This window comes from Conger conger, chromosome 15, assembly GCF_963514075.1.
Source record: "Conger conger chromosome 15, fConCon1.1, whole genome shotgun sequence".
Taxonomy (NCBI): Eukaryota; Metazoa; Chordata; class Actinopteri; order Anguilliformes; family Congridae; genus Conger; species Conger conger.
In genome coordinates this window covers 18088308-18232486 of record NC_083774.1, presented here as the reverse complement: position 1 = coordinate 18232486, position 144179 = coordinate 18088308, and the positions used below count along the sequence as shown (strand labels likewise).

General features: G+C 38.7%; 1 protein-coding gene across 1 annotated transcript; it reads right to left on the bottom strand.

Annotated features, from left to right (window-relative positions):
• Window positions 1-54258: 54258 nt before the first annotated feature.
• On the bottom strand, window positions 54259-105438 carry LOC133111573 (cadherin-11-like). The gene is made up of 12 exons (XM_061222036.1): window positions 105031-105438; window positions 73709-74132; window positions 72561-72855; window positions 69927-70046; window positions 68517-68684; window positions 64310-64497; window positions 61861-62114; window positions 60203-60339; window positions 59653-59774; window positions 58987-59104; window positions 56650-56901; window positions 54259-55819 (listed from the first exon to the last, which is right to left on the bottom strand). Exons 2-12 carry the CDS (start codon window positions 73937-73939, stop codon window positions 55326-55328), a joined length of 2379 nt encoding a protein of 792 aa, XP_061078020.1. The 5' UTR covers window positions 73940-74132; window positions 105031-105438; the 3' UTR covers window positions 54259-55325.
• Between the last annotated feature and the right edge of the window lie 38741 nt (window positions 105439-144179).

Genomic DNA, 144179 nt, shown 5'->3' with positions numbered 1-144179 from the left:
TTATTCGGCCCTATTTAGCACCTAGCACGTTTCCTCTTGCTTGATTCGTAATTCTATTGTAGGAGCGACATTTCCCACAATACCTCAGGACAATTCCGCGACAATTCCACCCCGCATGACGACTAGCTCGGTTCAGCCAATCCCGTAATGGCAGGGGCAATAAACTTTCCCTGTATAAGAGCAAAGATGTTCTCGGTATTCTCTCCTTCTATTCACTTGCTTTTTCGATGCTCGTTTCGTCACCTCATCTGCTCCGATACTCGGACAGAGGCTGAATTCTACACAGCGCACTACCAGGCCTACGGACACCCCTAGTTACCTCGCAGTAGCTTAGTGGCCTATAGCGAGTGGAAACTTGTGTACACGGAATGCTACATCAGTTTACCCCTGCAAAGCACAGCAACAAACCTTTCCACCCGGAAAAAGGACCAACGAACATCTTTTCAGCAATTGAACGGACCAGATGACAACCCACAGCTGAGACGAACACCCCAGCTTTGCGCACCTCTCCAGAAGAGCATTCACAGCACCATCGCGGCTCCTGCAAGGACAGCACGTCTTTTTGATCCAGAAATGCTTGACTTGAACATTCAGGCATAGCCAGTGTTTAGTTTAGTCTCAGCTGTTATTGTGAATCTGTGTATCTATATTTGCTGTCTTATTGTTCGAATGTATTTTGTTAGCTATATACATACATGAATTGATTTGCCGTCTTTCACGCATATATAGAGTAAACTACGCAAGTAGTCTCTTCTCACAGCTAACAGTAACACTAACAATGCCCACTTTTACCTTTCCTTTGTTCAAGGGACACACGCGCTTGCGCCCACACACACACATTCCTACCCTACTAACTTCCCTTAGTTCAACCCCATATCTGTTCTGTGTTTGTACGTTTGTTTGTTTAATAAATATATTTGATTAAACCCGGTGTCTGTTTTGGCATCACATAGACATGAGAGCCAAGTTAAAGCAGTCTTTCAAAGAACTTCCAACCTTCAGGTTATCGGTATGTTTTAATCATTGATATTGGTTATTTTAATAATTAATTCAAATACTAAATTTGTGGTTAGATATTTCTGATAACAGTAATTTTATGAGACTGATTACTTTGTGCGGTTATACTGCTACACTACCTTAATTGGCGCACCGGTTACGTAGAGAGTAAAGTCCCTACGCTATTTGGCGACCCGTGCGAGGACCCTACACTATTATATTCTATAATGACACATTAATTTTAATCTCCTCTCTCTCATACCACATTACAAATAGCTTATTCTGGTTAACAAAAGTTGCTTTACATATGTGTGGGAACAATATCTACAAATGCACAAATCATAGGTCTGTTTTTGAACTGTTATGTGTATTAAAACACCATGTGTGAACTATATGGGGCAGGTGTTAATGAGTCATTTTACAAGTGGAGGGAATTGGTATTGTTGCACTTTTAAGTGGAACTTGTGAGGTGTGTGGGCACAGAGGGAGTGGTGAATGACAGGCCTAGACAGAAAGGGACAGAGTTTTTCATGCATACATCATTACCCACAAGACAAATGACAAAAAGGGATCAGTCACTAGTTCTGTCATAGTTTCCGTCTCAATGGAAATGAATCTTGCTGTAATAAATTTTTCTGTGGGCAAAAATTTGAGAGGGAGTGAAACAAATGCACTCAGCACAGGACACTATCTTTGACCCCCATCAAAGAATCCTCCTTATCTCAGGTAAAGGTGACATAATGTGAACCTTCATTTCTAATGGGATTGAGGTTTTATATTAAGCCCAGCTTCACCCTTGATATCCAAGAGTGATCTTTTTTTCATTTTTTTTTCATTAAAGGTGTCAAATGCTTGTCTAATCCGCAAATGTGACAGTTTGCGGTTGTCTGCGAGGACTTGAAAATAAAAAGCGGGAATGCCCTGTAAAATGACAGATAAGGGAATGCTCAAGGTATGTAGGGTGCGATTTACATGCTACAGACTATAACAGGCTTTCAGGTAGAGCTACTCGTTTTTCATTCCATTCAAAGATGAAAATAGCCTGACTTATATTATGACTCCTTATATTTACATATTTAAAGCAACATACAGCTACTGTGTTCGCCTCACACAAACATGACTGAAAACTAGTGGTTCAAGCAACAGGGGGATCCCAAATGGTAGAGAATAATTAAGTCAGGCAATGGAAAAGCAGTGGAACCTTTGTCATACTTTACATTTCTTCTCCAATCCAAAGATTCCATAGGAACATACAGTGGACACCAGAATTATTGGCACCCCTGACTGGCAACGCACACAAAATACTTCAAATAATATGATTACTGAGGTAAACTCAAAATGCTGAACATCATGTACTTTATTAATGTTTCAATGGAATGGTTTAGTACTTGATGAATTGTATCTTTTCCTGTAATGCTTGATAAGTTTAAGAAACACATTTTGGAGGGATTTTTGACCATTCCTCTATCCATCCATCCATCCATTATCTTAACCCGCTAATCCTGAACAGGGTTGCAGGGGGGCTGGAGCCTATCCCAGCATACATTGGACGAAAGGCAGGAATACACCCTGGACAGGTCGCCAGTCCATTGCAGGGCAACCATTCCTCTATGCAGATCTTTTTAAGATCCTTCCCGTTCTTGGGTTTCATCATATCAACTACCCACTTCAGTTCAGCTGGCCATTGCAGAACATTGCATTTGTTGTCATGGAACCATTTCTGTGTGGATTTTGAGGTATGCTTTGGGTAATTGTCTCATTGGTCATTGTCTTGATTACTCCTTTTTCCCTCCTTTTTAGCTTTCATTATTTATTTATTTTTGTTTGTTTGCTTGTGCTTGTGTACAATTGTATATTCTGAAACATTTGGTAAAAGCCAAATACTTGTTATGAACAAAAATGAGGAAGTTGTTTACCAGTTTTAAATGATTCCTACTTTTTTAAATCCAGGATATGCTAGGGATTGTTTTCTCATGAAATAATGACACTTGATACTACTGTAAATCTCAATGATGAGAATTTTTCCATGAGTGTTCATCATGTTCATTCAGCTAATTACATTTACTTTTCATTTGCAATTTCAAAGAATATCACAACTGGTTCATTAGACAATATTATGGGGTTTACAATGTGGTCAATTTAATTTGTAGTGCTTTCTCACCTCTGAATAAATGTACTTTCTGCAGTACACACTACTGATATTTGATATTTCTATATTTTAAACGTTGTGTTTTTCCTCCAAGTCAATTCAAGGACACCATTACTCAACTTGCAGAAATATTCCATATCCTCCATAAAATTGAATTTGCATCTCTTGTTTGTTTTTTTCTTGTGAGAACAAAAGGCCTCAATATGTCTTTTAATATTCAAAAACCCTGCGAATTGTGACACTGAGTGCATACAAGTAAATAAATAAATAAATAAAGAAATAAACAAACAATGCACTCAAGACTGGAGGAATAAATTACTTGTATTCCAAAAAGGCACTTCTACAATGCATACAACTTTCAATGCAATATTAGCAGGGCTTGTGTATCACTGACTGACCTGAGTGCAAAATGAATCTTTTCTGACTAAAACCTGTGGGACCACACATGTTTGGGACTGATCCTTTCCATTTCAGTATGATATGGTAATATGCTTTAATGTAATGTAACAAAATAACACAAAACCACTGCTTCTCAATATTTTCTTTTTTGTTGAGGTTTTTCATTTTTAATTTGAGCTGCTAGTGTATCCTGCAATATAGCACTATTATAGAAAAATAGCAAAAACGCATATCAACTATATACTAAGTTCATAATTTTTCCATTGTGAGATTATATGTTTGCTTTTATAGCCTGTCTTGCTTAATAGAATGTATTTCAGGAGTACAACATTGAATACTAGAAATGTGCAGGCATGACAGTTGCCACTTTCAAATGCTGATAAGCAGACGATGTGTCAGTATACCAGCATCTACCATATCTTTGCACCTTTAATCTATCTTTTTATAAAGACCATCTGTATATTCCTGATATGACATTTTTGTTCTTGGCCTGTTGTGGCTGATTTTCCATGCTCTTCTGCTTACAGTGACCAAAACTGCCACTGGAACAGCACTATTTTTAGGCCTGATGTAAAATGTATTACAGAACATATCATCATATCCAGCTATGTCACGTTGTAGTTATAGAGATATCTTTACTCTCTCCACTGAACCCTTTTTATGCATCAATTTAGTATTTCAACTGAATACTGGATATAGAAAAGTCATATTACATACATTTTTGAAAGGCAGCTTAGAAGGCAGAATTGAAAGGAGTGTTTGCTGGTAAAAACATGTGCATCTACTCACAGATCATTATTAGCTAGCTACACTTGTGCTAGTTTGCTAGATCTGCATATCTGATATATTTAAGTTTAATGTGTTTTTGTCTCCAAAATGAAGATAATTAAGTTACAGGGAGCTCCATTATGAAAAATGAAATGCATACACTTTATTACACAGTGCACCAAAATCTCAGTATAAGTGGCCTTAGCATAAGCATTTACATTGTCTAGATCTTAAGAGAACAAGACTAACCTGCTTAAGATTTTTTTTATTCATTCCCCAATTGGCTCAAGAATATAGGTCACTCCGTTCTAACAGCTGAAGACTCTACTAATGTTTTTGACTAAGCCTTTACCATAGTGTAATATGGGAAACATTGATAGAGGTAAACTATTAAGTGAATGTAACTGGTAAATATAAGTTGATTTGAAGATTCATCAGTGTTCAAAATGAATTGTGTTGAGTGTAGTCTATAAGTTTACAGCTGACTTGCAACAGGGGATCTCACTGTATGAATCATCCAGCTCTTAGTGCCAGGAGCCATTCTTTACAGCATGATAATGCTCCAGAGATCTCATTCTAGCACTCGCCTTGACGTACATCTGCTCTAATCAATCATTTGTATCTCCGGCTGAGTAGCTTTCATTATCGTATTTAAGTGCTCCAAACAATAAGCATGAGTAACTCTTACAAGCCCATGCAGTTCTATTAATATAAGAGATTACAAAGATTAAATGGGTCTAAAATGCATTAGATACCAAAATTAGTTTGAACATACATTACATTACCACTTAGCAAATGCTGTCTTGACAGATGACAGAACCCAAAGAGGGCAACCCCCCATACAACCTAGACGGAGTGACTGCTTAAGTAGGATAGGAAGCAAAGCAGTTGAAAACCTTGCAGAGATCCCTGCAGTCGTCTGAACACAGCAGGAGGTGGTGGCCCACTGTCAAATGCTGCTGAAAGGATAAAGTGGAACTGAATGGAGAAAAGAGAAGCTGCTTTTAGTGGAGGCAAGTTCGGTGCTGCTGAGGGTCTGGGCGATCTTTCAAGAGTGAAGATGAGAGTTGGTGAAAACTGCATGTTCAAGAGCTTTGGAGAGACAGGGAATAAAAGAGACAGGACTGTAGTTCTGGATGCCAGAGGGGTCTTGGGTGGGTTTCTTGGACAGGGGATTGATGCAGGCTTGCGTGAAGAATGCAGGCAGACATCGAGTGGAAAGTGATGGATGGGAAGATCTCAGGAGAAATGGACTGGTGGAGGTGTGTGGGCTTGGGGTGTATGGAGCAGGTCTTTGGGATAACAGGAGATGAGAGAGGTATCTGAAAGAAAAGGCAGAGAGAGGGGGTCATGAGTGAAGGGGGGTGATGAAAGATTGCGGTTCTGTTGGAGGACTTTCCATTTACATTTCACTTGAGTTGCAGATTTCAGCCAGCTTCTCATTAAAGAATGTTTACATACATATATGGTAGTTTCTCTATTCTCTATTCTTCATTTCACAAAGCTTTGAAGACTGTCTAAATAATTATGTGTTTAAAAATGTTGTCATTAGATCTGGAATGTTGTCATCTGGTGGGTATTGGTATGGGTTATAGTCAACACACCATGTAGAAATGTCTGTCTATCCAAACTACAGTGGGTGCTGATCCTCATAAGTTAGCTGCATCAATACTGCCATCTGCTGGTTCGGTAGGCACATCATCAAAGTTTATGAAAGTACTTTTGTCAAAGGGGAAGGTCTTCCAAGGTGATCCACAACTTGTTCAAAAAGGAACATCATGGGGGAAAAAAGTCCCCCTTTTTTTAAAACAGACTTTCTTAAATGTACATTTTTCAAGTTGCCAGAACCATGCAGAGGATACATGATACATCCCCAGAGTAATACTGAGGATAAATCATTTCATGATTTCTTGTCAGATTATTATTAGTAGTAGTAGTAGTAGTAGTAGACTAGTAGTAGTAGTAGTAGACTGGTAGTAGTAGTAGTAATTATTATTATTATTATTATTATGCATACTTTTGCATCACTGTAGGTAAAAAAATGCAGTTGTTTCACAGAAGAAAAAGCATGTCATTTAAGAGTTCACCCTCAACACTATTGATTTGTGATTTAGAAATTGAGACTTATGATAACTGAGTGGGTGAGTGGAGAACAGATACAGTTGTTTTAACTGGATGACTGTACATAAAAGTTTTCAAATGTGTACTGTTTTCATATAAAACATTACCAAATGCAAACTGAAGTCATTGAAACCTTTGTAAATCTTACGGTTTCTCCTAAAATGGCTTGTTTGTTTGGTCACGCTTATCATCAGGTTAAAAACATTTGGACACAACATGCATAAACACAGGAGATATGAAAAATTGTCATAGTGTAAGCAATATACAGAGGCTTTTTGTCTCCATGTTGCAGTACAAATGAATGACATATTTATTCTAAATACATGCTCCTTATCGTAAATACAGTACATGCCATTTTTATTGAGTAATGTTTTACTATAAGAACAGGGATGATAAAGCAGGTACTCAGTTAAAGATGAGGGAAAAACCTGGAAAGTATCTTTTCAGTGAATAAATCCATTTTGTGTCTTTCATAGATTAAGTTTAATTCAGCATAGACTCCAAATGGGGTCATCAGTAGGATGTCTCAAGATTTTATACAATGCTGTTTTGGGTGCACTTACTAAGATGGAATGTGTAAATTATGCAATAGTTTTGACTCATTTATGTGTCCTGATAGGGAACAATGGGAAGAGATTTTGTTTGTTTATATCCATGTCTTCATAAAAAAAAAGAAGTTTTGAACCAGAATGTATTGATGTTACGGCAGGGAGGACAGAGGAACCAGAAGCAGACACAGGGGTGTGGAAAATGGCAAGTTTACTCACAGGTGATGGGACAGACAGAGCGTAGTCACAAAACAAGCCACGGTCAAAATCCAGGGGGTCAGTCCAAACAGGCAGAGGTACAGAAATCCACAAAACACAAAGAATAGTCCAGGGAAGCAGGCAGGTGTCAAAACAGGAAAACCAGATGGGCAAGGGCAAGGGCAAGGGCAAGGGCAAGGGCAAGGGCAAGGGCAAGGGCAAGGGCAAGGGCAAGGGCAAGGGCAAGGGCAAGGGCAAGGAAACAAGGAGGCTAGAACTGGGGAAGGAATCAAGGGCTCGGGAACAGAAAACAGGACAAGACGAACTAGCCACGTGCAACTGAAAAGGACAGGTATAAATACACAGGGGAATGAGACAAACTAGGCGGGGCATGGGAGTGAGGGCGGTCTAACAAATGAACATCAGGTGAAACACATGAAAGGGTAATAGGACAATAACGAGGGGGAAAACAAAAACGCGGACTGGATTCACAAAGACACACATGTAAAACAAACGGCTCTGGACTAGAGAGTAGACAATGCATAGATTGAAGACGTAGTGATAGTTAAGAGACAGGTGCGAACACTTCGCTGAAACAAACGAGTAATAAGGGATAGCATGGGAAGGCGGAGTTATAGAACAGCGCAGAAATGCTAAGAGATGCGTTAGTGAGTTAGTAACGTGAATATTTCTAAACTACCCAATAAAAGTGATTGTTAGTTAGTTAGTTAGACAGACAGTAAGTGTATTAATCGGATTAGTACTGTACAAAACCTAGATTAGTAGTAGTTAGTAAGAATCGTGCTTTACAACATTTAACTACCAAGAAAAACAGGAAGTAAGAATCGCGAGTTTTAGAAAGAATGTTGAAAAACCGAAACTACCGTAACCACCCGAATAGTGGGACACGCAGACAGGGAATGACTAGACTGGTAAACATTCAGACGCAGACATAACAGGGGAGGACGAGTGCAAAGACAAATGAAAATAAACAGAACCAGACATAAAATATGAAAAATAATAAATTACAAGAATAAATAATACTAAACAATGATACACTAACACACAGAACACAGGAACATAACAATTGATGAACAACTCCACTGTATTAGTGAATCAGAAGAGGGCAGGAGTGACTCCAATTAACAAATAGCATAAGAGGCCTTACATTAGATAGGAGAACCTAGCATTATTAAAACTATGAGACTCACTTATGAGAACGTATAAGAACCTTTTCATTTAAATAGGCAACAATGATGTTTAAAATCTGGGAGAATCTTTTTGATCTCTTGTACTTTAATATGACGTATATATTATTATATTATTCTGTTATCAATATGCTATGATGTTCCAAGACCATCGTATGGTGATCATTAAAGTGTATTGTGGCCACTTAAAGTGGTATATATGGCATTATCATTGAAAGTATTGGATTCATGGTAAGCTTTCAGAGCGATAAGGAGGATATTGAAAAATGCAGCATATCTGTAACTTATCCGAACTAACAGAGACAGTGGTAACCTCAGGAATGTACATATAAGCTTTTATGATTCGGTATGATTCATATGTTACGATTCAGTGTCAGTTTTTTGACAACCCCAAGACAAATCAGCAGGGATTGTACTGTATAGGTTCTTGATTGTTTTTAAGACTAATATTTTTGTCTTTTTTTCCCCCGTTGTAATACATATTATGTTTACATTGACATACAATATAGTGGTCCTTGGATTGCCCTGCTTTCTTCCTGCACCGAGTCCAGCAGCCACATTTACATATAGACATATAGATTGGATCTCAAAAAATGTCATTGAAAATCCAATTGAGGATGCATTTCACTTGCTGAAGAGGAGACTGAGACAAAGGTCACCAAAAACAAAGGTCACACTGCACTGAGGACCTGGGTAGGCATTTACAAAGAATATATCACATTTGTTGTTTGCTGATGTCAGTGGGTCCTAGACTTCATACAGTTATTGCATTTATGGGCAACCAAATATGATACTGTATTGCTTTTATGTAAAGTCCAACCAATTTCTTAATTGATGGATTTACCACAAAATGAAAGCTTATTGTCTGTATTTCTTTCCAAATGGCTTAACCCAAGTATACCACAAGGATAAAAATCACTACCATAACTATACTTTTGGAGGGCACTGCATTTACACTTTGCAGTACAGAAAAAGTGTAATCTGTAAAAACCCAACAGAGTGGTGGAGCGCACACATGCATGTGTTTAGTTCCACAAGGTTTATTTTTAATCCATAATTTATGAATTCCCTCTGAAATTGAAGTTTAATTTACTTTTATTATTTAGGAATTTATTATGATAATTAATACCGTGGCGGCACGGATGGCGCAGTGGGTAGCACTGCCGCCTCACAGCAAGGAGGTCCTGGGTTCGAATCCCCGTCGGCCGGGGCCTCTCTGTGTGGAGTTTGCATGTTCTCCCCGTGTCTGCGTCGGTTTCCTCCGGGTACTCCGGTTTCCTCCCACAGTCCAAAGACATGCAGGTTAGGCTGATTGGAGAGTCTGAATTGCCCATAGGAATGAGTATGTGAGTGAATGGTGTGTGTGCCCTGCGATGGACTGGCGACCTGTCCAGGGTTTATTCCTGCCTTTCGCCCAATGTATACTGGGATAGGCTCCAGCCCCCCTGCGACCCTGTTCAGGATAAGCGGGTTAAGATGATGGATGGATGGATGGAATTAATACCGTTCCCCATGAGACCAGAAACGGCACATTGTCTGAGGTAATGGTCACTTTGTAGCACACTGGATATTCTCTAGATTTCCTGTATTTACTGTTTCTTGAGCGACATGACATTGCACCATGGCTTACCACAAATACATGAGATATTCTATTGATTGAACCAAGAGCACATTTTGCTCTATATTTCCAAGAAAAGCTGCACATTACAATCAAATACTCAAACAATTATTTTAGAAATCAGTATTTATGCCAGTGCTTTTTGACATGGTTCCTGATATCTGACATTCCTTTCAGTGGGGCTGGGCATTTGGGTGTGGTGTCATAGGCTCATTGGGGAAGTGGATACAGCTTTGTTCAATAATTATTGAGGGTGTGGCCAGGAAGAGTATAAATTGGGACATGTGGAGGGGGATTGGCTTTGTGTTGCATATAGAAATATTCAAGCTAGGGGTGTGTGATAGCAATGACCAACATTGTATTGGTGATCTTGGCCAATTCTGATAATTTTGCTTGTTAAATTCTAGCACAAATGCAAACTGCAGGATTTATTTCTTATTTTCTCCATGATACCAACAAAGATGTGCATAGTATTGGGAATGCATAGACATTTGTTCATTCTTTTGTTTTTCCAAATTTTCCATATTTAAAATTGACAATGATCTTAAAAAACATTTTTGTTCTATTAGGTATTCCAGTCAATATATATATTTGTATCTTTCACTGCAAGACCATTTCTTAATACTCATATAGACCCTTCCAGATAGCAAGTCTGGTTCCTCAGGGTCATGTCAATCAGGAACAGATGTATATATTTAAGTATCAAGAAAATCTCTTGTTCTGCACCTTAATGCATGATTTCACAAACAGAAATTTTAATGTGGAGGTTTTCAAATGGACCTGTTATGCAGAAGTGTGTGAAGGAGCGCGTTGGCACACCAGCAGAAAACCACACACAGTGTGAGGTATTTACGCTGAAAAGACACCTGGGGAGGTAAAGGAGCAGAGCAGCATGGTGCAGAACAGCTCAGTGAAAATGCTGGAGCACAGATGAGGGAGGAATGGTAGTGTATCTCCATTCCTCCTGTAAGGCCAGAACACACACACTGATTATCACGCCAGTTATTACAGTGTTCAGTATTTGCCACTTCAGAGGTCCAGGTCTGTTCTCCAAAGTGCTTTCTCAGTTTCAATTTTCCATTTTCACAGTGAGATAATGGCACAAGTGTGTATGAGCCACGGTGCATATAACCAATGTTTGTCAAGCCATATCTGTGTGCAGTGTGTACAATGTGTAGTGTATGTAGTGTAATGTGTATTTTAAAAGAAAATGTATAGGTTTCATGTATGTAAACCAGTGATATTTTTTTTTTTTTTTTTTAAATTAAGGACACAATACAATCCCTTCTTTTAAAGGCAAATATATGTGACCAATACACTCTAGACACTGCACATGGAAGCACTGGTGGCATGCAAGTTTCATTCTGAGTGAATACAATAAAAAAATATATAATAATAATAAAAATAAAGTGGATCCTTAAATTCATACCCATTGCAGGTAGCCTGCACTTATTATTGTTAAAACACAAATTGAATTCACATAAATGCAAAAAATGTTCATTTGGAAGGTTTTTTAAATGGATTTTTCACTTGTTTCTTTGGTTACATTTTCAGAAAGACAGTGTCATGTTTTTGGGGAATCACTAGATGTCACTATGAGAACTAAGGATTCCATCCTGCAGCCTGTAGGAAATGAAAACAGAAATTGTATGCCAAATGTTTCACAGAACTGTCATAGAAAGTAATCTATGAATCTATAAACAGAAATATTTTGCATAAAATTAACCTGGAAAAAATATTTTAAACACTTTTTGTGAAAACAACAGCGGTGTAACACACAACTATGTCACATTTGTGACAAACAGTCATGTGTCCATGCAATATATCATCACATGCCTATCCATTATGTGGAGCAGAGGTCCTCAATCATATGCAGAAAGGGCCAGTGTGGCTGCAGGCTTTCGTCTCAAACGAGAAGTAATACACCCAGTTCTACTCACCAAGGTCCACAGCAAAGACTGTAGTGGTTGATTAGTAGAATCAGGTGTGTCATTACTTGGATCAAATAAAGGTCTGCTCCCACACTGACCCTTTCTGGAAGCATACATTTTCAAAAGTTTTAGGTTACAATATTTGACCAAAAACTGCAATGAAGAAATAAAGGGGGAAAGAAAAAGGTTACTCATTAGACAGGTTAGAAGGGTTAGAGGTGGGGAAACCTGGTTCAGAAAGTCTCAGTATTTTTATTTGCTAATTAGCACAATTACTCAGTCAGGTAAAACAAATTATGATCCTTACCAAGAGTTCTTCCAGACTGTGGTTTCACAGGAAGGTATCTTGCCTTGCTTACTTGCTATGCTGCAGGAAAATAGCAAAGATTAATTGGTGGACAGTGTTCTATAGCATTCCTATGGCAGAATGAACACAATATCTGTTAACAGAATGTTTTGTTAAGACTTCGATATTGCTGACTGTGGCTCCAGAGCCCCTGGGAAAGAGCTTCCTGGTGCCAAAGATTGTCTTCTCTGCTGCTGCTTCTTAAGTTGTCTGCCGGTGGGAGTTCAAAGCGAATACGAAGACTGGGAGTATGTAAAAGGGGCCATGGTGTGGAATCGTTTGAACCTTCTACCTCAAGTTGCATTTAAGTGACATGACCCTTCCTGCTAGTGTTGTCATGGAGGTCTTGAGACACTATAACTGCATGCCTCAGCAGACATCTTTGTATAAGATGGCTATTTGACAGGACTGTGGGGTTGCTTATCCAGCTACGGTACTGTTCCCTGGAATGACCAAGGTTTCTGACTGTGCGGCTACAGTATTGGTTATGTTACTGCATGTCACAGGGCTGTTACTGCACTTCGCAAATCACCTAGTTTTTCTATTAAATTGAACTATAATTCAATGTATTATATGTATTATATTATCATTAGAACAATATTCTAATTAATTGGATAATTCATGTATTGTTTTCATGCAAATTTGCATTGATTAACCTCAAGCCATTTTTATTATCAATCCATCAATCCATTTTTATTTCATCCTCTGTGCTGGTCCATACAATTATTGCAGATGCATATTTTCAGTATTATCACTGATAGAGAGTAAGACTACATTTGTAATGAAATGGAGCCCTTACAAATGTTGTTCTATATGTAGAACAAAGATCAAAGCAATCCATAAAGTAGTGCTTAAAATGTTCTAAAACTACAAGAACGCTACTCTAAAACCACTATGACAAGTGATGAGACAAGTGACAGCGATTACGAATCTGTCCCTGAACTTCCCATCAACTCTTCCCCCAATGCACTTGTTTATTGGTTTGCCTTTATGGAGCCATCTGTATTGTTTGCATTTAGTTATTGGCTCACTGCACACCTTATTAGCACTTTGTCTTGTGAAGACCCAACTGGGACAGGACCAGGGAACATGCTGTCAGATGGAAACTTTTGAAGAATTGCATTAATTAAAATTTTCACTACACAGGCCAATAAAGAAAAACGTTTTGTTACCGCCATGTCACCTGAATATTGTGTCACTACATTAATATCCATCCATAGTGGTCTTTGTGAAGCATTAGCGATTCCTTCTCCATGACAGCTAATTTATATTTAAAAGCATATTTCCAAATCACATATAATAAAATGTTACGCTGTTTTTTAGGGGGGGGGGGGGTATTTAGTTATTAATACTAGTTATATGGTCTAAACAGCTATACAATACAAGCTGTCCACATATACTGAGGTATACCTGGAGAATGAATAGACATTTATATTGATCACCCATAACATTATTATTTGATTCTGTATGCTTTACGTGACAGTGTGGCATAAGAATCATGGCGACACACCTATCGAACGGTATTGGGTTTTAAAAAATAACATTTGCAGGTTCAAACCTGAGGAGGTCACTGTGCCCTTGTGAAAGGAACCTGAATTGTCTAAGTGACTATCTAGCCTTGCCATTGGTTAGTAGATCAAAATGACTTTGAAGTGCAAGCTGGGCCCTTTAGTCACAGACTTGAGCCTTGGCTATGTCATTTACAGACTATGACCAGGAGCAGTGAAATCTACCCCCAAATTATCCTCTGTGGATGAGGCTGGTTTTGTTCTGGCACACAATTTTTAGGCCATGGTCCTGCTTCAGAGGAAACAGACACTGAGTACTCCTCTGGGTGAGTCTCATGAGGCTATAGGGTGGAGCCAGTTTCCACATCCCACACACTGACACTGCCAGGACCCTGACACTGCCCTACAGTTGTATATGTTGGCAACAAAGGGGGCAATTCCCCTGAATGCTTTCTGGGATTGCAATTGTGCTTGGGGCAAAAACCAGCATGCACACGCATCTCCCAGGGCCAAACATAAGAACCACTGCTCAAATGTGGGCATGGCGAGGTTACACAAGCTTTATTTTTAAGTAGTAATATATTTATTATTACTAAATATATTTCTAAAATATACATTTCTTTTGTTGTAATTATGTTTTTCATGTTTCGAGGGATTATGGACCTTCTTAATTCGCAGAAATAGCATGCCACAGAGAATATGTTCCGTATTCAGATTGTGGTACAATGCAAACTGATCTTATTAAAGACAGAAGTGAATCAACAAACTCCTAATTGGTGAGAGTATCGACACATGCACACTGAAACTAACCATTTGGTATATCAAAATACAAATGTTCACACCCATGAAAACAATTTATGTGCTGGTGCTTGTCAATTATATGTGCTTGAACAATTATAACCCAATTAAAATGCATACTGCACACAGATTGCTCTTTGGAATTTTACAAACAGAGAGTAAGACAAACTGTGAAACAGCTCACACCACTGTCAGGGCAGGAAGCATTGCATTTTCTTTTAAAAAATTAATAATTTTGGTGATTTTTAGTGCAGTTCAGTCATACAGTACCTTACATTAAGTAAATCTAAATACTACTATATCATAAATTATATGACCATTACCACAACATTAAATCTTTACACGTTAGCATGTGTGCGTCTTTTTTGTCAGAGGGATGATTAAGTGGTATTCTGTGGTATGTCATTCTTGAATGTAGAATTTTACAAAACATGGCATATTATATTATCACTGTATTCACCACTGTATTGTGTCACAAGCACTCAATTATTGAAAACACTGCTATGCTAGTGTAGCAATTGTACAAAGTTCACTGTCAAATGCAGTGTCAACAGTATGGTCGATGGCATATGATACCAGCGTACAATATATGTAGAAATGATTCACAAGGCAAGAACATTAAAATGTTTCTTCCCTGAAATGCAGTGTGGTTGAAATGAAAACAAACAAGTACAGTCTCTGGAAGGGTACAACAGACAGGAGTTTACACATCTGTGTTTGTACCAGTGCCGGGTTCTTTGAAAAGCAATCAGTGGAGTCTTTAATCTTCCATAAGAGAGGCTTCAGAGTCTGCATAATCAAATGCCCTCTTCTCTTCCAGCTCAGCTCAGAGGTGGAGATGTAGGGCAGCTGCATGTCTGATCCACTCTGAATTATGCTAATTGGGTACCTGTGTGGCTCTTGCTCTCCTCTCTGCACAGCTTGTACCTGGGCTCATTAGCTGGGTAATAGTCTTCCCATCATTTACACCATTGTTATTTTAGTGACCTGTTTGACTGGTTATTTTATGTGTAATGGAAGGTGTTGATCATGGAAGGCAAATGCCTTAACTGTGTAAAAGGAAAAACACACTGTGAAAGAGGGATGTGGCTACAGAGTCAGCTGCATGTGGGGGGCAGGGGAGTGGAGGAGAGGAGAGAGGAGAGAGACATGTTTGCTGGAGGATTACTGTCTGTTGGTGGTGTATCTGATTGTTGTTTCAATAGTGTGAAATGAAACGGCAGTATCTTAAAACAACAGCGTTTTTCGGTCTGTCCACTACGACAGTGACCTATGTTACAGTAGTAACACCGTTGCCTTCTTTGAACAGACATGGTGGCAGGCACCGAATCGGGCTCTCATACAAAGTCCCAGCAGTTCAGCTGCAGCCAGCCCTGTGGACAGCAAAGCATGCTGGCCTCCAAATGCCCCACATGACCCCCCTCAGAGGATGTGGAGGCATATGGTGGCCAACAGCAAAGCCTGAGCATCTTCTCACCAGGGAACCCCAACGAGCAGACCATGGCTTCAAGTAAACTTCAAAGAACCGAAAAGAGAGATCCTGGACCAGGAGGACCTTTCGACCAAAGATCGTTATCGCTGCTCTGGGCCCTCCAGTATGAGGACACAAGCCATTTCTTCACCAGGGTTTCCAGCATGGAGAAATCTTTGCTGTTCACTAAAGCAGAAAAAAGGGTAAAGCAAATGAGTATACTACAGTTAGAATATTATTTATTTGGCAGCACAATTCAACCCTCTGATAATGAAAGAAAGAAGTATGTGTCTCCTCCAGCACATCTAAGTTGCAGTGGCGTGTTCTTTCCTAAAGTATACTGGAGTAGGAGGAAAAATAGAAAGTTAGCAGTGATGGCTTACAAGTGCTCATTTATTTGAAGTGGGTGACGCTCAACTTCACTCTGTCTGAGAGATGAGAAGGGGAAGGCTAGATTAATGGCTTTTCAGCTTTTCTATTTAGCATCAACTGATCCTTTTCATATTTAATGCATTTTTAATGAGCAGATCTTTCATGGTAAATCTAAATTCATACTGTAAGTTATACATTTTGAGCAATGCTTAGCCTATACATGTCGACCCTTGATTACCTGCCACAGATGGTTATGTTATTTCTATCTGATTTGTCCCATTGACCAAGTTATTTATTTTATAACATATTATTTATAATAATATGTATTCATAAAAAACATATTCCACTCTCCCTTACATGCTATTTCCATATCAATTTGGGACCTGTTTTGAGCAGCTGTAAAATATTGCACTTGATTTCGGATTAGGTTTCACAAACATGCGAATGTGCAGTTCAATTTGGTGACATTCTTTATGTTTTGAGAAATGTTCTGAATAAGATCATCTGGACTAGAATGAGAAAATGACTCAGTGTAGGTCAGACATGAAGTCAGCTTGTGGGATTAGATAGTAGAATCCAGCCTTGGATTTGACTGCGTGATTCTCTCGAGGCTTGTTTAGGCAGATAGCTTTGTAATTGGTTTATGGTGTTAAAATAAGTAAGCCTGTAGGCTATTTGAATTAAGATTTCTTTATCCTCTCGACTCTAACTATGCCACACAGACAGACATGGTATGCCACTGCTTTATATTAAATACTCTTAATATATTTTATTTGTAGGGCTGTGTTTGGTTGTAACTATATCTGCATAATAATAATAATAATAATAATAATAATAATAATAATAATAATAATTAATGTACATTATGCGCCTTTCATTTAAAATAGAGTATGGCAGTATGCATGCTGATTCATCTGCATGCATACAGGTGACAGGTCAGTGTAGATCTGACCTAAAATCATTTAATTTCATATTTACACAATTAACATAATAAATACATGGTCTTTAATAAAAGAAGAGGAAGAAGATATTTATTCTCATAATGCAGTATAGAAGAAATTGAGATTCATGACCATTTGGCAAAAAAAATTCACAATCTTTTATCTAGGTCTTATTTCCATTTAGTTTAATGTGAATATACATATAATAAATTATAATGTAATGTTCTAAAGAAGATCATCCTGACAGGTTAATTTTAAAGCAGACAAAAGAACCCTGCAGCTAGAACTCAAAACTTTACAATTTAATTTGACATTTTAATTTGCATTACCGATAAAAAAAGGCCAGGTTGGTCATTTTAATGATGGCTCAGTTGTGCATTACAAAATTAATTACTCTTATGATTACTGCTGCTGCAGTTCTTATTCATTTTGGTGGAACAGTATATGCTTTGCCTTTCAGACTTGTGAATAGTTAACCTGAATCATCAACTCTAAATGATTGACCTTTCCAAATAACCTCAATGCACTGTTCCAGTTTAGCTTTTTTTCTGACTTGAAAACTAATGAATTATTGGATTAAATCAAAACTGTTGAACTATGTTAATACCACAACATTCAGTATTAGGTTGAAATCTATTTATATTCCAAATCCATATAGAATACAATGAAATTAATGTTTGCATGTTCGTCTGTCTGTAATGGCATTTTTGTCAATAATTCACATCTATATCCGTGGAAGGCCTGCATGTGAGATTAACGCTGGTATATAATAATGGCACTCTCTGGTCTGTTGTGGAAAGTTCACTCTGCCTCACAATTGTGTGTCCAGCCCATATGGAAATGTAAAGACTGATAGTCAGAGTAAAAATGATACATTGGTCATACGTGGCATCCTTTACTGCAATGGCACTGTCACCACACACTCCCTGTTTAGCATCGTCCTGTCTGGCTGTCCCATGTGAATGAACATTCAACAACCACTGTGTGTGGCCCTGCCTCTTCTGTGCTCTAGTCCCCTGGTGGTGGAACATTGGGTCTCATGCAAGAACATTTTCCTGTTCTCGTACGAGTGTGCCACGTCGGACTCAACAAACGTTCCTAACTTCTGAGAACTCAGCTGAATGGCCGCCTCCTCCAAATGAAGGCATAAGGCCCCGGAAATTCCATAATAGGCTAGGCACGGTGCTTCCTTTGTCATTCATAAAAATGGCACTGATACCATCCATGAGTCAAAGTTAACTTAGGTTTGGAAAATTGCAGGCTAAGTGTACATGATTCATATAACAGGTCGGGTTAAGTTTTACTGAGAGGTTTGGAAGATGGCAATTAACCAGAGACACACCCAAATTGTACAGATAATTAATAAATGATACACTAATATGTGTCTGAAAAAGAATCACCATCTGATTAACAGATTATGGCAGATTCAGTATGTATTTATTGCATTCAGTACAGTCATTTACAAGTGCGCTTATGGTGTTTTCATTGTAATACTCATTTTAGATCAATTATACTGTATGTATCTTCTGACAGATCAAAAAAGCAATTAGTTCCAACCAGGAGGATCTAAGATAAGGTGTTTACTGAAAGACTATTAATTAGCTTTACTTTAGGGAAGTGTTGAGTGCTGTCACACTATTTATGCATTACAGTACGTCCTTCAATTGTCAATGAATTACTTAATATACAAGTATCTGGAGCAATTGGATACATGTAGAATGTACATTTTTAATATCAACAAAGATGTTTTCATTCAGACTTCCTATTTACTGTACTTTCTTATTTGATGTTCACGGATGACAATAGCAGAATAATAATATAAGAAATTACAACATTAGACAATGTATCTCCTCAAGAATAAATCATTGTTTCACTGTCATTACTGGGAGTTGGTGCTTTCAGAATTTCTACTTCACTCAGTTCTGGTCTGAAATCGGTCTCTTGCGTCATCTTTGGCTTAAACTATACAAAGCCAGCATGTTTATCAGTTGTAAGGTTACCATATTACAGAAAAATTGTTCATTCATTCATTTTCCTGATTCCTGAAATATATATTTCCCCAATGAAGCTCTGAATCACTGAACCACATCCCACTTTGAAGAAATGACCTTTACCTTTTTTTTATTCTGAATCCATATGTCATCTGAAAAACAGCGTTTTAAGTATCTTGGGACAGGGCCAAAGGGAGGTGTAAAAGTGCACCAGGTTGAAAGTTCCTTTCCTACTGAGATTTTACAATGCCTTTGGGACAGACAACACTGGTCTGAGTCTTTTCTTTTACAGATTTAACTGCTGGATAAAGGGATAATGCAAAATGTCAAACTGGCATTCACATCCTATAGGTGTGTATGAAAATGATAGGCATCAAATGTAACCTGAAATACAGGGACAGAGACCTTTGAGATGAAATGAAATCCAGGCTTGACACAATGCTAGACACTGTCTATTCCAGACTGTAGGCAAAATGACATGCCTATGTGGACTGAATGTGTTATTATGAAATTGTGGTTATTGGGGCACAAAGTACCCTCATTCCACAGGGGTGGGTCTAAGGAGGTAAAACAGGGACAGCTTTCCCTGCCACGAGTCCAGGGGGACTGCTATATGTGTATGTGTGTATAGGGTTTTTTTTTTCCCCTGCACAAATCATTTCTAGATCTGTTCCTTATGTTACAGCAGTACAGATGTTGTTTTGTTTATTTACATAAAATGTATTCTCTGCAAGCCAGAAACAATGTTATAGATAGTGTGTGTAGCTTAATTTTAAACTATTTCAGAAGAAGCAAAATTGGACCATGTATGTGCACTGTTCAGAAGTTTAAGGTTTGCTAACTCCAGATGTGTACATCAGACATACATGCATAATGCCTTAAATTGAAGAAGTAGCCTCTACCAGTTCATTAATTCATTCATTTGTTCATTGTTTAATACGGTATGTAAATTGCAGAAGTTCAGTTGTAGTCCTTTGTTTTGCAAAGTCACAAACAGGGACATTTTCAAATATAAATTCCTTGACCACAAGTGTGCAAAGGTGAAGGTGCTATGGATAATTATTGAAGATCTATGAAGCAAAATGTAAGCAGTGTACCCATAGTATCTCCAAATCTATTAAAAATGGCTAAATTATATATTGATGTATATAATAATCAACTGTTTTGACTAATTACTGATTTTTTCATCATCAAAATGTAATAATAGACAAAGAGAACCTCAATAAACACAAAACGCATGTTTTAAAAGACTAAAGTACATTTTCATGTTTTCATTTATTTCATGGAAAAGTGATATAAAATTATAGGAAATGTTTGGTTGCAGTAATTGTGGCTAAAGGTGGTGTAACCAGTTATTAAGTTTAGCGGCGATTACTTTTTCACAGGGGTGATTTGGGTGTTTGATCTCTTTTTTCATGAAATAAATTACATTTGTGTAAATTTGTAAACTCAGGTTTGCTTTGTCTAATATTTTGTCTAAAGAGCTGAAACCATTTGGCGTGACAAATATGCAATAATAGAGGAAATCAGGAAGGGGCAAATACTTTCACAGCACTGTAGATTTGTATATTTCTGTCAAGAATCAGACTAATACTCGGTAATTGCACTGTTGAGAGCATTTTAATTGCACTCCTGTTGTCTTCTGTCTGATGGGGCATTTCAAGAGTATAATACAAATCATGATATAAAGTGTAATTAGGGAAATATTATTTTATCCAAATCAGTTCTCAGCTGCATGTCAGTCAGCCCTCAGCAGTAGACCCTTCTCTGATTGCACATCACGTACATCTCCAGTCACCCGCATTGATAAATCAGTTGCCACTTGCTGTATCAATGATTGACAGCAGTTTCCATGCTACCATGTGCTCCTTTCACTGTGATAAGAGCCATGGATTTTTAAAATAGGCATTATCATATTTTTACAGTGCTATATTACTGTGTGTGTGTGTGTGTGTGTGTGTGTGTGTGTGTGTACGTGTTTTTTTGTTGTTGTTTAAATGCAAGGAAGTAATCTATTGCTCAGAGAGTGTTCTCTGCATCAACATTGATTGGCAGCTTGTGAGACCTTTCTCTTTTTTACATTGGGAGGCATTAGCCCAATTCTTCTATTTCTGTTTGTTTGATGTAACTTTACATTGTGGGCCCTTTGATGGCTTCTAGACACTATTATCTCTTCATTCAACAGTTGTCTAAAACCTCTTCTGGTAGTGAGTTGTCTATGTTTGCAATCTTCAGTTATGTATAAACAGTTTAGTTTGGTAAGCCTATGGTTTGGCCTACTCTGACTTTTAAAATGCTTTATCAGCCTCATAATGGCTTCCTTGACTGTACTATAATATTTGTAAAAAAAAAAAAAAATAGGAACGCAAAAAAACCTGAGTGATGTATCAGTCTGAGTAATGTATTTCATCTGATGCTTTGAAACTAAACCTTAACCTTAACACTTGATCTGCGAGATGATGACATTTTAGTCAAATAGAATTCTTTCCAGAAACACTCATTCCAGTCTTTGATGACAAGTCAAATCTGGCAAGCTTTTTTGGAACCTATCTACATTTTAAAGCAATAATAATTAGTTCTGTCCGTGGTGAAGGAAAGTGTGAAGCAAGTAGCATTAATCTTCAGGTCATCCTCAATCGTCCTCGATGTTTGACCGCATGGGATGATTCACTGATTACAGCCCGTTATCTAGAGGAAACTACAGTTTAAGCAGCACTTTGAAACAGGCATGGTATCCCAGCTGTAAACAGAAGTTAGTTCTGCACTTCCATGAGTCCTCCTCCTCCTCCTCCTCCTCCAAAGCACCCCCATGCAGCACTTGAGGAGGATGTTGATGGCAGTGAACTGCAGGTCTTCTCACCCAGAACATGCTGGGGAATGGAAATAGCTCCCTGATTGCTTCATCAGCCTGCTGTGGGGGACACATTAAGACATTTTTCTTCTTCACTGGGAGAAAGAAAATTTAAAACTAATGGCCAAGATTTTCTCTTAAGTGGAACAACCAAAACAGTTTTTAGTCCTTGCTATGATTTAATTGTGTTCATTTAAACAAATTCACAGAAGACCAATTTATGGTGTACACAACCCAATCCCCAGTGGACACAATTATCCCTGACAGTTATAATAAGATAATAGGTTTCAAGGCATAAATTCAAAAGTACAACCAGTACCAAGTAAGATAACTGCTGACAAAAGTCATTCTGCTACATTACTGGTGTTTTTCAAATTCAGTTGTTAAATCTCTTGGCCATTGCTTCAACTCTTTACAAGGCGAGGTGAACAGTGGTTGCTAGATGGCTCATTCGGTTAACAGACCATCCTTTGATGCATGGATGATCCTCACAACCTTGAATCCACCGACTGAGCTGGTATCCACAGGGCGACATGCAATTGGCAGTTGTGTTGCCCAGGGAATGGGAGAGTTCAGTTAGACAGGAATGCATCCCAATACTTTTAGCCCTTCACCTCCTTTTCTCCACTCTTCCACTACCACGGGTGGAGGAAAGCTCCACCCGTGGTAGTGGAACAACTAGGAGGCATGAAGAAACATGGAACAGCTCATCCTCTTTTCTGTCATCAAGTTTGACGTCAACTGTTGATGAAATATCCCTACCATCAGCTATATTTTTGCAGAGCCCACAAATAATCCCATAGCCTGTCACAGATCTTACACATGGTAAACCCATTTAAAGCTGCAAAATAGCTTGTGAGTCTGAAATGGATACAAGTGGTTGCATGTACATAGTAAAAGTGCCTGAAATTGTGGTTCACACTGAGACACAAATTAATATTAGATCAAAGTAAACATCTCATACGATACACATACATAACAATTTACTGTAATTCTGACCCAATTTGTCAAAAATTATTTTACTTTTTATTTACATTTTTTTACAATTTCAAAATAATAAAAACAGGAAAAGGCCCTGTGCAAAAATATGGGAACCCTGCCAGTTAGAGTTGCCCGAGGAGGAGTTACAAAGTGCTAACAGCTTGTAACTTCCCATAGCCAGCTAAGAGTCTTTCAATTCTCGCTTTTGGAATTTCTCCCCATTCTTCCTGACAGAACACCTCTAGTTCAGAAATATTCTTTGGCCTCCTAGCATGTATGGCATGTCTGAGATCTCTCCACTGAGTTTCAAAAATATATAAGTCGCCATTCCAAAACCTTCATCCATCTTTCCTGGAGGTACTTCATGATTAATTTTGAGGCATGCTTTGGATCATTTTCTTACTAGAATACCCAACCTCGCTTCAAATTTCATGTCTGGATTGACCTTTGAACAGAATTTCTTGATATTTGGTGGAATCAATTCTTCCTTCCACTCGCACAATATGTCCTGTGCCCCCAGCTGCCACACAACCCCAAAGCATAATGGGTCCATGCTTCACAGTTGGCAAGGTGTTCTTCTCTACAAAGGCTTCACCCATTTTTTCTCCAAATATAACTTCTTTGGTGGTGGCCAGAAAGTACACTTTTGGTTTTGTCGCTCCAAAGCACAATGTCCCAAAAGGCTTAAGCCTTCTCAATGTTTTCTTTTGCATACTTTGCACGCTACAACGTGCTGTAAATCTGGACCAAAATCTATACCACAGTATAGTGTGTGCATTCTTTATACACCAAACATATACCCTGTGTTATGTACACATACCACATGTAGCATTAAGTGTTTATAAATGCTGAAAGTTCATTTGACAAATCACTTATAAAGTAGCATCTTTCAGACTGTTGAGGCACTGGTAGAAGTTTATAAATCTGTTGCTGAGCTTCTTAGTTAAGTCATCTGGGTTTTTTTGTTTTTTTTGCTGAAATTCCCATTACTCATTTAGATTAGGCATCTGATAATGACAAATGAACAGCAATTCACTTAGCTGCCTGAAATTAAGTTATTACTATTCAACTGATTATGAAGATCGTGATGCAATGGGAGGGGATATTAATTATAAAAACATACTCAATCCAATTAGAGTAATGCATTGTTAAAGGATTGTTTACTCATGTATATCAGTTTCATTTGTTAACTTTGAAGGGCCTTCTCTGGGTTCAGTACTGTCAATTCCTAAATATCTAAAGAGAACTTTGTAAGCTGGTAATAGCAAACTCAGTAATTTGTCATTACTTCAACTTTGTTTCTGTTTTGCCAAAAACCTTGCTGCATTTCAGTTTGCAATGGAGCTAATTGTCCATTACACACATTGTCCCATGTATACACAAGCACATACATCTTCAAATCTTTACTTAGTTAAACTGTTAATTTAGTCAAACTTTATTTGGAATTGCTATTGTCAATGGTGAGGCCATCTAATGTTTTTGTGAGGTGTACAGTCTACCCATCGAAGCAGTTTGCACTTTGTTTAATTTATGGTGCAGAGGAATGTATAGATTTGTGTGCTTTACTGCAATGTTTGCTCTGTTGCATCTGGATTCAATAGATGAATGGCAATAGAAGTGCTTAGACAGCTCATATGTTGTGAGATTATTGCCAATGGAAGTGGCATGCTACCACACGGGGGTGTTGAATTTTTATGATCATCATATTTTGTATGTTGATAAGATGAACAAAACTGTAACCAATTGTTATTGTGTAATTTGAACAGTTAACATACTACGTACCATTTAACAAAACTCTTTACACTAGGAATAAAATGCATATTTTTGCTGTATTTAAAGGCTATGATTGCAAAGCCTTGAAAGTTTTATATTTGTGATGATTGTTTTGTTTTATTTTGTTGTGTGGTCTCATCTGTCAATACTGAGCACTTTCCCTTAGAAAAATAAACAGCACATGGTAGCACCAATCTGTTGTCAATGGATTTTGTCATTTTGCCTTACAGCATCACTGCCTGGCCCGTCCTCGACATAGTTAATGCCAGATAGCAGCACTCAACACAATTTTCTAGCATTGTTGTGAATATAAAGACAATGATAGCATGGGCAGGAAACGTGAACACAGATGGATGATGAATGGAAAGTGAATATGTTCCAGTCACATCACATGGAGAGTATGCTTTGAAGCTACAAATGTGGTATTCTGTAACTTGAAATCAACAAGTCGAAATTCCCTCTTTCGTATCAAAAATCTTTTTGAGGGAATGTAGGGGACATTTTGCATTTTATATATTATCACTGCAATTTTGTTTTGCAGGGGAAAACACTTCCAGAAATTGATTGAGAGAATGACAAGGATGCCATAGGAATATCAAGGGCCATAACATTAAAAGGAAATGGCGAGGCTTGTGCAAAATGTAATGCATTATATAGTACTGCCAGCAAAGGGAAAAAAAGAAAAAGGGAAAGAAACATTTGCATAAAACAACTGGTGAATGGGACAGTTTTTTTGAAATATGAGGAAAGTTAGAAAAAGAAACAAAAAAAGTAGTGAGAGGGAAAAACATTGCTTTATAAAACAACATTCACTGCTGTGTTTCATTAAGTGGTATTGGCATTCCATTCATAATTTAAATTCAGAATACAGCTTCTCAAAGAAAATCTATTTAAGTTCTGACGCCATTTGAAAAGCAATAAAGAGTATGCCCACATTGCTATTTCAAGTAACAGGGATACATTAACTCCCTATGTATAATGATACAGAGGTATATGCAGATACAGTAGGCTGTCAAAATATATTCTGCACTATAGTAGGTCTCCACCCAATATGTTGTTTTGTGCAGACTACCGCTGAAGAACTAATTGAAATGAGGAATGTCCGGAATTCTCCATAAAAACATAACTTTTTTTTTTAACTTTTAATCTATGCACCTCTCCAAATAAAATAGAATGAATGTGATTAGTATCTTTTACAACTGTTATTTTATTGTCAAGGTGTCTTCAAAATATTTTATCAGTCAATTCATATCTTACATGTGAAATAACCAGGAATGGAAATATACCACAGCATACCACAGCTGCTCGTTGAAAGTACTTCAGCAATTTATGAAAATACTAAAAGGCACCAATTTATTTTGCATTTTAATAGCGCATCATGCAGCACTTTTTTGTAAAATACAGTATCAGTGAGACATCTGCTTTCACAAATACTAAAATGTGCGTTGCTTCCGAATGTTGCAAAATGGCTTGCCCTCTGAGAGGTGCAGGTAAGTGCATGTCAGTATATGTGCATTCTAAAGCAGCGAATCCCCATGGAAATAGATTGGGATCAAGGTCAAAGATATTCTATCCTAAGAATAAATTGAAGTTGGCTAAAACCTTTGTTTTCGTGGAAACACACAATGGGGAAAAATAAATAAAAATAAAATGTATTTGAATCCGTGGGGTACTGTAACCATAGAAGAAGGATAAAAAAAGTATATTTAAAAGCACTCTGGTTTTATGGTTTTAAAATCATCTTAACTGCAGGCAACTCGTCCTCAAAATGACCCTTGAGCCTCCTGCAGAGCCCTTTTTATAGCATGCTCAGCGCTGGCCACTGGCATAAGCACATGCGTTCCTTTAGGGCCGCAGTCCTCCCTGGGCCACACAGGGATATTTATTTAGGACTTTGGGACCACCTGAACCCACGGTTCAGTTCTGAGAATACTACAATTCCATTTGAATTCCTCCTGTTCTTAAACAAAATGCTTTTTGAGGGTAATGTGATCCTTATGAAATGAGTGACAAAATTTTGGTCTCAAGACCCCAACTTTTAAAATATGATGTGGCTATGGCTCTCACTTGGAGGATTTTTGCTACCCCCAAGGAGCATCTGGTAGTTCCCAATGCGTCCATACTTGTATACTTGTATAACTTCAACTTCTAACTATAATATATATATATTTTGCTTTTTAAAAAATGATACCAATTGATCAAATGATTTAGATGAATATTAGAGCCAGAATTAAATATAAAACAATATATAATATAAAATATATGATATAATATGTCACATACATGATATTGTCCATGTACAGGCACAGATGCAGACTGGCGCAAGTGTCAAACAAAGCTCTCGTTCTCAAAAACTACTCATCGTAAAAATGTCAACTTAGTATGGAAATGCTCAAAGGACTTCCAGCTAGAAATTATTATTATTATTATTATTATTTTAAATAACGCATATTGTTGTCAAAAGATAGAGCTAATTTAGTCAAATACCCTATCCCCGCTGTGTTATGCCTGCCCCTGAAAAGGGGTGTGGCTATGGCAGTGACACATTGCCGAGCTGGTCGATACCAGGCTCGGCCATGGTTTCAAGAAATGTAAAAGTAAGCTATTTGGTATCTTGTTACCATAGAGACAAAACCGTCATTGCAGGACCTTCGCCAAAGTATAAATCCAAAAACGTTGTGCGACACTTTAATTTTCATCATACAGCGCACAAGGGTATGCAACAAAGTATAAATCAGGCTTAAAGGTATGATGGGTAAGATTTTTGTGTTTAAACATTGTTAAAATAGTAACTACAATAGTAATTGTAAATCCCTTCCTATCATTGAAAAAGGCTCACTGATATGTTGACTCACCCTCTGCCTGTGTTTATAGTCCTTAAATTGGGGTTTCAAAATATGCAGTTGACGGGACGGCACTCCAAAACCAAAACACTGTATAGCTGTACAATAATTCAAGCTAATTGGGGTGGCCTGTAGCATAGTGGTTAAGGTAAATGACTAGGACACTAGTCGCTTGTCGCTGGTTCTAATCCCGGTGTTGCCACAATAAGATCCGAACAGCCCCTAAGCAAGGCTCTTAACCCTGCATTGCTCCAGGGGAGGATTATCTCCTGCTTAGTCTAATCAACTGTACATCGCTCTGGATAAGAGCGTCTGCCAAGTGCCAATAATGTAATGTAATGTAATGTAAAAAATTGGTTATAATTGCCAAAAGCCCAAAAGCATTTCAATGTCAGCCTGTTCACAGGGAAGGGGTGGGATAAACAGTGTTGTGGTTTGAGCATGTTTGTTGCTGCAATTCTTCACTTGACCATTAGAAGTCCAAAATTACCTATTGTAACTTTAAGAAGCAATTGCAGATAACAGTTAGAATTGACATTCACAGAGTTGTCAAAAGTAGATAGGAAGGTAATCTGTTCAGCTTCAGATTTTTTTTTTGCTGTCGATAAATAAATAAATAAGTATACTGTGCAAATCATACTTAGGCATAATAGTGCCTGTTAAATGCATAAGTAAGTAATGAAGATGTTCATTATCAGCCCTCATTTACATTCTGGGATTCTGTTTTCACTCCGTCTGTGTTGAAGCGATTGGCCATTAAGGACGACAGTAGCTGTTAATTGTATACAATATGAAATTAGCATTTGTCTTTCTATTAGAATTCATTTGTAAAATAATTTGGTTGTTATTGGCATATAAATCTAATAAGTGATTATTAGATATTTATGGAAATAAGAACATTTACAACAAAAAGAAAAAGATAAATATGTCTGTCCCAGCAATCGTTAGAAAAATGGAACCTACCCCAGTCAATAATATGGCTGAAAAATTATTAGAAAAATATCAGCAGAGGCATGAAGAAAGATCTGGTTTCTCCCTCACACATTGCTCATCCCTTTGGCCAACACAACTACATGCACAATTAATGATGGGCAGTTCAGTATGGTGGAAAAAAAGTCTATGGAAAGCCAGGATTGCATTTCCTTTTTGTTTGTAGATGATACGGGGGTTGCGACCGTGTGCTGCAAGTTGGGCCGAACAATACCTCTTAGCTGTGATAAAATGTTTATACACCACTGCCTGTCGTGATTTATTGCTTAATTAATCACCACCTAGCACCCAATCAGAATTGAGTATTCACCAAGACCAGGGTATAATCTACATTAATGCATGCTAATGAAGAAGTTTCATGTTGAACCTACAGTATATTGAAGAGGCATCGTCCAATGCCAACAAAATGATTTCACACAATCGCTAACTGGAGAAGTGGAGAACCTTGGTAGATTGTAGCATCGGAAACATATCTCCATTGTTTGTGTATTTAATTTTGTGATAACTTTTGTTATTTTCCTGTATTGTTTGCTGAATTATATTTTTAAATGCACAATAGTGACTTGATGTTTTGAATGGTCAGCTTTGTGTCTATTTTGTTTTCATGCCAAAGGTAATTTCCCTCCCTCATTCATTAAAGAAAGAAAACAATTTAATTTGAAACAGAAATGTGTACTTGAAATTCAGTTTTCATATGTCAACAGATGGGGACTCCTGAAACGAGCATCTTTCATTTTAATTGCAATGGCTTTTCTGTTTCATGCAGATTGTTATTATGGCAAGACAATATAATGTAATTAGGGTGGTAATAATGAGAAGAAATAATGTAAACTTCATGATCAACTCTTTATAAAAGGAAGTGTACATAAACCTGGGAAAGGGCCACAACCCACCATATACAGTGCATGTATCTAAATGGATTAGGGGTATTTTTAAAAGCAAAGTACCTATTGACAATATTCACATGGCAGCCATGTTGTTATGTTATTTACACACTCGGGGTGTGAAACAGTTTCTACTTTCAGTCTTGATTCTCGGCTTTTGATTGTCTTTGGAGTCTGTTATTGGCATTTGACAACATGAGGACCAGAGCTGTGCCAATCAAGGAAGCCAGTGTAATGCTGAGGAATAAGTCAAAAGCAGTCAAAACAGAGACATAGACCAAACAATTCTTCTTGGTTCACTAAAATGGGGCACTGTGTATAAAAAGGGATGTTATCCCTGCACGGATTCACCATATGGATGTAAATACATTCAAATTAAAGGTGACAGTCAGCAACTTAACCTCAACAGCATCGTTTCTAGTCAAATCCAATGTCCATATAGCTGAAAGTACAGAAAGTGTATGGACGGCACAGTGTTGCGGTCCAGCAAAGTCAAGGGGTCGGAGGCAGGAATTCAGTGAAGATGATAAAGTTCCCTTCAAAAGTTTGTTAATAAAGTGCAGGGCAGGGGGGTGAGACAGGGCAGGCAAGTAAACACTCTGGCTCCACCGCTCCTGGGTGCCTCCCTCAGTCCTCAGATCCAGGATCCACAATACCTCAGTGCAATCCCAGAGTTCACAGTTTAGTTCCAATCTTCAATCATCAGTACTCCTTATAATATCAACGGGTAGACCAAAGTCCCTTACCCAGAGCCCTGTTAGTGGGTCTCAACAGTCCTCTCTCTTAAAGTCTCAGCCAAACTGTCCTCCTCTGGTCCTGCTTAAGACTGGTGCAGGCTGATCTGAAATGCAGCACACCTGTGGCTCCTGCTTGTTAGGAGAAATGCAGGCCACCTGTGGGAGGCTGGAGCTCTATGTGGTTCTGATCCATTCATTAAATTGCATTACTGGCATTTGGCAGACGCTCTTATCCAGAGCGACGTACAGTTTATTAGACTAAGCAGGAGACAATCCTCCCCTGGAGTAATGCAGGGTTAAGGGCCTTGCTCAAGGGCCCAACGGCTGTCTGGATCTCATTGTGGCTACACCGGGGTTCAAACCACCAACCTTGCGTGTCCCAGTCATGAACCTTAACCACTACGCTACAAGCCGTCCATATGGGATTCAATGGGATAGTATCGGTCATCCAGCACCAGCCTCAAGGCCCTGGTCCAGTAGTATGGCCACTCTCCATGGGGCTGTAGGTTCTTCTGCAGTTATGTGGGGCATTGATCTGTTACATGGTGACACCCTCTCAAACACTGCTAAAAAATTGCTTCTGATACACTGAATATTTAGTTATGGCTGTAGTAGAATGCTGTAGATCCAGACTGCTTACTGAACACAAATATGTAAATTGACACATCGTCATCTTAGCGAGCATCTTTTAGGCTGTTGTGTTAGCCATTTTCCCTAGGAAATCTGAGGACCTGATTTCTCCTACACAGCATGGCAGAGCAAATTCCATTTACACTCAAACCCATGAGATGAACATGTATCTTGGTCCTTCCATACTACCATTTCATTCAACACAATTACCCAATCATCCCTCATCACAGCCTGTCCTGATGCCCAGAGCCAACGTATTACTCCAAAGTTACCCAGGCAGACCCTGGGTGACAGTGAAATATTTTATTTTCATGAGATGACTCATTGATTTCCAATGACAGCTCCTCCAAGCTACATATACAAGATACCCATGTTTAAGGTCCATTCATTTTCGGTCAGAGATATACTTTTGATTAATTCATCTTAAATAAAATGTTTTTTTTTTTTCTGGGATTTGCATTAATCTAACCTTTCTTTAGTTCACATCCTCAGAAGAAAGTCTTCAAGCATAAGTAGATAACTGAAACAAATTAAATATAAACACTCACTGAGCACTTTATTAGGTAGACCTGTACACAAGCCTGTTAATGCAAATATTTAATCAGCCAATCATGTGGCAGCAACTAAATGCGTAAAAGCATGCAGACATGTGATCTAAGTAACTCTGAATGTAGAATGATTGTTGGTGCCAGGCAGGGCAGTTGAGTATCTCAGAAACTGCTGATCTTCTGGGATTTTCACACACAACAGACTCAAAAAACAAAAACTGATGAGCAGCTCAACCTTGTGTCAGTGGAGAAGGGCCAGACTGGTGAAAACTGACAGGAAGGTGACAGTAACACAAATAAGCACACATTACAACAGTGGTAAAACAGCATCTCTGAACACACAATATATCAAACCTCTTAAGTGGATAGCCTACAGCAGCAGAAGTCCAATAAGTAAAAAAAAAAGTATAATAAATACCAAAATAAGTGCGCACTGAGTGTATATTTAAAGTTACACTCCAGTAGATGGGTGATTTATTTGTAATTTTTTGCCATTTTCTGGTTCTGCACAGTGAAGGATTATAGTGAGTGTTTAGAGTGTTCAATAGCTTATGCAAATGATATTTATATTGAGCAGATGATTCATGAAAGTCGATAAACAAATGAAATGGGAAAGTAAAAAGCACAAAGTTATGTTTTGGGTGACATCTACAGTATGGTATAATGAGCCCTCTAAATCTACACTAATAATTGTGAAACCACTGTGCAATTATCTAGTCCATGAATGTAACTCATTGGATATAAGCAGGCAGCACAAATTCAAGTTTGTTCAGTTTTCCAAGGGGGTCACTAGTGCGCAATGAGATAATGCCATGACAGGCAATTCAAAGCCAAGAGTGGTAATTGTGCATTACCCTGCAGGGCTGCCAGTCACAGTTGACATGGGAATGATATGTATTCCATTAGAAATTACTGCACTTTTTATACATTTTCCCTACCACCAAAACTATCACCATCACAAAGACAGTACTTAAAGATTGTATTGTTTAGATGTAAAAATCTAGTTCCAACCTTGCTTCAAATCTGAAGAAATCCACAGCTGTTTCTGTCAATCCTTCCACTGTGAGAAGACAACTCACTGCTGTGGGTTTGAAAGCATTGTGTAGCTGTCAAAAACCATTACGGAGAAAAACTATATAGACGATTTGCACTACTACATTAAAACTGGACACCAGAGGTATTTATGGAAGGATGAGTCTAAATATGAGATTTTCAGAAGTACAGTAAGAGGAGGCAGTGTGCACTCAAGTTCTGTTTGTTTTTTTGGGGGTTTTTTTTACAAAATACCTCTGCTGGCTTTTTGGTGACTTTATTATTTATTAAAATACTAAAAGAACAAATATCTACAATGGCTCTCTATTCAGAATAATTGCATAGGAAGGTTTGATTTTCCCCTCGGAGGTCCCAGCCTACATGCCTATGACACACTGCTGACTGTATCTATGTAAAGGCCTGACATTGTTATGGTTAAATTTTGCACTTTTCAATGTATGTAATATAAAGAGATGTAATTTAATCACATTGCTATCTGCCTGTATCAATAGGCCGACTATATTTAAAAATAGCATGTACTCTAACTGTCTGTAACTGTAAACACAACCAACAGCTGTTCAGAATCCTACACAGGGTGAAAGGTAATAAAAGCATCTGCAAAAATACAAAAACTAATGGAAAAATTCCCTAAACAACTCTCCCACTCATTCCACGCGCAATAGGAAACCAGCATGTGCAACCATCAAGCAATATGAAGTATTTAGTCCAAGCCTGGCATTAAATGTACTGTAATAGACCATCACTGCATGCACTAGTACAATAATATTGAATTTCAGAAATACGGGAATGCAATGTTTCCATTATCCCCAGCAATCAGTGCTGAAGCATCATTGTAAGTAAAAAGATTTCTAGACCATGTTGAGAGCTTAATGAATATTGACAGGATCAAAGGACAATGGGACCTTTAGGTTTGTAATTGATTTGAAAAGCTTTCACATCACTCATAGGCAGTGTGAAAACACCTGCAGGCTTTTCAGTTTGCATTCATTCATCATCATGGATTGCCCCAGTAAAACATTATGAAGTATAAGACCGAGTGATCAATACCCTTCAGTGATAATGAAAACAAAGAAAAACAAAGAAGATAAAACACTGTTATTTTTCCACCTTCTCTGACAAGACCATATTCGGATTAGAATTGTACTCCATAATGAACACTGCGACCCCGATTCCATAAAGTGAATGAACATTTTGGAGGATCCCATCCCCATTATAGGGAACCGATCCATACCCGCAGCCTTTCCTCTCTCCCATTACTCTGCAGATTATATAAGTTCCTGTTGCTATTTTTCAACCACAGAGACTTGCATCTTATCAGTTTCCCACCTACAGTATGTCATACACAGAAACATTTCACAAACTATTCATCTTCAAACTGATGTCAAACACATACAGGGAAAGCAGAAGGTGTACAGTACATTGAAACGCCATATTCTTTCTCCCAGCTGAGGCCAAAAGCTCATTAATATGACTTGTGGCTGTCACTTGAAATTGTCGTCATTCCCTCAACTGCAGTATCATTGTGTGATATGTCCATGGACCTCTTTGAACCTTTAGATATTTGCAAACTTTATAGACTGGTTTATTAGAAAGGAGTCTTAGAAACCACCAAACCATGCTTCATAATCTTTACCTGGTTGAGTGCTAAATAATGAAATAATTGCATTTTCATTTGAAGCACTGATTGAGGACTGCCTTCTCCACATTAAGCGAACACTTCAAGTCCACGATATTGCATCTGTGTTTAAATGTAAATTAAAAGTACAACATACTTCAGAAAGTAGTGGGGATATGGCTCCTGGAAATAATGACAATTGGCTTTTTGGGTGAAATAATATTAACCAGCCTCACAGCAAGGAGGTCCTGGATTCAAATCCCCATCGGCCGGGGCCTCTCTGTGCGGAGTTTGCATGTTCTCCCCGTGCTTGAGTGGGTTTCCTCCGGGTACTCCAGTTTCCTCCCACAGTCCAAAGACATGCAGGTTAGGCTGATTGGAGAGTCTAAATTGCCCATAGGTATGAGTGTGTGAGTGAATGGTGTGTGTGTCCTGCGATGGACTGGCGACCTGTCCAGGGTGTATTCCTGCCTTTCGCCCAATGTATGCTGGGATAGGCTCCAGCCCCCCTGCGACCCTGTTCAGGATAAGCAGGTTAAGATAATGGATGGATGGATGGATGGATAATATTAACCAGCTTAAATCAAACATTTTAAGCAGTCATAGACATAATGCGCAGATATTTTGCCTTCGCCAATGATCTTTGCATGCCAACTATCATGCTTTGTTGAAGCTATGTATGTGCACGAAAATCAGGTAATCGCAATACTTTCCTATAAATCACATGAAAAGTTCACATGAATAAAATGTATGTGGGCACATGCCACAACATAATTAAAAGCAGGATCTTGCAAATCCCACATCAACGTTTACCAGACTGGGAGAACTATGGTAACATCTGTACTCCACTTGTTAATTAATGAATCCCCTTCACTCTAGGCCCACACAGATATGAAGGAAACAAAATTATCACAGGCATAGTTGTATATTCATGGTGAAAAAACAGGGCATGTCATACACAAACAGCTTCAGCAATTAATGTAGCGTGTTTGTCATCACAAACTGATGCAACTGTCAATGAATTTTGCAGTCACTGCAGTACCTACTGTGGAACAGCTTAACAGCAGAGATTTATAAAAATGTTCATAAAGAATCCATTAAAAAGTTTACATTTATGTTTCCCAGCTGGCTATCTTAGTGTGACATGAAAAGAAGATGAATGCAGGATAGCTACATAAATCAAGTTGTGTTATTTTACATAATTAATATACTGTAAATAAAATACGTACAGATGTGGCTCCAAAATCTATCAATGATGAATGCTTGAAACTGCTTTGCTTTTGTTTAGGCTTTAGCCTATCTACTTAGAGGTTTGATGGGAATATTTAATGATGGAATATTTATCACAATCAATGTCACCTTACAAACCAAATCAATTTACAGTATTTGTATTTGTTGTATACCCTTTTCTATGAGAGGGCAAATGTAATATTAATTTGCAAGAGCTTTCATCAAGTATCAAGTGAACCGCAAAGTTCACCTCTGTATTAATAAATCAATAGATAAATGAGCAAGGGTAATATAGTAACCTTTAGCAATTGCTTACATGCTAACTAGTTGCAGAACACTATAAAAATATGTCTGTCATTTTTCAGATGGCACATGCAGTGGGAGCAATAATTATTTGATCCCTTGCTGATTTTGTAGGTTTGCCCACTTACAAAGAATGGAACTGTGTAGAATTTTAATCATACATAGGTACATTTTGAGAGACAGAATATCACAATATCACATATCACAGAATATCACAACATAATCCACAATAACAACATTATAAATTTTTATTTTTGCAAGCCTTACTAGACAAGGCTAATACATAAAGTTCTAGCAATTGCTTACATGCTAACTAGTTGCCAAACACATATCAAGACTGAATTGTAATAACTGGGGGACAAGGTCGGTCAGAGAAAAGGTACATACAGTCTATCATTCCAAACAATATATTTTCTTATTTCACTGGAGGTAGAGGCTTATGGAGTAGTCCTCAATTTATTTAACCCGTTGGTCATAATCTTTCACAAAAACATTTCAAATCTCATCTGAAGAGAATAAGCAAATAAATAAACTTGCTCGACAACCGATTAATCAAAAGGCTTCAAAACCTGAGCTGAAATCAATAACAACTCTTAAAAAGAGCTTTTAAATCGACTGATCATACTAAGTGATAGAGTCCCAGAACTAAACTGATTTGTCTCTCTTCTGTTATAGGTTTTTGAAAAAATGGACACTGCCTTAGGCTATGATGCTGACCTGTGTTTCTGCTGATGAAATGTGCACTTCACAAAATATTTTTTATGCTTTATATTGTGTATTGGAGGTAAAATGTATTATTTATGATGCATTGCAATGCATTATTCAATATAACAATATGACAGCTCAATGTCTGAAGGGGTGTTCCAAATGAACATGTGATTGTGATAAGTGATTCTTGTCATTGTGCCTATGAAATAGTCTGCTTCACACTTTGCAGGTTTATGGCTTTTAGTTTAATGTAGCATTCATGTGATCTTTCCACATAATGCCATGGTAGTTTCATCACATACACTGTAAGATAATGCTAATTGTGTCAACATTAAAATGTTATAACCAGTGGTGAAAGTAGGTGTTTCTGGAGTGGGCACCTACATCATCAAAAGTATGTCATGATGGTAGCAGCAGAATGAATTCAGAAGTCTACAAGAACATTTTTTGGAGAAATGCATCCAAATTAATTGGGAGGAACTTTATCATGCAGCAAGACAATGACCCAAAACACACTGCCAACACGACAAAGGACTTCATCAGGGATAAAAAGTGGAAGGTTTTAGACTGGTCAAGTCAATCACCAGACCTTAACTCAATTGAGCATTCCCCCCCCCCCGGAAAAGCAGCAACCTAAGATTTGGATTACCCCTGTTATACCTGCTTGCCTCGTGATTGATCTGTTACTAGTGATTGCAACTACAAACTGTTATCTCTGCCATACCAGTCTATTAATGTTTGACCCTTGCCTGTCTCACCAGCCAGTTATTTTAATAAAGATACTTCTTCATCTTATTTCTGTGTAATGATTTGTTCCTCCTTCCTGCTACCTGACAATATATGAAATGGAAATTTAAATGAATGAAAAAAGGTATCGTCTTCCTAATGGTATAAGTTTTCCATGTAGGTCAATTGTATTTAAAGCACTCTGAAGATTCACAATTTGCATATACGTAGGTCACCTTATAAAAGTAAGAAAAGGTTAACCCAGCAAATGTAGTGGATATGATTCCTTTTCAAACTCTGCCTCATTGCCCCCTAATTTCTACTTGGAGTGGTACACTATTAATTAGCTGTTTAGATTTGACATTTTCATTAGTGAGCCCATTTTTACTGCAAATAACCACAAAACTTCATTATGTTCTTGACTGCCAACCATTTGTTATAATTCAGGAATACTTTATGATTAATAATACCTCAGATGTAATTAAGCTTTAAATTAATTGGGTTCACAAATTTTGAAAAATCCATGCCGTGTATGGAAAGTTTTGTTTTTCCTTTTTCCAAAATAGCAAATTTGCCCATAACAACTTTTTGGATAAGCCAAGAAACAGTACCTAAAGAGGCATTCTATTAAAGACAAGTATTTGCTCTTGCGGTAAACAGTGAAGAACATTGTATCCTATTTATTGCATGCACTATTCTCAATTTTTCCAGAACCACCCATGCATACACATTAGTTTTTGTTTTACCTTTGGCCAAATATAGCTAAAATTAAAAATGAGACACGGGAGTACAGTATATCATAAACACAAGGTTGATTTGTAAGGATGTTCCCTTTTTTTTTGTAAACCCATTGTATAAGTTCAGACAACACCACATGAGACAATTTGCTGACTGCACTGTTTACACATGTCTGAGGTTGGCCTGTTGCCAGAGCTCAGAACTGTACAACACGATATGATATTCTGACATAAGAAACCTGTTTTGCCCATTATTCACTGTTTGCGCTGGCATTTGTAGGCAAGAGGCTGTGGAAAAACTGTTTTCTCAATGCAGCTAAAGCTTTGTGTACAGTACACTCCATGACTTTCAAAATCCTAACAACGGACAGTATCTCACATTTAATGGTATTTCCATCCTAGGAACGCTCCCCTTACATGCATATGGTCACAGGAGGTGACACTACACCACACAAGCCATTCCTAAATACCAAACATAAAATCAGTTTGCAAGAGTCGCAGACTAGCTAAAGAATTGGGAGAGCTGCGATTCAGTGTCTGATTTTCTCAAATTAAATGACCGGCGGAGGCTCGTGCATGCAGTGATCATGTAAAGACCCTCAGCACACCACAGCTGAGGGTATCCAGCACCAAAACCTCAGCACAGTATCCAGTCATGTTTCTGTCTCTGTCTAATTAGGGAACATAACCGAGACTCATTGCAACCATTGCGCAAACTAAAATAAATACAACATTGATTCTTATTTATTGGTGAAGTTGTTTGCTTGATCATTAGGTTGCTGTGGCACAGCATTCATTGGAAATAGTGAAATTTGGGTTGGGAGCTGCGGCCTTTCCAGCTCTGGGGAAATGATGTCCTTGAAACTCAAATAAGGTGAACTGTGCTCTGGGTCATCCATGGGAATACCTGTTTTCATTATTATTTCTTTTCACACACTTTATAGAAATAGGTCTAATCGTTTGTATTTTTTTAACCCTTAAATTGCTCAATGGGCTGGCCCACTTTTTCTTGCCGTGCTCAGACACAAAAATATTTGCTACTGTATGTGATAAGGGGGTAGAGCCTTTTGCTATCGAGACCCTCTCCTGTGGAACAATTTACCCACTGAAATTAAAGGAGCAGACTCCCTCTCTACGTTTAAGCCTTGGCTCTTGCTTACATAGCAAATCCTTTAGTTGAGGGAGATAGCTTGGTGTTGGCATGGATCACAGAGTCTTTGGTGGACTAAGTGGTTATTGCTATCTCTATATTATGGCATGGATCCTCTGGTGGGGTCCTTATTGCACACAGGCACTTATTTTGCCCCTCCTCTGCTGTCCTGCTTATCTTTTCCAATCTCACCACTTTTACATCCACTAATCATCGTTTTGCTCCCTGCTTTGGGCTCTCGCCTGGAGTTGCTCATGCACCACAACCTGACTCCGTTTTCAGCTCACCTGCTACTTCTGCCCTCCTTGTGCCAAGAGTCGGAACTTCCTGGATAATCATCTATATCTGTTATCTGCATAAATACAATTTGTATATAAATAAAGGACCCAAACATTATTTGAGATTTTATGGAAAACTTAAATAGTTGTTTTATCTGTGTTGTGGTCATGCATGCCACACATGGTCACCAAAGGTCACCAGAAATAGTACAATGCACCAGCATTTTTGTTAGACTTGGTTTAAATCCAAACCCATTATTCAATTCCAAATTTGCACACTTGTTGTCAATTGTTTTTTATGGCCACACCCCCAACTGCATCGCTGAACCAATGTTGACACAAATTTGTTTACTGTAGACCACAAAACTACCAAACTCAGTTTTCAAAATATTCAGTTTGTGCAAGACAACCAAACAACCTAACTTATCTAGACTTATGACAACAAATAATGTTAGTTAACTATATATTATATATAACATGTATATAACACTACTATATTAACTTTCTAAGGAAGAACGGTTTTGACTAAAAACGTTTTGGTTTTTAAAGTTCATAGCATGCATTGAGTGTTTTCGTTTGCCAAACAGAAAACCATGTAACATAGTATTTTAACTAAAAGGAGAGTGATTAAACATGAAGACGCCTTTATCGAAAGCTTCAATGAGGCCATATTCATTGGGCTTTTGTGAATGTTACATTTTGTTTACTGTAATGTTATTTCTTACTTAAATTGCATGGTTAGTACAGCAATGGAAAATCAAAAGCAGAAAAGTAAATTAGTCGGAACAGAATTAAAATAAAAAGGTGATTCTTTAATGAACTTTTGTGATGTGAAAGGGTACTGATAATATTTGCTTAGATTACCACATGAATTGGGCTGATTAAAAAAATCTTTGAACTGAGATTAATGTGAGTCATAAGCTCAGGACTGGTCATTTGAATATTTGTAATATTCCTGTTTAGTTTTTTTTATGATGTGGTATTGTCAATGCTAATGTTATCTTCAAAGAAGTGTAATGAAGTCTTCCATTGTAGCGTTGCCATGTGTTCTCTGCAACAGAATCGGTCTGAAAGGCCAAGTAATTGAATCGTATCTGAAACTATTTTGCAGATCTCCTTTGAAGCAGGCAGGGGAGAGAAAGCAAAGAGACTTTTTGTTATAAGGAACCTTTTCAGGGACTTAAAATCTGCAGTCCGAGCAAATTGCATGGAACAATCAGATTAGGGTCGCCTTTGGACTTTCATTAGACTTTCCCTCACCTCTACTCTGACACTGTTATAGCATCCCAAATAGTGAAATTAGTCAAAGCATTAGCTCAATATAAGAATCATAATTTTGAAAAACCTATTTTATAAAAACCTTCCCATACACTCTATAACTGTGGGTTTTGAATGGACAAACAGAGAATAGGTTGCTGGATTCCAATTTAAAGTAAGACCAAAGATCTGTGGAATACTATGCTTCAACACTGGATTCATGACTACAAATCATTTTGACCTGTGAGGACAAAGGAGGATGTTTAGCAGCATGACTATCGAAATGAGGTCACGGAACCCCTTAATGGGAAACGCTGTCCATTATATTCAATTTATCTGGAATCAGAAAAGGAGAGGATTGTCACAATACCTCCTCTGTCACATTGATGAAAACAGATTAGTCCAATGGCTTGTGGTCACTTTGTCTGAATCCCGCATTGTGCTATGCACACATAACAAAGACCTGAAGCTGTCAATATATATTGGCTTTGTCTGTGCTCTTCCTCTCACAAGTTCTATTGACAAAGTTTGATTACCAGCGCAAGCATTTAATACTTAGATGTTCTTTGCCTCCACAAACAAAGAGCTATGTTGGCAGTTGCCGGTAAAATGATGGTTCAGGTGTTTAATAATTTATTTTGTACCTACCATTTTGTATCTGAACTGAACCATTTACTAAGTACCGGTATTTATTGAACTATACACTAACTGGCCACTTTATTGAGCACATCTGTCTGGTACAGAGTTGGGCCCCCTTTTCCCTCCAAAACAGCCGTAATTCATCACGGCATTGATTCAGCAAGAAGCTGCAAATATTCCTTTGGTCCATTTGAAAAATTATAGACTGTGGCCATAAAGGAATGCACATGGTAACAATGCTTAGGTATGATGTGGCATCAAAACGATGCTCAATTGGCATTATGGGGCCTAATATGTCATATAATGTTTCCCATAACATTATCCATGACACCACTTATTTTTTTTTTACATTTTTTATAAAATTGGCACCCAGTATGGGCCTGAGTACATACAATTTCCACCTAAATGTGGAATGTACAGTCATCTGAAACCACAGCTTACATGCTGTGAACCCCTGTACCAAATCAGGAGAGTGTAGAATCCACAGTTCTCTTCGGATGATGTGATGTCACCGACTGCCTCTTTACACACAACAAACTACAGTTATTGCATGGAGTGAAACTTAGGACAACCTTTAACTTATTTTTAGGTGAGCAAAAGTATTGGATGACAGGTGTTTATTGTTACCCAGATGTGCCCTGTTGGATTGATTGGTTAAACAATAAATAAACAATTGTGTGTCTACTCTTGCTTTTAGCCTTGAGTTCTGTCTGTGAAGACAAATTGACCAGAGCCATTGCACTAGCATTGGGGATAGCTTGTACAACAACTTGGAATGTCCTGAAAAAGAAAGAAACTACTGCCGTACTGAGCAACAGACAACATTCGGAGAAGTCGGAGTTTCTCTCGACTCCGCCCCTCCCTCGCATCACCACTGAGCTCATCACACATTTCTAACGGTCGTGATCACTTCCCCATACAGCCTTTCATTACACTGGTAAACCCATTCCAATCACTACCCAATAACAGGGTATGTGACAGGCGGGAGCTAATCGCAGGCTTTAGTCTATGCTTTATGTTGAATTGTCGAATTTCCACTGGCACCACTGGGTAGTCATGAATGTCCCTATGCACACACCTTATTGACACACAAAATGCTTCTACCAATACCTCGAGCCGAACCAAGCTTTGATAAATCATGGTTTGCTTACACCCGGAATCCACCAAAGACAGGCATGTACCCTCTTGGATCCTTACCAGTATCCGGTACATCCCCTCCTGGCAGGGGGAGGGAGCTGGCGAGCCGGCCACCTGGACCACCTGCCTAACCTCCATCACAGGGCAGCCCCTGCGGATGTAGCTGGACTGTCCACAATGGCTGGACTCCTGCCCAGTTCAGGAGACCTCTCGGTATCCAGTGCTGCGACCCCTGAGACCCGGGACTGTGGGGGAACAATACAGAAAGGGTTTGCGAGAGATAGGGTTGTGTGGAGAGAAGCAGTAGATGGCGGTCCCGCCACTACCAAGGGTTCCTGTGGTGGTCTTATCCTGAGCACTGGAACTAGGCGCGAAGACCAGGGTTACCTCAGGGCGAGGACAGGTGCTGGAGAGTGGGATTGGAGGGCACTGAGGTGATCCTCAGCCAGGGCAATGGTGGCATCCAGTGACGATGGTCGATGTCAGTGCACCCAGTCAGCAGTGGCTCTTGACAGGCTCAGCAGGAACTACTCGAGAGTCACCTGCTCAACAACCTCAACTGCTGCCCGAGTCCTCATATCTCGAGGATGCTGGTAGGCTGTGCACCACTTGTTGAGCTTCCCCGATGAGAAGCGGAAGCAAACACACAGCCCACTCTTCTGTTGGCCGCCTGCAGGCAGTCACTGTACCCTCAAACATGGCAGATATGCCTCCTCGTCTTTCGACGATGCCAGCCTTGGCATCTGCAGTCAGGTGTTCTTGCTATTCAGGGCTGTCTTGGGGGCTGTCCTGCTGGGTTTGGCACTGGCACGCTCTGTAGTAGAGCCCGATTCCCCGCTTGCCACTGTGCCAACTATAGGGCAGCGGTCTGTCTCTCCTGCAATGACGCCAGTTATCTTAGTGCTTGCCCCAGTGCCGATTGCCTTGCTCCCCCTTGCCCCTTCGTATATGTTATCTATCTCTGCTGTTGTCCTTTCCCCATATGGGCCACCATTGTAACATGTTCCAAAGTTTGTCTCCCACAAACCACTCAGTCTGTATTGTTCAACACCCACAGGTATTATTAAGGTCTTACAGGGTACACCAATCACGGAGACAAACACTTTTCCGTGTCTATAGCCTCTGTCCCGGTCCCGCTGCAGGTAGAACTGATAAAGTGTTAGCAATGATTATCCACTTACCTGCAACTATGCCCAACAATTTGTACAGTTTGTATAGTGTGCGTGACATAAATTAAGTGCCTTGATCGCTCAGAATCTCTTTCGAGATTCCAACGCAGGGGAGCATGCCTACTAAACCTCTCCCTCTGCGCCTGCAGATTGTGCCCTAACCACACCACCCCTCCACAATCATGAAAATATTTATTAATTATACTTCTAACCCGCAGCTGCAGAAATTTAACTCATTTTTTAAGTCGGACGGAAACTACATTGTCTCAAAAACAGATATCAGAGAGCTGCATACAGTTTTTATTTCATGCTATTTTGATAGATATCAATCAAAATTTGATGACATCATTTGGAAAATTTTATCCACATATAATTGTTTTCTTCAGAGCAGTGGGTTCTTCTTACCATTAAGTTGCAATAATATAGAGGATGTTAAGAACCATGTCTGGGCAGGGGCTTAATTTAGCTAAGCTAAAAGTTAAATTGTCTCCTTTCCCCAACAGCTTCATATATCCTCTAGCCTCATGTGGTTATGACTTCTGGCTATAAATTGTGCAGGGTATTAAACTCAGAAATGATGTTACAAATGTATAAATTATTGATAGTCTAGGGAAGGTACTCTGCAGCATTGTCCTGACCTTCAAAAAGCTAAAAGTGGGTTTTTAAAAAGACCTCTGCTCCTTTCTCTTAATTCATTTTGTCTGAAAAGATTCAGCATCACTTAAACCTTACAATGAATAGAATAGAATGCCCTTGCAAAAGCCTGCATCACTTTCCTAGTTTGCATTCCCTTTTGTCCTCCAAAATTGTAACATACAGTATATCCTCTGGATTTCATAAAATATTGTCCACATTGTAGCACCTGAAACTGAAATTGTTTTTGCAGAAGGATTTTTCTGTTTTTGGCAGCACATTGTGTAAAAGTGCTTTTGTGACTTAGCCATTTTTATCGGAGGGTTGAGGTTTTTATGCTTGTCAGAATCCATGCACAACAGAAGAGAGGTATTCTCAGTTTAAAACAGTTGTATTTACTATGAGCAGCCTCTGGCTTGAGGTCAGGCCCTTGCATATATAGTTAGTGGGTAAGAATACTAAGGGCTAATGACGTAAATCCTGATAAAGGGTTTCAGACACATAAGTCTCTGATGCCAATAAATGAAACCACATGCAAGGCATTGTGAACCCAGACACTGCTTACCCAGGGCATTTATATAGCAAGCATCCTGGCTTGTAGTGCCATGCTCTGTAAGAATTCAAGCCACTCACAATGAAATTGAGTGTTGAAATCCTCTTGCAACACAAGAGGACATACTATAGAAAACTTACATGGCAGTGTGAATGGCAGTACAATTAACATTCAGAGACAGCCAACATTTATTTTGGACAGAATGTCCATCCATCCATCAATTATCTTAACCCGCTTATCCTGAGCAGGGTCACAGGGTTGCAGGGTCGCACACCATTCACTCACACACTCATACCCATGGGCAATTTAGACTTTCCAATCAGCCTAACCTGCATGTCTTTGGACTGTGGGAGGAAACCGGAGTACCCGGTGCTACCCACTGCACCATCCGTGCCGCCTTTCAGACAGAATGTGCACCTTTTAATTGTAATGCTGTTTATGTTAATAAAATCCCCTTCAGTTACTTTTTATGCAATCTTATCAGTTGGGGATGAACAAAACACATAAGTTACATTATGAAAACAAACGCACCATTCCCTTTAGTAATGCACACCAATAAATACTTTAATTTAACTGCCAAACAGATGAGCTATCCGTTTCGGTTTTATTTTATTCATTAAGAAATTTCAGAAGAGCATGCACCTCTGACAAAATTAAAGCTTTAATGAGCCTTTTATTTATTATCTCAATTAAATTGTGTATTTGATTCCTGCATGCACTGTTATTTTAATGGTTATTTGATGATGCACTTAATTATTGTTTCAGTGTGTGCTTAATTATTTATTTTTGAGAAATACCCTGCAATCTTTGAAGTGTTTGGTTGGCCATACTGCCACCCCCCAGTGCTATAAGGTGCTTGCACACAGGTGTGGGTCTTGAGTTAATTAAGCAATTAACATTTCAGCATGCTCACAGTTGTGCATAAAAAGTCTGGGCAGGACCAGTTTCCCAATACTTTAAGTGCAGTCAATTTGAAAGAGAGGACAGTGTGCTACAGTCTTCAGTTTTTAAGACTTGAACTTGCAGATGTTTCACAAGGAACAGTAGCTACGGTGATATCAGCATTGAAGTGATTGAGTGAACGACATCAGCAATCAATGTGTCAGAAACCATGTGTTTGAACATGTGGCAGTGGAAGAATTAGAATCTGGAACATGCACCTAAGTATAGTGTGTCACTGGAACATCTTCTGTTGTATAGAACTTTTAACGCACAGCCGACCCAACTTTTCACACTTCGCATTATAATTATCTGCCATGACACTATACATATTTAGGAACTCTTCACCAGCACAAGTTGGGAGAAATTGTGACACATTGTAGCATGCTACATCGTGCAAATAACAACATTGTTTGAGCTGTTGTGGTGCAAACTATAGTGCTGATGATTTGATACAAAGTCACTATGGTTTTTGGGGAACAGACTAGGTTGGTAGTCCACCATACTGTGGTGTTTTAGTGTTGACTTTCATCGTTGTTCAGGAAACACAGCCCTGGTCATACCAGAGCTGACCATGGGAATCATTCACATGTAATTGTAATTCCGTTCACAAATCAGCCTTACATTATCAAAATGTTATCATAGATAAGCTAAGTGGATGAAAAAATATATGAATAGTGGTTAAACATGAACAATCTTCTTTTAAGAGAAGGATCTTGTGATTTGATCGTAAATGGGAATGAATTGAACATTGCTACTATTTATATTTCCATGACTGGAAACTTAATTGAAATGTAGGAGACCATTAAATATTGCTGCAGTAAGCCTTTAGGGAGGCTAATGATCATTTTGAAAGCTCCATAAAAACAATGATCCCATAAGGAGGAAAGAAGGGACCACAGAGCTAAGAGTAAGACCTGGAAGGAATGTGTCTGTGTACAATTGGGAGGGAAATATGTTGGTTCCCATAATCTCATAATCATTATGCATTTCGACACTGTGTAGGTGGTCTGCCAAATATAGAATCAAAGGATGATAATAGCCTAGATGTATTAATAGCTTTCAATTAATGGCATAATAAAGAACGGAATAGACACAGGGAGTGTGAGACTCTGTGTACTCTCAATGAACACAACCACAAAAGTGCTTATGCTCCAATGGTTTACATGTTCATCAGATTGTTTAAAAATTCCTAAAAAGATAATAAAGGAGTCCCATGCCATCAATATTTCTGGAATTACAAAGATCTCTAATTAGACTTATCCATCATGTCCATCCTTTGTTAATGATATTTTCTGTTATACACTCCTGTGTACTTTATTAGGTAGACATGTACACCAACTTGTTAATGCAAATATTTAATCAGCCAATCATGTGGCAGCTGTTTTTCAGACCAAATGTCGGAATGGGAAAGAAATATGATCTAAGTGACTTTGACTGTGGACTGATCGTTGGTGCCAGATAGGGTGGTCTGAATATCTCAGTAACTGCTGATCTTCTGGGATCTTCACACACAACAGTCTCTTTGCAGAGAATGTTGCAAAAAACCAAAAACATCCAGTTCTGGGGGCAAAAATGCCTTGTTAAATAGAGACGTCAGAGGAGAAGGGCCAGACTGGTCAAAGCTGACAGGAAATTGTGCCCTAACCACACATTCCAACAGTGGTATGCAGAATAGCATCTCTGAACAAACAACGTGTCAAACCTTTGAAGTGGACATGCTACAGCAGTCAAAAAAGTCTAAACAATAAGACTAATTAATGCCTAATAAAGTGTATGTGATTGCATTTTTCCCTTAAATTTGAAGTTGTTCTTCTAGATAATTTTTTTGCATTCCATGGAGGTCATGGTAATTTGGCCTCTCAAAGGTAATTGTAAGGGATGGAACCTGACGTGGGGGGAAAATAAATTGTTTATTCAGTTCCACAAGAGAAGGCTATGCCTCTAACCTTGCTCTCTTGTCAGTGAAGTTTGAATATGCAAGAATTCATATTTAAGATCGATCATGAAGGGACCATACAGGTTCAGACTCCGTTTAGGCTGTATATTGTATTTGTCCAGGACATATCATGCCTGCAGCACTCACGAGGAAGACGTTCCAGCTGGTTATCGTGGCTGCATGTTGAGCTTGTGAGTCAATGTGATTCTAGATGTGACTTCCTGACTCTGCTGTGTGGAAGAATGCTTAAGTAAACACTGGTCTGGTGGGCAGTCTGCCATATCCTAGCCTCTTCTTTCAACACATACTATCAGTGTCCTGCTGGATGTCTATCACGGTCCTCTTTACTCATTGCTTTAGAAAAGGCTGTCTGCACACAAAGGGGGATGTGTCTCAGACAGGATTTCTTGGGCCATGAAAGGCTTCCAGCTTTCAATGTTTACTCAGCTGGTTTTTCACAGTGGATGGTTGCTATTGCTGTTTTAAACTACGTTTTCTTTCCTCCGGAAGCCGAGAGTGACTGCAATTTTAACTGTCTCCAAAGTTGGTCCAAACTGCAGCTATTTTTGTGGGCTTTCAACTTAAACCTTAAATGTGAGGTCTGAGGCCCCTTTCATATATTTGTTTAATGGTCTGGGAAAGCTCTATAGATTGTGGAATTGTGCCTTTTTGAACTACATGTATTTTTGAAAAAGGCACTATCCCGAAAGCATATTTTTATGGACGGTGAGGTCTGATCAGAACACATTCAGATTATAACTGTGTCAATATATGGCACTCAGTTTCTGGGACAGAATATGAAATATAATATTTCACTCATATTCTAAGGTGACTCTTTTCAGACAGAACGGTTTATAATGCTGTTCATATTTATAATGCTGTTGCTGAAAACTTCCAGTAGTTACTGTGTGTCCATGTTTAGTAAGTTACAGTTTAAAAAACTTTAATATACACATTGTGAATATGTAATGTGAATTGTTTGGGAATGACTTCTGTGCAGAACCTATTCTTTTTCTGCTGTGTATGTATGCAGAAACAAATATGCAGCTATACAGACTGATGGTGGCTGAAATGGATATACTGGAATTAAAATATGATGATTTATTTTGTGATTTTGTGATGAAGTACACAGGAATATTGTGGACCTGTCAATGAATCCCCAAAAAGCAGATTTAAGTTGATATGTTGATAAGGATTTAAGGTGAATTATTTTTTTTTAATCCCACATGCTTATCCAGCAATACATTTCTGATTAAAAGACTCAAGAGCAAAGTCCATGGACAACATGGTCATTCAATTTGAATGAAAAATAAATAAATAAATAATGAACAAATGAAAAAATAAATAAGAATGCATGCAATATCTGAATATCATCTGAAGATTGAAAATAAAATGAAGAAATAATAATCTTGAAAGGGGCCGTGTTGTGCCATCTGGAGATGTGCTATTGGGGAGTAAGTGTGGGGGATGGGGGTGAATTACACTGAAAATGTTCTTTATAAAAATAGACTGCAGCACTCATCCATCAAAGGCTGTACTGAGTCTCTCTGAAAACAACGTAATTCCTGAAGGCGTGAATAGACTTCTGTTGGTGCCATAACAAATGCATACATCACCCAAAGGACAGACTAACAAAACAGTTCCTTGTACACACAGAATTGCAGAATTGTACACACAAAATATGCCTTCTATCTATAAAACAGACTGTATTCTTCTTGCATGTACATCAAATAGCATGAATCCATGTTTCTGATGCAGAACCTACTGTATGTATAAACAGTGCCCGCCATAATGTTTGGGACAAAGACCCATCATGTATTTATTTGCCTCTGTACTCCAAAATGTGTGATTTGTAATAAAAAAATCATATGTGATCAAAGTGCATATTGTTACATTTTAATAAAGGGCATTTTTATACATTTTGGTTTCACCATGTTGAAATGAGCAGTGTGCATACATACGCTCCCCATTTCAGGGAACCATAATTTTTACTTGGACCCTGACTTAAAGCCATACCCTTGATGACTTAAAGCCATCCTGGTGTAATTGTTTTGCTTTATCATTTTCATATGCTACTAAAGCAGAAATGACTTCACTTAAATGTAAAAAAAACGGAATTGGGAAAAATTACACGGTGATTCCTTCTAAAACATGGATGCTGTCAGCATAAAACAAGCAGGACATTTCTAACCTCTAATTGTGGGAAAGAAGAACACTCATTTTAATTAACCAAATTAATAGTAATAATTTCCAAATCGCCATACTGGAATTAGAGGGCAATTGGTATAATTGGCCATCACTTCACAGATTGCGACTCATAATATCCCCGTTTATCAGTAATTTAATTCAATTTTGTTCGACCAACTGACAGGTTAACTTATTGTGTTTTTACAAATGTTTTTCATTTAACCCTCTATAGTGTGGTGTTGCCATATGGCAACATATAATTCCCCTAAATGTCCTTGCTATTCAGAAAAAACTACAACATATTGATTTGTTGGAATTGAAAGGGCAGGCCTTTAGGTAGCCAATTGTGTGCTGTTTTTAAGTTATATGCCATTTAAATTTCCCTCTGAGCCTCTCTTTCCCTTGGTCACCATCCACCACATTTCCAAGTACTCCACAAATTTCACGACAAAATAGATTTTGGGGCATTTATTCTCCCTAAAGATTTTTAGATCTTTTTTAGATCTTTGGTAAGTTAAATGGACAACGTTGTCTAACATACACTCAGTGAACATTTTATTAGGTATTTATTACACTTATTTGTAATGCTGCTGTAGCCTATCCACTTAGGAGTTTGACACATTGTGTGTTCAGAGATGCTCTTCTGCATACCACTGTTGAAATGCATGGTTATTGTCATCTTCCTGTCAGCTTCTCTGACTCTCTCATTAACAATGTGTTTCTTCTACCCACTCTATCACTAACTGTTGCTCTATTTCTGCTGTTGACAACAAATACAACTGGTTCCAACAGCTGAGAAGTGGTTTATTGCTGTTAATATAAATTCTGAACATGTTCTTTATACTGTATGTATTGAAAAACCTTACTGTACATCTCTATTGAAGTATTGGATTATGGTTGGCAATGCAAATACATTGAAATGCATTGCATATCAAAAATGCATTAATACAAGAGAAGACACAAATATATTATGAAATAAACAACAAAAAGATTACCTTTATGCAAACATACAGAAAGGATACAAAATTGACAATCACAATTTGAGGTTGTCCTGTTTCGTTGCAGGATGCAGTCAAAGTGTTTGTGTGACCAAAATTTAATTGTGGTGAACAGTGCTACTTGAACAAAAGTAAAAGGAAAGCCTTCAAAAAAGGAGTCATTTTATGTACTTGTATTCATCTAATGATATTTCTGTTCTGTAAAAAACATTTTGCTAAGATACAGAACAATATAATTGGCTGTTTTAGACTATCTAACACTTGGAGCTGGATAATTGGCCAGTATAATGGGTCACTGTACATTTATTTTAATGAGAAAGATAATGTTCATCCCCATTTATCATCAACACTTGCATGTGCTACATCATATTGAATACACATTGTCCATTTTTTCTAATCTGCATCAAAGTGTTTGAAACAATTGCTCAATTATTGACTAAGGTAGTTTCTCCGCCTTTCATCACTGCAGGAAACATTGCCCTTCTTCACTGCATGTTCATTTATTGTTTAATTAATTTGTTTTTCTTCAAATAAAGAAGTCTTTGCATAAGCAGTAACATGCATCAAGAGGATATGCAACATTCCTTTATCTTTATTGCAGCAAGTATCTGCTAACCAGCAAAAACTGTTCTAAATTTATTCAGAACATCGGATACCATTAGCATGCAGAGCTGTCCTTCTGAAGTTACACCTTATTATTAAGAGCTACAAGGGTATATGTTTTAATTAGCAATACCTCTAGTGGATTAGACTTGTGAGACATTGAAATTAAGTAAAGTTTCAATTAAACTGACAAAAGGCCTAATTGTTTCCTCACAAGCTCTCCTTTGTGGGTCTAAAAATAATTTTAAGCTTTCCCTAACCTAGCATATCTGGCTGTCCTACATAGGAAACCTTTTGTTATCCACCTGCCACTGTATATATGATAACCTTCTGTCTCATGTACTGTATATTGAATTGTCCCATCAAAGAACGGGATTTCATATGCTAAGATTCTAATAACATACATATTATAATCTCACCAGTTTGATCATTGGATGCACATTTGATTACTGAAGATGGTTATTAAGTGAACATCAATGGCATATGCCATTATATATTCTTTAATTGTACAAGTTCAAGGTTTGAAACAAACAACCTCTTTTCCAGTTATTTTCATCAATGACAAAGCTTGGTGTAGGAAAAATCATAACGCAAAAGAGAGAAGGACAGAGCAAGAGATGAATAAATTAATCTGTCACTACTGCATGTGTGGGATATCTAATTACTGTATCAAAAAAAGATCATGAATGCCCCACTAATATTAGCAATACATTCACCCCCAGGATCAATAGTACTGTACTTTTTGTGATCGATTGGAGTGTCAGCATCTTTTTTATATCGACACTCACTGGATGTTTTTTGTTTTTCCACCATTACCTACAAACTCTAGAGACTGTTGTGCGTAAAAATCCCAGGAGATCAGCAGTATGAAATACTCAAACCACCCTGTCTGGCACCAACAATCATTCCATGGTCAAAGACACTTAGATACATTTTTTTCCCAATAACACTACCTACTTTGTCCTTAAGACTTCCAGAACCCTGTTGAATGTAGCAAATTAGCAAATTGTAACCTGGCTGATCTGTTCTTTAGGCTTACTAGTGGTTTGCAACTTGCAGTGAACCCTCTTAGGTTGATGTAGTGCTATCTTTATGGTAATCAATACATCTCTGCCTTCATCTTAGATTGTGTTCTTAATCTGTTTTTTCCTCATAATCAAAAGGAGGGTTCTGAATGTTTACTAGCCTAACAACACTAGAAGGACAACATATGCCTACGATATCAGGAGGGTATAATAATAATGAAAGCAATTTCAGAAATAATTCCCGATGCATCACACATAAAAGATTCTGTCCATACAAAGAGGAGAATACCTCTAATATTTAGCCATGATTGAAGTGTTCTCAGATTTTTCATGCTGAGATGCCACAAAACTGATTTACTGAACCACCATAAGACTATACACAGTTGTATACAAGGGGGTAACACACACACACTCACACCACACACACATACACACACTCTCTCACACACACACCAAATCAAAACCACCGAACAGAAATATAAATTAGTATGTAATTCACACAGTGGCTGTCTTCAGTGCTTCCTCAGGGCCTTCTCTTCTGCTCTTCCTGCCTCGTATGCAGTGCAGAGACCCCACTGTAAATGTCTGTAGAAAGATACTATTGATTCATGGTTCCCAGGGAAAATTCTGACACTTTTTATGGATCAGAGAGAAAAGTAACAGCCAAAGACTGTTGAAGTGCATCACCTGTTTCTCCATGTGGAGGAGATGCAGAGGTCAGAAGCACTGTAGGCGCCAAAGGAAGAATGTCAGAACTGATGGGAGCCCCCGGGGTAGGATATCCGCAGGCAAGCCTCTGCTAATAGAAATCTGCTTCAGCAGAGTGTTCCCTGTTGAATTGAGAACGTAGACACACCGGCCCAGAAGACGGGCCACCCAAACACCTGTGCTAGAATACTGTGAGGCTAATATACACTCACCGAGCACTTTATTAGGTATTTATTCAACATATTTTTTAGACTTCTACTGCTGTAGCCTATCCACTTCGAGCTATGATGCATTGTGTGTTCAGAGATGCTCTTCTGCATACCACTATTGTAATGTGTGGTTATTTGCGTTACTGTCACCTTCCTGTCAGCTTTGACCAGTCTGGCCATTCTCTTCTCTCAGTCTCTCATTAACAAGGCATTTCTGTTTGCAGAACTGCTGCTCACTGGATTTTTTTTTGTTTTGTTTTTTGCACCATTCTTTGCAAACTCTAGAGACTAGTGTGCATGAAAATCCCAGGAGATCAGCAGTTTCAGTCTGCCACCAACAATCATGGTCAAGGTCAAAGTCACTAACTGAAGCTCCTGACCCGTATCTACATGATTTTATGCATTGCACTGCTGCCACACAATTGGCTGATTAGATAATTGCACCTATTTACTCATGCGATTAACTTAAAATGTTCCTAATAAAGTGCTCGGTGAGTGTATATATAGTAAATCTGTTTTTCCTTGTTTAGTAAAGATAGAACCCGGAGCATCAGTGGCATTACCAGAATGTCATCCTGGGGTCTGCATTTGGGGTTAAGGGTGGGAGACTTCTGCCTCGTCTCTCCAGGGTGGGCAGTGGGTCTTTCCCTTTTGGGTGGACACGGCCCACCCATAGCCCACCTGTAGCCACACCCCTGCAAAACCATGTGTCCTTTCTGGAGAAGTTGCAATTTGTTCTGATACAGACCTAAAGACCTTCCTGTTTTATTTAACACCTTTTCGGATGCAACCGTACAATAGCATGATCTATTTCATTGCTGAAATATTGACCTTGCTCTTTCAGATTTATTCACCCCATTGATCATTTTATAAAAAGCATTTATTTCAAAGTTGTCCGCTTCGTAGACTGAAGCACATATTAAAGCAACAGTACAATGTTCTTAAAATATAAATGTGATGTAACATTTTCTTACATGTTGAAATATTGATATTTGTATGGTTAAAAAAAGTAACAATTTATACCAATCGGTACCATCAAATTAACAGAAATTAGGCTTTTGCTGAAACAAGACAAATCAAAATGTTCTCATGAGGGAGATTAACATACAGTAATAATGAAAATAGGAAAGACAAACAACTATGATAATCAATAATAACTTCACCACAAAAAAGAGATTTACAAGAATCAATGGGTGCAGGTTTGATCACCAAGTGACACTGTATTGTACATTTCAGATGGATTTAAGCTTGATTTAAGATATTTTTCAAGTTACAAAAATGCACCCCGTAGTGTCCATTATTTAAGGCGATTTTTGATCTCACAGCTTGTGACTTGTGATCTGTACTTCATTTGGTAGAAGTGGAGATTTCTTTTGAATTTGACCAAACGCTGAGAAGAGTGTTTTTCATTTTAGTTAAATCCATCATTTTGTGGTTATTAAAAGAACAAAAAAAACAAAACCTTTGTCAAAAACCGTATTGATTGCAAGATGGGTGTGCTACACAAGTGACCATTCTGTTTTTTCCCCCATTGTTTTCATATAAGGCAACCATTTTCCCACTGTTTCAACAATTCTAAGTCATTCTGTGAGCCAAGCATCACTGCACACATTTCTGTAAAGACTTGTAGCAACAACAAACAAAAAAACAAGAAAATACGGAGTATTCTTTCATCTTTCCACAACAACTTTCCTGTCTGTCAGATTTCCACTGTCATACCACTACACACCACAAAAGTGTCTTTGTATATGTTTTGGCTTCCTCTCGTCGCCTAGTCCAAATTCAGTCCCCTCATAAGAATATTGCATACTATAAGTATACGTAATACAAAAAAAATAAGTTTACTATAAATAGATGAAACTGTGGTATACTTATAGTAAACTTCACACACTACATGTTACGGGGGTGCTGAACGATATCTCCGAGGTGTTAAGAGTCATCATCGATAGAGTCTTTGGTGCCGTAGAGATCAGCCAGCTTCTTGAAGCGTGGGCCCCAGCTTTGGAGGTAGTCGTAGTCCAGGTCCGAGTCTGTGGTGACTGACTCCAGTGAGCTGAGCGACCCGGCAACAGAACCACGCCCTTCATAACCGTAGATCTGGATAGAATCGTAAGGCGGAGCAGTCGGTTCGTTGTCCGCATCCGAGATCCGGGTCTTTATGAAGTCGTCTACGTCTACGCTGGCCACCGGCGGCCCTCCTGGCCGGTAAGGGTACTGCATCTCGGGCACGATGTCCTTCCTGGGGATGAAGCCGCTGGCTCCATCGGGGTTCTGGAGCGTGGCGATGTCAAAGGCCTCCGTGTCCTCCTCGCCACCGCCCTCGTCATCGTAGGTGATGATGTTCTCCCGGATGTCTTCCTCCTCAAACACGATCAGGGGCTCCTTCTTCTGTCTACGTAGAGCCACAAACAGCACCACGATAGCTGCCAAGAGACACAGGACATAATCGTAAATGGCACACCTTTATTTGTTGAAATTAGATAAAAATGTACCACCAGAGGAAGAAAGTCAGGTGTGATTTGAGTGAGGCTGAAGGCAAAATGCAGTTTTATTTTACAAACCATGAACAGTTCATCCCAGTCTATTTTAGCAAGAAGACCAGAAAAGGCTCCATTATTTTTTGCAATATTTCTTCACAGTGTTTGGGGAAATAACAAATGCAAAAGCAATATTACAATGCACAAGTTTTACTGGTTTTATGTTGATTTATGAATATGAGAATGCGTTTTGAGTGTCTTAGCAGCTCATGCACCCTTAATAAAATACTAATAAATGTATTTGGCATTTAAAAAGGTCCTACAGTTTTAGTACAGCGGTGTTCACAAGCCTGGAAGATAGATTCATTAGGGTTTCGATGTCGAATCCCCATGGTGAATTGTATTGATGTACCACTGAGTAATGCATCTGAATTACTCAATAAAAGGGTGTACGGCAAACAGTTTATTGACTTATACTGTAAATCAATCGATCATGTAAATCCTCCATTTACCTTTTCACAATTAGAATTTAAACATATGGATTCTCTCAGAAAATGACCAATAAATGCAGTCAAACTGCAAACAGACTAAAAACAGATAATCAAACACACTTTCTCTCCCGCCTCTTTCTGGCATTCATCAACCTTAGTTCTGGGGGGCTGTCATGTTAGAAGATTCTGCTTGTGCCACAGGACACCATGAATCACATGCATATTCTGTACATGGGTCAAACGCACTGGACCTTTACTCCAAGTTGTTTGAATGGTAGTGCTCACCGAGAAGTATGACAATGCAGGCCAGTATGGCGATGAGGGCACCAGTGCTGAGACCCGCTGGCAGGATGTAGGGCTCCACGTTGCAGGAGAGCATCGTGTCCTTGCTGTCACAGCTGCACACACGGATGGTCAGCGTGTTGGTGCTGCTCATTGGAGGGCTTCCTCCATCGTCGATCTCTATTGGCAGAAAGTAGATGTCCTGGGCCAATCGGCTGAAACCCTTCCGGGTCACATAGATACTGGCAGTGTTGTCTGTTTAGAGAGGGAGAAACATTAATTAATTAATTCATTCATTATCTTAACCCGCTTATCCTGAACAGGGTGGCAGGATGGCTGGAGCCTATCCCAGCATACATTGGGCGAAAGGCAGGAATACACCCTGGACAGGTCGCCAATCCATCGCAGGGCACACACACCATTCACTCACACACCCATACCTATGGGCAATTTAGACTCTCCAATCAGCCTAACCTGCATGTCTTTGGACTGTGGGAGGAAACCGGAGTACCCGGAGGAAACCCACGCAGACACGGGGAGACCATGCAAACTCCGCACAGAGAGGCCCCGACCGGGATTCGAACCCAGGACCTCCTTGCTGTGAGGTGGCAGTGCTACCCACTGCACCATCCGTGCCGCAAGGGAGAAACATGTGTATTCTAATCATATTCAAACAGATGATAAACAAATGAACTATGTACAGACTATAAGACAAAGGAGCTGTATGTGTATAAGACAGACAAATAAGCATACATAATGGGTAAAAGCAGTGAGGTGTTATCTTGGATAGCTGTTTTATTTAGGTTGAGAGAAGATAAGTATGCATGTTACCATTACACTTGTTGGTGTGCTATATTTTTCTGAAAGCATGTGTGTGTTTGAACAGCTTCCTTTGACGCTCACTACGCTAAGTACATCAGAAATGTGTCATGTTTGACTGTAGAGGTAAAATTATGTGCTAAAATAGATTAGGCTGTAAATCCCCCACTGAGGGTAAGTGAGACATACATCTCTGTCAAATAGAGGTAAAATCAGCACCAATTTGAAATGATTGCTCCCTCCAGATAAAAGCAGTTAGGCTGGACAGGCCTAATCGCTCTCACTCACATTGTTGGATTTTCAAATGACTTCTGAAAAAGCCATAATTTCCCCTCTCATTAAACAAGATCAAATGGCAAAAGAGACATCTCACAGCACAGACATCTCCGTAAACACAGTGGTACAGCTTAGAACAGTTTTGATTTTTCCACTATTCAGCAGATCCCTTTGAATGGCAAATAGGGTGCATTTTGGGCACCCAGAAGCTGGTTTTGAACTGTACTTCCAGTCTAAATGTTATTTTCTAAACAGGATTGAGGCGTGTATGATAAATGCAGCAACAAGCTTCCTTTTAACTTTAATTTTTGTCAGGACTTCATTTTAGAAACATTTGATTGATGCTCACCATTATGAGAGACTGCATGTAATTACCAGCCTAATGATGACAGTACATAATTACTCTCAGCAGCTGTTAAATGTCTCCAGCAAAGTCAACAACAACAGAAAAAGTTCCTTTTAGAAACTGTTGATAGTCCGTGGAGTGGTTTTGGTAAATGCATACAGTGCTTTGCAGATGGAAGGGGCTGTTTTTAATGTATAAACAATCATTAAATCCATGACTCAACAGGACATACCTGTACAACACCAATGTTATCTATTCATAAGTTAGATCACATGCACAGTATGTTGTAAAATATACATAACACAGGTACTAGTCCATTCCTAGTTTTCAGTATACATGAACTCCAGATACAGCTGAGTATTCATGAAGGTTTTCTGGAAGTGAACTGCAAATCACCGGACCCTTATCAGCAGATATGATGCATCATATTGAAGTTCAAACCCTGGCTGTCACATTTCAAATCATTTGCAGACCCCACAAACAATTATCACAGATTATTACAGGCTCAGCATGAAAGAGAGAAAGAAAGAGAACGAGAACAAGAGAGCGAGAGAGAACAAGAGAAAGGATGTTATAAATAGATACATAAATAGATTTATAGGCTCAGCCTGAAAGAGAGAGCAACAAAGAAAGAAAGATAAATAGATAGTTAAATAAATAAATTAATAGAGGTTTGACATTCATATCAACTGCTTAGTTTGGATACGCCGTGTTCTAGGCATTCTGTCTGATCCAATCTTTTCCAAAAACTGGACTAAAACAGCGCTGGACTGCACCTACACCAGCCCTTTTCAGATAAGACTGGATACCCCTGCCTTAGATGAGTTCATAGATTAAAAAACTGACTGTCATATACAATGGCAATTATAACCTACAACAACCTACAATTGGACACCCACCTCTGTTATCTTTTAGGGAGAAGTTTTGGTTGTTGGCAGCTTCTGGTGCAATGCTGAAATGGAACAACTGTGTCTCAGTCATCTCGTCTTTGTCCACTGCGCTGACAGTCTGAATGAGCTAAAACGGAGCACAGGAAGGATATTACAAACCCTGAAATGCAGGACCACACATGCACACAACATTCAGTTTTGCCACAAAAATATAATATTTACTTTCCTTAAATTTTCCTTGATTGCATGTTCTCTTCTTTGGGAGCTATAATTCCTCTTATACAGATTTACCGCTCTACAAACATTGAGCTCTGAGTTACTGACCAATTAAAAATAAAATTCTAATTAGGCATGCTAGGCATTACAAAGACCTGTTTTAATTATACTAATAGTTGTTCTTATCTACAGGGATTGTGATGCAGTTTTTTTTGTGAAAGGAATCAGTGATGATGATGATGGAAGAACCTTATCATGGACAACGTGCTAACTACAGATTAATTGCAGATAACTACACATTATCTGTTCCCTGAATAATTATGTATATACATATACCAAAACAAAGTGAATGTACTGCTCTAAATTACAACAATGGTTTGGTCCAACCTGGCCATGCCATTCTTGTAAAGTTCCTTAACCATTAATCCATGCTGTGAATATACACATTACAGCACTTACTTTGCCAGGTGAAGCACTTTCACAGACAAAGACTTCATACTTGGTGGCAAATTCTGGAGCATTGTCATTCATATCTTTGACTTTGATGGTGACATGAACTTTAGCATCTTGGTGATGCCCACCTGTACCGAATAAAGAGAAAGAAGAATTAGTAAATACTTTTTGTACTGTTTTTCAGGCACATTTAAGGGTAATCTATAGTGGCAAAACCAAGCAATTATTCAGATTTTGGGAAACATTCTTGTAATCAACCTCTCTCATACAAAATACAGTATATACAATTAATTTGTGATCCTATAAGAAATTGTGGCGCCTTCTTAGTCAAAGAAATCTGAGATGCCTTTGCTTCGACGTGGATACACTGCTTGCCGCACATCAGATTGCTAGGAAGCGTTAGTCATAGGAGTCTGAGTACAAAGCAAACAGCCGTGTGGGCGACACTGAAACCACACAAGAGCCGGGTGGCAGCCCGGCTGGGAGCCACAGAATGCGGGGAATGTGAGCCCAAACGGATTGCCTTCCCGACCTCCCTTCGGAGAGCCAGACGTACCAATTTCTGTGGCGCTGACTGAGATGTTGTGCCAGGGCAGAGCCTCCCGGTCCAGCGGTCTCGTCGTTTTGATGACGCCGTCCTCGGGGCCGATGCTGAAGAACTGCTCGATGTCTGTATAGCGAGGAATCATGTACCTAAACAAAGGGGCATTGCATCAGACTCCAGGCATTATTGCTTAAACTTATAGTAGCATGTTTCAGTCGTAACGTACTCATGGATTTTTTTTTCTGTATATACACTCAGTGAGCATTTTATTAGGTGTTTATTAGATTTATCTTTTAGAATTAAGAAGTCTGCTGTAGCTGATCCACTTAGATGTCTGAAGGTTGTGTGTTCAGAGATGCTCTTCACCTTCCTGTCAGCTTTGACCAGTCTGGCCCTTCTAATCTGACCTCTCTCATTAACAACACATTTCTGCCTGCAGAACTGCTGCTCACTGGATGTTTTTTTGTTTTATTGCATCATTCTCACAGCAGTTTCTGAGAAACCACCCTGTCTGCCACCAACAATCATTAAAAGTCACTTAGATCACATTTCTTCCCCATTCTGACATTTGGTCTGAAAAACAGCTGAACAACTTGACCACGCTTTTATGAATTTAATTGATTGGCTGATTAAGTATTTGCATTAATAAGCTGGTGTACAGGTCTACCTAATAAAGTGATCACTGAGTAGAACCGCTGCTACACACTGTAATGGAAAGTATGAGATAAGTTTAATTATTTCTCCAAATCAGTGAAACAAAGAGCAGTTTAAATATTTTAGTCTTGTATTAATGCATGGTACATAGAAAATATGCTTGATCACCAAAGAAAACCCTACTAAAACTATGGGGAATCCACAAATGTGTAGATGGTTTTGCATGTGTTAAAATATTTAAAGTTACATAACAAAAATATGAATTATTGTACGATTCACAAAGTGCCTGCAGTGGGTAGAAAGTGCATGCAACTTGTACTACCAGTGAATCTGGGTCATGCATATTTTAATTATGTTTTCTACATAAATTTCAGTGCCAAATGTACTAATTATCCTGCAAATGGGGCACAATACTGTACAGTGCACATCTGAGATCACATCTAAAATATGAGATCACAAACTTCCACCACAATAATGATTTCATAAGATGGTAATGTAGATCTTCCATACAAAGGTAAACAGAGTCATAAATTATTCACAATTACAGGCTGAGTATTACAAAACTAGAATTGCTTGATGACATTGATCTTACCTCCATAATTTCTTTTGTGCTATAATGCAAATAGGCTATTTCATTGTATGGAGACAAATATTTAGACCCGTCCAACAGCAATGTTACTTCAATAAATGGCATTGTTTCAAAATGGTCCAGTTTTATGAACTGATACAGTTCCAAGTCATTCCAAGAAATATTGAAAATTATCACCTACTGGTTAATCAACCAGCCTCGACTACGGCTCATTTGTTCCTTCTTTTTTTTTCACACAGCTGAACATAATTGAACTTCTCATGTGATTTACACATTTGAAAGTCACATATCCCACTGTGTACATGTGAGTATATGTGTATGTGTGTGTGTGTGTGTGTGTGTGTGTATTGGGGATATTATCTGATATCAGGGATGATTCAACAAGGTGCTGATGCGTGGATGTATACAAGGCAGTAGGTTTTCCCACCTGACAGGACTGTTGGCCACGTCTGTGTCCTGGGCATGGACCTGTCCCACCACGGTCCCTTCCGGAGCGTTCTCCTCCACCTGGAAGCTGTAGCCGGGCGCGGTGAAGGCAGGGGGCTCATCTGCATCCTCTACCATGATCTTCACTGTGGCTGTGTCCTTGTACGGTCCCCAAGCAATGAAGCGTGGGTCCACGTGCATGTTGGACGCCTCCACCTTCAAGAAGTACGCTCGCTTGGTTTCGAAATCCACCAGCTACAATCAAGAGACACCAGGATAAATCAGTCTGTCAGTAAATTATTCATTTTTTTCACAAAAATATGGTAGAACTGCTGGAATACAGAAATATGTGCAGAATATTTTATTTGTCTAATCAGTGTTCAATTTTGACAGAATTATTAAGTATTACAGGATCAAGCAGACAATAAAACATGGCAAATAGGCAGATTTGAGTCGCCGATGTAATATGTAATGTGCACAGGTTTCCCCTGTTTTTAAATCAATTCATTTCAGATGTATGTGCACTGCTTGGTATAATAGTAAAGAGCTAGAGGGCGCTGTTGTAAAAGCAATGTGCACCCTTTTTATACATCCTTTTTTTTGTGTGTGTGCCTTTTGAGGCTGTCTTTATTTGGTCATATTTGATGTATTGAAAATGTACAAAAATATTTAATAAATAAAAAGATTTTTGCCAGAAAAGAACATCGAGCTGTGGGGAGGAGAAATTTCCCTCAGAAATGATTATGCTTCAAATGTACACAGTAGACATTTTGCTCCCTCCCTTTCACACAACGGCTGTGGTCTCTGATTGCCAATTTAAAAGAGCTTGCTTTCTCATGCAGTCTCTCACTTGCAAATTACACAAGTGGGAATGACAGTCGGTGTGGGGAACCTTCTCCCACTTTGTCCATAATGATTGGCTAAAAGCTGTCTACCTTCCCCTATTTTTATTCACTTTTACAATCTATGCAATGAAACTGCCATCGCTGAAAAAAACATGACCCAGTTCTTTCCTCCAACAGGTTTGGAGAAGCCTCCTGACAGTACTGGTCCCCTCTTCGATCCTTTATTTTGGCACCTAATAACTCTGACTGAAACTAATCAGCAGTAGATAATATCCACAATAACGTCTGCCCGCCTCTTAATATTCAGGCTGTGCTGCCTGCCCGCAGTTGAAAGAGAATACTTGATTAAAATCCCCGCAATTCTGTCAGTAATTTCGACTTTAATTTTCGACAAGCTTTGAAGAGCAAAAGGTGATGATTTCCCAAGAGGTATTTCAGAGAGGCATTACATTACTGAGGGGATCAGCTTGGCATCAGAGTGGTTGTATCATCAGAGCACTGTGTCTACCACAGTCATCTCCTTTGTCAGTTGGAATGGGCCCTGCTGGGACCTGGCCCTCATGTCAGAGAAAGAAAGCCTTATGCTGTTAACAATTACCACTCTTACTTATCTACCCAGGACTCTTCTGACGTACCGCATCAAATTATTACATCCTCGCAATACAACTCCACACCACTCCTTCCACCTGCTGTTTCTACTGGTCTGTGTTGGTAACACTTATTTTCATTGTAGCAACTCTGCGCTATGAACAGTGCAGAAGAGACACTCACTGCACAGTGAGATCCGATGTCTGATCCCACTTGAATAAAGACGCCACTAAGGGCAAGGCCCATTGCTTTGATACAGATGGCTTGTCATTCTTTGATGAAAGCTTTTGTGCAGTCCATTCAGCCACACTATGGAGAGCGAGGTACAGAGATATAAACAGAGCCAGCCATGCCATGGAGGACTGGGCAGTGCTATCCACAAAGTGGAGAGGGAAAAATAGTTTGAATAGAAAGTTTGCTTGACGATTTAGATGATTGAGGTTGGTGATCGCTCTCTGTGAGGTGCCAAAGGCGGCAGGGCTTTGATATGAAAGCGGGAGGTGTTGTCCCATCCTGCCCACCGCTGCTAATCCCCCATTCATCACAGACTGCTGCAGGCCCTGCTCGTGCCTGCTGCTCGCCCAGGCCTGACCCCTTCAGGTACGGTGTAATCCTGCCCCCTCTGGAGAGGCCCTTTAAGAGCAGGGCATGAATGTCAGCGCTCTTTGCAGACATGGTTAGAAACCCGAGGTGGCGTCACAAAAGTCGGCTCTTCTTTGCCATACATTAACAGAGTAGGCATGGGTAACGTTTTACATTATTGGCATTTGGCAGACGCTCTTATCCAGAGTGACAGTCTAATCCAGTTGATTAGATTAAGCAGGAGACAATCCTCCCCTGGAGCAATGCAGGGTTAAGGGCCTTGCTCAAGGGCCCAACGGCTGTGCGGATATTATTGTGGCTACTCCGGGATTAGAACCACCGACCTTGCGTGTCCCAGTCATTTACTTTAACCACTACGCTACAAGCCACCCTAACGTACATGAAAAGGCCATCTTTACAGCTTCCCACACTTACCTTTTTCAGTTTGATGACTCCCTCTCGAGTCTGGGAGTCGGTGGTGATCTCGAAGACATCCATTCCGTCACCCTCGATGAGACGATAAGTCACAAGTCCGTTCTCTCCAATGTCAGGGTCCTTGGCCTTCAGCCTACCAACCTCCTCGCCCACCACCTTGTCCTCTGAGACAGACATGGCATACACACCTGGAGACAGGGAAGTACACAGTTCATGCAATTAAGTAATTATTATAGTCTAAATAAAATATATCAAGAAACATTTTTCTTATTGTTTTTCAACGGACATAGAGTATGTTAAAGTATGTGATAAATAATAAGACACTCATAAGAATATTTTTTCCAGCATCTAACCTTTTAATCATCAAACTGGATTTTTAAAGCACTTTTCTTTGTATGTGTAGTATGACTATTTCTGCCGACAGTGAATCAGATAACAGAGTGTTTAGACCACAGAACCCTTCAGCTGCCTGGCACCTGTACATTTCAGCCAGTACAGTGTAGCAGGAACATAGGGCTGTAGACACCTGCCTGCAGCATTGGCAAAGCAAGAGCACCATATGGCTTCCTACCTCCCCTCCTCTGACTGTAAAAGTGCTTGGAGCCAAAAGGCTGCAGCCTCATGCAAAAATAACTTGGACACAGTAAGGGGGCTTTTAGAAAGTGGCAAGCAGTGTAAAATGCTTTCCTCTTAGATTATTATTCAAAAGTAGCAAATGCATTTGGGCATGTAATCAAATAAAGCACCATCCATGTCAAATATGACCAAGATAGACTCTGTGAGTAGATTAATATACCTTGACAGGTGTTGTGATGTGAATGTTGAACAATGCTATGCAGAAACAAAAATTAATTTGAAGTTTACCTTGAAAGAAATGGATGACGCCATGAACATAAATGAAAGCTTCTTCATTTCATGCCTTTTGACAAAAGCCATTTCAGTTAAATGTGTTTCTTACATAAATAAACTAACATTGATTTGTACAGTAGAGTAAACAAATTTGGGCACCCCTGGTCAAAAAGCCTTTTACAATTAATATCAAAGTGAAGAGAAGCGAACCTGACCTCTAAATGGTACAGCATTAAACATGACACATTGAATATTAGCCTCTAGAATTTCTTGATATTTGTTGGAATCCATTCTTCTTTCCACTCGCACAATATGTCCTGTGCCCCCAGCTGCCACACTACCCCAAAGCATAATGGATCCACCTCCATGCTTCACAGTTGGCAAGGTGTTCTTCTCTACAAAGGCTTCACCCTTTTTTCTCCAAACATACCTTCTTTGTTGGTGGCCAGAAAGTTCAATTTTGGTTTTGTCAGTCCAAAGCACATTGTTCCAAAAGGCTTCATGCTTCTCAATGTTTTCTTTTGCATACTTCAGACGCTTAATTTTTCTTTCTGGCATCTGCCATGTAGGTCTTTGTTGTTTAACAAAGTATTACATTACATTACATTAATGGTATTTGGCAGACACACTTATCCAGAGTGACATACAGTTGATTAGACTAAGCAGGAGACAATCCTCCCCTGGAGCAATGCAAGGTTAAGGGCCTTGCTCAAGGGCCCAATGGCTGTGCAGATCTTATTGTGGCTACACTAGGGATCGAACCACCAACGTTGCATGTTCCAGTCATGCACCTTAACCACTATGCCACAGGCTACCCCAGTAGCAGTAGCAGACATTTAACAGTAGCATGCCCTAATGTATGCACCCCACTGTATATGACACATTTGTTGTTCTTTTGTTTGTGGGCAAAGGGCAAGGAGAAAAAATTTGGTCACACCGTGCAATTCCTGCTCCACAGTTCTGCATCTTCACACAGTACAGTTGAAGCCTATTAAGGGTCTGTTTGTGTAGAGTGAACATGCAGGCACTCTTTATTCCTATCAAATTACTGCAACCCTGACAGGAAATGCTCCTGCTTTTAGCATTTTCAGTGAGATAATGGAAAAGAGAGAAATGTATTTGGAAAGCGGTCCTGAGCTTGGCGTCAAGACAGAAGAAGTGAGAGAAATTGATGAGGGTGATTTTGGAAGGGGAGAGGCACAACATACAGTATATGCTCCTACACATATAGCCACACAGACAGATACACAGTGCCCTCCATAATGTTTGGGACAAAGACCCATTATATCTTGTTTTGCCTTTGATTTGCCACAATTTTAGAGCTGGAATCATACAACTAACATTCATGCACAAAAATGCAGAAGCTACACTGCCACATGCAAATCACTAGTTAGCCACAAAACAGGATGCCCAGGTTACAGTTTTCCAAGAAGTACTTGAAAAAAGGTCTTGTGGCAGATGAGATGAAGATTAACTTATGTCAGAGTGATGCCAAGAGCAAAGTATGCAGGAGAGAAGTGAAGGAACTGCTGAAAAGTACTAAGAACGCATACCCAAAAAAGGTGCTGATTTAATATATATATATATATATCAGTGGAGGCTCCTCCATAGAGGTGGAGGAGGCCTGGCCTCCCCAATAATTTGAGAGAAGAGAGAGATTAAAAAAAAACAATAAATATATTTATTTTATTTATTTATTTTAACAAAAAACATATTTTTTATTTTTTATATTCATATTATTTTAGTTTTGTTCATAAATCTAAATTTTCCCATGGCTAAAACCCAATATTGCAATTGTAAAGCAACAGGCCAGATTTCCCTATCAGTTTGTATTAAGGGAGGCCAGGCCAGGCCAGGCCTCCCCTAGGAAATGAGATTCTCATAGAAGTCAATGTAATGCATTTTTTTTCATGCCAATATGTGATTGGCCAGATCGCTGAAAATGGGTGGGCAACGGAGGCCTGGCCTCACCATGCATTGTGTCCAGGGCTGAAAGATTGACATTTTGTTCGTCCAATCACATGCTACTGGTTCATTTGGAATCAACTATCCTTTCCTTTCCTATTCAACACAGAAGCCATTTTGAGAATTCGCTAGTCACTTCAGTCAAACAAACACTCGCCATAGTGGCTACGAGTGTCCTATCAACTTGTGCTTTTCAGGGAATTTAGCGAACACCCCTGGCTATCATCCCTGGAGTTTATAGCTCATTTGGCTTTTGCTTAAAACTACCTCGGAAGTCGGCGAGATTCTAGCGCAATTTGAGCTCTTGGGCTGGAGATATGCAGATTCCAGATACTAGGGAGTGAGAATGACATTCAATAGGTCATGTTAGACACCATTTGGGATTTATTGAACAGTTTTATTTTTAATGTAGTCCATTTCGTTTTATTACAAGTCAATTTAATAATCTTCCATATCAAATTACCGAATTGTTGCTCTGTGAGGAAATTCACTCTAAATACGAATAGAGTGCTGCCCTCTAGTGGATAACGTTAACGTTAGATAAAGCCAACTGGAACCATATTTTTACATATTTTATATTAAATATATTGAATAAAACTACATATGATAAAGAAAGTGTTATCTTATCTTTTTTATATGCTAAACTTGATTAAATTGGTGATTACCTGTTGAAGCTGTAGAAGAATGAAAAATGTAAGCTAAACAAAATTGTTTTTAACTACATAATTAAAATTCCTGCCTTTTACACGTGTTCACTTGGCATTTATATTACATCCAAATGTCATTTCTCAGCTTAATTATCAGGCAGGCTCATAGACTTACAGCAATGTCATTTCTTCAGGAAGGCACAAGGCTAAGCTCTGCACAATGAATTTCATCAGCCAGAACTTTCTGACTGTAGCTTACACTCCAAATAGTATGCCTTTGGCCAGCACAAAGACAGATAAGAGAACAGGGAACATTCCATCGCGAGTGAAGTGAGCAAGCGGAAAAAAATGGCCTCCTCAATTCTGGAAGTCACCAGCCTCCACTGATATATATATATATATATACACACACATTCTCCAAGCACTTTATTATGCAATAAAATACTAAGCATGACTACTTTCATTTACATAATATTGCTGTATCTCATGGTTATTATGGTGTGTATAAATCCCGCTGTCCTTTCTAAAAATGGACAAAAATGTAACCACGTGTGATCTTTTTATTTGAAATCTCAAATTGTGGATCACTGAGGCAAATAAATAAATGATGGATCTTTGTCCCAAACATTATGGAGGGCACTGTACACATGCATGCACACACACTGCATTAAAAAATGGGGAAAGTTGCATTCATCTGCAGGGGCATGGACTGTGGGATCAGAATTCTACAACTCTGGGAAACTTACTCTGAGGGAACTTTGGTGGATTGTCGTTGACGTCTGTAAGGGTGATCTTCACTTCTGTTGTCCCCGACAGTCCCCCCATGTGCCCCCCCATGTCTTTGGCCTGAATGACCACATCGTACTCCTGCCGTGCCTCTCTGTCCATGTTTGGTAGGGCTGTCCTAATAATTCCTGTAGACAGAAGGCATGAAGTCAGACAAACCTGTACACGATTATAAGCTAGCCACTTAGACGACAACCCTTCAGCCTATATAAAATGGCTGCAGCTAAGAGGGACTGGGCCTGGTAAGTATTTCTACAGGAGGCCACACAAGAAAATAAGATTGCTGCTGTAAATTGTCTCGGGTTAGCAGGGTGCTTGTCCTTCTTCAAGTACATCCAGTACCAAATACAGTGCCCTTAGCACTGTGCTGATGGAGGTTCTGTCTTTTGGACAAGATTTTAAGCTACGCTTTTAAATCACTGTGGTCATTGTACTTATCAAAACAGAGGGTGTGTTACTCTATCCAGACCCAACTGCCAGCCTATCCACCTACATTTATCTGTTTACCATTACAGTTAATTGGCCTGTAACCCTTCTCATTCATTACACTCCCTGCTTCAAGACATGGTTATCCTAAGAGCAGAGCTTTCCTTTGACCCCTCTTTGAACACAAAAAAACTCCCCAGGCAATACAGAACTTGTTTGAAAAGAAATATCCGGAGCAATGACAGAGTCAACGAAAACGTCTGTGGGTTTATGGAAAATGGCCCTCAGTTGAAAGAAAACATGCCTCAATCTATGGACAGAGTCCCTCGGTCTACCGGAAAAGTATCTGTCTATGGAATACGTCTTTCAGACTCAGATGTACTTTGTTAGCTGTAGCATGCTAACTGTGCACGTTCAATAGTACAGCTGTTGCTATTTTGTAGCTAGTTAGCTTGCCACCGTTACCTTCGTGGGCACTGGCATGTTTGTTTACAATTCCCTTCGAGCATGACCCGGAACCAAAATTAAAACACGGACAATCCTGAGAGATGTATCCTTTTGTCGAGTAGGCTACATTAATGTTTTTCTTCAACTGAGGGCCATTTTCCTTCAACTGAGTGATGTTTTCCATGAACTGATGGACGTTTTCCTATTTTTGCTTGGCATTATGCTTGAATTGCAGATAAACCCAAAACAAATTTGAATTGGAATTTTGGACACAATCCAAGGAAATATACAGCTTTGGTTTACTAGTATGAATTCTCTCTCTCTGTCTCTTTTGCTAGCAGTTCTGGCACAAAATGATTTTTTCCTGCAAATCAAATTGGTCAAACAGTGGGCAGAACTCTCCAGAATAACATGAAAAAGATATTGACACGTGCAAGGCCCTACGTTCACAAACACACTCACACTATCTCTATTAAAATACATATTATATTACGTGCCTGTTTGTGGCTCCACTGAGAAGTATGGTTGACCTTGCAGGATGCTGTAGACCAGCCTGGCGCTGTTCCCATACGTTGGGTCATCTGCATCTGTAGCAGTCACTTGCATCACTGAAGTACCTTGAAACCAGAAGACCACAAGGTGCGGTGAGAACATGGAGGGCCGCTTGTTAGTAGCCATCATCACTTAATACCGGCTTCTAAAACGTTTCTTGGTGTGTGGCACACCAGGATCAATCAGATACTTGCTGCTGATAATGAGCATATCCCCTGACATTAAGTTGTGGGTTATGCATTGTAACAGTTGCCATTTTATGTGAGCCAAACAAAATATGTTACAGGTTGCTTCCCTGGGTTTAATAGAGCTCACCCAAACAATTATAGGCTGAAAATATGGCAGAATCATTAACTGACACTGGTGCATCATGGTTAATATTCCTCAAGTTCAATGTCCTCCAGTGCATTGCTGAGTTTATTGCTTATCAATGAAAGGCAGAAGGAATTACAGGGAGTAAAACTAATTCCCAAAGTCTTGATCATTTCAAATCAATTCACTGGCAATGTTTACAGCAGCCAACAGATCTAAATATATTTGAAATTGGCCTGGCCTAGAATCCTATCCTGAGCCCACAGCAGCATCATTTACATTGTCAGCCAGCGGAATCGCATAGTAACAGATCATTACTCGGCGACAGGCCTGCATTAAGGATGATGTATTGCAGGCAGTTGGGTTCGTACAGCCTGTACTCACACACACTATCACAGTGCTAGCAGCTTAGGACTGACCAGGCCTGGCTTCTAAAGACCACAGCAATAACGCTTTGTTCTCTTTTTGCTCCAGTCAGATCTGAAAAAATTCTCAATGTGTGGCAAAAGGTTCACTCTTAAAGGAAATGCGACAGGCTTTCAAGGATGCACACAAAACGCACCAGTGTCATCAATCATCAATGTTAGACATCTCTAGTTCAAGTTGTTTTCTAGTGTACAGCGCCTGGCCCATAACTTTCATGTTATATTTAAAACCCTTGGCTGTAAAATGGAAAGACTAGAGACATGACTGGATTCGGTCAGCATTTGTCCTTAACATTGCTTTGAAAATAAGTATAAAGTGTTCATGTTTTTCTTCAAAAACAGTTCAACATCACTAAACTGCGATACTAAAGAAAAAATACTGGGACTTTATTTGAATGTCAAGGTTAAAGAATATTAATCACAAAAAACAAGGTTTTAAGTCACATACTTGCATTTGCTGAAAGCCTCAAAAGAGAGGAAATTAAATTGAGCAGTCCTAACGTTAACATGAGCCTGCTATCCATCAAGGCATCAGCACCGATCTCTGACAACATGCTACAGCCATGTACAATGTCTCTACTCTACGTAAAACAACAGATTGTTTAAGATTCAAACCTTTCAAAGAGTTCATAATCTTAGAGTAGTGCACTGTAGAGTGTATTGGCAATTTTTATAAAGCATGATTTATTTCCAACATGTCGAATGCGTCCTCTTTGGGTCCACATAGCTTGCATCACTCTTTCAACATAGCTTGCGCATAAACTGTTGGTACATAGCATACAATTTTTAAATAGACTTAAATAGATCCTGCAAAAAAGTGTACCCTAAGTGAGCACTTTTTTAGGTATTGTTTAGACAGCTTTTTTATACTTATTAAGCTTATTAAACTATCTTCTGCTGTTGTAGCCTATCCACTTGGAGGTTTGACACACTGTGTGTTCAGAGATGCTCTTCTGCATACCACTTTTGTAATGCATGGTTATAGATCACATTTCTTCCCCATTCTGACTTTTGGTCTGAAAAACAGCTGAACCTCTGCATGCATGTATGCATTTAGTTGCTGCCACCTGATTGGCTGATTAAATATTTGCATTATCAAGCTGGTCTAAAGGTCTATATTAGCATTATCTCTGAGTGTATAATGCCCTCATTCATATAGGCCCACTGTATGTCCTTCTGGATAAGTGTAGCAGCAGATATATAGCCTTCAGTATGTACGTATATGGGCCTATACATAATTATTAACATTTGTCCAAAAGTAATTGAGCAATTAAACAAATGCCTAACTACTTGTGTCATCCACAAATCACTTGATTATCATTGTAGGAATAAATGTTATAATGTTGTCTGTAACATATATGATTACTGTTGTCAAAGATACCTTAATGAAGAGCATAAAGCAAACATAAAGGTCTCATGTTAACATAACGTATATAACTTTTTTTTATTTAGAATGTTCAATTCACCACAGTCATGTTGGCAATGTGTTTCGCCATGTTAAGAATTTTGAGGTCTAATTGAAATTAAATCTAATTTAATAAAATGTACAGTAATTAAATTGGCAAAAGCATGCATGCTTCTGAATTATGGACATAACGAGTCGTCTTACGTCGGGATCCATTGGTGTTAAATAGTTATTTTTGCGGCAAAAAAGTATTTTTGGAGTATCCATTACACAGAAATGGTGCAACGTAGCAATACCAAAAACTGATTAATTTTGAAACTGGTGAGATATTGCGGTTCGAAATTTGCTGTTTTGAATGGACATGACAACCAACGCAAGTGTGGTGCTAGAAGTGCTATTGTGAGCACTTCTTTCATCTCAGGCAAAACCAAACTTACCAACATTGGACATCTCAGGAACCCGGGCATAGTAAGGGCCATGGAGGAACTCAGGCGGGTTGTCGTTGATGTCCTGCACCTTGACAATGAATTCTGAGGGCGGCTCCAATGGCTTGTTGGTGTCGCGAGCCACCGCCTGCGCTGTTAGTGTGTATTGAGCCTGCTCCTCCCTGTCCAGTGTCTTTGTGGCATGGATATTCCCAGTTTTGTCATCAATGACAAAAATGGTGCCCGCACCTTCCCCTGAAAGAATGTATTTGATGTTTCCAATTCCAGAGTCAACATCTGAATGAAGCTGGAAAGATGGGCAGCAGTCAGTATAATGAATGATATGAATTCATCCTGAAAGACTATTACAGGACTGGATTCAGTCAACATTTATCTGTGCCTTATAAATGCAAAAAGTGTTACAGTTTGGCAAATCCGACTATGGAGATCTTGCCAAACTGGGTTTGAGAATAGAAAGAGGAAGCAACAAATACTGAGGCAAATGCTGAATGAATTCAGGCCATAGTATGCAGTAAAACAAGAGAGCTGCTCTAAATAAAGTACAGTAAAATCAAATGATTATTTGAAATGCAAGAACATAATTTGTATAAGAGAAGTGTTATTGTTTTGTTGCATTTGAAAAATGGAACCCCACAATCAACAATTTTCCTGGAATTAATATCCATTGCCCTTTACCTTTAAAGCTATTGAGCTATTTTATTTATTTATGAAGTTGGAAGAAAATTGACAAAGTCAGCATGTCTTACTCATTTCATACTGCCCTTACTATGGCTTATTGATTGATTGCTAGAAATGGTTGTGAACAATTAAAGTGTAATACAACAATAGAACCTCTTGACCCTGTATAATTCTATCCAATAAGTGGTTGTACCACCATGGCCCTTGAAGAATTAAGGAAGAAAATTCATAATCATTATTTCTTTGGGCCTATAAATCACCCTCTTTCCCAGATGGCAGTGTCTTTGGGGGGACTTTCCATTATTAAAAAGAAAATCCAATTTATGACCTTTAATCAACTTGGGCACTGATTGCTTTTGTGGAAGGAATGGAGGATATTGCAAGGACTCTGTGAATAATGAAAGTCCTGCTGACTTTCTGCATAAGTTACCCAGGGAAATAAAGGTTACAATCATGCTCACCCGTCCCACCAGGACCGGGTCCGGCCCTGTGTACTCCTCGATGACGAAAAACTGATTCCAAACCCATCCTCTTTTGGAGCGGTGGAGAACCTGCCCTTCCTTGCCCCTCTCCCGATGTCTGTGCAGCGAGAGTCTCCGTCGGTGGGCATGCTCCAAGGGCAATGAACCGTGGCTGCACATCGCCGCACCCAAGCACATCAGGAGCACCTGCAGTCCAAGACCCTGCCGCATCCTGCTGTCGTCCGCTGCCCAACGGCTTCCTGTGTGTCCTTCAGGGACCTGATTACAATCCTGGAGACTATCCAAAGGCCTTCCTGACGCTCGCTGGGAAGCCGAACCTGACCTCACCCGTGAATTCCGCTGTCTGCTCTGTGATTCATCGTTGCCGTTCCCTTTCTCGCACAGTCAGCTTCCGGTTCAGATTCTGAAACGTGAGACAGGAGAGAGGTCCATCTTCAATCACAGGGAATATTAATCGACTTTACAAAATTGAAACATATTAATTTATCTTCTAGATTGGTATGCTGCGATAATTAATGGAGAGAGGTAACATTAGGACATCAATCCACTGTTGTCCTATGATATAAATTGAAGAATTCCCCACATTCTGACTGCTTAGGAAATGTCACACAAAACCTTTAGAGAATCAGAGAACTAAAGCAGTGCTTTTCTTTTTTTTGAGATTATCCTTCCATCTTTCCCGCTCAGAAGTATATTATAGTACATCAAGATACCAGCATGAAATATCATCCCCTGATCCTTTTGCAAGGGTAATCTCTTGAATAACTGAATTTTAACAAGAACCCCAAGGATATTTTACATTTCATTTCAATATGATGTGCCCAGTGAATCTTCAATTCAGCTCTGTTAAGTGATGTTTGTCTAATTAGTTTTTTTTATTTTTATTTTTTTATATTTTCTATTTGAGGTGTCAAGTCAATCCCATGATAGGCGTTCGTCAGTTTTTACCAAATGAGTCTGTAGGGGATTTTCTTACCCAGTGAACTGCTAATAACCTTCAGCTGCACTAACTGCTGTGCTCCTAGTGCTTGGAGGCTAGAAACTAAGAAACTGCTTAAAGACAGCTCCCAAGTCAGTAAATGGTTGAGTGCAGAGAAGCAAAACAAATCTCCACCCTGTGTGTCACACCAATAAATAGAGTCTACATAAAGTGCATCCACCAGTGAAGTAGGGTAATGGCTGCCCTAACTCAGGCCTGCTGCAATTCTGCCAGCTCCCATAATAAAGGCTTGATAATGCTTTTCACAGCACCAGCTGTAAATTGGCAGGCATTCTGAAAAAAAAAGACATTTCTCTTTTCTTAACCTGGTTAAGTTATTGACCAGGCACCAGAATGTCAGAGCTCTGTGCTACGTGAAGGAATGTTTTTATTGCCTGAGGCCCATGTCCTGGGAGGCACGTTTCCTGTCGAAATACTTCACACAGTCGAGGTGTTCTCAGAGCAGACACTGAGTCAAAACACCAGACAGAAAGAGGGAAAAAAGAAAACTGACACTGTTCCAAGCTCTTGTCAGCAAATCCCGGGGAAAGGCAAATTAATTTTCAATCCACGTCAAATCAAAGGACAGAGGTAGAGATTAAACAAGCCTTAGACACACAAACAGAACTTCCTTGTTTGAGGTTAACTTGACATGACTGACATCTACTGGGCTGAGAAACCCTTTGATCTGAGCAACTGTGCTTCATTCTTGGGGATTTGGGGTTGACTTGTTTCACCTTCAAGGCCCCTGTTTATTGTAAGATGTGCTATCCCTTTTTGTCAAACCTTAAGAAAATAAATAGAAATACAATAATCTGAGTACAACCTCCCATCACATTTAGTGGGTTTGTGGATCCCACCTGATATTTTCAGCAATGATTGTGGTACTCCCCCACACAATTTAACTAAACATCCTGTCATCACATGACAAGCTGAAGCAACTAACAAATGGTTTAGCTCCCTATTGATCCGGATTTGAGCTTGACTTAGCTGCGACATTAGGTACAGAATAAGCAGTTTATCCCAAAGTCACTCAGGGGTAGTAAGTGATACACCAGAAGTGCTAAGTTCCTCATCCGTTACAGTAACACAGTGATTATGAAACATGCATTTGGCATTAATCTGGTCAGCTAGACAGCTTTGTTAGAATGCATCTCCACTGGGATCTTTAGAAGGATACCTTAGCTTAAGTGAATGTGCAAAATATATCAACACTTGATAGCATCTTGTCAGTATGAAATTGGGGATGGATATATGACCTGAATATTAAGAGGAAGCATATGAGCAAACCCAAAAGAGCTGATTGCAGTACTCCTGTGCAAAACAATATAACACATAACAATATCATGATATATTGAAATACCAGAGGCAGCATTAGTGGCAGAAAGCAATTATACACTCACATATCACATAATTACAAATTTAGAGATACTGTGCCATTTCCTTTGGCTATTTTGCCTTGTCAAATGAATACAAAAGGCACTGTCAGGTAGTACATCCATGTGCATAATTTCAGCTTGCTCTCTAATCCTTATTTTGCTGTAGCTTGCATCATATGTGGCTTGAGAAAGTTGAGGGAAAACAGGTCTGAAGATAAAATGAGTGAACTAGTAATGCAGGACAAAGAAAATTCCTCTGGCAATTTAGAGTAAGAGCAAGTGACTACAAGGAACAAATAACCTTGCCAAAAATTAGGAAAAATAGCACAAAATCTTGATTCATTTAGCATACCACAAGTCTGGATTCCCGTACAGCTAGCGAGACATTTAATGTATTAGAATGCCAAAGAAGAATGTGGTTGAGTCTGAGTTAATTTAGTTGTTAGTGGGGAGTTGGGGATGCTAGAGTGAAGCCTTACTGGGCTGTCAAATAAAATGTGATTTTTATTAGTAGTACATTTATATAGTCATTCTCATTACTATATAAGGTGATGACACATTATATCCTTCCACCCAGGGTTCTCTAAGGATGCTGTTTTATTAGACCTTGCTCCATGATTCTTTGTCATTTTCCTGAGCATAAATAAATGCGTATTTACACTAATATTTACCTCTCCATTCTTTGGTATTTGACAGGTAATTGCCCCCACCCCTACAAAAGCCAGTTCAGAGAGCACAAATTCTGAAAATCAGTGATCAGCTCTTGACAAATATTGCCTTTGGATTAAAGTTGTTTCCAAAAGAGGCTGGCTTGCAGCAGGCTGTATATTTTTCTGAACACCCCTTTCACACTTTCTGTTTAATTAAATAAAAAACATTTTGCCAAAATAAAAATCACATCCAAATGAACTTAATAATCAGTCAAGGCAAGCATAATAATGAATTAGAAAAAATATTATATATAATCTACTGAAAGCAAAGATAGGCCGTGAATGCATAATTTCATCTGAAAATCGATCACATATCAAGATCGCTTTCTTTAGGTGAGAAGCGATAGGCTTGTGGAAAGGACAACATGTTTAGCTTCTCATGGCCAAGGTTTGTGACCATTAATAGAAAACCTGCTGACTTTGCCCATAAGAAGAAACCTGATACTCAATTAGAGAGATTAATTGGTGCGAGTGTTTGTAAATTCACCCCACACCCACCTCCATTCGCTTACCTACCACAACAGAGCTGAACAGAAGATATGTACTAGCCAATGATTGATATGTGGGATTTAACTGCAGAGCCGGTTTCATAAATATGCTAATAATCTAATCCAGGTGTTGTCTAGAGCTGCTACAGCTGAAGGGACACTGTACAGTGGTTGCTTCTTGCTTGCTATTCCTGTAGGCATACAAAATCACCACAGTTCCGTGGACAGCAGCTGGTAATTGGGCGACTGAGCAGTCATGAATCATTGTTCTGGGAGCAATGGTGGAGGTCTACTTACTGGCAAGATGGAGATTGTGGGAGCATCACTGAGGACTAGCACTTTAAGTAATGTTATTTGCAGAATAGCCCTTGGCTCAGCTCTTCCCCGGTATTTGGAAGGCAATATGCGGCCGTGGAGCTGAAAGCTTTATGGCCACATATCAGCTTGCCATGCGAAATGAAGCTTGGCCGTCAGTTTCAGTTACATTGGAGGATGCCTAGAAGAACAACACCGAGAGGAATATCTCAGCATCTTTCCCCTAAATACCTGTCTGTAAGCTTCATCTGGGAATGGAATGTGAAATGTAGCTTTCGTGCAAGAACAAACTCATATCTACGGTTGTTTCAATAGCTCTTTTGATAATTTCTGACCTGTTCTGTCATAATCAGTCGGAAGTTGTGGTGGCCAATTTCAAATAAATAAATAAATAAATAAATAAATAAATAAATAAGATGTTTATGTAATTTTTGGCTGTTTTAGGCTTTCATCTTAATTTTGTAGAACAATACCTTGGCTTTCATAATATGCATGTCTTAATGCCAAATTCCGAGTAAAAATATAATTTTTAAGCTTTTAAAATGCAAGATAAATGCAAGAAAGTTAAAGTAACACCTGAGTTGTTTGGAGGTTAGCCAACTTGTCCACGGTCATCAGTCACCATGCAGTCACACAATCACAACCAACAATTTTATTGTGTTGGCTTTCATGATTCATATGTCTCAATGTCAAAATAATTTTGTAATATAGTTTTAAATATTTAAAACGTAAGATGACAAGGTAGCCACAGAGTTCTGCATCACTTGGAGGCTTGCCAGCTTGTCACTGTTCACCAGTCACATGGCTAAAAACCATATCAGCTGTATTCGTGGCTAAGTCATTCAGTTTCATCAGATCTTACTCAAGAATGTATTTCCTTTCATGGTCTGTATGTCTTAATGTTAAGAGTAAATGTTCAGAGTAAAATGATAGTTTTATACATACAATGACGACGTATAGCCATAAGTTTTGTTATGCCAGTTTCAGTAGTCTCCCAGCCTCATGTAACTACCATCTTACGACTGATTTTGATAGAGCAGGCCACATTTACAGAACCAAATTAATATGAATTGCGATTAAATTAGATTGTGATAGGTCTATAATACTAATTAACCGCTGTTTTCAATTATCAATTTTAGATCCACTGCATCCACCATGGATTCAAAAATACATAACATAATACAATACATAATACAACTCACACTTATTTAAACCATATTCCAATTCATTATAAGCATTTGCCTTCAATGGTTTCCATAACATGGTTGCCATTAACCTCATATGCATTTTTAGGATATCTAAATGTTACTGTGCCACCCATTTGTGAAGAATATTATTGGGACTCACTGGTATGGTATAATTGTGATAATAACCATTAGCTAATTACCACATTTGAAGTGTTTCTGCAATGTTAACAGTTTGGCCTTAAAAGCAGCCATCAGAGGCCTCTGCAGTAATGTAGCTTTTCAATTACTTGAAAGACACTAGATGTCTATAATTAATCCTTTGAGGTTAGAAAGCCTGCATTTCTGCCCTTCTGCTAGACATAAAGGTTTATATTTCTTTCATATAAGAAGGAGTAACTGCTTCTATTTTTCCACATATTCAAAGGCTCCAACATCAATACAGTGCCTGCAGACCTAAACTTGCAAACCTTTTCATTTCCTTGTGCAAGGCCAACAAGAGGAGTTGCCTCAGTTTTAGACGATGGAGTCCCAAGGGGACACGGGCAGGAGTTAACCGCCGGGTCTGGAATCGATTTTTGGGAAAGAGGAAAATAAAATGCCTGGAATTCTGTGTCTGAGCCTGAGACCAGCTAAAATGGTAACCACACATGCAATGGAAAAAGACATATGAGAAGGGAGAAATGCAGGGACACACACAGGGTTAACTCTTGTGTGAATTATTGTGCAGGACGGAGGAGTTTAAGAGCCATATACAGCATTCTGCTGTATCGGATCTCAGATTTCTCCACGCCGCCAGACGTAACATATCCCAAAATGTCTGCATTTCATTCTTTCCCATGTATTTCCTCAAATGAAAAAAGGTCTTCCTGCCAAGACATCAGCTCATTGATGTTCTTATTGTTTGGGAATGACAGGAATAAGGAATGTAAAATTGTCAATGTTTCTCTTTTAATAAGGAGATCTACTGAATGAGTAATGGCTTCATCTGTGATTGATTTTTAAATGTTGCAATGGAGAATTTGATACGTGGCAAGTGCAAATATTGTGCCTTTTATTTGGAATTTAGAACCAGAATTTTCTTAAAAGTGTGGGTCCATATGTGAAATTCTGACTGGGTAATCAGGTTCTTCAACCCCTTAAGTCTCACCAGCCCAGAGGGGTTTTTTTTCCAATCACTATGGTAAAAGGATATATTGTTCTCACGGTTCTGTATAACCTATGTCAGCATGCCATTGCTTTAGCAACAACAGTTCCTTAAGTTGTAACATGTGGGTGGTAAAACAAGTGTGAGGTGACCTTACCTTCTCTGCATTTTGGAAATCCACATACTAAGAAATAAGGTAATGTCAGTGTCCTTTTCACATGGACAGCAGAACAAATGTATAAGAGTTCTTGTCTCATTCTAGATATGTGCTAATTCGGAGAAACATTGATAGAATGTCAATTGCTTACGGAGAATTTATCTGGGGGAATTATCATTGTTTCGCCATTGTATACTTCTACAAAAAAACAAAAAAACATTATCTATGTTTTCTACGGGCTCTCTCAAACCCGATGAGCCCAAGTACAACCGTCTGTGTAATTTAGTTGCAGAGAAAATGTGTTACCCCCATCCGTGTGTAAGAAAATTCAGTATAAGTTCAGCTCATCAAAGAACTAACTACGGGCATGTTATTGAAGTGACGACTAAAAAGCATTTTAGCTAATGACAGTACGTTTCCAACGGCATATAATTTGTTGGGCTTGCTTAAAACAGCACAGCATGTATTTTCAACACGCACGCGGAGTCAGGTGCTCTTTGACAAAAACAGTTCATGAGATTTTATGAGGTAGGGGAAGGTGACACAAGGGAGGAAGTGCAAACACCTTTTCTCAGGCTAAAAAGGGTTGTATAGTTTAATATGCAAAATGCAACATTTTACACCTTACCCATAATATCATGTAGTTTTCATTTGTCCTTTTGGAGTTTCCAAATAACATTTTTGGGAAACTGCCTAGACATAGATTAAATACTCGTTTTCGGTGATATTGTCCTCAAATTTCTCCAGTGGTGTGACTTTCTAAGCACACAAGCCACAGCAATAATCGGTATCCAGTCAAAAACGTAAAATCTTTTCAGTGAGAACTTTCACTGTGCTTGAGCTACTGTAACTTTGTTTCAGTACCATTTTGAGTAATTCTGACTCTCTGACAAACCCCAAAGTGTTACCTTTCAGAAGAGACCAGGATTATGCCTGTAGTCAAAAGGGTTCAAGAATAGTAACTAAATCAAAGCAGAAAAGACTGACATTACAGGAGAGATCCCTTTGTCCTCATTTTCTTTCACTCTACTTCACTTTTATTCAGGCCATTCTTAGTTGTCCAGTTATTGAGCCAGAGCACTGCACAACTATTATATTGAGTACAAAAAAGCAAAAGCCAATGTATCACCTTAAGTGTTATTAGAGCTCACGGTGGGTAACACACTGTCAACCTCGACTGAGTGAGAGCATGGCCATTTAAAGGACATCTACATTCAGTTCATTCGCCATGGAGCACAACATTGCACTTAGTAAAATTATTGTTCGGAAATGCACAGATAATACATATTTTCTTTGTTGATAATTGTACAATGGCAGTGAAAAAAATAATTAGTACTTAATACTTTATTTATCCATTACTTTTTTGTTACATTGGCAGATGCATGTATACAATAGCAGTGCAGAATAGCCACCCACCTCACAGATTGGAAGTTTGTCAGCATCCCCACTTCCCCACAACCTCCAGATACATATGTTGTGTCAGCACACCCCCACTGTGGGTTCTACATGCTCAAGTGTCATCTCACAAAACAAATATGCCATATAACAGAATAACAGTAGGTCTGAGAAAAGAACAATGTACAGTGCATGAATTGACAAAATATCTCACTGTAAATTACTCGAGATTTTTGGAAAATCACAGTCCATCAAAAAGAACAAGACAGAATCTCCCAGCATGAAAATATCACATTTCCACCTCTGTTTTATTAAGGCTTAAAAAGCCTTTTGATGTTCTTATAATAGGAAGGGATTGTTCTTGCCTTACTGTTAATAATGCTGAATCAGTAAGGGCACATTTTACCTCATTAATAACACCTGTTGATGACAGCATACCGGTAGGGAGCTCTCTGAAACAAGCTTTTGTAGTGACTTTTTGAAAATCTTTTAAAGTGGGCTTAGGTCTAATATATAATTAGACAGCTGTAAGCTTTCAATGTACTTTTGTTTTGGAGATATAAAGTAATGTAATATTGCAGCAATGATAAGCAAACAACGGAAAGTAGAGCTACGATTCACTTATCAGTCATTCTGGTAGTTTAGGCCACACTTTATTATTTATGCACTTCACATCCACTGCTAATATGTATCTTTTTGAATAACAATTCCATAGCCTGTATACTGTCAGTCAGTTCTGGAGATGAGAGTTAATGAGCCATATTACAACAATTGGTGGTCTTGGCTGAGGAAATTACCCATCACACTACAATATACAGCACAATATTGGGAAGGGGGCTAATTGAATGCAAAACGAAAGCCTACATGCTGTGTGCCAAGATTGATTTTAGCCTGATATGATGTTTGCATTCTCTTTTGGTATAACATTTTCCAAGACATTTTCCTAGACATTTTCCTCAGCCCCAAGATAAAGCTCTTTAAAGTGTGAGAATTCTTCCTCTCACGAGAAAGCTATCTTGATTTCTAATGCCTAATCTCATTGATTCAATGAGCAATAAATGATGTGATTTCCGAGGCTGCAAAATAAATAAATAAGTCAGGGATTTCATGTGGTTTCAAGTGTGTCTTTGAAGTACCATAACATCTAAAAACCAGCGGAATTGTTCTGATGGATTTACAACCCGCACACTGCAACATGGTAAGAAGGAATTGCCTTGACAATGCCATTCAAAAGCATGCAGCATTAATTTGTATCATGTAAATAATTTTGCCTTGATGACAGTAGTAACTTTGAAGCAAACAAGTCATGCTGGCGTATCACTGGGTCAGGGTTTCATACACAGTACAAAATGTGACCTGAATGTATTATTTAAACAGCAGACAGAGGATATCACTCCAGTGCAGTGTGTAAATATTTTCATAGAAATTTCTGAAAATTATTTGTCATTTATTATTATATACTATTTACTGTAATGTATTATTTATTGATGGACATCACGTGGATGTTGGGAAATCATCTTTTCTGTTCTTATGGAAAAAATCCATCCATCCATCCATCCATTATCTGAACCCGCTTATCCTGATCAGGGTCGCAGGGGGGCTGGAGCCTATCCCAGCATACATTGGGCGAAAGGCAGGAACACACCCCGGACAGGTCGCCAGCCCATCGCAGGGCACACACACCATTCACCCACACACTCATACCCACGGGCAATTCAGACTCTCCAATCAGCCTAACGTGCATGTCTTTGGACTGTGGGAGGAAACCGGAGTACCCGGAGGAAACCCACGCAGACACGGGGAGAACATGCAAACTCCGCACAGAGAGGCCCCGGCCGACAGGGATTCGAACCCAGGACCTCCTTGCAGTGAGGCGGCAGTGCTACCCACTGCACCATCCGTGCCGCCCTTATGGAAAAAATGAGATTGTTAATCCTCTAAGGTTTACATTTGTTTTCTGTATCAGCAAATGTGATTTTTCTGTGGGTTTATGAACTGTGCTAATCCATTGAACAGTGACTTTTCCACTGCAGAGCTTTTGACAGTTTAGCTTTAAGCTGTGTCATCATGTTGTTTTGTCAGGCAAATATCTTTTGGGGGATATTTGTTGAGCACACCAGATCCTTGGTATTAGAAAATAAACCTTAAAGTTGAGTCAGCCTTTCTTCCATTGAAGTGAATGAAGTGAAAAACTGACATGTATTGTAGCAGCATATTCCTGATTTGAATAATACAAAACACTGCCATGTGATTGCAGGTGTATATCTGCGTGAATGTGGTGTGTACAGTATGAGTGTACATCCATGCACATATGTGTGTACATGCATTTGAAATAATTAATTGGCCCTTCATTCTAGCCTTGGAAACTCCAAACTTGGAAACTTGGTAACCAATATTTAGTAAATAAATATATATTGACATTTTCCTGTCTTCTTCCATGGCAACAAGGCAATACATCCAGTGATTCCATGGAATTTCTATGAGTAAATTGGTTGAAATGCTTTGTTCTTGATCTGTATTCCCAAAAGGTTAAACATCTGCCCGTAATTAAACAACAAAAACGTGGGTCCATGAACCACATTGTGGCAAGGGCACAGTTTGCAGGAAGGAAGCAATCCGAGGCTCACGCCTACTGGTTAAGTAGGCACACACCTGGAATTAGTCCAGGCTTTTAAAAAGTGTGTTCTTTTTCGCAGTACGTGTCTGAGACCGGGCAAACGCTCCAGAGAGACCAGGGAGAGCTTTGTAGGAGAGTTGTGTTCGTCTCAGCTGCAAGCGAAGCTGAAAAGCTACCATTAAGGTTTTGGTTTTCTTTGCCTTTATTATTTTAGTTTACTATTTTAATCCCGATCCCTTGAGGGTGAAGGGAGAAGACGTTTTGTTTACAAGTTACTGTGCCTGCTCTCTCACTCTCTCTCTCCTTCACAGTCCTGTGAAAATATAATAAAACGCTGGTGCAATCCGGACTTTCAATGTGTCTAGCTCGTCTATTCTCTCAGGGGTGTGTCACGGCGTGTGACACATGTAAAAGATCATAGATTTAATTAAGGCTGCCATCACCTTGTGATTATTTGACAACAGGGTATAGGGTTAAAGGATACAACCTAGACTATGAACACGTGAGAACAAAATTAGTGTCACTCACTCTGTTATTCCCTTTAGTCAGTAATGATGCAAATAAAATAATTTGATTTCAGTGCGTTATTGACCTCTGTGACTCTGTACATTCTGCAAAGATATTATTCAGCAAAATATTAAATACACCAGCTTTGTGTTGGAACAAATTGATGAGTCTGCCCATATTACACCTACTAAATCATCCCAGACTCAGTCTTGAACAAAAAGTGACTTTGATGAATTCTAAATTGCACAGAGGGAACTGTCTGTCAGACACAATTTATACCTGGTTGATTACAAACATCCGGAAACATTATGCACTTACAATGTATGAACTGTATGCCTATTCAAACTCAAAAATGTTGGTTATTTGTTGTTATTGTCTATTCATCATCATATACAAGTGACATTTATGAGCCAGCCTTAATGCTACTGTATAATGATGTCCTAAGATTCAAGTAGTTCTTGGCTCTGACACATTTCTAATGTATGACAATAGGAATTCTTGGGCTTGGTAATGCTGCCAAGCAGAGTAAATGAAGTACATTTTAAGTTTCATTATTTCCTTGTCTCCCCGTAGCACACTCCCTTGTGCTCAGTGACACACAAAGCCATCACATACAAGACTATTCTGTGCATGGCAGCATTACTGGTGCTGTCAGTCATGATCAGTACTGTGGAACCAGAGTCATTCACGTCTTCATCAAAGCACAGTTTTATTATTATTAATTCCTGCAACTTATTCCTACTATTTGATTTAATTATGAAAGGTATTCTTCTTATGCCAACATACAATTCAAGAAAATTGTTGAATTATGGGTTCTCATTTGATATTGCAAAATACTGCTTGGAAACATCTGTAAGGAAATACACACAGAGACACACACAGTCACAAACAGTATCAGAAAAAGGTGACAATATATGAATTTGTGATCATGAATTTCTAGTTTGTGCATCAGTGTAGAGAGTGGATAGATAACAGCTAAGCTGAGAACATGGGAACACCATGAATAGAGGTAGCTAGATATGATTAAACCATGTCTCACATCATCTGATTCATAATTTGAGGCTTGTGTCGTGCATGCTAATTTGTACATGCTAATTAGAAAAACATGTACATGAATATATTTACTGTCAGTGCTGTGCTTCTTATGGGTAATAGGCTACACAGCACTGGCAATACAGCCATGTACTAAATAAATGTCAGGGTGCAAACAACATTTGCCCTTAAATTTCCCATTTAATTTATGAAAATCATATTTGAAAAGAATATTATCTATTTTCTTCTCAAGTGCAGTTTACTGAGTTTATCTTGCTACAAGTTGACACCGGCATTAATTGTGAGATATAAGTGATTCTAGATAACATTGAATCAAGACGTAGTATCAATTATTCTCCTTTAATGTGACTTTGAAATGTGCAACATTTCATGAAATTATGGGAATGAAAGACTGGTAGACCAAGACAAAATGTATTATTAATTACATATGACTGAAATCTGAGGTCAGCCTGCAGTTTTAACATTCCGGTCCTTGTTTGATTGATGATTGCTTACTGGAGCTTCCTGCACATACAAAGGCTTCCAAATATGCTTGGATGAAAACATAAACACAAAGTGTTCTCAGTCAATAAACTTTCAAGGCTTGGTTGTGGTTTTCAAATGTTAGTTGGAAAAAAACACAGAAATTCTCTCTCTGTATGGAATCACAAAAACAACATAGAGGCAATAAACCACAACAAAACTATGACTCAGCATGGCTTTAATTAAGCTGTTATAACTGTTTGTCCTTAACTTTGAGCAATGGATTTCAACAAAACAACATTCTCTTTGGGCCCAATCTGTTTCTTCTTTTCAACTTTTTATAACTCCATTTGATTCTGTGAGGAAGAAACTTGTTTATGAAGTTTTCATTTATTTATTTTCAAATTATCAGAAAAGTCTTCCACTTTTGCCAGGTAAATAAGGCCTTGTACCGTACATACTTTAAGTTTTTTCTGACTTTGTAAGGCAGAGAAGCAACCAGTGAGCCCAATTAGACTGACTTGCAGGATGCATATGAGAGTCTCAGCTATGTGGTAGAATCTAACTGGGGGGTTTTCATCCTTCAGATTCACAGCAGACATGTCTAAACAAGGCCAAATTAAATTATAGCCAGAAGTGACAGGCACACTGTAGCCATCATTCACACTAGGTTCAAGTGCTATTCCACCATCATATACAAACCTCCCCCAAGATGAGCACTAGACCTGATGTGTCTATCGCTCTTCCCCTTGCTAGCCTGCATGACCCTGTATTTGTGTCATAGTATATTTGCTCTGATGCATTTGGACATAACATGTGGATGTTAAGTGTGACATGTGAGAAAATCATTCAGACGTTAGTTAGATATTTGTCTTTAACACTCTGTCTGGGATGCTACTAAATTCATTCATTCAGGGAAATATATTAAAACATTTGAATAAATAAAAAGTAATATGGTCTTTACAAGTATGCTGAAGCAGTTAAAAATATTCAAAATAAAGATTTTTTTAACTTGGATGAGAATAATAAAGAAATATTAAAGGTGAGATATGATATGAAGGAATGTAATAATTTGTTGCTTTAAACCACTGCATTATGAAAGTGCAATTGCTGTGCCACGATTGATTTTCCCCTTGAAATAGCACTGAACGAAGAACCATCCAAATGTGACATGCATGAGATTATGGCTCATATGAAAGTTTAAAAATGAATGAATGCAAATCTACAAACAAAGGTAAAAAAGAATAGTGGAGCATTCACTTTTAAAAGCATGTATGAATGTCAACACAATTCACTGGACTAGAAGAGCCAGCTGTGAGCCATTTTCTCTGTGATTCTTCAATTCAGGATTGTGAAGGAATACAAATATTTTAATTAAAATTATTTATTGTATTTGTTGGGGTTAGGTTGTAGTAGCTATGACAAAAAAGAATAGTGTCTCGATGTCTCAATTTTCAGTATGTTCTGTGCCAGAATTTGAAATTGACAGCTGTCACTACCATCATTCCAAACATTTTAGAGAGCAATGCAATTTTTTTCAAATGACTGTTTACATGGTTGCCATGGAAATGAAAAACGAACAGGCTGCATATGCCTTACATGGCAGAAATATGACTTTTTGAAGTCAAGAAATGTAAGTAATTTGAAAACAATTACTTAAATTTTGTCATTACCAGAACACATAGTCTTTATCATCGCAATGCATTTTTTGACATTTAAAAAAAATACTATCTTGGGTCTACTGTGGAACATGTTTCTCAAATCGCACTTGTTATATTTACTCAAATGATTTGAAAACTTGTTATATAATTTTGCATTGGAATCAGTATTTAGGTATTGTGATGGTGATGACATTTTGCTGAGTCACTTTGAAAAAAGCACCATAATATCAAAATGATCAATGCTATATTAATATCCGTGTTCCAGAACACTTAATAAAAAAGTTTCAAGAAATGTTTAAACATTTCAGAAGTTAAAAGTGCCACTAATTGAAGAATTGCTCAACTACATTTGTATACACTTTCTGAGCCCATTGCCCACCTAATGTGGAAATACAATGCATATTAACCATATGACAATGCAACATATTACCAATTAAAATATAGCTTGATATACTTTATATTCAAATATGGAAATATGTAGTCTTGTAATCTACCAAAATAAATGCATTTTTTGCATGCCATTGATGTTTCAGGTCCAGTGTTTATTTTTGACTGACTTACCATGCACAAATGACTTACACAGTACGAAGGTAGAGGCAGAAATTCATACTGCAGTGGAGATTGCAGTAAAAATATCAGAATCTCAGTTAAAATGACTCTTAATTTACGTATTCCATATAATAAAGCCAAATCGTACCACATTGTAGATTTCAGCTGTCTAGTTTCAACAATCATTATCAATATTGACTAGTATGTTATTACATATTTACATTGTACTATATGTTGAATTTTACGGCTTGCATTCAAACAGGGCCCTGAGACCCCATAAATGCCAATGTATTCTGTTGTCTCCAGTGACAACTCTGCAGGAGGTCGGGCCAATAGATCACAGGCCTAGATTAGGGTATCTCTGACTATGATGTTAGGACAGCAGCATTCTTAGGAAACATATAATCCTCTATCGAAAACTATAATCTACACAAAACACATGTTACAATAGCTATAACAACAACGACAGCTGAAATGGGACTGTTTGGACCCAATGGAAGATACATAATTGGTGTGTAACCAGTGTAGTTATCACGGACGCATCTATGCAAAGACTGATCTATCACCTCAGAAGTACAAATTAATTAATTCCCATTAATTACCTCAAAAATGAAACCCCCCGACAAACTTAATAATCTATAAATCAGTGTTACTTACATAACATCCCAACATCTTGTTGCCTTTCCTGACTTTGCTTCCTGACTGTAGTTAGCTTCAGGGAAGTTTCAACTGACTCCAGGTTCATAATGCAGGTACAGTAACTCCACAAATAAAATCCATTTATTCAGCTGTGTCAAGTGAGTGAAGAGACCAACGGCATTGATTCTTTGAAGCCGATGGTATTTATATGGCGGCTTATTTGTTTTCCTGATATAGCTAATAGAATGAATACATTCAAAACCATATGTAGTACGCCATGGCAATCTTAAAGCTACAAGTGCTGGACTGCAACCAAACCCACAATACAATGCTGTCAAAGCCACAGAACACATCTTCTAACATTCTGTAGTAATACAAGTATCCTACTGAGATGGAAATGCCTCAATGGAGGAAGAAATGTAGCATATACATGGGAGTTATATTTAACATCACTTCTGGTTTCATGGGAGAGCAGCTTTATCATTTAATTTGTATTATTATTATTTTTTTAAGTGAGAGAGGGTCCAGTTCCACAGGCATGGGTCAACCCATATAGCTTCTGTCACATATACTCCCCCTTATATCATAACATCACACCCTACATCATAGTCTGGCTAAGCCAGGCTCGTCCTTCATTTCTCCAGAAAGAGGTTGGAGACCTTTCTGTGAGGCATCCACCCTGCCTGTTCCCTAATTCAAACATTCCACTTCAGCTCATTTGACTGCAAATGGTGTTGGAGAGAAATTCTGGCAATGAGGGTTTTCAACAGTCACACAGGAAAATTTGAAAGGACCACTGACATGAAACCACACAGTAAATTTGGGAAAGAACAGTTTCAATTAACTAACTATCTAATTTTAATATTAGAAAAAAATGTAAACATTTTGTTTACTTTCACAAGATGAAATAAAATAATGAAAAGCCAGTGCAATATTGTGGCTTTCACTAGGCCAGTAGACCTATTTTTAATGAGCTGAACTTCCTCTTGATCTGCTAATATTTGATTTTCTGAACTTCTAATGCAGCTGTGATCCTAGTTCTTTACACAACTATTTCAGTGAGAAAGTAATGAGTCCTTGAAGATACATAATATTTATTTGCTGATGACAAGTGTTATTTCTCTTCTTTTATGTACTATGTCATTGAATGTGACCCACTGCTCTTTATTTATGAATTTGAGGACTCAAAAATAGCTTGCACTTGTCTTGATAAGAGTAAGCTCTTAGATATGGTCAGAGAACCTTTAAGGAATATTAAGCGACACAAATCAGACGAAAAGGCGTTCTATAAAAAAAATCCTTCCACATATAAGAAAGCCATTATTTCATAGAACAGGTTAGGTGGGGCACAGTGATTTGCACACTATCACTAGCTAAATTAAACGGCTGTAGTATACTTTGTGACTTCTAAACCCAACTTTCATAAACCATACCAGTAATCTGTACTGAATCCGCTGTTGTAATTTTACCAGGCATGGAGGGGTTTAGCAATTATATATACATTAAACTGATAACTCTGAATGAATCGATAGGTAATTATAAGACTTACACCAGTGAACAATGTGCAGAGGGGCTAATGAGTTGGAGTGGGCTTCCCTGCCAGGTGATGTGCCCTCTATGCAGCTGGTGAATCTCCCCTACTAGGCACAGGGCTGGCGAATTATGAGCAACTGAGACCTCCACTGCCAGGCACTCAGTGGGCACGTGAGTAGGATGATCCCCTTGCTAGGCAATTTGCTCACCAATCACTTACGACAGAGATGATCCCTTTCCTGGCACTTTGCTTGCCAATCACGTGGGACTACCATGTTCTCCACTGCTAGGCAATGTGTCCATCAATCACAAGTGGCTGGAGAAAAAAATAATCAACGTACCCCCGTCCCCAGCTATATTCCATTTCACCCACAATGCTGGAGATCACAAGATTCAATTTCCTCACTGCTCTGCTCCCTAGCTAATATCTGGATCCGTTTATTTTCTGGATTCTGAGTATTCCAATGCACTATGTGTACAGTACCATCATGGCTGATTAGTTCCTGTATACTATATTAAATGCGAAATTAACTTCTTGCTTTTTACTCATTCTCTCTCAAAGTTTCTTAATCCATTTATTTTTCTATTCCACATTTATGTATTTTGAATTTGCTCATTCTGTAGAAATGTGCATTGGTTACAGAGCAGCCACAATAAGAAATAACATCCTAATGAATTGTCTTAACACAGCTTTGTCAGTGGCTTCTGGTTTTCTGAATAATTTTCACACAGTCATGATACCTGACAATTGAATGGCATAATCATTTTGTGGATTATGCCTTGGATTACTATCACTATCTAAGGTTTAGATTACCTCTCATGCTAAACCAACCCTCACCATTGTATTTGCTGACCTAACATTAGTGAGTGGGGAAACAACACCTCATGTCCCCAGCCAATCTGGTTCAAACGATACAGCACATCCAATTTACAAAATGGCCGACAGCAGTTGGATTTTGCACTCTAGTTGGAGTTGATGGAAGTTTCCGGAGGGGAATTGGAATGGTTTGCTGCACGTAAAATAATCAACAATAAAAAAGGTACAAAGTGGACATGGAATCCACTGAATGGCAACTATGTCTGACTGTTTTTTCTTATTTATCAACCTGATAATGGCCTCCTTGACTTTCATTGGCACAACGCTGGTCCTCATGTTGACAAAGGCCATAACAGACATCAAAGGCAATCAAAAGCCTAGAATCAACACTAGATACTGAAGGCTCTCTTACCTGCACTAAGAAAGTGATTTAACACCCCTGATTAATAAAAATCTGTGACGCCATTTGTCCCAAATAATACGACACCCTGAAATGGGGGGACTACGTATACAGTGCTGTAATTTCTACATGGTGGAACTAAAATGTATTAAAAAATACTCTTTAATAAAAGCTGAAAGTCTGCACTTTAACCACATGTGAAATGTGTGATTATAAATCTCAAATTGTGGAGTTGTATAGAGCCAAAGCAAGAAAAAATGGTAGCCAGGGCACAGATGTTTGTTAATCCTTTACCAGATATTCCGATTTCTCTGTCTTGCCTTCTGATCTTTCCCTTGCCTTGCTCTTCCTCTCACTCCACTCTCGCTGCGGCCCCCAGGTGCTGATTTGCTTTCAAGGCAGACGCGTGTGATAAATGACCACATCTGTTTGCCGTTACTGCCACGTGCTGCCTATGTTCCCCCCCAAAACAATGCACAGTGAGCCACAGGAGCATTAAAAATCAGCTCAGCCCTACAGGATACGCGTCAGATTCATGTACCCACTGGGTTGCAACATGATGAAATAATGCAGCAGTATTCAATAGCATGACTTTCCCTGCCATAGTTTAGTGAAGTAAAGAAGGAATCTTAATGGAAAATGTCCCCAAAGAACATAAAATGGTGCTTATTATTACATGTATATGATAATGCAGCAGACTAAGTATAGAGTATAGATGCATGACCAATCCTGCTACTTGTCGTTATAATTTCATAATTAATCCTGTGAATGTGTGGGTACTTGTTGTGTATGTCTATACTTACAAATAATCCAATCTCTCGCAATCTGACATCTCTCATAAATTTATGTGACCCAATGTGAACAAAACAAGCATTCTGCTTCCCAGTTAGCTCAGCTCTCATTGGCTATTGCGGGTTTCTGCTCAAGATTCCATCACTGTTCCTCTCACACAACAGGATTTTAGGTCGTAAATATCAAACATTTTATATTTATGACTGGAAATCAGGACGACCCCAAGCCAATCGGAAGGGTTATGATTCTGTCTGCAACACCATACATTACGGGGAAATCAAAAAAGTGGGGGCCAAAACTTTGCCCGATTATCCTGTAGTATGCATCAGGCTTTAGCTAGCATGTCAATACAATGTCCATTCTAAATATTCTTTTTGAAACACAGTGACAGCCATTTCACTGTTCCCTTGCCTCAAACCATAGTTATTTTCAAATTATATTTTGGATGACGTCTATGCGATGGCATTCAATGGAATGGGATATTTTCCCTTTGCTGTTAAGAGTATGCAGTGCAATTCATTTTATGTTAACCCGCAACATTTCAGTCATACCCTCAAATATCCAGCGACTGCAGTATCACTACTCAGCAGTTTAATGGGCCATAACCAATGCATAAATGTGTATTACAAATCTCCTCTGAAATCTAAAGGGGGGGATATGCTCCACTGAATTTCTGCTCCATAGTTCTGCAGCCTTTTCTCATTGTATTGCTCAAATGAACTTTAGGACTGCTTATCAATGGAGGTTGCCACCTGGGACATTTACAGGTAGAGTCTTGGATATTTTATTACATAAAAAATCTCTGATGAATGCAGTTTCCATGGCAACCTGTCCAACCATAACATGAGATGGGAGCTGATAAAGGCCTCCAAGGATGGGTGTGCATGACATGTCAACGTTCCCTCAGAGCACTGTAATCTACTGTAACATTTCAGGGCACACATTCCTTTCAAGTTTATTAAATACATGAGCAAGTCTGGACATTGTTGTTGGACATTTACTTAATCTTTCGGATCATACAAAAGTGAAGGTGGGAGCAGTAGCCTTGCTGACATTACTCTCTGAAAACAACATTGCTGACTCTCTGAAATTATTGTCCTTCATGACTTCATGACAAGACAAGCTCCAAAAGACTGAATTTGAATATCTGAATACAGAGTTGAAATGCTTGCTTTATGTGTTTTGTTTTATTAATTGCATCCTGGTAATAATCACCTAGTACAAGAGAACGCTAAACCAGACTATAATCACATACATTATCTTAACTCCCACTCTGCTGATTGCAGCCCTAGTGTTCCAGAAGCTGAGCTATACTGACACATCTGGGTCTCGGGGGAATTGGGGGTATGCTGTCTATGCAAATAAATAAAATATGAAGGAAAGGACTGTGGGACAAGAGGACCAGTGGGAGCTGGGAACCTGTTTATATGGCAAATGGGCAGACCGTTTTTCAAGATGGTAAACAGAGGCTGGATCCTGTTTGTTCTCTGAGGGTGGTGGACAGGGGAGAATTTCTCAGCAGGGGTCAGTTCTCTCTAAAATCCCAAGGCCCCAGTTTTCCAGACATCGCTGACTGTCATGTTAATGAATACACTGTGGGGGAGGGGGTGGCTTTGTAGCCATGGCTGCCTTGCATTGTCACCACCACGCTCTCGTTAGGCAGTACTGCTGTTGCCACTGCAGTTGTATAACAATGCATAACAGCAGCAATAAAATGAGGGAAACGCTTGCCCCATGGCCACCCAGAAGGTCAAATGAAAATGACAATTTAACCGGAAAATTAGTTACAAATATTTTGGGGTACTAGAAATACACAGGTAGCTGAAATAAAATATGATATATATTTTTTTATGTATTTAATAATGCATTTACATAACTGATATGATCCTTTGGAGTCAAATATATAGAAGCCGTTTCAGACCTTAGTGAGAGATCTCATGGTGAGAATGCTGACTTCTCAAGATGTAGAAAAGTCATTCATCACAGGAGGGCAAACAACAGTGGCAGTCAAATCAAAATGGCGACACAGATATATAGCAAAAGGGCTATAATAGGTGCATATATCTGGGGTGTGAATGGGTTCACTGATGCAGAGCTACTTTGACAGTCTGCATCAAATTAAGCGGGCTATAACGAAGGCTGGGGTAAATTCTGCAGAAGTAAGTTTATCTTTCTTTTTCCCTATTTTCTTCCCTTGGGTTTTACTAGCCAGCTGTCTTTCAGCATGATTGAAATGGGAACTGACAATCTGAACATTTTTCAAAGTCCTGCATGCTGACAAGGGGTAACCTATGGTCACATCGAACCATGTCCCTCCAAAGCTTGTGCGGTGAAAGGCAGGCCCTGGAGAAGCAGATCAGGGCTGAATTCTTCATTGTTACCGTCTGATAAAGAGATTGGGAGCACTGAAAAGAGGCAGGACAGAATCTCACAGCATCTCAGATTCTTGGCTGAAAGGTCTATTGTGGCATGAGTACATGTCCTGCCTACCCTAAGCACTTGACAAGCAAAACCGCAGACAATAGTATTTCTGTGTAGGACAAAACGGTCCTTGTCTGGCCAAAGGTTTATCTGCCTCATTTACAAATGTATGACATTGTAACAAAATGCATTCTGTTAGAAGAACTAAATCAATGTATAAATGTATAAATATATTCACAGATAGTTTTTTTATTCACCAGCATATTTTGTAGGTATACTATGCATGGTTTTCACACTGAAAATATTCAAACAAAAAACAAACATTCTCAGTCATTGCTATGATACACTGGCAACATGTGTTCACTTCTGTCTAATACCTTGCTTGTATTTGTTATTCTAAAAACCGTCAGGACTTTTCTGGGCGTGGCCCTTTTTTCTGTGCTGTATCTGAAAAGCATGTATCCCATATGTCCAATACACAGAATAATCAATTTGGTCCAATAATAGAAGCAGGAAAAGAGCATGCATGTATGGATTGGCTGCTACAGTGGTAAGCTGGGAGAGAGCCTCGATGGCTAACCGATAAGAAAGTGGTTGGCCAGCATTCGGTACCCCTGCACAGTAGCTAGTACAACTAGTACCAGCAGCTGAAAACATAGCTTTAGCTGGTCAAACCATGTTGAGCAGGGAGCTGGTCTGAGCTCTCAAAAACTAGCTTGAGCTGTTTTTGGACTTTCAGAAGACTTGAGATATCTGATAAAAAATGAAAGCAACAATGAATTGGTGCGTTTGTGAGTATGCATGTTTATGTTACAGAATTGTGCAATGCTTCCTTCCAGATAGGCTAGAGCAGACTGAAATCCGTTGGAGTGCTAGCAGTGGCTAGCGTTCATTCAATCACCATATAACGTTTAGCTAAGGTTTAGCTACTTTTTTGCATGTGGTTTTTGGATATGTCAGTCAAGCATTCCAGCATTGATTTTCAGACTGCTATGAATGCAGCTATCACTGCATTTTTTAAAGAGATTTAAATCTAGCAGTCTGCAATACGATGCTACAAACCTGCCTTAAAAGCTAGCTGGAGCAAGATATCTGTTCCAGACCCACTAAGCTAAAACTGGCTATGCTGTAACTTGACAGTGAAGTGGACGTTTTTGCTATTGGAGATGTCAGTCCAGCATTTTTGCGATGAATCAGCTACTTTTTAAAGACGTGATTCCAGGAACTTAGCTAATAAACTAAATACAAACACAAGTGACTACGCTTAATCAAATCATATGAGACTGTGGTTTCCCTTCATTGCTATTATGTATTATCCAGGTATTGTGTTACAAAGCTACTAAAACTGGCCAGAATCATCTTGGTGTAGGTGGGGTTAACGATTGGGATGTAGACCAATTTGTGTGTAACCACAGGAGGTAAGCAAGGAAAGAAGTCCTGCATAGTATGCCTTTCAGTTAAAGGTTATCCGTATGCACAAGTTCATTTCAAACAAGAGCTGGAAACTAAATCGATTTAAATAAAATGTAATGCTAAGGGAATGGTTTGGAAAGAATTAGAGTTGAGTGACAAGCGCCATAGAAGCAATAAGTAAGATGCCAGATGTTCAGTACAGTGTCTTATTTAAGCAGTCTGTTGACTGATTCTCAACACCTAATTTTGCTGGAGTACTTACACAAGAGGAATCAGTATGTATTTTTGTTCCAGAGAAATTTCTAAATAAATAAATAAATACAATATTATGTATTATCGTTTAAGCTGTCAGTGAATAATTTGTTAGATAATTTTTATTTCTTATGTATTTATTTCCTTTTCACTCTGGATTGGACTATTTAAGATCAAAGGTTGCCTGCCAAGGCTTTCTCCTAACATTTCTAAATCAGGATTAGAGCAATTTTTATTGAATTTTGTTGCATCCTGACAAGGCTAAGCCAACCGTAATTTTAAAATCTTTTGTTATGACAGAGAGACGCATTTTCCATTCAGCGTGACCGCCCCCTGACCCTTCCTCTGCTCCTGCAAAGACTTTGCTGAAGGCAGGAAAGGACCGTGATTATTCAAGCATGACTATTGTTGGCTTTGGGCGGATTAAACATTAGTGTATGTTACAAGCAACTGAGGCAGTGCAAAGCACATGTTCCTAATTACAGGACCTGTACACATCCTTCTCAGGCTGCGAATATAATTGATCGCTTCAGACTCGTTACTTGGAGTACAACCGGGTCTGACTGTACGGCCCAATACAGTCTGCTCCCCAAAAGCTCCCTCTTGATCTGGAGCCCACTCTCAGTCTGATTCCAATACAGTGTTGACAGCAGACACAACAAACCCTCCTTTTACTCCATTACTGTGAGAGAATCCATCTCTAACAGAGTACTGACGCTTTGCTGGAAAGGAGAGAGGTTCCTTTCCCGGCAGCGAGTGGGAAGAATTAAAATGAATCCTGACTGAAGAGAAGAGGGAAGAGGAGTGAGGGGAAAGAGGCAGCTGGAGACAGACAAGGAAAGTTCAGAATCCTTAATTGCAGCCTGGCTGACATTTAAACTGACTCTGAGGAGGAGGGCGGGCCACAGCTCTTGACCTCACCTTCATTACAAGTGCAGCAGACCCCCATCACATGAAATATTGAGAGGGATTGAAGCCATGGGTTTATGAAAACTCTTTGTGTAAAAATATACATCGCAAAAATGACATATCCATTGACCTACATGGACCACACTTGAGGAAGACTTCCATTTTATTTCATGTACATGGTACATACATGTTACATCTGTGCAAGTCTTTGAATGCCAACAGTACCAATGCTTATCTGATTTTACATGTACTAATACATCAGTTAGTCTTTCAACAAGAAAAGGTTCAGGGCTGGTTTCAGTGAAAGAAGTGCAGAACGGCATGTAGCAGAAGTGGAAAATGTTGCTGCTGAAAGTTCCAGAAGCATACTGTACCACAAGGTCGAGCACAGTGAACCTGATGATGGTGAAACACGTTTTCCATGCTTACTAATCTCTCTTTTTTAAATCATGGTCATTTCACAAACCACCAAAGCAAGATTAATATTTAAAGATGACAATCCAATGACTAATTAAAACGGGCTCTTTCAGTCAAAGCAAATTTGAAAATGCATACACAACAGTGCTAGCATACAGGTTGCGATTTTGTCTTGTTCCCTCCCTGTCTATTTTATTGTGTGCCAAGACGTAATTAGGATAAAGAAAAACAAATATGCATTCCTCTGAAAAGTTTAATTATTCCGAATTTCAAGATAAATGGGCCAAAGGTGAAATACGCTTTGGCTTATGATGTAAATGTATTATGATATGGTACCAGATGTACTGTACTAACCCCTGTGAATCATCATAGCCGATGGATGATTTGTAAATTAAAGAGATTTCAGTTCACATTTAGAGCTGGGAGGAAGGATTTGAGTCCTATGGAGAAAATAAGCCAATTTTATTTACTTCTTGGACATTGGGGTGATATGGTTTTGTTAGAAAGTAAAGGTAAAATGATTACAAATGAAAAAAAGAGGTACTGATGTATGTAGAATCCATTTTTCCTTTACAAACCTGACAACCAATGCTGGTACACCGTTAGGTGCAACCCCAGCAATCATCTGTCCAGAATATAACTTGATTTTATTGAAGCAACATCATCACAGTTCTACAAGGTTATGGCAAGATTACATGAAGTCAGAAGCTTTTAAATACAAATAAATAGAAATTAATTTTGTTTTGTCTTCTTTGCAATATAATTAGAAATGAGAAATTCCACATGCATCTGTGTGTGATATTTAATATTTACAATAAATGTTGATTTAATCCATGCTAGGTTTAATTTACAATAAGTGAAAAGGTGTACAGTGCTGTGAAAACATATTTGCCCCCTTCCTGATTTCCCTATTATGACATATTTGTCAGACTGAATGGTTTCAGATCTTTAGACAAAACTTAATATTAGACAAAGGGAACCTAAACTTAAAACATCAACAGGATTCCCAGAGTATTTTCTCATTGCTGTTTGTTTTCTTTTTTCAAAATCATTTCTACCATATCTCTTCAAAGAACAGTATTTTGGGATTGCTTACAGAGAATATATAATGCAGTCTGTATCTGGACAGTGGTACAATTTCTGTTCTTTTGGCTGTGTACTCATAGTCCCTTCATTTTAGGGGACCAAATGGTATTGGACAGTCAATTAAAGTCCTTTAAAAAAGTAAATGTAGCCCCAAAAGACATGGCTAGCCCTTCTTGTGGTTAAACTCCTTTTCAGAAAGTCCAGCACCATTTTGGTTGCAAAAGCGGCCTTTCTTTCTGTAATGTATTTATTTAATTGTTCATTAATTCACTTGGCATTCCCAAATCCCGCCATAATTTGGAATATCCAATTACTATGTACATTTGCATTCATGTGGCGATCCCTGCTGCTGATTACTGAGTGAAGATGTCCGTGATTCTCCTTGGAAAATTGTGGTGTCAGCAGGTTGTTATTTTCACTCTACAGTGCTCAGACAACCTTGCACAGAGCTGAGAAGGAGTAAGACATTTACAAGAAATCCGGATGGACTTTTGAATTACAAACCGATTCTGTAAAAGGAATCAAAATGGAATTTTGAATTACAGTCTCTCTCTGAACGGATTTCTCAATTTGCATTGTTTTCTATAATTGCTTAGTTAAGAATGTTTTGGGCGGTTATTGAACATAGGAATGCATTTCGCCCTCTAGTGCATTACTTTATGGTCTTTGTTATATCAAATAACTCTGTCTTTGGCCTGAATTATGAAATTGCTTGGATCTGTGCTTGTGAATTATGTCTCACAGTCAATAAGGATGTTGTGCTCTTTTTTCATCAAAAATGTGCTTATTAAGTACTTGTGACTAACACAAGTTCATAGAAACTGCTAATTTATGTACTAATTTCTACTCACATGACACCAATTTCATAAAGACTACAAAGGATCTTGAATGGGAATGGTTTTAATCGTACTGGTACTGGTGAGAGCTGTTTGCTGTTTTTACTTGAGCACAATGTGCACTCCAAAGCAGGCAATAAATTATCTACTATTTGCATAAACATTCCTTGTAGTGTAGGTTTTCCTGTACGATGGGCATTCTTGAATATTTGTCGCAGGTGTACATGTTGAAATGCAAGGATGAATCTATCAGTCACATACTGTTATGCTTGATTTAGAAGATACTTACTTTGATGGGGGATGTTTAATCTCTTCAGCTACAAATGTACACCAGCTACAATAGTAAGACCTCTCAATGTGCTTTCTAGCTCTCTAGCAAAGTAGCCTTGTATACTATCAGTAACCTATAGTTTATAATATGCTGTAAAAAGGTCATCATTTGGATAGTTCCAGCAGAGTCCTTGGTTATGCAACCAGCTCCTATTTCTCCTTCATTGTCACCCTTATAATACAGAATCAGCCCATATTGAAGAATAGTGTTGAATTCCTGGAATCGATATGGGACACAATTGTGACCTGCTCAATCAAAATCAGTCGTATTGATCCCAGAACGTATTTTGAGTTTTAGAAATTAATTGAAAGAGGAGAATGTAAGCTTTCTAACAATGCCAAAGTTATCTCTCCACTTTAGATATCAGGGAGTTGTGTCCTGTTTCATCTTGAGTGCCACCAAACCCTGTTTTACATTCAGCCATTATGGTACAAACTGCAGTGGTGCCGGTTTGCGACCTATTCACTACAGTTTTGGAAAACAGCCATGACTAGGTTGGCAGTTTTTCAATCCACTCCAACATGCATATTTACACTGATATAGAAAATATGCTTCACAAATACGCTCGATGTGAGGCATTTAAAATGGGTGGGTGTATTTGAATTGGGGCAGCTTTATTAAAATCACAATCCTCCGTCAGTTAAGCCTTATGTAGCATTTGGCTGCACTATGACACTACCCATGCACATCCATAAATGTTCACAGACAACCACACACGAAGCTAAACGTGTTGTACACATGAAGGTGATGCTCGCTGGATGCAATATGCTTTTCCTGAGAGGTCACTGCAAACATTCCATTCAGTCACCATTCAGAGAACATGCACACGTATGAGCACATCCGAGTCATACCACAAGTCATCCCCTTAAAAACGAAATAGTAATAGTAGTCACTTATGAAGATCACTACTACGTTCTCCTTCAGTCAAAGGCAGAGCAAAATGAATTATATTTTATGAAGCAAATTACTGAACAAAAAAGGCAACGCTTCAATGACTGGCCTTTAGAATCGATTTCTGTTCTCAGTGAGCATGATCCCATGGAGATCAGAAGCTGCACATTGCATTTAATTGCCTGTAAACAGAAGAAAGCAAACTCTTCCATTGACTTAAACCACAGCGATTAAGGGCCCAGCATCCCTGACCCACATAAACACAATGATGAGCTAGATCAATACATGGGTATAGGGATCGAATTTCAGCCTTAGAGGACACCTGCTATTTTATGGACAAGAAGCAATGTCATAAATTTATATGGCGGAGTGCCACTTTAAAGGACAGAGAATGAGCTATGTTGCGAAATATACACAAACAGCTCACATCAAAGTCTGATTTGCTCACAAAGCAGACACTGTCAACTGTTTAAATGCATTCAAATCATGTACGCCCTTACATATAAAGCCTCTGCAACAGCTTGAAAATGACTAAAGTCACAGAGGACGGAAAGCAATCAAATTTTAAAACGTTACAAGAGACATAAATGCCGGCAGACTGAAAGAGAGACAAGCAACACACATACAGCTTTCAGCATGTGTCTATAATATTACTTGGGACATAAAGTATAAGAATACACACAGTCTCTTGCACGCACGCACACAAGAGACTTGCAACACACACACACACACACACACACACACACAAATTAACAGTTTAGTGCCAGGCTTTTGACACAGCCACACTGTGAATTAGCCTAGCAAACTCTTCAGCTCCCTACAAGACTGCACTGAATAAAAGTGATCCTCCACTCTCATGCACACTATTAAGGCACCCTCTGCATAAAAGAGGGAATTACACCGGCCCTTTCTCATCTTGTCGCAAATCTGTACTTCTTTGAATGGCACAATATTATGCTGAGGGAAATGAAATCTTTCTGCAACAACAAAAAGGCCTCCACGTGTCCCTGGAAATTCATGTGATTTATAGAGTAATGATGTTATATCTTCATAGCTGCAGGGGCAGCATTTAGACTAATCTTGCGAAAGCCTGCGCGATGTGAAAATCTTCATAATGGAGATTTTGCATATCGTACTGTTTTGGACTAGCAGCAATCATGGCCTCCGAACAACTTTTCCTGGCCTAAATCTCTAGTTGCATGAGTATACAAAAAAAAATCTCAAAAGAGATGCCTTTGAGCATGCCTTTGCAATAAGCACAAATAATCTGAAAATTCTATAAAATGCACAAACCACTACACCTGTGACCTCCACCACACTCCACATTGCACAGAAATTATGAAGCTATTATCCATTAAAATATCATGTACTGTGATGAAGGCCCCTTTAGGAGAGATAATTTCATTCCTGGAACATGTAACGTGATATCACATAAGATAGCACGTGACAGGTGTTAAAAGTAAGATAAGCACTTCAGTGGATGCACACTAAGAAATTGACCTCTTTCTCAGATTCAGAAATAGGAAAAAGATGTCACAATGGAAATAAATAAATAAATAGATAAACCAACAAATAAATACTGGCTTTCTGCTAGCTTTGAGGATTCAAGGTCCACATTATACTAACACATGCAGGCATGGATTTAATCAACATTCGTCATTCACTTGTCATTATTTATTTGTTATTTATTTTAAAAATCGTATAATAAATGTGTTTTTTACAGGAAAACACTCAAAGCAGAGGTTTACTGAATATAGAATGCAATGGCTGCTGGACCTAATCTGTGTTGGATAAGACCTAACTCTCCTAAGCCATAGTTGGTCCTTAAAACCAGTATGAAAATTAAGTGTAAATCTACTCGATGTCCCATCTCTAGACTTTAAACAGCTGCAGACTGCAAGCAGTCAATGGTCCTATATTTTCCAAAGTCTACACTTCTGATTGTTTCTATTTTTAATCCACTGAGGACACCTTAAAAACCCCAGCAGTCAAACAACAAATTACTTTATGTGTTGAAAATGATTGAGTCTCTTCCTCTATCGACCCACAGTAATAGGCACACTGGCATAGCACAGGCCAGAGCTTCATTTTATTTATTTATTTATTTTCTCCCCGGGACTCCAAAATGGTAATGTGACACTGAAGGTAACAGAAGCCACTGACTAGAAAGATGTTAATCCTGACAAAGTGCCACCGCATTACCCTGAGCCGCAGCTAGATTGAATTCTGTGTCCCCGGGGACCGCGGGCAACACCGGTGGTGGCGCTCCATCTTTTTGAGTGCCCCTTGGAGACAGATGCCTAGTTACAAACTGGGCCGGGCGCTCTGAAGAACGACAGCACCCTCTATCGAAAATCTAACACACATTTCAGGAGACGTTCTAGTAAGTAGGCTACACTATGCGTACAGCAAACATTCACTTACAAAATTCCATTTGTTGGTGATAAGGAAAGAAATCTGTATAACATTAACAATTGTATCGATGTGCTTGCTTACCCGTTTGAACATGTACACTTTATATCACATTAAACGGAAAAGCAAAAAAGTTCCAAACAGTATGTCTTGTTTGTCACTGCATTGACAACCATTTGTTGTAAATACATAGATATGCACAGCACATTTATGGGTCTATATTAGCTTGCTTAAATCCTCCGTGTATTCATTGGTTTTTTTTAATTTTATGAAAGTGCCTATACATATAAACGTCTAGTATTCACATTAGCTATAAGAAATATATTAATTTCATGTCAAAACATCAATTAAACCGGTTTATAAATAATAGAAAAGAAATGGGCAGTACGTATACAAAAATCTCATAAGGCCTAACACAAAGAATGCAAGAGTATTCAGCCCGTTAGCCAATTGTCAAAGCCAAAGGAATCGCCACTTTTGTCGCTCCATAGAGTAGGCAAAATAAATAAATAAATAAATAAATAAATACAGGTCATTATATGAACTGCAAATCACAGCGAATTTAATCACTGTAGGGTTTTCAATCACAAAAAGTTACTGCTCTCCAGACACTAGAAGTTATTTGCTCTCAACGCCGTAAATATAGCCTACCATGTAATACCATATAGCCTACCGTAATATCTGTGTGATTGTGTTCAATAACGAAAGCCAATTTAATGAGTCCTGACACGACCTTCCGAAGAGCGGATGAGGGACGGGTGATTGCTGGTTTGGCGCGGCAGGGAAAGACTCCCAGCTGAGTTAGCACACAAACCTGAAATGATGGCCGAGTTGACTCTATGACACGTACGTTTTGTTCTGGTTTTCGACAGTTTATAGGATATCATAACAATTATTTATTTTCTGACATGAATAAGCGATACATATGTGTTCTTTGTCGTGCTTATTTGACTAAACTTGGGGACAAGCTGTTCTGTGTCCATTGCAAAGTTCCATATGAAATTGTATCTTCAAGTTTCACTTCAAACGCCGGGGCCATGTTATTGAATCCCCCCTTCTAAAAGGAGGTGATCTGCCAACAAAATGTAACAGATTTTAATGAAGAGATTAAAGTAGTGTCTGCGTGTATTTCAGTCTTATTATATTAGCCTACTCAAACATATATAGCGTGATGTAGACGACTTAGTTAAAAGGTCAGGGTTTTCTCAGAGGTAGCTACTGTAAAAAGTAGCCTATTTTGACAACAACAAAAAAACCTAAGTAAATTAATTTAATCCGATTCAGGTGTCACTTTGACTTGACTTCCATTTTTATCTTTTTCATTTAATAAGCTAGATGCGCCATTGATGATGAACAGATTTTCACCCTTTGACTTTGAGAAATTGAAGTCCCATTTTCAAAGACAAAATGACTTTGGATATACCCCTAGTGTAAATACTTTTAAATAAAGTGGGTACAAGCTCCTAATTTAAAAGGGTGATATTATCTCGACCACAACTTTTTTCAGCAATTTCAAATGTATTCAAAGTAAAAATAGCAAATAATTTACCTTTAAACAGTGCCAGACACGGTTCAGTCACCTCCGTGTTCCAACAAGCAGACCCATTAGCGACTACCGACTGCGACAACTTCGCTTTGTTAAGAGACGAACATCCCACACCATTCGCCTTTAAATGAACACTCCGGAATTAGGCAAGTCCCTTTGCAAAACAAAATGAAAAATATTTAAATCTGATTCAAAATGACAAGCTGGATAACGGAATAAAATTGTAGCATCCTTCCGTGATCAATCCGATGCAGCGGGTCTAAAGCGTACGTCCCCTCTTCTTCTTCAGCGATAATAAATTGCGCTGATTGTAAAATAATGCAAGCCGTTTGGATGTGCCGTTGATGACTGGGACAAGTCTGCCCTCCTTTTCACGTTTCCAGATGGAAGCAGTTTCTCATCTGTCGCACAGTCTCAGTTAGTGCAAAGTAATAGCTTGAATGGTTAAACTCGGTTCAGAAACCTTTCGCCCAATCAAAATAGGCGGATGGCGGCAGAGCCCTCCCCGGGGACCGAGCTCTCAGAGGGAATAATATGACAAAATCCACATCTCTCCAAGACGTCCGATGGGGAGTGAGAGAGAGAGAGAGAAAAAAAACTGGCCTACGTGTGACGTTAGTGAAATGACTGATGGTGCCTTAAAATGATGATGTTGTGTTCGTATATTAGAATATTAATTCTCTCCATTCAGTGTAACCACTTTGCATTGTATTTAAATCAATGACGACCCATGTAATCACAATTCTGCCTGAGTGCTTTCCCATCAGTGGTTCTAAAATGAAACGGCGCATGCTGATAGAAAGCTTTGGTAAGGTTTTACAGACGAGGTCGTTCAAATAGGATAATGGGCACGTCCACTGATTAATATTTCTCATAGACGATCAGCTCTTAGGAGGACTCGTGTGCTTTTAATGTTGAACTACAGGCAGACACTCAAAGCAAGTACGAAAACGTGTCCTACCATCCACTTTCTTAAAAAACGTACTTTCTAGATGTAGCTGCTTTATGGAAAACGAATAGCCTAATAGCTTCTGGATACAATATGCTAGATATCAGCTAACTTGTCAGAAGGCACGTGCGCGTCTGTATACAGACAAATGTGGTAGTCTTCATATTATCATTGCACAGCCTAGCTTAATATGATTGAAATGCAGTGAGGTTAAGCCCGTATAAAGGTGCGTTTCTATGCATTGTATTGCTTATTTCAGTTAAATCAGGTTGGCGGAATAGAATAGTCAGCCAGAGTAATTCTCCTCTTTTCAACTATGATATTTCAAATATGACCTCCCACCCCCTTATTGACAGTTTGGCATAGGATATAGGGAACAATCTATTGCGTAAGATTATTAGCCTGTCTAATAATTGAATAAGCCTGTCACTGGAGTAATGGATTCACTGATCGTACTGCTAGCAGCATCTGTCTGAAAAGAAGAAGCAGAAAGAAAAGAAAAAAACTTCTGAGGTGACAGTCCAGGATGGCCCTGCAATCAATAATGTGTCAAGCGGTAATCAGCTTCCTTGAAGGCACAAATTAGATGTCAGGTAAAGACGGCATTGTTTTTTCCTCTTTTTTTTTTTTTTTTTTTTAGCATTATAAGCACACTCGCTGTGTAAAAGCGCTTTATTTCCTGTATGATTTTAACTCGAAGTTCTTCACTGCGTGAATGTTGCAGCAAACATGTTTGATCAAAAAAATACAGCTTAAATACCGCTGTTCTGTTTTTTTTTCGTCATGTAAGACCAAGTTGTTGTTTACCCGAGACCAAACCACGACGCTTGAATAGTTTAAATAATCACATAATAATAATAATAATAATAATAATAATAATCATAAAAATAATAATACTTTACATTGAACTATTTCAATATATGTAAATATTAGCACATATTTGAATATATAAATATCTGCAAATAATATAAAATTACTGACTGATTTTCCATTTATATATTATTGGTGATATTAGATATTTTGTGGTTGATATTAGAACCACAAACATGTATCACAGACACACCACACACACCAAACACACGTCACATGCCACACACACACACACACACACACACACACACACACACACACATACACACACACCACGCACATAACACACACAAGCACATGCAACTGACAGGTTGCTTTTGAAAAACAGATTCTGCTTCATTTCCATGATCGGGGAATATGAATCCATTTTCTACTGGCTTATTTTTGTCATCATACAACTTAAGAAGGGATATTGGTTTCTATATAGGAGTACAGTTTTTCATTGATCTAAAAATAAGTTTTAAAGTTACTGGAAGGCCAATGAAACTGGTTCCTTTGTATCTCAGTTTTTGGACATAACTGCATAATCTGGCCATTTTGATTGCATTGATAGCACTTAAGCTTAATTGTTTGATAATTATAATTTTATGATGGGTTAAGTTCAGATCAAATTAATAAATAGTCCATTAAAAGTACCTTGATGGAGATATATTTAAAAAATGTAAAAAAAGAAAAGTTAAATGTAAAAACTGAAAATGTTTATTTCTAGACAGTAATTATACAATAATAAATTGGGGGGAAAAAATCATTGGAATAATAAAAAAGGCTTTGTAATGTATGACATATCAATAATAGGCTATACTTACCTTAGCTGCAACCTTGGCAGGGGCAGTTAATCTAATCAAATGAGCCTATGTACTGTACCTCCTAATGGAAAAAGAAGAGGCTGTGAGGCTGAATAGTGAAGTGCAGAGCCAAAATGGAGGGGACTGCTGTGCCTGTGATATAAAGTAAATAAGATTGGGCCCTGCAGGGATCCATCAGCAGAGGGGGCCATGTCTGACAGAACCCAGAAATGATCTCCTTTATCTGCTTAAGATAATTTCAAGATAATAATAATCTTGCCTAATATGATAAACATGTTTTCTCTGTGTATCTATGTGACTAATGGTAAAAGAGACAAGCGTAAAGCATTATTTACTTATTTATTTGTTCTATAAAAGCACATTCATGTCAAATAATGGTTCATTCAACACATTCAAAAATGTAAATAAGTGAGCAACAATTGTTTTTGCTAGCTTCTTCCTCAAAAGGAACAGAAGATCAGCCAATGAAGTTTCAACCATCTGTCATAACCACCTTCTGGAAGTGTGGAAGTTGGCTACAACAATATAGCAATCAATCAAACATATATACAGGAAAGAACAATGATTCACATTCACTCAACCATATCTGAAACTTGTAGACAAAGCAATAACATCATATCTGGTTTTAATTAAAGTTTCAAACCATTTTTCCTTAGTCTGCCATTTGAGAGAAATGGGTTTATTCAATACACTTAAAGGTTTCAGTCATGATTTACATTTTTAGAAATGACTTATTATTTTTGTGTCATGACTTTGCCAACATGCAACAAATACTGTCCTATAATGTTCCCTTTTACAACAGTTTTTTTTTTTTTCAAGAAAATAGCTACACTGTAAATACACTCTGTGACCACCAGCTTGTTAATCGAAATATTTAAAAAGGCAAGTATCTGGCAGCAACTAAATGCATCCACTCAGTGAGCATTTTATTAGTATTTATTCAACTTATTTTATTGGTCTGTAAATGGATTTGTGAAGTACAGTAATGTTACATAGACATATAAGCTCTCTAATGTTTAGCTATTTGCTAACGTTACTATGCGACGTCCTGAAATTGTGAAATTGTTTGTAAACGGACACCTCAATTGGCTCTTTTTCTTTAATAGCTATAATGGGCTTCTAGCCCATCTTGAATCTGAAAAGCTTCAACAACTGTCTGAAACGTCTGTGTTTTTTAATGCTTCCCCTATCACGCCTTTATTTATCCATAAGGCGCAGGTACCACAACGGACCTCCGCAATGCTTATTTCAACGTTCCTATTCACAGGGAGCACAGGAAATGCCTCCGGTTATATTTTCGAGGCAATGCCTACAAGCACAAGGTTCATCCCTTTGGCCTGTCCCTGGCTCCCCATACCAAATGTATGGATGCGACACTTGCTCCACTAGCGACCTACCTGGAGCTATCAGCGTTGATTTGTCCAACTTTGCTGCAAGGAAGCGGGTGACCGTGAAGTTTGGCCAGAGACTGCTCGGGCTGTTAACAGCAGCCACCCAGGTTGTCTCTTTGGGGCTGCTCCACATGCGCCCACTGCAGCAGTGGTTTGCCAGGCCCCTTGGAGAATGGCCAGCGGCTTCTCTCATTGGGCCGGATTGCTGGCCAGCTGTAGACTGAGTCATGATAGCTATGGATGCCTCCAAAAGGGGCTGATAATGCAGGGTGTCTCTGTGGAGACCCTCCTGGAGAGGGGTTCATGTGAACCTGCTCGAGTTGGAGGTGATGTTTCAGGCTTTGGAGTACTTCATTTCAACATTGGGGGTGGATGCACTTGCGTACACGTGGCCCCGGCCCTACGCTTCCCCCCCTTCCCCCTTCTGCCAGTGGTGTTGGCCAGAGTGAGGGTGATACGGGCCAGGGTGCTGCTTGTGGTCCCAAACTGTCCAGGATGGCAGACCTGGTAGCGGTGCTGGTGGGATTTCCCTGGCGTCTCCTGGTCAGACCAGACATGTTATCTCAAGTGCAGGGAGTTATACAGACTGCATGTTTGGCCCCTGCATAGGGGCCATCCAGCGATCTTGGCCCGGCTGGTATGACAGCTCTGCAGGCAGCCAGGGCCCACTCTACTAGGGTGCTCTATGCTGGTCGCTGGAGGAGGTTTTGTGGTTGGTGCCAATCCAGGGGTGAAGACCCGGTTTTGTGTGGCACCTCAGCGGTTGTGTCCTTCCTTCAGGCCCTTCTGAAGAGTGGTCTGCCAGAGTTGACCCTGAGGGGATATGTGGCAGCCATATCTATGTATGTTTTAAGTCTGACTTTGTGCACATTCTACATCGGACGTCATGGTAAGACCAGGTTTAACCGCCCACTGGAGGTCAGAAGTTGAACCACTCAAGCCAGGGGTTAGCCAACTGACCATTCCTGGTTGATATATACTGTGAGCTCCACAATATTTGGGACAAAGAACATGTTCCTCTTTTTCAATGACATCCTGTGAGAAATGCCAGAGAGAACATTTGCATGTGTCTCGAGAGAGAACAGGGAGCAGATTTTGGGTTAAGGGCTTTGCTCAAGTGCCCAATGGCAGAGTTTTTCTATAGGGACCCGATTTCCTCTCTCCAGATGTCAGCATCCCTGTGTGCCAACTGGAGGCACAAACCAGTAACTCTACAGTTGTCACTCAAGGAACCTACTAGCACCACCTATCTACCCTTTCTTCATTATGGTAAGAATTATCTGGTCATCAACTATAGAGGTCTTCCTTGGCCTACAAGACCTTTTGTGATGACTGCGCTAACCAGTGCTCTTTTAATGTTGTTCCAAACAGTAGATTTTGGTAAGCCTCTGTCTCTTACTGTTTTCGTTTTTATTTTATTTATTATTTCTCGGCCTCATAATGGCTTCCTTGACTTTGATTTGCACAACTCTTGTTGTCATGTTGACAGATGCCAATAACAGACTGAACATTCTCTTAAACTGCCACACTGCTGTGTTTTGGCACAAAGTTTACACTAAACAAACTGTGAGTGAAGCCTATTATGCCTAGTCAATGAATCCTGCCCATTGTTTTCAAGCCCTTTTGGACACTTTTCCATCAACAAACACATAATAATTTATTAAACCAGGCTTTCAGCATTTCAGCAATTTTTAATTGACAGTGTGAGTGGTAAATTTGAATTTAGTTTGTTTTATTTTACTTTATTTAGTTAACAAAGCGGAAAAGCTGGAAGACTAATGATGCATAAGTCCCAAATTCAACTCTTCTCCTGCTGCCAAGGTAGGGCATTGAGCATCTCCTGAGTGAGAAGGCAGTGCCACCATGGCCCAGAGCCACACCACACAGACTTAATATTGGCTACAGGGACAAACAATAGACAGCAGGCAATTCCCTCAACTCTTCCCAAGACATCTGCACGTGTTGTTCCTATGAATGAATGATTCCTGGATTATTTACTTCAAACTCTTTTAAAATATATGAGAGTGAGAGGGAGAGGGAGAAAAGAGAGAGACATTGGATGGATAACTGGATAACATTGCACAAAGAGAAGGGAAAAATGCAAATAGAATAGGTCCTAGAATGCTACTGGACTCAAATCTGCACAGTTGTAACTGCCCTTATAATAGATTATGACTATCATTTTATTAATGCACTTTGCAGGACAATAAACTGAGCAATTGATTTGGGATTTACAATGTTTCATGTTCATGTGCCTGAATGTTATCATTCCCACCAGCATTTCAGCACAGATTGCTTTACAGCGAGATAGCTTTTCTTTTTTTTTCTTTTTGTTAAGATTAACTGAATGCTTTGTTTTAAAACGTAGTACCCTTGAGGATTTTCAAGTTATTTATGGTAACTGTGACCTCCGGCAATTTTCTAACCTAATTTTGTTTTTTATGTGATGTAATGTACTGTAATGAGGTGTAACATTACCCATATTAATTGGCAGCGTTATGCCTTGTATTGTGTAGAACGTGTATAATCACAATAAGAACATATTTTCAAAGTTATTTTTTTCTTCCCTGAAGCAACCATGTGCCAGATCACTGAAACAATTGCCAACATTTGCATTTTGCTTTCTCGCTCAACTGAAAAGATGTGCTGATTAGAAAAATATTGCAGACAGTATGCCATGGGTTCAAATCACTCTTGATGTTTAATGACTAAATATTGCTATGAATATTTAGATAATTGCAAAATACAGTTGCACAAATTGTTTTGGTTTTCAACTGCTGCATAAAAGTAAGTGGTTATATGCTGCAATTACGTTATTCAATATGCATTTCGACTGGACAACAAAGTTACTGAGGCAGGCAAGCTGGCTGTTAGATTTCTGCACTTGCTCAGATGTCAGCTTATTTCACATTCACAGGATTATTTTGCAATAACTTAAACAAAGAAGGTTAGGGTGGGGGAAGTAAGAGTGCCTTTTCTACTGTCTAAAACTCCACCTAAGTTTGTGTATTTTCTACAGATTTTATGTTTCAACTTAAAGATGCACCATTAGGCCTGATGGAATATGGTATGACGTGGTGTCAGTGGTGGGATCACTAAGTCTGCTCGAGGGGCGGGGAATGCAGGCAGGCATACGAAATATGGCAGCCTTCCCTGAACTCACTGCTGCAGATCAAGGAGACCTCAAGAGATGTCTTTCAAAAGTAAACATCCTGTGTGTTCATCCTCTCCCAATAACTTTGATGGCTGGTATGGAGACATGCAGTTCAGAAGTAGCTGTATTCATTGCAGTCAGGGAGGGACATTGCTGTCAGGCTGCTTGTGACATTAGCTTTAAAAGCCTAATGACCTTGTGGGGAATGGCGCGATTTGTACTCTCTGGAGAGCTTCAAATGGCCTCTAAGCCATGAAAACGAAGGGTCAAGTTGATGATGAATGTCACAAAAAAAGGTAGTGGATAGTTCATGCATGTCTCTGTGCTGAAGAGTGCACTGTTATAAAACAAATCTTATTTCATGCCACTAAAGGGGAAATGGTTAACAATGGTACTACAAATGCTATGGACATCAGGTTTTTTATTTATTTGTGCATGCTCAAATTAGTTGTAGGGACAATGGAATTGATCAGGGTTTTAGGACTGTTCATGTATAATTATGTCCTTGTGTTTTACTACTGGCCCTGGTAGCTTGGATTTCACAGTCATGTGAAATTGCAATTGATACAGTGGCACCATTAGTAAAAATGGATGAAAAAAGGCTGTATATAATAAACAACATGGATAATGATCTATACAGAGGGGTGCAAAAGTTTGGGCACCCCTGTTTTAAATGTCGGTTACGATTAATTTTAAAGCAAGATTGATTTTTATTTTGGATTATTCTGTTACTTTAAAAAGATGATTACTAAGGCCCAGACTCAGGTGATTTACTCGTTAGGGCTTCAATAAGTCAGGTGGGTTGTCCAAGGATTTCAGAATGAAGATGGTTCATTTCCACCAAGAAGGAAACGGCTACAAAAACTCCCTCCATGTTTCAAACTACCCATTCCCACTGTCAGGAGCATTATTAGAAAATGGAAGATAAATGGAACAGTGGAAGTCAAGGCAAGGTCTAGAAGAACAAGAAAGATTTCAGATAGAATGGCCCGATGGCCCGAGACCTGGTGAGAAATGCTCATAAGAACCCGCACAGTCCTGCAAAAGAGCTGCAAAAAGAGTAGCACACACAGGTTCAGCTGTTCACAACACGACAATACAACGCATTTTAAACAACAAAGACCTACATGGCAGAGTTGTCAGAAAGAACGATCAACACAAAATTAAGCATTTGAAGCATGCAACAAAAAAAAACTTTGAGAAGCCTGAAGCCTTTTGGAACAATGTGTTTTGTACTGACGAAACCAAAATGTAACTTTTGGCCACCACCAAAGAAGGTATGTTTGGGGAAAAAAGGGTGAAGCCTTTATAGAGAAGAACACCTTGCCAACTGTCAAGCATGGAGGTGGATCCATTATGCTTTGGGGTTGTGTGTCAGCTGGGGGCACAGGAAATATTGGAAGGAAAAATGGATTCCACCAAATATCAAGAAATTATAGAGGCTAATGTTCAAAGGTCAGTCCAGACATTGAAGTTGAAGAGAGGTTGGGTATTCCAGCAAGACAATGATCCAAAACATACCTCGAAATTAAACCTGAAGTACCTCCCGGAAAGACGAAAGAAGGTTTTGGAATGTCCATCACAGTCCCCAGACATGAATATTATTGAAAATATCTGGAGGGATCTCAAATATGCCGTACATGCAAGTAGGCCAAAGGATATTTAGAATCTAGAGATGTTATGCCAGGAAGAATGCAAAGAATTTCCAAAATATATATATATAATCTTGAAAAAACTCTGCCGTTGGGCACTTGAGCTGGTTACAGGAAGCATTTACAAGCTGTTATAGTTGCCTGAGTTACAGAGAACCAACTGGTAAAGGCCTTTTCCTTTTTTTATTACTTAAAAAAATAAAATAAAATAAATAAATAAAAAGTCATTTTGAATTAACATTTGAAGAAATGTCATGTTTAACGTTTAATTTTTGCACACAACTGTATTTTATGTCCAAACATATGGGAAATATATATACCTTCATTTCAATACATTTACTCATGTTTCAATGTTTTTTTAGTTAGTAATGTTTCGTTGGTCCAATTACAAAAGTTTATTTTTTAAGAATCTACTTTATGTCATGAGAACCTTCCTGTAATCTGATTGCAGAATTTTACTCATGAAGGCATGTCAGTGGTTTTAGTCCCTCTCCCTAACTCCCTCCTGCTAACAATCAAAGTCAAATGATCTTAGCAAGCTTCAGTAAATGGGAAGCATCTCTGTAATAATGTGAACTCTTAACTCTCCTATGTTCTGCATATGCCCTGCGGGTGGAAATCATGTGAATCTAGTTTGTGATAAGGAAATAAGGAGCACTTGCCATCAAGTGAAAATGTAATTCTCTTAACTGTCATCCACTCATAAAGCTAAAAACGTTTGGAAGCTCAGTGGTCATGAGTTGGATTTTGCATCTAGACTTTGTGGGTCAAAATAAATTCAGACTGATGCATTTTTTTTCTATAACTTGCTACTGAATATGTGAACAAATGTGAACAAATAGTATTCAGTCATACCAAGGAAAATGTCAAAATGAAATGTACACTACTTCTGTTCAACAGCAGCATTTACACATGCTCAATTACCTGTCCCCCTCGCCTCCCGTCTTGCTCTTATTTAGCCATAAAGCAAACCGCAGTTGAGGCTGCAAGCACTTTGAAGCAAGCGGAATACTTGGATCAAATGAGAGAGAATGTCAGTTCAGGGAATGAAGTGGCAGAGATGATTAGTGTTCTGCTACAATCTGGTAAGGTTTGACCTTTCCTGGCCATAATAATTCCCAACTGGAGTCAGTGTGACTGAGAACCAGATGAGAACCGAAGGTGGTTGCCATGTCTGCACGACACATTTACAGTATCAGTGTCCTGTGCTTTTTCTTATTTTAGTCACACCTTTAGGAATGGATGGATGACACACTCCATTGTGACTTTAGTATATCTATATATGGCAATCAATATGGCACATTTTCAAAATCATTTGTTTTTATTTGGAATGTATTGCTGATGGAATGACAGATCTGAATGTTTTGTGCTACACAACAATCAATCATTTTGTACAATATTCATGTTTTGGCAGGGGAAAGTAAATACAATATATGCAATGCGATGGTTGGAATGGATCTTCTGTCCATTTCTTTTAGTTTGGTTTCATTTGCACACTCCAGCCAACCATCTCGTTAGAGGCATTGACAACACCTGGGTTTACCTTGCAGTTAGGCCCTGCACAGTTGGGATAAAAGGGGCTTGACTGCAGTGTTCTTCTGTCTCTATCCTGGTTTTGGAGAGGCAGCACCTTCTGCTGTCTCGCCTGGTATTTTGGGTGGAATTTAGCCGGTTCTTTATTTTGGGATTTTGGAGGATGGTGGCAGTTGTCCTCACCATTTGGTTTTTGAGACTCCATTATTTTCTTCTTTTCTTTTTTGGTCTGTTTTTCTGTTCATCTACCAATTCATAGAATCAGTGGGTGGCCATAGGGTACATCGATGTCCAGCCAATCGTGTCGCAAGTGTGCGATGCATAAAATCATGCAGATATAGGTCAGGAGCTTCAGTCAGCCAGGTCAGCCATTCTCACTTGCTGCCTGGGAAATGATACGCGAGTATGGGTAAAACAATCATAGCCTATCCATGCAAGCCCATCCCCCTTAACCTCGCTGACAGAAAACACACAGAAAATTACTAGATGTTAAAATGTGTTTTAATTGAGCGAGTGGTGAGTGATGGAATTGTACTAGCCAACTGTGTACCCTTCCTCTGTTCTCAAACACCAGCAAAGCAAAGCTGCACATCTTTCTTCTGACAAGATGTGAACACCAACAGCTGAAGACACAGCTTATTTACAGCCATGTTATACTAGATATTAATTAAAATGACTGAAACATGAAAGAATGAATAAGTAAATAAATACAAAAAACTATTTCTGATCATACAAAGCCACCCTTATATTAGTAGTATTCATTCTAAAAAATCAAAGTGATTTTTTAGAAACAAGAAATACCGCAAATTCTATTACGACAGTATCTCTTTAAAACATTCCTTTAAGGGAAAAGTGGAAAGTCACAATTCATTGACAGTTATTTTGCCTTCGTTTTGTCTTCCCGTTGCACTGACAATTTCATATCAGTTTGGATTTGAAAACAATGTTTTGTTTTTTCATCGCCAAGTGTCACACGTCAGGCCAGGCAGGGCTGCTCGCAGGTAATGAAAAGAAATTAAGATTCCTGGAGGAGGGCTGCTTTTTAGCGTCTCAGCCAGAGACGCATAGGCTGGTGCCATTGGTGTTCAGCCCCCACAGAGCACTCTAATCACTCTCCTCATGAGGGGAAAGCTTTTCTCAGCTTGTCACCAGACATGTCACAGTTTTCTTGTGCGGGAGTTTTATCTTCTCTTGAAAGAAGCAACACTTGAGCACCAGCAAGCCATGGCCTATGGGAGTTTGCTTTGTATCCACTGCTTTTTCACTGAAATGGAATCTATAGGTTGTAAAAGAGTAAATATTGTCACCCAGCTATGTTTACTTAAAAATGATGCAGTGCCCTTAAAAATAAATAAACTGGTAGGGTGCAATTATTTTAAGACATGCTATGCCCTTATTTGGTGTTAATCCTTGATCCACCAATGTGGTGAGGATACAGTACACCGAACAGTAAATGTCTGTTTGCAGAATAGCTAACAATAGTTTGTACTCATAATTAATATTATTCCCTATCTGAAGCATGTCACCTCGCATCCTTTGCTACAGGGATAGGCATAGGATAACATGGGCTGCAGTAAGGGAAAAGAACAAGGTCTGTTATACAGGATACTAGCATTCCTAACACTCCAAGCATCCACAAGGGACTACTTGGCTGGTTCCATTAACACAGAGAACACTTCTGTAGAAGGTGCTCTTGCTCATCACCATCAACAAGACCTAGTGGCAGCCAGGTAACTGAAGAAATTCACTTTAAAGAAGGCCTGGTTCTGTAAAACCAGAGCATTATACTCAAAAGTGTGTGGGTGTCCATTTAAGCAGTTTTCTCCAGTACTGAGACAGCAATGGATTTCTTCCAATAATTGCTGGTATTCCCAATGAAAGACATAATGCAGGTGCAATTATAAATGTCTGACCTACTGTGGACACCACATTTTTATGCATACCCATATTTCGAGGAACAAATCAAAGGCACATATAGAGTATTTTAATGTTAGCACAAATGACTCTATATGAATTTGTAAGATTATTATTATTATTCTTTTTTTGAACAATTCTGTAATTAACCTAAAGATTATTTTTATTTATTTCACTGATAAAACTGTATTATATTCACAGAATGTGTTGAGTAATATTTGGTAATATTATTTTCATATAATACAGTGCCATGAAGGGATTTTTCATGAGAAGGTATACTTCCTGATTTCCTCTATTGCATATTTGTCACATGAACCTGAATAAACACAAGACAATTCAAAAGTCAATTTAACACAATTATTTAATTTATTTACTGAAACAAAATGATCAAACACTCATATCACCAATGCACAGATCCAAGTTGTGACTGGATGTGGCTGCATTGATTCCAAAGCAGTTGGAATTCCAAAGAGGGAACTCAGTCAAAAACCAAATTAAAATGAAATTGAGCTGAATCGAATCATATCGAATCGAAGCTGAATTGGATGAAATTGTTGCTTGTGTTTGTATTTCTTTCCTGCTTCACATGACTATGTATTGTCTCTTTTGAGAGGGAAAGATTCACCCTCTATAGTTTAGTGTATAATCCTGATTTGCTTTGAACAGAATTTGTACCCTTGGTTTATGAATGTAGTTAAATGAGATCTTTATTGAATATGAAAGTGCAAGCTAATTCTAAGGCCATACAAAATCATTGAATTATTTTCTTGCTTAATTTACTGCAGTCTACATCTTTAGAAAATAAAAACTATATTCTTGTGCATCCTGGCTAGCTAGCACAAGAATTATAGGCACGGCAGCCAGCGTGTTGACTGCATTATCAGGAAGATTTCTGGTCTGTTTATCTGTGTCAGTCAACAGCTGAATGACTGCCTGTGGTGACATCATGAGTGAAATGCCCTGACCTTTTCCAGCCCTATCTCACAACAGCACTCTTCCATGTTGGAAATGAAGACACCGCCTGGTCCCATAGTATATCTGCAGTCCTTGTGTAAGACTTCAGCTGCTGCATCTTTTTCGCTTGCAATAAAGGATGTTCACTACATGCTACTGTATTTCCCCTTACTGTCTATGTATAGTACTGTGATATACGTATCATTGCTTTATGGTCAGATAAAATGTGCCTTGTTTCTTTTACTAAGCCAAAACTTCCTTTGCTATCCCATACTCATATTCATATTAATGAGCAGAAAAGAAGCTTCACTTTCTCTTCAGTTCCACTACAAAAAGCAAGTAAAGGTTTAATGGAGCAATAATCCCCATGTGTCTAAAGAGGGAAAAGGTCTGCCTAGCCATGCAATTGAACAAAATAAAAAATGCATGAAGTCTGATACTAAATCAAATACAGTAAATCTACTTTTGATTCAAGAGATTTTCCAGTTTCAACAAAATTACATGAAGATAATATAAACAACTGTAACTGTAACTGTAATTGTAATCACATGAGGCGGCCTGTAGCATAGTGGTTAAGGTACATGACTGGGACACGCAAGGTCGGTGGTTCTAATCCCGGTGTAGCCACAATAAGATCCGCACAGCCGTTGGGCCCTTGAGCAAGGCCCTTAACCCTGCATTGCTCCAGGGGAGGATTGTCTCCTGCTTAGTCTAATCAACTGTACGTCGCTCTGGATAAGAGCGTCTGCCAAATGCCAATAATGTAATGAGGTCAGTACCAATACAAAAGGGAAAAAATACCTTTTACCTTAGAATACAATAACCTTTCAAGATCATATCATTATTATTGTTTGTACTACCTTAGTCCTTATTAAAACAGTATATTGATTGAAAAGAGGACCATATTTTTGATTCTGAAAAATATGTTTATAGCATTTGTGTAGTACGGGGTTGAAATCCGTGTTGAGATTTTTGAAAGTATTCTTCATACCAAGGAACTTCCAGGAAGTGTTTTGTCTAGTCCTGGCTAACGGCCCCAATTTCTGTAAATCCTGGGCCCAATTAATTAGTTCACTGGCTTATCTTGTTGTATTTATTTTGTGATGAACATGAAAAAATTAAACTAAAACAACAACAATAATTATAATAATGCATTGTACTGTAAAACAATGCATTATGAATAATAGTGTTGTGTATATTACTGTAATCAATGTAATGGTTGCTACAGAAGCATCTCTGAGTGGAAGTGTGGTTTTTCATTTCTGTTGGTGTCGTTCTTGCAGTTGTCTAACTGTCATTTCCAGTAGAAGAATTACATGAATTATATAAAATTGCGTTGGAAATTCTTTCAGCTTAAAAATAGTGAGCAAAAAAGTGTTATATCTGGAGCTGATGCAGATCACTTGCTTTGCATTTCCATCTCATCCCATGTTTTAGATTATGACAGTATTTATATGATGGTGACATCACATCTGCAGCAACTACTTTAATGATCAGGAATATTTAACTCCGATAACTGAGTTGAGCAAATACAGGGTTTAAGTTTTACAAATGTACTAATTCATCTTTTCTTTGCCATTTTCTGTGCCATATTGAAGAAGACTTAAACAAGCAAGTAGATGTAAGAAAAACCCAGACCATCAAATGCCATCAAATTACAGCTGACGGTCAGCACTTTTACCTCTGTTATTGTTTCCAATCCATTGTGTTGGAGAATAGGGCCAAGAGAACTAAAATTGTTCTTCTGTCCAGATATAGAAACTGTATAAAACCGTATATGGCTGTACATATACAGTTTTATGTGGACTTTAGGCCCACCGTTCTACTTCAGCTTCACAAAATGTGAATGCAAATACTAAATCCTTGATTTCTTGCACTAGTTACCGATCTGTTTCCTTCTTTGTTTTAATGGCAAGGAAAAAAGTCATACTGATTTTCGACTTCTGATATTATAGCATAAATTATTTATGTCAACATTTCTCCTGTCTAAGCAGTTATTCATATTTTTTTATATAATGAATCCAATTCTACTCTCATTTTGCCTTGGAGAATAATTAATAATTCAATCATTATCACAATGTGTATTACAAATGTTATCTCTTACTTTTGTTATTTTTTCAGATATTGTGCTAAACAATGCCATATCACAGAGTATGTCAATAAACCATGAATGCACGGCTCAACACTTCAGGTTAGGAAAAACATTTTCACTGAATGTTTATTTACTTTATTGAATGCATTCTGTGATGGTTGTGTGTAGAAAATGGTTTAAAGGTGAAATAAACCAATTTCACTATACTGAGTTTTCATTCGACAACATGTTATTTAGTGCACGCTCTTCATTTTCTCATTTGACACAACTGTCTCTGAAAACATTTTTGTGGAAATGGTCCGATCTGTGACGTTGTAAACCAATGGAAACTTGTTTTATCAAAACAAAGAAAGGCACACATTCTCACCTTGAGTGATTTGTTTCTGTGGATATAGGAGAGCTGGTGGATATAGCAGAGCTGGGAACTATTTGCAACTTCTGTGCTGCTAACATTTTGTTCCATTTCTTTGTGCTTTGTCAACAAGCTTATGCCCATGATCTGTCTGAAAAGACAACAGACATTAGTGCAGCATCTGTGCACTTTTGCATGTTCATTACTTTAATTTCCAACTTGTATGGCTCAGGTTTTTTTAAAGCCCAAAACTTTTTAAAGCCCAAAACCCTAGTAATACCAGTAAGTAAATAAGTAAATAAAATGTGAGCACCTTATTAGGTAGACCTGTACACCAGCTTGTTAATGCAAATATTTAATGAGCCAATCATGTGGTAGCAGCTAAATGTATAAAAGCATCAGATTGTTGGTGCCAGACAGGGTGGTTTGAGTGGTCTCAGAAATTGCTGACTGCCTGGGATTTTCATGCACAACAGTCTCTAGAGTTTGCAGGGAATGGTGCGAAAAACAAAACAACATCCGGTGAGCAGCAGTTCTGCTGGCAGAAATGCATTGTTAATAAGAGAGGTCAAAGAAGAAAGGCCAGGAAGGGGACAGTAACGCGAATAACAATGCATTATGGTGGTATTGTGGTATGCTGAAGAGCATCTCTGAACACACAACGCTTCAAACCTCTAAGTGTATAGGCTACAGCAGCAGAATATTTAAATTAAAAAAATAAGTTAAATGCCTAATGAAGTGCTCAGTGAGTGTATATCTCATCCAGATTATTTCATCCTCTTTGTCATTTGACCTTTAATTGAATGCAGAGCTCCCCTCTGAAAGTTTAGGATAAAGGTACTATTTAGCCAGTATGTGATTCACCCACCACCAGTCTGGACCCACCGGGGCACTGAACTGCTCCCATGAGGGAGGGGAGAAAAATACCAGCTTTCTGCAATTAAACCTATGTTTTGAAAGCTTTTGCGTTAATAAAATATGTACCTCAGAGATGGCGTTTTCTCAATATGAGATGAAAAATTAATCTGTGCTAGAACAGCCAACAGTGAAGCACCTCCTGAAACACAACATGGGACCTCTGAGGCACATTAGCGCTGTTAATAATTCAAAAAAAGAGCAGCTCAACTTTGGTATGAAAGCTGGCAAGTGTCATCCAAGCGCTATCCTAAAATTATCCCTGGCAGGTACATACATCCAGAAATTTGAACCCTGTACTATTCAAAATATGCCGTTTTCAATTGGAAGGTAAAGCAAAAGTCACGTTGAATTATTTTTCAGTTTTTTCTGATTTCAACTTTTTTTGTATACTGCTAAATGCCATGCAAGCACTTTTCACCAATACCCACATTCATATTTGATTGGCTCTGAATGAATCAAGCTATTTCTCTGATTGCAGTATCTGTGATTGCACTTTATGTTTAAAAGCACAAAACAATTATTGTACTGTGATATTAATACTTCAATTCAACGGTGAATTCCTTATAATGTTTGTGGCTTTTGTTTGCAGTATTCCATAATAAAGCTAGCATTCTTCATTCATCTTTAAATCGGAGTTTGTGTTATTCTTAAGTGAGAGACATATTTAGATTTAATTGACTACTGGATGAATTCACTCGCTTCCTCGTAGCTAGGACTAGCTCTCATCATCACTACCTAGTAGCTAATAGACTTTGTTCATTTCACTGCCAAAACTAGCTATCCATTGCATCGTTCTGCAAATAGACACTTGACATTGTACAACAACATACACAGGCATATTCCCCTGAAATGTTTGCATATCAGTAGAGAAGACAATACTAGACTTATTGCTCTGTGGCAGTAAGTTTGTAAAAGTGAGTAACCATGAAACGGACATGTTTGTTGAACTGTTGGTGTACAAAGTGCACATGGTAAACATGTGCCCTTTGTGTTTTTTAGCATTTCTTTCTCTATATGGCTTTGGCTGTGGAGAATCCATTCAGGGTTATAATAATTTATTGGTAGTGCCTGCTGTTTATAATGTTCATTCTCTGATTGGGTGGGCAAGACAGAGTCTAGGGTGGGCAACAGCCAATCCTGCCCAGTCATGTTGCTGCCCCTGTTTTACAGTGGTGATCTTGTCAATATGTGTGCCAATATAACCTATAAAGCCCAATATCAACATCCTTTTGTTGGATTGTTGAAAGATTGTAATTCCAATTATTATGTTTGAATTGCAAATTGAATTGTATTGAATGAGAAGCATGGATTGTACAGCGCTTTGGATAAAGGTTCTATATTAATTCCAACCATTTACCATATTGATGTGCATGACTAACATATGGTGGTACACTAACATATCAATATTACCAGGCATCATGTATCCTAAAGTTAATGGTAAACTCTTTGGCCTGCTTTGAAGATTTGGTTTTATTTTGACTGACGGCAGAGGGTCTTGGTCTGGGATGGCTGATAATTCTCTAACAAATAAGGCACATTTGTGAGATTCCTTGATGAGGCCACAATCCATGTCTGACATTAGAGTCTGATTTGGCATGTAATTACAGATACAGACTTAGTAACTTAATTTCCTCCAGCATGCAACTCTGTACAAATATAGCCAGGTGCCAGACGGTCGCCATAAACAGGAACTCATTTAACATAAACTGGATGAGAGTTAGGGTAAGATGGGTTCAAATATACTTCTCTTGGTGTATTTCTCGAGTGTAAAAATGAAATTGACATGTCTCCCAATTTACATTGTCACACATTAACTATAAATAATAAGAATAAAAATCATTATGAAGTAAAAAAATAATTCAAGTTATTCAATTATTCAAAAGGTCAAGTAACTGAGGAACCAACTTCTGGGTCACACATTTATAGTTAAGTGGCCAGCAGGAAGTGCTTTTACAGTGGCTTTGATGCTCCCATCAGCATCTTTGAGAAGTATGCCTGCTCCACTAGCTCCGAGTGCTTCCCTTCAGTCATGGGAAATAAACCCCCACATTGATGTGTTTGCTTGAAAAGTTTGATTTATGGCTGTAATAAGCACCATTTTTGTGTCTTTAGTCAGAGCTTTTGCCTTTAGTTGGAACCCATGGTTTAGTGCTGGGGTTTTCAACGGTTTCTGACCCAGGAACCCCTCAGCCTGGCTCAAAGGAATCCCATCATAAATTAAGAATGGTTTTATTTTTTTTATTTTTGTGGACCCATGTGAGAGTGCAGCAATCAGACATGAAATATCAAAAGTACAGCATTGCTTATTAAAGACGTGCTGTTAAGCATAGCAAATCACACTTCTGTCAGAATGGGTATCGCATCAAAACTACAAAACTGCAAATAATTCAACTGAAGCTTGACTTTGCTCCACTGCCAACTGAATGCTAAAACACCTCCATTTGTTGAAGATAAGGGCTGTTGCAGAGCAAAATCAAGAGAACTGGAAGCATATGAGACAGCTCATTTATTGGCAAAGAGCTGGAACTTTGACCTATGGAAGAATGGTTTCTTGATTGCATTATGTGTCTCATAATAAGCCATTCATATAGATTCAGGTTTCCCCAGGCACCAGACCTCCATTTTAATTGGTAAAGCAATGTCATTACCTGTGTCATTTAATTTAATGTTCTGTGTCTGACTGTTTTAAATGGCTTTTATGCGTATAACAAACTTTAACTGAGTAAAAATACTTCTGGCGTCTTGCCCTTCCACCACCCTTTTGCTTTCTGGTGTTCTCAGATATTATTCCAGTCTTAGTGAATGCTTTTGATTGACACGGACCATTTGTGTGTAATGAAATTGTGATGACCTGATGGGCATGTGATGGCAGACATTGGGCATTAAAAAGTTTGTGGTGTAAACTAAAGGAGTAAAATTACTTTCAAGCAACTTCAGTGAAGCAGCTCATGCAGCGATCTTATGTCACCAGCGGTTGTACCTGTACATGTGTACTGTATATTGGCCTCTCACATTAACAAGGCATTTCTGCCTGCAGAACTGCTGCTCACTGTATTTTTTTTTTTTTTTTTGTATCATTCTTTGCAAGTTTTAGAGACTAGTGTAAGTGAAAATTCCAGGAGAGCAGCAGTTGAGCTGAGACACCCTGTCTGTTGGTGGCAGACAGCCTGACAGCCAGACAGTCTGCCACCAACAATCATTTCAAGGTCAAAGTCACTGAGATCACATTTTCCCCCATTCTGATGGTGAACATTAACTGAAGCTCCTGACCCATATCTACATGATTGTATGCATTGCACTGCCACCACACAATTGGCTGATTAGGTAATCACATGAATAAGTAGGTGCAATAAAGTTAAAATAATAAAGTGCTCGCTGAGTGTACATGTTCCTTTCATGTTTGTCATGTCCTCTCAGTATGCTACATATGCATAGCTCACACTGTGGTTTATAGTGAATTGGCTGTACCCCAGGCAGAACAGAGCCCCTTGATGAACATGCTGCTCATCAGTTACCACTGCTCTACCCCTAACATGGTGAGCAGTGAGTGTTAAGTGTGCTCTGGATCTTCTCTCCACCTGCCTTTATACCATCGGGTCTCACCGCCAGCATGCTAAACGTATACTATCTGCTTTTCCATCTCCCTGCCAAACATCCTGTCTGATTTTGTGAGCACACATAGAGCAGCATTCAAACTGCTTACTAACATTCAGTCATTCATTCATTCATTCATTCATTCATTCATTCATTCATTATCCTAACCTGCTTATCCTGAACAGGGTGACCGGGGGGCTGGAGCCTATCCCAGCATACATTGGGCGAAAGGCAGGAATACACCCTGGACAGGTTGCCAGTCCATCGCAGGGCACACACACCATTCACTCATACCTACGGGAATTTAGACTCTCCAATCAACCTAACCTGCATGTCTTTAGACTGTGGGAGGAAACCGGAGTACCCGGAGGAAACCCGCGCAAACATGGGGAGAACATGCAAACTCCACACAGAGAGGCCCCGGCCGACGGGGATTCGAACCCAGGACCTCCTTGCTGTGAGGCGGCAGTGCTACCCACTGCACCATCCGTGCCGCCTGCTTACTAACAACTATTTCAAAATACATTATAGTACACGTACATTTATAAAGAGCCACACCAGCCAGCCGGCCACTGAAAAGGCTAGAAATAACAAATAACACTATTTGTAGACTATTAGTCTGTTTAAACTATAAATGTAAGACTAAACTAAAATCCTATAGCCAGGGGACCAGAAATGCAGCCAGTGTGATAAGCACACAGTACATCAGGGATGGTTCACCTTCACTATCACCTCGATAGCTGTCCACTGTCTGTTTGATAAGATTGAATAGCAGTTATGAGGTCCTACTGCTGATGAGGTTGTTAAAAATCTTGCTCTCCTAAGGGTTCCCTTTAGCATGGGAAACAAAAGGACGAGAGCTCAGCAGGAAGCAAAAACACAGCCCTGGCTTTGGAGCCTTGCTCCCACTCTCCTGTCACCGTACTTTCTGAGCAACTTTGATTAAATTCTTTCATCCCAAATCTCATTTTCCGGAGTTCTTCAAGATGAGGGTGGAACATAATCTCATCAGAACATAAGCAGCATCACGTTAGAGGCTGACAATGACATTAAAGGACTCTCTTTCAAGTAACATTTCTTTCTATCCATCAACAGTAAATAAGCATATCTTTTTTTTTTTCTTCAATTGAACTGATCAGTCAAATGTTTCAAAGTCAAATTCAATGTGATATAGAATAGTATCCAGCAAAGTTCAGCGAATATATCCATATAAACAGGGATGGTACTCAAATAATTGTATTATATTAATATACTTAAGTACTATTTTGGGAGTACTATTATGTGGACTTTAATTAAGATTATATTAAAGACAATTTGAGTGTGTTGCACCTAGTTGCACCACAGTTGTAACTTGAGACGTCACCATTGGCTGCAGGCAGTAACTGTCAGAACATTGTCACACATTATCTTAGGATAAAAGTGTCAGCCAAATAAAACAATGTAATGTAATTATCTCTTAATTTCACCATTCTACAAAGATTCCTCCCCTCAGTCCTATAGTTGACTATTTATTGTATTCATTACACTTATCAAGGTGACACAGTTGGTGGTGAATTCTGATTTATTTTAATATGTTAAGACAGCGCATATTAATATACCTGTTGCTGGCTTGCTATGCCAATCAAAATAAAGCACTAATTTATGCATGCAGTGGAGACACATACATTATTATCAATATGAAAATGAGCTTATATGATCACATCTACTCTAGTGCATTAATCTTCCAGGGGCCCAAAATTCTTACCGGTGCCCCTGCCCATGCCTAACAACTGACTTTGTGATCGTTAATATTCAGGGCAATGTGTTATGTTCTGAAGTAGCCAATAGAATGGGATTTCTGGGGAGATACTTTTTTTTAGCTATTTTAACACAAAATGTCTAAATAATTGTTTAGACTTATTATTGTTTATAGCGTATCCAAAAAGGAACTATTTCATTAGTGACTAAATTTGGTGACTAAATTTAATGGAAAGAAAAGGGATTTTTTGATGAGATGTACTTAAAACCGGGGCATCACAAAACCATGAATTTGTATCATATCACTTACTTTTCTAGACTGCATTACTCCTAATTTTAGAAAATCAACTCTCAATCTCTGAATTGTCCTCTTCCTCTACCTGATTCTCACCAGCATTTGTCAAAAGAGTTCCGTTTAATGCAAAAGGTACAACAAAAACCTGTAATTAACTGTGCTTTATTGGGTGCCAGTGTTCTGAATTTCAGTGATGCGGTCATCCCAGATCCTGCAGGCTGATTGTAGCAGGAGTGTCTTACTAGGCATGTTAGTCACAGATTCAGTGACCATTTCCTGGAAAATCTCCTAACAGTGGGAGGGATTAGCAGATTGTACCCTTCAGGCAACAACATCACCTCACAGTGCTGCGATAGGCCCAATTATCTTCCACCTCTGGCCTCCAGCCCCATATCAAACTGCCATCATTCCCAGCCCATCAACGGAGTGCTCCCAAATTCATCTGCTCCATGAGAAACAAACCTCACACTGCTGGACAATCATGTAGAAGACCATAGCTCTAGTGTCAAAGATCAGTTATTACTGCAAAACTAAGCATATCGTTTATGCAAATCACTATGCACCACATAGATATTCACAGATATTGCACCATTTTGCACCATGCTGCTGTACTGTGTAACAGCTTTTGATAAAAGATTAAATAGGTACTACGTCTGCAATGAAACCTTTATTTGTGAAGAATAATTTTAAATCATCTGAAACTACTTATTTTAGTCACTACATTTTAAATGTCTAATGATACCCTTCCTATAAAGCTGTTGAAAAAATGAATACATCTGCATTATTAAAATACACTCTGAGAGCACTTTATTGAGTAGAGCTGTACACCAGCGTGTTAATGCAAATATTTAATCCTCCAATTATGTGGCAGCAACTAAATGCATACAGCATGCAGACATGGTTAAGAGGTTAAGCTGTTTTTCAGACCAAATGTCAGAATGGGGAAGAAATGTGATCTTTGTGACTTTGACCATGGAATGATTTTTGGTGCCAGACAGTATCTCAGAAACTGCTGATCTCCTGTGATTTTCAAGTGCAACAGTCTCGTGAGTTTGCATGGAATGGTGCAAAAAACATGCCAAATGTCTTGTTAAGGAGAGAGGTCAGTGGAGAAGGGCCAGACCAGTCAAAGCTGACAGGAAGGTGACAGTAATGCAAATAACATTGCTTTATAACAGTAGTATGCAGAAAAGCATCTCTGAACACACAACGCATCAAACCTCTTAAGTGGATAGGCTACAGCAGCAGAAGACCAATAAGTCTAAAATATAAGTCTAAAATACCTAATAAAGTGCTCACTGAGTGTATAACCCTGCCTCACTGTGATGATTGATTGAATAGTTTTACAACATTTGATCTAATACAACTACACAATTTCCACCTCCATATACTCTTCTGTAAATAGATTTTCCTTTGCCTCATAGAGATTGGATTACTCCACGAATGTGGGAGAAGCAGCTAGTTTCTTATGTTTTGATGAGGCTGGAACTGATAAGATAACTGGCCAAAGGAATGTTATTATTACCAACTCCCATCCATGTGAAATCTGACCTCTTCACCTCCCAAATCCATCTGTCTGAATAGATAAGTAAACCTGGTTCTTTTGCCTGGCCTCTGCCACAGGATCTGAATAGTACATTGTGACAAAGTGAACATTTTATATTTGTCCGGGCTGGGTGAATAAGCCCATTACCATTCCAAGGTCAGGCTGAAGTTTTGTGGGAATGCCAAGACCTCATTGCACTTGCCAAGGTGACACGATTGCTAGCCAAAATTGACAACTTTCGCATGCTTTTAGGTATCTAGTTGCTGCCATATAGTCAGTCTGCTCTAAAAGATAATGTGGATCAAAATTGCTTTAGTTTCTATTTTGTTGACATTGACAGTGGTTATGAAGTTCAGCTTTCATGTGCGTGCGTGCGTGCATGTGTGTGCGGGACTTGAATATTCTCAGTACTGTACAATTGGATAGTCACCCTATAATTCTGAACATTCAATATGGCTGTATAAAACAGTACAATTTTATGTGATGCCTACTTCAGTGTCTCACAAATGTAACAATTATGTAATTTCATGTCTTCCGCTTACGTTAACAATGTATTCGTTTTATAATTATCAAAATGCTCAAATGTCAGAGTATCGGTATTGAAACTGCAGGAGGCATAAGACTGAATGAATATAAAGACCATTGGCTATCGGTGCTGTGAGAGAATTCTTCAAAAGACCATATACTAATCCTTTTTATGAAAAAAATCATTTTCATTGATTTGCTCCTGCCAAGAATTAGAAAGGCATTACCTCAGAAAATAAGTTTTCCCATCATAAAAAGGACATTTTCCGAAGGTAGTTTCTACATATAAATTGAGCATTGCCCTCCACAATAGTGGACATGAGACGGTTTCTAAGACGAAATGAAGGGTACACAGATGTGTTAGTATGGCTCAAAAATATAATTCCCTATAATAACCCCCCTCCCTCCACACACAACCACATACTGTAGTTGTTTTATTTAGGCCCGTTAAAGAGGAGGAAAAGCTTAGCAACACTTTTCTTTCAGGTGAGAATACACTGCGCTATTGTAGCTCATAAGACAATTTATAAGTGTTTTGGGTATAGTTAGTATCATATTAGTTTGGGGATGTTCATTTACTAGACAGATATTATCCCAGTAGCTTATCAGCCAGAGGTCATAACATTGCATAAACAGTCTAATTATCAGAAGGTGCTCAGCTTTTTATATCCGTGGCCATGTCTAATCATTAAGCATTTTTAGAAATTAAAAATTCTGTTCTATTTAAGAATGCATTTTAAAACGTAATTCAAGCTTAAGAATTACTTGAAGCAGTATCTTTAATACTGCTTCAATTACCTCAAATGAGGATTAAAGATATTAAAGGTTACAGTGTTTTTCATAGGAATTGCAGTATGCATAACAAAGACAAATTGTGTCTCATTAACAAGGCCTCTTTCGCCCGCAGAACTGCTGCTAACAGGATGTTTTTTTGTTATTAGAGACTGTTGTGTGTGAAAATCCCAGGAGAACAGCCGTTTCCGCCGTGCCAAATTAGGGTTGAAATTAAATCCTAAATGAAATCCTACAGGATGGTAGATCTCTAGGTACAGAGTTGGGCCGTTCTGCTATTATCTGATATACTGTAGGTACAATTTTCTTTAACCCCAGTGGTTCCCAAACGTCTCCTTGGGCCCCCCAGCCAGGTCCAGGGGCCTCATGCATAAATAGGTCATACGACCAGATTGGCCGTAAATTGTGCCTACGCTGAAATCCACGAAAAACAGATTCATTTAACTTTAAATGATTGTGAAAATGTCTGTACCTTTAAACCTGCACCATTTTATTTTGCAGTAATTTTCACATTTCAAAACACATTCATACCTTCTGAAAATGTGAAAATTCTAAATAAAACATCTCTAGCAGAATTATACATAACTTTCTAATGGTTGAGTACTTTCATACTTTTGAATTATTCAGTTGTAAAACTGGAGTTATAGTTTGATAAATATACATTACATACAATATGCAATTTCCTGCTACCACTTGACATTGCTGAGATGCAAGATGAATTGTTTGCCCGAAAGGAACTGCGCACAATATTATCAACGTCCATCCCGGCCACTGTTTGTGTTGGATCTTATACTGTCACTGATAAAAGATGTCAGTGCTCTCAAAACACATTCCAGTCACTCATGGTTCAAATAAAGAGGAGTCATCCATCCATTTTCACTCTGAAATTGCCTTTCAGGACTCAATGCTTTTTTTAGGTCAGCATTTGATGCGACAGAAATGTTGTCTAATGTACTCTAACCCCACGGAATGGACTGCCTCTTTATGTCGCCATTCGATGTTGTGATGCCTAATGCACTTTACTCCTATACTGGGAGGTTTTAAGCAGGTTTTGGGAAATGCTTAACAAAATTAGCATTAAAACTACAAATACACCCGTCAGTAATCTGCATCCCAACAACGCCTCCAACCTACCATTGATTTGAATCAGTACAGGCCCTCACAAAAGGACATCCAGGAATAACAAATAAAAATGATGTATTGAAGATTAATAAATCAATATGAAACTGTCCTCATGGCCACATCAAATGTCACATTTACAAAATAATATAAACCTCATAAACCATTTGCTGACATATTTTGGAGCAAACTGAAACACTGACCTCAAATTTGCATCTTTGAAGTGTGTTCCCTTTTTTATCCTCAAGAGAAATTGTGCATTCTCTGTTTTACAACCGACCTCTCCTCAGTAGCACCTTTAACATATCCATAATGAGACTATCAGAATGCAGCCCAAAACCTCAGGCTGAATGTTATTCTGCTAGCAGAAATCATTTTCAGAGCCAATCTTGATTGGATCTCCGAGATATGATGCAAGTGAATAAATATATATATTTCTTATCTCAGTTTGTGCATCATTTGACACCTCAGAAATTCAAGAGTATTGCAAATAGATATTATACATTCAGGTGATGAAAATGGCACTGACTACTGTGGGTGATAAATTTCAATCTGTAAAGGTTATTGTTCATCCTCCTGCTGCCTGAAAGTCATACTGCATATGAATTAGGCTTTGTGTGGATTGAATATAACTGCTATACCTGAGATTGCATTACCGAATGGATGCCGAGGTACAGCTGGAAATGAAATCACCTTTGACATATACTTTAAATAGTTTGTCTTGTTTTACTGAGACCCTGTGTAGTCAAATTATTTAACACTCCACCCCAAGGTAAATAAACCAAAGGAGACACTTTAAATAAATTAACTAATGAATTAATTATTCTTTAGGGGGAACTTAAGTGTGTTGGCAGTAACCACAGATACAAAATGATACAAATACAAATAATAATAATAAAATATGAAAACATGGTTCTACCTGAAAATGAGCAAGATCGAATACAAGATGTACATGACTAGTACATGGTAAACGGTTGGCATTTATATACCACCTTTATCCAAAGCGCTGTACAATTGATGATTCTCATTCACCCATTCATACACACACTCACACACCAACGGCGATTGTCTGCCAAGCATGGTACCGACCAGCTCGTCAGGAGACATTTGGGGGTTAGGTGTCTTGCTCAGGGACACTTCGACACAGCCCGGGCGGGGGATCGAACCGGCAACCCTCCGACTGCCAGACGACTGCTCTTACTGCCTGAGCCATGTCGCCCCTACTTGATTACAAAAGAGACTGTAACACATGGTTATGATTACAAATTTAGCTAAGTTTTGCTTTATGAAATGTACTGGTACAATAAAACATCCTGTGAAAACACCAAGCTGCTACAATGTGCAGTGGAGGAGCTGCACTTTGTTCTGATAATGACATAAGCATAATTACTTTTTGCTTATTGCAAGAGTCTGGAGGCCAGCCAGTTGGAGTGCCATCCTTCTTGATTAATTTTAACTTAGTTAGTGTCTCCCTTTGAAATATTCATTTTGCATCGTAGGTCCACGGAACATACTGGTAACCACAATGTCTGGGCAGAATGTGTAAAATATATATTTCCAATTGAGGAAACAATTGCATCTCGGTGGTGTTTCTCTGAATATTAGCTGCTGAGCTATCAAGTGATCAGTTTTGAATACTGATCTGGATTTTGACTTCATAACCTTAACCTTGGACGCTAAGTAAAGGATTAATAAAATGGTCTCTGATGTTTGTAAAAGGTGTTATGAGAAAAAAGATCAGGGAGCTATATCTCAAAGCAGGATTTAGCTAACTGGAAAAGTTCACCAAGTAAAACCCAGATCCCTTCCAAAACTGGAACATGGACTGAATTAAAAATGGCTGTTCTGGGTTGTAGCCTACTCTGTGAACTTATCCAGCTAACTCAATAATCCTGCTTCATGACTGTACTCCTGAATGGGAAACACGGAAAATGGAAATGAGATACAGATAACTGAAATTACTAATGAAATGGGCAAACACCTACAATTGTTAAGCTACTGTAAAAATAAAATAAAATAAAAAAAAATAAAAAATGAAAAAAATAGCTGCTGAACCAAAATAACCCCCAGAAAGATTTAAAATTCACCCAGAGTCGCCTTCAACACAATAAAGGAAACATAACAAAGCAAAATAGTGCTGTCGCTATGGAAGGATTTTGCAATCCAGTTGGGAATCACTGTAGGTACTAGGTCCTACGAGCTAGATGATTATCTTATGTGAAAAAACGCAGTTGAATGCACAAATTCTATAGGCTACAACAATTTCAGCAAACTAGGGGTCTGTTAACATTACATTACTTTTACACTCCTCACCTCCTTTCCTTGTCTCCTGCCCGGAAGTATGTGGAGGATAGGAACTGAGACTATGCAGAAGCTTTCCTCTACACTCTTTGCCGCAGATACTTGTGGAACACCCTAGAATCGCAGTCAAACCGCAAGAAACACCCACTGTTGGAGACCAACTGGTAGCAATATCCGCTTAGCTAAGGCACTGGGCATAGCATATCTCTGGCTCTGGGTGCCCCATTGGATTTCTGGCAGCAGCCAATCTGTGTGGCTCAAATGCATCATCTGAATAAAAGAAAACACACTCCTACAATCGAACACCTGTTTGGGTGTGCCCAGCCAAAACTGACAGAAATGAGAGAAAAAATCAAAATGAAAGACAATTACTAAATATAATGTATTTAATATACATGATTTACCAGACAGATAAGTCCATTTTAGAAATTACAAATATTTTAATGAAAGATTATTTTGCACTGACTGATCAGGTTTTCCCACTGAAAGCATTGGGTGGGGGTACTCCTTATGCTATCATACCAATTATTGTGTATGATGGCACCCTGCTCCTATAATTGCACTTATAGAATTAATCTGATGGTGGTGGAATTATCAGAAAACTTCTGGAGGTATACTATAGTTAGACCTTTGAAACATATTTTGAAGGATGGCATTGTTCATATATCATCGTTTCTATCGCGAATAATGCAAAAGTCCTTCAACCTTTTAGTTTATGGTCCAGTCCCTTATACTTCCACATTATCTTTATGTAAAGTGCGGTGCGATTCTAACAGACTTGCATGATGGCTGTTGCTAACCACTTACACTGTATTAAAGTGAGCCTCCGCTTGAGTGTGGAGAGAAAATGAATGATTACTATTGCATCTTAATGACATTGTTGCACTGACCCTGGGAGAAATGATGCCAGGTAAGCACTGTTCTGTTCAAAGTGCCTCCCCTGATTGGTATCTTTTTGAATTATGACTGTTCAAGTGTGCAAGCTCAGAACCATTCATTTGAATTCAGAGTACCTCTCTCTCTCGCGCACACATTTATGTAATTAGCAAACAAAGGATACCCATATTGCACACACACAAATTGTACTCAGATCTGATGAGAATAACAATAGGAAGCCAATATTTCAAAGCTTCCCCTACTGTTTTAGATCCCAATCAAAGATTGATCTGAACAGTATAACTGAATGCTTTATCATCAGTATTTTGAGTTTCAGTATTATTTCTTAGTGGGTGCCTTTTTATCAAAGGAACGTATATTATACAGATTAAAGAAATCTATTTTTACCAGATCTGTATGGCACCTGTGTATGGCACATTCCACAATAAGTTAGTTGAGAGTGGACTTATCAGGTCTTTGTATCTATTTTTAGCTGTGGTAAAATTATTCAGGGACAGGTGGGTTGTGATCACACACCTGCATCTCATAGTTACATAATAAAAGAGATGCCAGTCAAAGGTATATTTGTCATAAAACACACAGTTGAGAAAGAACAGGATGAAACTGAAAATTACAAAATATACTGAGATGTGATGGCTAAAATATTCTGTATTCTGAAATCCCTAATAACTGATCCGCATATTGTATTGTAGGTTTTAGAGTATTTCAGAAAGGCTACTATTTGTCGTTGTATTTGTATTCTGATCAAATGGAAGTGGCCGTTGCTTCTCAGGGTAAAATCTTTTTTTGGTCATTGACACATATGCCATATTTTCCGGAATTAACATTGTACAGTCAGGGATGGGCAAAAATACATCTAAATGTATTTTGATACAACAAAATACCCCAAATCTAAATGTATCAAAATAAATGATAAAAAAATGCATACAAATAACATATAGCATTTTGTATTTTAACCCCATCCACATTGTTGAGACATTGAAGTCCCAAATTAGTGTTGTGTTCATATTTATAAAATAATAAAAACTGTGATGTATAAAACTGCGATGCCTGATTGTTAAACAGACTCTGCACTTGCGAGAATAGCACTTTAGATTCATATCTACCTCTTACTAGCAAAGCAAGGCAATAAAAGAGCAGGTTCCCCCATGCCATGTGAACAGCTTACAATATGGACCGAGTCAGAGACTGAGACAATAAAAGGCATATTCTAACAATCCTTGATACTATTTCTCTATGTCAAAAAATCATGTTGCAATATAAGAACAAAAATATACAATTCAGTTCTTAGCTCACTTTTTTTTCTATGTCCGGTTGACATATTTCCGGTTTGGTGTTTAGTGCCCCCATGCAAAAGCGGGTTCACAGATGAGTGACAGGTGTTCACTTTTCCTTGGATGTTTCCTTTTGCATGGACCATTCACGCATCAAGAGCAGTGACTGAGTGTGTAGTCTTGGGTGTAGCCTTTGTTTCCATCTGTGGAGATTGCATTTGGAGTCAGCATAAGTACACCATCATGAAAGAAACCACTGCTAGACTCAGAAGTTAAACACTGTACATGTCGAGTTGAGTAACTTTTTTTTTAAAATGAAATATTCCATTGAATCATTAATGAAGCACACTTCTTTGTTGCAGATTTATCAAGGGTGCCAATAATTCTGGAGCCAACTGTACATAGTTGGAAGGAAAGTTGGATATTTTCTGTAAAATGTAATGCATGGAACTATTAAACTTTATTCTATCAATCTTTCAGACACGGATTTACACATAGTGCTGTCTAGTACTGCAGTTTTGTACTCAGGAAATATGAAGAAGAGGTGATGACGTGGCTGAGCAGACATGGCACCTCACTGTCTCCGCTCTGTTCCCAGTGCGGGCGGGAGTATGTTCCAGAAAAAAACCACGAACAGGCTTCTGTCTTCTCCAAAACTGAATAAACACTGTACATGCAGCCAGAAATGTGTGGTGGGGCTATTAATAAAACAAGCTAAAAAATTGAAAACTCCAAATGTTCAAACTCTTCTGTTGCAATGTTGGGCAGGGCGCTCTGCTGTGTACATGTCAGCCGGCTATGTATGAGCTGCCAAATACCAACTGTAGGAACCACATGACCCTGTAATTCTGTCATGATGAAAATTTCTAATTTTACAGCAGGAAGTTTGTCTTTGCCTCATCGCTGCCTGAGATTATTTACTGCAATAATACTTCAGCCAGTGTAAAAGGCATTCCGCACAAGCAACACTGCTCCAAATGCACTAGCCCTTTGGAAATAAAAAAAATCTTATGCCCTTCGGAAATGCAAAAAATGCAAACTTTTCAAGAACAGTTATGGTTTAGAAAAATAAGAACAAATTTACCTAATTATGCACCAAGCTGTGATGGTTTAACTCAACTTGGAGGAGGCATGCTGGGTAGACATAATGGAGGAGCCTGAAAGATTTTGAATAAATATAATTTTCCAGTTTTCTGCACTGCTGGGAAAATGAGAAGGGCACATGGAGACCCAAGGCATCCAAGAGCACTTTCTGAACATCAGGGTGGTTTAAAGCGTCTTCCAGGTTGGAGAGAAGAGACCTGTGTTGCTGGATACTGGAAATTTAACCAAATCATCCACCTTGTGCATTGAGGTGTGGGCAGCCAAATTACAGGCTCAGGTTCCTCTCCTGTGGCTTTCCAATCAACAAAGTATGCTGGCAGCAGCAGATCAACATTCAAAATGGAAAATAGAATATACCATAAAATACATTTGTATGGAAATTATTATTTCTTAATTCTAGCAGTCGTGGCATATACATTTTAGATGAGGATGCACAAAATGCAACCTTCTATGGACCTCTCTCCAGCAGTTTCCTGAAAATAACAAATTAATTGCGACAAATCTTTTGTTTTTGTATTCAGTATTCATCAAACAACTGGTCACTAATGACACACTGATTTTACTTATTTGACATAAATGTGCAAACCTGTTCAAGCAGTTTGGAATAAGAAAATGAGAACTCATGGTGCCTTTGGTGGTGACCATGTCCCTGCTCATGCCTTCCCCAACCCTGGTCCATCTAACAGATTACAAACGTTTGTAATAAACAGCAGGAGAGAGACATTCACCCAAAGAATCTGCTACATTCAGACATAGCTGAGATAATGTGCCTTAACACGGTTTTGTATTAACCATTGGCCTTTGCAAATATAGAAAACCCATCACTATAACAATTACCCACTGGAACATAATAAAGTAGGCAATTTCATGCCCCACTGCATGAGTTGTTGTGTGCTAGTCAAACTGATTTGTAAATCTCTGCTGTATATCAATTTTATTTTTGTCCCTGTTCATCAAGAGCCATAGGACTTTTTTGGGTCAAAAATAATATTAAAAAAATATATGAGAACATTTTCACTAAATCAAAGCATGTTTTTGAATATCACTTAGAAAACATGGTCACAGGTGATAATTTATGGTTTAATTATCAGTGTCATTTTTTTATTCATGATTGAGTTGAGTAAATTTATTGTATTATGTAATGTCTTATTGTATCATGTATGTTATTCATGTAGCATATAAAACATGTGTATTTTTTTTTTTTAATTATATAGAATGTATACAAATGATAGACATAATGAGGTTGATTATGTAGCCTTATGCCTATATAAGCCATATGTCACTTCCATTCCTGCTTTCAAACTGGACATGAACATAGAATCCATGTGATGTGTAATATAACTTCATGGGTGCACTGATTAGAAAATACACTGGCAAAACCTATTCGTAGCACTTAATTAGTGTATGAGAGATGGATGACTCAGCTTTCCTAAAGAATCAATACAAATAACTGAACTGTCATGTTCGTAACTACTACTCTAAATTCTTAAAAAATAAAATAAATTTCTGTCTTTCAGCTGCAGCTGCTGAATGATGGAAAATGTTTCTCAATTTATTAGAATTGGTGCAGTGGGTAACACTGCCACCTCACAGAAAGGAGGTCCTGGGTTCGGAGTTTAGATGTTCTCCCCGTGTCTGCGTGGGTTTCTCCGGGTACTCCGGTTTCCTCCCACAGTCCAAAGACATGCAGGTTAGGCTGATTGGAGAGTCTAAATTGCCCATAGGTATGAATGTGTGAGTGAATGGTGTGTGTGCCCTGCGATGGACTGGCAACCTGTCCAGGGTGTATTCCTGCCTTTCGCCCAATATATGCTGGGATAGGCTCCAGCCCCCCTGCGACCCTGTTCAGGATAAGCGGGTTAAGATAATGGATGGATGGATGGAATTTATTAGAATGGTTATTTAAAAGAAAGTGTGCTGTCTGCCATCCAATGACTGAGAATGGCTCTCTGGGTCTGTTAGAGCAACACTCCAGTCAGCTGCTCAGTTCAGCTTGTTCACCTGCCTGCATAGAACCACCAGCCCCAGGAGGATTGGCCCACAGCATGTGTTTCATACATATGGTAACCCAGTAGGCGCTCATTGACATCATGATTTACCCTTTGACGCGTACGGTCACGCGGGTGTTACAGCACTAGACTGGTCCCAGAAGCCTCACACCAGTGTGTGTAGAAAACACGATTAGATCTATTTATAAAGGTCATGACAAGTAACATGTTCATGCAGACATCCACCTGCTGGTGGATATCACAAAACAGAATTACTGCGTTAGGTGGATCATTTCACAGAATAAAAACCTGAAACATCTGTTTTTACTTCAGTGTACTAGTACTAGTACTAGTACATGTATTAGTTTTTGAAAGGTCTATGACTGACCCTCCTGAAGTAGAAACAGTTCAGTCAGAATAAATGTAGGCTTAATACTAGGCTATCCAGTTAGCTAGCTAACTTTAGACTGTTAAAGACTGTCACCGTCACCATCTAGGATCTGTTCTAATCCGTAGACTATGCGTTGCCAGTTCAGTACGCAGACAACTTATCAGCCAAGTTCCCCGCCCAAATAATGTTAACATCTTTGGTTTGACCAGATGACTTTATATGGCTGTGACCGTGTGAACTGTACAAGAACAGTTATTTAGTTTTAGCCTTATATTAGCATTTCAGCAAGATCGGAACAAGCCTCACAAAATGTATGTTCCAAACATCACAGGTGTTCACCGTGTCCATTACAATGTCTGCTAGAATCGGAATACATAATACGTATTTGAAAACCTGTGCAGGTAGCTAGCTTCTAGCACAGCTAGCTAGCTTAGCAGCTAACAAAAGATGAGTGCCTCGTAGTTAGGTTTAAAAAAAATATAAACAGCTGCTGCTAAGCACACATTGCAAAGCCATTATTATTATGATTATTATTATTGTTGATATTGTTATTGTTTTAGTATGCCTATATTACTGAAAGTATTAAACTATTAATTACAATAATTCAGGACTACGTCAACCGTGTGAAGGCAAGTGTGATGTAACAGTCGAATTCTAGAACAGCTGTTGTACGCAAAAAAAAAAAATCTCATGCTGTGCAGCCATTGGAATTTAGAGTTTACGTGTGAAGGGATACATTCAGGGGTCGGGGGAAGTGGAGACACCAAGGTAGGAGAAAGGAAAAATACCGCTCACGTCTGAGAGTGGCAGGAGGTCATTTTTCAAGTTTTGGACGACGTCCTCTGGTGTACAGATGATCATAAGACTGGGGTCACAAATTTCATGCTTGACCCAAGAATAACCACAGAGTGTCTCTACTCATAATCCCTCATGACAAAAAGGGTAACAGCCTAAGGGCTGAACAGGTGGTTAGCCTTAAGGATGTTTTCTCTCTACATTTTGTAATACATATCCAGCTGGCTGGGAGTCATTCCTATGAACTTCTACTTTCAGTTACTGCTGGGTAGCATGGGTATTTCTTATCAGTGGAGCACAGTAACAGTTTGGCTTGACCTAAACCTTTCTTCTCCACTGCTGATATCTTTCTCACCATTCATCCCTCTCTCACCCTCTCGGGGTCTTATGATCTGTATGCTCTTATCATAATCCATCTCAGGACACAATAGGGCTTTTTTCTTACCTTTTCCCTTTTTTCCTCCTTGATTCAAATTACCCAAGTGACAAATGAATCCTGTTGGTGATGCATGAGTTGTAGCAAGGCAGGGAAGTCAGGCAGGAGCTTAATAAACAACTAAGTTGGAAGCAATAAATTTCAACCACAGGTTCAACCATCCGATTCATATTACAGGTGCTCGACTTTAACTAACAACATCTGGATGTTTTTTCCACTAGAAATCCCATCCAGCTTTTTCCCATAAAGGTTTCAAGTATGGTGTGCTTTTAAAATGGTAGCTGCCAGACTGAGCTCCAGATGTTATTTTATACTTTCATTTCATTTTACAAGGTCAAATCGTCCATTGTCAAATTCTACCTTCAAAAGGAATTACATTGAATTTAGCTTAAGAAATAATTGATTTGTAATTTTTGATTTGGAAAATTTACCAATAAGTCAATTCTTTGAACAACCATTGACCATCATCAGTCCAGTAATGATCCCAAACTTTGAACAGAGCCCCTACAGTACTTGCTCTGTTCATATTCTCCATTAATTATTAATGTAATCAATTAAAATACACAAATGACAACATGCCTTCTTGTAATGCCATAACTTTATTGTCAACATTTTATTTAATCTAATGTCATGCATGAGTGGATGCACTGACATAAGTGAGGCACACAGTGTGGTGCTGAGAGGGAAGATTATTTCTTGGAGGAGACGGAAAAAGAGACATTTTGCAAAACATCATGACAAAAATACTGTAGCCAAGATTTCTAATGGTGATGAAATGAACTCAGTCACTGCCTGTAAGTAATTCTGAGGCCTCCCCGCTGGAGTCTAACCACAAATTGTATTTATTTAAGCCTGTAAATCTATTTCTGAAATGGTGTGTCACAGACCCGGGCCAAAAGGAGAACACCCTTTTTCAAGGCTTGGCAGAAGAGATGCTTACGTGCCATCTCTGCCATCTGTTAGAAGTACACCTACAGCACAGTCATCCATAAACCTGTGTGTACCGTGTGTCAACCTAAAAAAGCCATCACGTAGGCAGACGCTGGTCCAACACATGAAGAGAAGGTAATTGGTTGGGCTAGCAGTTTGTGGCAATTATAGTAAAGGAATTAGCGGATTTATCAGTATCTTAATCCAGCCAAGTTGTAAAAATATGTAATTTTTTTGTCTATCAATAAACCTAACGCATGCGGTGCAGAGCACAATCGGATCAGGTCATACCTCTAATGAGTTCATTGTGTGGTGGTGAAGGTACGACCAATCACGATACTCAATACACTGAATTAGCATTTGCGTCATGTATCCTCATAGCTGACTGTTATGCTCTTACTATGACCTCAGTGGATTTGCCAGTGAATTCCTAGTTACAAATACTTGATTGGTGTTGTGTGCATTCTGGATTTCTGTGGAACTATAACTGTATTTTTGTCTTTCTTTCTTACTTTTGAATAGTTATCCTTCATTTGTTTGTGTTATCACATAATGTGTAATGACTAGCTGTATATTTTGGCCCATCCAATATTGCAACATACTCTGATTTAGGAGAAAACACAATAAGAGACATATTGGGCTATATTCTACTATACTAATACTGAGTAGAGCCTCCCTTTGCATGGATTCCACAAGATGTTGAAAACATTCCTTTGAGATTCTGCTCCATGTTGACATGATCACACAATTTCTTCACATTTGTCAGCTGCACATGCATGCTGTGAATCTCCTGTTCGACCACATCCCAAAGGTGCTCTATTGAATTCAGATCCGGTGACTGGGAAGGCCACTGAAGAACATTGTGTTCATTGTCATGTTCATGGAACCAGTTTGAGATGACTTTTCATTTGTGGGACTGTACATTATCATGCTAGATGTAGCCATTAGAAGATGGGTACATTGAAGGGATGCACATGGTCAGCAACAATACTCAAATAGGCTGTGGCATTCAAGCAATGATTGATTGGTATTAACAAGCCCGAAGTGTGCCAAGAAAACTTCCCCCACACCATTATCCCACCACCACTAGCCTGGACTGTTAGTTACGTCTTAAATGACTCTCACTCTGTACTACACTCCATCAGATCAGGTAGTCCACTCTCTAAACTGCCTGGGATACAAGCCAGAACCGGGGAGTCCTTCCCAAGAATGTCTTTGACCATTTTCAAGGGCTCTTGCAACTTACAATGGCACCGTAGAATTGTAGGCAATTATTTTGGCTTCAAACGTTCATACAAAGTTTAATTTTAACATTACTTGATCGAATATGGCTTGCTACATACAGTTAGCTAAAGCTAGCTAACTTAATTGCTATAATTTTAGTTCTCACCAGTGCTGGATTCTCTCATATAATTGTTAAATATATTCTCTAATTTTTTTCTTCACTGTCTCATTAGGAGGGAGTTTGCTTTAAGATTGTTTTTCTTTTCCCGTATTCCTCTAACAAATTTTTTTCTCCATATTTTCCATTTTCGCAAAATAAAATAAAATATAGCTAGGCTACTGTTAGGGGTTAAAACCTTAGCGAATGGAGAACGTATAACTTCTTATTGTAACTATGTATAGCCAACAGTCAATGATCGTAACCAATGAGAACGCATCCATGGTTACAGTCGAATTTTGCTATAGTAAAACGCCAACCATGGCAGCAAAGCACTTAACTGTTTCCCTTACCCAAGAAAACCATCTAAGGTGTTTTATGCAACCGGGCACTGAATTCTTGATAAAATTAGAGATTTCAGTTTTTGATTTTTAATACATTTCTAAACATCTTTTCACTTTGTCATTATAGGTAGATTGATTGGAAGCAATGGTAATTGTTTCCATTTAAAATGAAATCTACAACACAATAAAGTGTGCCAAAAGTTAAGGGGTCTGAATACTTTCTGGAGCCACTATATATATACTATGTGTTATTCATATAAAACATGTGCATATACCTCCATGCACATACTCAATCACCCCATCCTAAGTATAGAATTGATTTGCATAGTTGCATTTGCATGGAGTGGCATTGCATTTTTGGCATCACACAATACTGTGCCTTCTATTTCAGCCAATCAAATGACTAACAGATCCAGCCCCCTTTCCACCCACTCTGTGCAGGCTTTAAAAAAAATCAAGGATTAAAATAGAAGCTTGTACACCTGCAGTTCTTTTCACTGGAAAATACAAATGTATGTGCTGCAATTTGCGTGATGCAAAATTATGGCCAGATACAATCTATCTATTAATGCATTACATATTATAATATATTTAGCATGAATTTACATAAATAGGAACATTATAAGTCTGGCTAACTGGACCCTTCCTACAAATGTACGCTAGATAATAAATACAGTATTTTTCATATTTTCCTTTCCCCAAACCAGCTGTATCATGTTGAACAAATTGCTGCCTATGACACTTTCAGACTGGTAGCCTAGAAATAATGTTACTTGGTGAATTGCAGTGTCAATTTCCTCATTTGTGCTGACAGGCTTTTTCTGAAACATTGACCAGGATCTGCCAAAGCCAGTCCTAGACAAAATACATCAAAAATGTAATACTCTATTCAGCCACTGTCTTTAAAAATGATGTGCATGTGAAGGAAGAAGTATATTGGAATAGGACCAGAGTAACTCTACAGGACTATTTCAGTTAAGTTACACTGGGCTGCTTGTGTGTTTAATCCCATTTCACCTAAAGCAAAGAATATTGTTTTCAACTGTATCATTCTGTAAAATAAAACTGCTACACATGATTTCATGAATGGAGGATGCTGAATAGTGAGTGTTGATACT

Bases quoted from the DNA above. Each gene is read 5' to 3' on its own strand.
- LOC133111573 (XM_061222036.1), bottom strand. From the start codon at position 73,939: ATGCGGCAGGGTCTTGGACTGCAGGTGCTCCTGATGTGCTTGGGTGCG. The intron at 70,047-72,560 runs GTAAGTTTGGTT...TCTGGTTTCAAG, and splicing joins TCCTGAGATGTCCAATGTTG to GTACTTCAGTGATGCAAGTG. The intron at 59,775-60,202 runs GTACGTCTGGCT...TATTCGGTACAG, and splicing joins AGTCAGCGCCACAGAAATTG to GTGGGCATCACCAAGATGCT.